The sequence below is a fragment of the Theropithecus gelada genome, chromosome 1, assembly GCF_003255815.1.
Source record: "Theropithecus gelada isolate Dixy chromosome 1, Tgel_1.0, whole genome shotgun sequence".
Taxonomy (NCBI): Eukaryota; Metazoa; Chordata; class Mammalia; order Primates; family Cercopithecidae; genus Theropithecus; species Theropithecus gelada.
In genome coordinates this window covers 205,308,417-205,452,595 of record NC_037668.1, presented here as the reverse complement: position 1 = coordinate 205,452,595, position 144,179 = coordinate 205,308,417, and the positions used below count along the sequence as shown (strand labels likewise).

At 39.4% G+C, this 144,179-nt stretch overlaps 1 protein-coding gene and 1 long non-coding RNA gene across 2 annotated transcripts in view; one reads left to right on the top strand and one right to left on the bottom strand.

Annotated features, from left to right (window-relative positions):
* Positions 1 to 14,908, top strand: part of LOC112625729 — a 20,063-nt gene extending 5,155 nt beyond the window's left edge. The window contains exon 2 of the long non-coding RNA XR_003119761.1: positions 14,400 to 14,908. This is a non-coding gene — a long non-coding RNA (uncharacterized LOC112625729). The remainder of the gene's footprint in view (positions 1 to 14,399) is intronic.
* A 26,742-nt stretch (positions 14,909 to 41,650) lies between these two features.
* TSNAX (translin associated factor X) lies at positions 41,651 to 80,328 on the bottom strand. Its single transcript, XM_025386943.1, has 6 exons — positions 80,054 to 80,328; positions 79,517 to 79,621; positions 71,900 to 72,014; positions 66,647 to 66,777; positions 46,764 to 46,891; positions 41,651 to 43,636 (listed from the first exon to the last, which is right to left on the bottom strand). Exons 1-6 carry the CDS (start codon positions 80,067 to 80,069, stop codon positions 43,259 to 43,261), a joined length of 873 nt encoding a protein of 290 aa, XP_025242728.1. The 5' UTR covers positions 80,070 to 80,328; the 3' UTR covers positions 41,651 to 43,258.
* Positions 80,329 to 144,179: the final 63,851 nt, after the last annotated feature.

Below are 144,179 nucleotides of genomic sequence, written 5' to 3'. Positions count from 1 at the left end.
GGAAGAGGAGGAGGTGTGCAGGCTGGGAGTCGAGTCCCACTGGGCTCCTCCTTTATGGGGTAGCAGCAGGATGCAGGAGAGATACCAGCCTCCCCAGCCTCACTTCTCAGGAATGCAGTGGAGCTACCCCGCTAACTGCAATACTACGACAGGCACTCTGAAAGGGCATTCCTCTTATAATTAGATGCCTAGGTACTGGGAGGCAAATAAAAATCATAATAAAAGCCAACAGTAATGAGTTTACCGGCCAGACACGGTGGTTTGTATTTTAATCCCTGCATTTCAGGAAATCAAGATGAGGCGGGAGGATCGCTTGAGCCCGGGAGTTTGAGACAACCCTGGGCAACATAATGAGACTCTGCCAAACAATTAAAATCAATGAAATTTGACAGGTATGGGGCCAGTACCTGTAGTCCCAAGCTACTTGGGAGGCCGAGATGGGAGGATCACTTGAGCCCAGGAGTTCGAGGCCGCAGTGAGCTGTGATAGCACCACTACACTCCTGCCTAGGGCACAGAGTGAGAACCTGTCTCAAAACAATTTTTAAACATTTTTAAAAATTAAGAGCTTACCTGTTGTCTGTTACCATTATGCCAAGGGCTTTACTTTGACCATTTTATTCGGTTCTCACACGAATGCTACAGATTTAGTACTGATGCAATTACCCCCATTTCACAAATGGGGAAACTGAAGCTTTAAAGAGGTTAAATACCATGCCGATGTCTAGGATGTAAGCAATGGAGCTGGACATCTTGGGGACTCCAGGACCTATGGTCCTAACCAAAGTTCTTGGGATGGCTTACTGCCTCCCAGGGTGAGCTGGAGTAACTGGAGTAAGTGGACCCAGAGAGGACAACTAAGCATTCCTAAAAGTGGAGCATTTAGTGTCTTGGTGCAGCATTGAGGCCAGAGAAGATGCAATGAGATAGATTAGCTTCAGGTCCTAGCTGACTGAATGGCATTTTGATCCAATATTTTAAAAATCCCTGCATTCTGTTATAGGGGCTCCTCACTTTAAGGAAATCTGATATTCAAAATCCAAACTTACGTAGGAATAACAGCTTGTTCATTGAGCAGCTACTGTATGCCTTGGCATCACACCAGGAGTTTTCTAAACACGACCTTGAAACTGCACAATTGCCAGGCAAAATTATTAGCCATATTCCCAAGCCAGGCACTATGAGCTGAGTTGTGACTCCCCAAAATTCAAGTGCTGAAGCCCTAAGCCCCAGTGCCTCTGAATGTGACTGTATTTAGAAATAGGATCTTTAAGAAGGTAATTGGATTAAAATGAGGTCATTAAGAGTGGACCCTAATCTAATATGATTGATATTCGTATAAGAAGAGGAGATGAGGACACAGACACACACTGAGGGGTGACCACGTGAGGGCACAGCAAGACAGCAGCTGCCTGAAAACCAAGAGAAGAGGTCTCAGAGGAAACCAACCCAGCCAACACCTTGATCTCAGACTTCCAGCCTCCAGAACTGTGAGACAATACATTTCTGCTGTGTAAGCCACAGTCTGTGGTACTTTGCTGTGGCAGTCCTAGCAAAATAATGCACCAAGGAATCAAGTCTGAAAGCCTAGTTTTTGTTCAAAATCACAAAGACTGTGTCAGAGCTAAGAATGCAATCTGTGCTGCTGCAAAACTTACACAACAGAAGGGCCCTCTGCTGTACCAGAAGGTTCGCTCCAGGCTTCCGAGTATCAGCCACACTGTTTCGTCAAAACACAATGCATCTGACAAAAGCCACTTGCCCTTCTGGCAACAAAGATCTCAAGCAAAGAAAATTCTACTGATTTCACTCATGACCCCTTTGTAGATGGTGATGTTTCCATAATGAAGCATTTAAAGATTCTGGTCCCATGTCAGAAAATCTGGATGGACTGTTATATATTAGAGAAAAACTATGTTTGCATATTGATCAATGAATGAAAACAACCTGAGAAATGGAAACCTTTTGATTTGATGAAGTAGGAGCAAATGAAGTAAATTTTAAAGTAATGTTTATTTCCCATGTTATATAAGGTTATCTGAAAAACATTTAAAATTTTTCCTTTTAAACTTTTTTCACATTCATATTTAATACTCCTTTTGCCAGAAATTAACACCCCTCAAAACGTGGGTGTGTTTGTGTATATATATATTTTATATATATATGTGTATATATTATATATATGTGTGTGTATATATATATTTTATATATGTGTGTGTATATATATATTTTATATATATGTGTGTGTATATATATATTTTATATATATATATGTGTGTGTGTATATATATGTGTGTGTGTGTAAAAATATATATTTAGATTGAGTCTCACTCTGTTGCCCAGGCTGGAGTGCTGTGGCAAGATATCTGCTCACTGCAACCTACGCCTCACGGGTTCAAGCAATTCTCCTGCTTCAGCCTCCTGAATAGCTGGTATTACAGGCACGCACCACCATGCCCGGCTAATTTTTTGTATTTTTAGTAGAGATGGGGTTTCACCATGTTGGCCAGGTTGGTCTCGAACTGCTGACCTCAGCTGGGATTACAGGCATGAGCCACTGTGCCCGGCCCTATTTATATTTTAAAAGATCTTTATAAATTTAAAAACTTAAAATATATATTATAAAAGTATCATACACATGTGACAATAAAAATTCAAATAGAATTTTAAAAATTCAAATAGGACTGAAGAGAGCAAACTAAAATATAAGTGGTTGCCCAAGAACCAACTTTAAGCATCTCTGGGTTTTAGTTCTTGCAATGGTTACTTCTCTTTGTGACACTGTGTTATTTTGATCTTGATATTTTTTAAGAAAACATGGATTGACAGATATAAATGTCTTTGCGTCTGTCAAAATACTTTTAAAAATAAAGGGGGAAAAAGCCTCTCAGAAACGGCCACTAGGTGGTAGAAGTTGACTAAAAACTGCTTTATTAGGTATCACCATCTCGATCTCTCCTCGTGACATTTTTCCTCTAGGGAGAAGGGATTTCTTCAGGGTCTTCCCCTGAAATAGCCAACATCTTCTCCTCCAGCCCCTTTGCTTAGGCTGCCCAGTAGCCATTTTAGACTGCACACAAATGGAGATGATATAAGCAACCTCTCACCTTCCGGAGAGCAGGACAAGATGAAGAAGGAAGATCTTCAAAAGTGAAAGGTTAAGAAAGACAAGTGCACACCCATATACACACCAGTCCTACCAAGGCAACGGTGACAGCAGGAAGAGATGGCTAGCTCTTCCTCCAGAGCAGCTGTGATGCAGACCCACCTGTCACCCAAGAAGGAGAAAAGTGAACAAGAGCTTCTGCCCTAGTGGAATTGAATTAACTCATTAAGTCAAAGTTTCCAGAATCTCTTTGCGCTTTAGTCTGTGCTGTTGTGCGTAATATATGCTCAATAAAGACTTACTGATTTGACTTAATCTCAAAACTGCATTTCTAAAGCACCAAAGGAGTATCTTTTCATTCATTAGATGTTTCTTGAGCTCACACAAGTGCCTAAACAACAGGGGAAAAGGTCTGAAATAAAATAAGAGCCTTCTGTATATTTTTCTATATGACCAAAATATTTCATGATTCTAAAAACTGAGAACAAACACAAGCAAACAAGTCAAAGGAAGAAAATGTGTAAATAAGAAAAATAAGTGGGCCGGGCGTGGTGGCTCACGCCTGTAATCCCAGCACTTTGGGAGGCTGAGGTGGGCGGACTGCCTGAGATCAGGGGTTCAAGACCAGCCTGGCCAACACGGTGGAACCCCTGTCTCTACTAAAAATACAAAAATTAGCTGGGCATGGTTAGCGCCTGTAATCCCAGCTACTCAGGAGGCTGACGCAGGAGAATTGCTTGAACCCGGGAGGCGGAGGTTACAGTGAGCAACACTGCACTCCAGCCTGGGTGACAGAGCTAGACTTTGTCTCAAAAAAAAAAAAAAGAAAGAAAAGAAAAATAAATATCAATAACCCCTTCACACAAGAATTTTATTCCTAGAAATTTATCCTAAGAAAATATGTCAATAGAGGCAAAAACTACAAAAGTGAAACTATAAATCTAAATAGCCAATGATTAATAGTTAATTGTAACATTAGTTTACTAGATCATTATCTATCCTTAAAATCATTTTGAAGACTATGAAAAAATGAGCCATGCATAAGTTTACAGTTTTTTTTAGATATGAATATAACTAAGTTCACTAAAAGGCAAGCAGACTAAGCAAAATAATGTGTCTTCATAACAGTATGCCGATAGTAAGATCCAGAAATTGACTGAAGCACTGTGTTTTCATAAGAATTACTAAAGATTTAATCTCTCAGCCCATGGCACCTACAAATGTGATATGGTTTCACGCCATGGTTCTTTTGTTTATTATCTTTGTTTTACAGTTGCCATAGCAGTTAAAATTTATTTTCAATAGAATTATTAAAGTTTTCTTTGCTAAGTAAAGCTTATTTTTGTTTTGAAACCATTAGCAATGTAAATTTACTCCCAGCTATGCCAAACACAATGTTTACTTTTCGTTTCAAATTTTAAGCCTGTAATAAAATGTAGGCATTTCTAACCATAAAAATGTCCTTCTTCTTGGGCGAGATGAGGGGCTTATTTACCATGGCAGAGTCCAGGTTCTTTTGGCAGTCGTAGGATAGACTATGCCACCCCAAGGATAAAATCAGCTATTTATGCCAATGTTTACATGGGAGAATGAGTGACACTTACATTCATGCTCTTAAAAAAATAAAAGAAAAAGTGATCCTTTTCTGGAGGTTATTTGCGTAAATTTTGGAAGGAAAAACTGAGCTTCCTTGGGCTAGGTCCAGAACCTGCAATCCCAGGACCTCTGCAAAGACCTAAGGGCAGCAGAGGTTGATTAAGCCCAGCAGAGAGATCTATTTCCTGGCTGATTCACACACACAGCCTTCTAAGTCCTCCAAAGTCTCACAGTGTGCAGAGGAGGAAGAGAAGACAAGTTCTGTTGAGAAGAAAGCCAAGGGGTTCTCCATACCTTTCCCATTAGGCTGGAGGACTGACACTGACACCATTAGACGAGCAACTTTATGACTACTGAGTTCCCACATCTTTAACTTCAGCCTCTACATTTCCCCCTAAACGCTTTTTGCTCTAAAATAAAGAAAAATGTATATAATGTGTCTGATTCAGTGGTGCTTTCATATATATGCCATACGTATTACATATATTTCTCAAATATGTATGTATATATACATTTGTGTACATATAATATATACATTCACATTTATATAAAAGCTATTTAACTGCTTTAAGAGGATGAGAGAGCCCACCAGAAGTTTTGTGATTATGATAAAGTGGAATTAAGTCAAACTTTGGTCTTTCAAAATAATAGACAATCAATGATAACCCGAAATGAATAACTTTTCATTTACACCTATACCAAAATAATATATTCATAAATATAATGAAAAAGACAAGAATGTAGAAAGTGTGTGTGTGTGTGTGTGTGTGTAGGTGTACATATGTGTGTGCATGCACACTCACTAAGAATAAGTAAACTGGGTGGGAAATTAGTCTTAAAGGAAAAATTTGTTTAATTTGGAGGAAAATATAAACTCAAAAAACAACAGATATTATTATTATACATTCCCTCTGACAAAGCCTAGAAATCCGTTTAATGAAGGACTATATTGAGAGAGATGTTTAGTACAGTATGTTGAAGCTTGTTTAAGACAGCAAATTCTTTGCAAATGGGAATTAGAAGCCAGGTACCTATTTCCAGGAAAGAGAGTTTTGCATTGAAAAAAACAAAGGACTTATGTGCAAATAAATAATCACTTCCATTAAATCGAGGGGTCAGAGACCAGCTTGGCAGCTGCAACAAAGAAAAATTTGTCATCAAAACTCTTTGGCCCTTCATTCCTAAAGTAAATTTGGAGCTAATTAGCTTTCAAGACTTTTCCGGGTTTTTTTCCACGGTGACAAGACAAAGAAACAGACTTAAGATAAAAACCAGATGTCAAAGTTTACTGGTCATTTGTTCATGTACATCATATATTTATATGTCACTGTTAAAGTTGTGGTTTGGCAAAGTTCCAAACACAGTAGGTGAAGTAAACTTTGTGGGCCTTATTTTGATTGTGATTTGCCCTTCAATGTGGAAGGCACCATGTTCTGGAATGGCTGAATTCCTCCTGGTCTGAAATGCATTTTACTGCTCTGTTCAGTGTTGCTTAATACAGCTGCCTTCAGCTGCTGTTACAACATAAAACAATTCTGTAAAGACTTACAGAAATCACATTGAGCATATAAATTACATCAGCTCTTTTCCATCGGTATTAGATCTGCCCACAGTGATGACACTCTGCTGGTGTCTGGGATACTCAGTACTTGCCTTTGAGAATACAAGAGGAAAATATAGCTATATTTTTCCCATACAGATACCAGTGAAAACCCAGGAAAAGGAGAAATGAAAAGATAAGCAGGATACATCCAAGTTTTTCAAGGACCTTTGTTTAATTTCTGCAGGATCCTGAACCCGTGTCTATCTTTGGTTACTAAATAATAAATTTTAAGCTCCACGACAAGCAAATACATTACAACAAGAGGTCTCTATGCAACTAAGAGCCATGGTCAGCAGCTGATTCAAGATCCCAAAATACTGTACTAGAGAGGTCCTTGAGAAGGTGCCAGATGGAAGGAAAGGGTAGATAAAATGTATTTGAATAAATGAATTTACATTTGAAAATATTTTTTACTACAGGCTCTAGAACTTTCTTTACTCAAAATTTTAAATGAGATGTGGCTAAAGGCATAATAGGACAATTCTCCTACTGAATGGTTTGTACCTCCAGGTTTCTAAACAAATAGTTCTTCCCTCAAAAAACCGGCTAGGCTTCTGAGTGTTTCTCTGTTAAGATAAATATGGTATACCACAGTGTTTGACTTACATTTCATGGAGTCATCTAGGACACAGAGTTTTTTTACTTTTTTTTTTTTTTTTGTCATTGTTCAATTATCTGTCTCCTCATAGGATCTACTTTAGAGTTCCAAATCTACCAAGTCTACAAATACGAAATTTGATACAGTCACCTGGCATCCATTTTCCTGTGGGTTTTCTTTTTGTTTTTTTGTTTGTTTTTTGTTTGTTTGTTTGTTTGTTTTTGAGACAGAGTCTCGCTCTGTCGCCCAGGCTGGAGTGCAGTGGCGTGATCTTGGCTCACTGCAAGCTCCACCTCCCGGGTTCCCACCATTCTCCTGCCTCAGCCTCCCGAGTAGCTGGGACTACAGGCTCCCTCCACCACGCCCGGCTAATTTTTTGTATTTTTATAGTAGAGGTGGGATTTCACCGTGTTAGCCAGGGTGGTCTCCATCTCCTGACCTCGTAATCTGCCCGCCTTGGCCTCCCAAAGTGCCGTGATTACAGGCATGAGCCACTGCGCCGGGCCCCATTTTCCGAATAGTTTTCATGGGAAAAGACATTATAATTTCGTTCTGTAGTTTCTCTAAATGTTATAGAGCACACTCACAGACAAGACATTCTTGAGCATATACAAGACTTTAGACAAACTCATCCTCACACCAAATTTCTAGCTCATTTTTGTAAACTCAGAAGAGATAGAAAAATTGTTATATCTTTCATTGGACTGCTTTTTCTGTTACTGGAGTTTATTTGCAGTGATCATAGTTAGGGGTTGGTCAGCGAGATAGTTTGGGTATTTGTCCCCACCCAAATCTCACGTGGAAACGTCATCCCCAGTGTTGGAAGTGGCGCCTGGTAGGGGGTATTTGGATCACAGGAGCAGATCCCTCGTGAATGGATTGGGCCATCACCTTGGTGATAAGTGAGCTCTCACTCAGTTCACAGGTGACCTGGTTAAAATTGTGTGGCACCTCCCTACCCCAACTTGTTCCTGCTTTCCCCGTGTGATGTGCCTCCTCCCCTTTGCCTTCTGCCATAATTGAAAGCTTCCTAAGGACTCCCTAGACGCCAAGCAGGTGCTGGTGCCATGCTTCCTGTACAGCCTGCAGAACCATGAGCCAATTAAACCTCTTTTCTTTATAAATTACCCAGTCTCAGGTATTTCTTTATTGCAATGCAAGAATGGCCTAATACAGTGGGTTTTTGGTAGGCAGGAAGGAAATGAATGATGGCTTCATTTCCAAATACAACAGTCTCTGCTTATCTGCAGTTTCACTGTCCATGGTTTTTAGTTTACCCTTGGGACAGTGCAACAAAGCATTTTGAGAGAGAAAGAGATGGCATTCACATAACTTTTATTAAAGTATACTGTTATAATTCTTTCTGTTTCATGATTAGCCATTGTTGTTCATCTCTTACTGTGCCTAACTTATAAATTAAACTTTATCATAGGTATGCAGAGGAGAACACAATATGTCTAGGGTTCAGTAGTATTTAAGGTTTCAGCCATCCAATGGGGTCTTGAAACATATCGATACCCCATGGATAAGGGAGGCTGCTATAGCTTCATAGCAGACATTTCTTTTATGTCAATCCAGTGCACAATTACCCCTTTTCTCCAAGGTCTGTCCCCACACACCCACTAGCCGAGTTCCTGGCAGCCCTTCTACATTAAGAGACCTATGTCCCTAATCCAGCTGTTTCTTGGGGACTATGGAATTGTGATCTCTGTGTATGGCTGAAACTACAGCGATATAAAGAAAATAATGAAGCAGATGAGGCCTGGGAATTCCTGATGACTTCTTGCTCCCTGGGTCTTGGCCCTCAGGAATCCAGATATCCTTCCCCAGCATCCTTCTAATAACTCCCTTTTTGAGTAAAATAAGTCCAAATGGTTTCTATGAACATTAACTAAGAACTAAGAAAGTGATTCATTTTGTAAGGACTATTTCATGTACAATTGGAAAGGAGGCTCAAACATTAATAGAAGAGTATTTAACAATTTTTAAAGGTATAAATGTAGCATTTATTCCTTCTACCCTCACTCCCCAAATAAATAGCCCAGTGCTGATATATTAATCTTTATAAAAACATTGTCACATGGCAAGAGACATATTTCTTTCCACCCAACAACCCCTGTTAAGAATTTCTTGACTGAGACTGGGGGAGGGAAAGCATTAGAAAAAATAGCTAATGGATGCTGAGTTCATACCTAGGTGATGGGTTGATCTGTGCAGCAAACTACCATGGCACATGTTTACCTGTGTAACAACCTGGCACATCCTGCACATGTACCCCAGAACTTAAAATAAAAATTTAAATTAAAAAAAAAGAAGAGGCCGGGCCCAGGGGCTCACACCTGTAATCCCAGCACTTTAGGAGGCCAAGGCGGGGCAGATCACGAGGTCAAGGGATCAAGACCATCCTGGCCGACATGGTGAAACCCCATCTCTACTAAAAATACAAAAATTAGCTGGACGTGGTGGCACATGCCTGTAGTCCCAGCTACTTGGGAGGCTGAGGCAGGAGAATCGCTTGAACCTGGGAGGTGGAGGTTGCAGTGAGCTGAGATCATGCCACTGCACTCCAGCCTGGTGACAGGGTAAGACTCCGTCTCAAAAATAAATAAATAAATAAATAAATAAATAAATAAAATTAATTAATTAAAACAAAATAAAGAAGAAGACTGAGACTATAAGACAGACTAGAACCCACGATTTCTGACTCGGTCCAGATTATTTCCGTACACAAGTTAAAGCATGTGGACCACAAAAATAAAAGTCTTTACAAAGACACTGGGGAAAAAATGTTCTTCTGTAGAAAAAAATAAAGATATACTGGGGGGAAAAAGGGTTGGGAGTACAATCTGTATATTGACTAAACCAGTTTTGTAGCAAAGCCAGTAACTGTCTTTTGTTTGTTTGTTTTTGTTTATTCTCCCGTGGTACCTTCAAAATATAATTATGGAGATAATTTCCCCTATCCCTGGATGGATACTTGGGCAAATCCCATCACTACTGCATTCACTCTTAGATAATGGATGGTTCTACAGTGTTAAGATCATAAAATCAACATTGGTTTAGTAACTTGTACAGGTTCCATCCAAGATACTAACAAACCCTTCAGTCCTCATTCAGAGTCCTTTTCTTCTTGGCTAAGTGAGGCCTAAAGACTGCCTGTGTTGAAAAAGAAGGTGTGGGCATCTTCTTCTCTTCTCCATTCTCCCACTAGCTGCTGTTTGGGGCCCTTCCTGGGGAGGGGCAACGGATTCTACTTAGCTGGGTGGCTCCCTGCACTCTGGGCTTGTCACAGTGAAAGCAAACTCTTACTTCCATGAAGCAATTTCATGGGCTTTTGTTTTCTTTTTAATTACCCAATTGCTGAGGCCTCTCACCTAATTCTCAGGCTTTGAACAAAACATTCCACCCCCCAGGCTGCTTTTCCCCACTGTCCACTCCACATGGCTTCATGCTGCTGCAGACTCCACCCTTCCCAGTGGCTCCCCAGGCAGCCTCACAAACGGTTCTAGCCAGCTCTCCCGCGGAGGGGCCTACTCTGGGGGACAGGAAATATTGAGAGACCTTGGCCTTGATATCTCAGAGATAACAGCATGCTCCAGACCTCACTGCTGGTTGGTGAACCTGCCTTTTAGCCCCTCTATTTCTTAAGGTGCCAACCCCATTCTGAACGTGTCCCAACTTCAGCAAACACAAATCAAGCTCATGGACAATCCCACTGAAGCCCTTTTCCCAGTCATGGGCGGAATGGAGGAAAAGAGGAGAGTCTGGAGACAGGGCATGGCATAAAAACCCCTCCTCTGGCTATACTGGAATCCCCCTCTTTTTCATTACTTTGTACGTGGTATTACATGCAACATAAAACTTAGCATTTTTACCATTTTCAAATGTATAGCTCGGTTGTATTAACTATATTCATGTTGCTGTGCAACTGTAACGGCCAAACCATCTCCAAAATTATTTCAGTCCTCCCACACTGAAACTCTGTACCCAGAGTTTCTAACATGAACTCTAACCTACCATTTGAACTTCCTGTCTCTATGAATCTGACTGCTCTAGGAACCTCATATAATGGAATCATTCTGTGACTGGCTTATTCTACTGAGTACAATATCCTTAAGGTTCATCCATGCTATAGCATGTGTCAGGATGGAATATTGGATGGGTAGACCACACTTTGTTTTTCCATCCATTCATCAGTGGACACTTGAGTTGCTTCTACCTTTCAGCTATTGTGAATGCTGCTGCTCTGAACATGGGTGTACAAACATCTGTCCTCATCTCCTTATCCCTGACCCTTTCTAAGTTTTGCCCATGTGGGGTTCAGTCTTACACTTATTTTTGTATTTGTTGTCCATTACACATTAGTGCCTCAACTGATATCGCACAAAAATAAACACATCTAACATTCTGTTAGGTCAAGACCCAAAGGTAACCTTAGGCTCTATTAAAAGTCCTCTTTTTTTTTTTTTTTTTGAGATGGAGTCTCATTCTGTCATCCAGGCTGGAGTACAGTGGCGTGATCGCAGCATCGCAGCTCACTGCAACATCCACCTCCCAGGTTCAGGCGATTCTTCTGCCTCAGCCTCCCGAGTACCTGGGACTATAGGCGCGTGCCACCACACCCAGCTAATTTTTGTATTATTAGTAGAGACAGGGTTTCACCATGGTGGCCAGGCTGGTCTCGAACTCCTGGCCTCGTGATCCACCCCCCCCTCTCCTTGCCCTCCCAAAGTGCTGGGATTACAGGCGTGAGCCACCGTGCCCAGCTTTAAAGTCCTCTAACTTTAAACACTGCACAGGTCTGGCCTTTTTGGGGAGGTTTTCCTCTAAAGGCTCCTGTCTGCACTTCCTAGTTAAGGTTTTCAATATTAATTGATCCCAGTCCCAGCTCCTCAAAAATACAACCAAACATTAACATAAAGTTATCATGTGACCCAGTAATTCCATTTCTAGATACCCACCCAGAAGAAATGAAACTACGTCCACATAAAAACTTGTAGACAAACGTTTATAGCTAGCATAAAACTCATGACAGCTGAAAAGTGGACATAATCCAAATGTCCTTCCACTGATAATGGATACTCAAAAATGTGGCATATCCATTCAATGAAATACTATTTAGCAATAAAAACAATGAATTACTGATACAGCTACAATATAGATGAACCTCATATTAAGTGAAGGAGGCCAAACACACAAAAACATACATATTGTATGATTCCATTTCTATAAAATGTTCAAAAAAGGCAAATCCATGGAGACAGGAAGTAGATCAGTGGTTGCCTAAGGCTGAGGGGAGGGAATGGAGAGTTACAGCAAATGGACACACGGTTTTTTCCAGGGTGAAAGAAATAAAGATTCTAGACTTAGATTGTAGTGATGATTGCACAATGATGTAAGTTTACTAAAAGTCATTGAATTATACATCTAAAATGGGTGAATTTCATGATATATAAATTATACCTCAATAAAACTGTTTTTTAAAAATGTAACTCAAATATTTAACAAGTAGAATTCATGACATCAAAATACAGCAGTTACTACATAGAATCAAAGGCAGGAACTTCCTATGACAAAATATTCACAGTGACTATCTCTAGCAATTTCACGATAACATTTCTTTCTGTCTCTTAAGTGTATTTTATAAACTTTCTGCATTGACTATCTGGCTTTCCTGACAACAACAATGAGGCGGCTACTGCTGTTGTTGTTTTAAATAAAAAGCATGGGTAAATTGATTTATAAGCTTGCGGTGGGGAAGGCCTTTCAGAATAAGATAGAAAAGCCGATAGCCTAAAGGTACTCTGCCAAATTTGCCATATGAAATGTTAAAAATGCTGCTGCAGCAAAAACCAAACCAAACAAGAACAAGAACTAAACACAAAGTTAAAACACACAGGACAAATTGGAGAAAACATCTACAAAACACAGTGAAAGACAAAAGCCTAACTTTCTTAATTTATCAAGCTCAGCCAAATCAGTAAATGCTGAACCCAATGGAAAAATGAGCAAAGAATAGGAATAAGCAATTCACAGAAAAAAGAATATTAATGGTCATTTTACAGATGAAAAGATGCTCAACCTTGTTCACTTTGTGGTGAGACTATAAACTTGTATGATTTTTTATTTATTTTTTTTTGAGACGGAGTTTTGCTCCTGTTGCCCAGGCTGGGCGTGCAATGGCGAGATCTCGGCTCACTGCAACTTCTGCCTCCCAGGTTCAAGCGATTCTCCTGCCTCAGCCATCTGAGTAGCTGGGATTGCAGGCATCCACCATCACGCCCGGCTAATTTTTGTATTTTTAGTAGAGACAGGGTTTCGCCATGTTGTTCAGGCTGATCTCGACCTCCTGACCTCAGGTGATCTGTCCACCACGGCCTCCCAAATTGCTGGGATTACAGGCACGAGCGACCAAGCCCAGCCAAACTTGTATGATCTTTTTTATGGGCAATTTGACAAAATGTACTAATACCTTTTTTTTTTTTTGAGACGGAGTCTCGCTCTGTCGCCCAGGCTGGAGTGCAGTGGCCGGATCTCAGCTCCTGCAAGCTCCGCCTCCCGGGTTCACGCCATTCTCCTGCCTCAGCCTCCCGAGTAGCTGGGACTACTGGCGCCCGCCACCTCGCCCGGCTAGTTTTTTGTATTTTTTTAGTAGAGGCGGGGTTTCACCGGGTTAGCCAGGATGGTCTTGATCTCCTGACCTCGTGATCCGCCCGCCTCGGCCTCCCAAAGTGCTGGGATTACAGGCTTGAGCCACTGCGCCTGGCCTACTAATACCTTTTTAAAGTGTAGTTCCACATTATGCGACTTGGCACACTATAGGGAATCTATAGGGAATCCACTCCTATGAAATTACCCTATAGATTACACCAACAAAAATATTCCAAGATAGACATAAGCATATGTTCATTGCAATGTGGTTATAGTGAGAAAACTAAATCCTGAATATCCATGAGTAAGGAATAAGCTAAATAAATTATGCTACCTTACAAATGGAATTCTATGCACTCTTAAGAAGTATTAATTACATCTAGATGTGCCAATGTATAAATATCTCTGAGAAATAGGAAGTGAAAAAAGAAAACAGCAGCAGAATGAATATGGAAAAAAAATCCATGTTCTACAAATTTTAAAAGATAAGTATACACATACGTAAATATTTTTTTCCAGAGATAGTAATGGTTATCTTTGAAATGAAGGACTGCCCGATAGAAAGTCTATCGACTTTTGGCCGGGCGCGGTGGCTCAAGCCTGTAAAAAAAAAAAAAAAAAAAAAAAAAAAAGAAAGTCTATCGACTTTTCATTTCTGTTCTATCGACTTTTCATTTCATTTCTATCGACGTTCCCATGCTGTTACGCACATTTTAAGGCTGTGCCTGTAATTTTTTTAACGTCCACAAAGGCTAGCTAGGGGGTGGGATTATAAACCATTTCTGTTTTCTTCTTTTTTACTTATCCATATTTAAAAATAACTTAATGGATTTGTTATTTCAACAGGTTATTCTTCTCCGCTTGACCTCGAGTTACAGAGATGCCAGATGAAGTCAAAGAGGATACCAGATGCAGCCAGGCGGCTGGGGAGGCACGTACATCTCAGCTGACCCAGGGCAGCTGTTCTCCAGGGCGCGGCTTGGCCATGGCGGCGGCCCCAGCGCCCGCATTCAGCCCAACCCACCAGGTCACCCCAGTCCAGTCCGTGGTGCTCAGATCCCCAAGCAATCACAGGTCTGAGGCCGAAAGAACTATGTGAATGTGTACGGTGATATTAGGCGCACGCTCTGAACGAAGGGAAACCGAAGCACTTCAAGGGGCAGCGTTCAGAGGAGGGGAAAGACTGCAGGGTCTGGGTGTGATCCCTGCCTGGACTCTCTTAGAAGCTCCACTATCCTCTTCTCCAATGATTTGTCTTCCCATTCCAGAATTTCTTACCTTAACCTACTCAGCCTGAGTTAAATAAGCATCTGCATGCAGAAATAAGTAAGTGGGGGAATTTGTACTTTTCTGCAGTGAGCGTGCATTATTTTTCTCATCATACAAATCCGTTTTTAGACAACAATAAATGACCGATATAAGCCCACCTATTCGAAGGTATGCTTTCTACTGGAGTCCGTAGAGACCTTCAATCAGATCTGCTGTGCTCCCACCAGGTAACCCACATTCTCCGCCTGGAAAGAAGGGCAGAAGCAAGCAGGGAGGTTAAAGACATGAACAGTGATGGGGGACTGTGAGGACTGGCTGCACAATTCTCCTGGAGGGTGACTTACAAGCAGAGGGCGCAAGAGAAAGGTAAAGAAAAAATACTGGTGTGTGCATGCTTTTGGGTCTATTTAACTAGATTCTCCCAATTTCTCTTCCATCAATCTTTATAGGATTTGCTATGTATTTGCACTACTCAGCTCCATCCTGCTGACTTTATCATATTCTCACGCTGAATCGCGATGAGTAAATTGAGGAAGGAAGCAAGGATAAGTAGGGATGGTGCCACACTACCTCTCAGGCTGGGCACTAGAGGGCAGAAGCTTCCAGGAAATCTTCACAGGCAGACCCTCACTTCTAAAAATGCCCACAGATCTACAACGTTGGTGAACCTGGAGAACATTATCCTAAGTGAAATACGCCAGACCCAGAAGGACAAACACTGCATATCTCACTCATGTGGAATCTAAACAGGTCGAGCTCACCATAACACACATAGTAGTAGGGGGGTTACCATGGACTAGGGGATGTTGGTTAAAGGGTACAAAATTTCAGTTATAAGGTGAACAAGGTCTGGAGACCTACTTTACAGCATGGTGACTACAGTGAATAATAATGTGTTGTGGAGTACGGTGGCCTCTGTAATCCCCACGACTCAGGAGGCTGAGGTAGAGGATTGTTTGAGCCCAGGAGTTTGAAACCAGCCTGGCCAATGTAGTGAGATCCTATCTCAAAAAAAGGGGAAAAAATGTATACTTGAAATTTTGCTAAGGAAATAGATCTTAAGCATTCATACCACACACAAACAAACATGATAGATATGTGACTAGCTTGATTGTGGTAATCACTTCGCGATATATACATAGATCAAAACTTCACATTGTACACCTTAAATATGTACAGTTTTTTTTTTTTTTTAGATGAAGTCTCACTCTGTTGCCAGGCTGGAGTGCAGTGGCATGATCTCAGCTCACCTCAATCTTGACCTCCCGGGTCCAAGCGATTCTCCTGCCTCAGCCTCCCAAGTAATGGGGACTACAGGCACACACCACCACGCCCAACTAATTTTTGTATTTTTAGTAGAGACGGGGGTTTCACCATGTTAGTCAGGATGGTCTCGATCTCTTGACCTTGTGATCCACCCGCCTTGGCCTCCCAAAGTGACAATTTTTTTTTTTTTGAGACAGAGTTTTTTTGCTCTTGTTTCCCAGGCTGGTGCACAGTGGTGTGATCTCAGCTCACTGCAATCTCCACCTTCCGGGTTCAAGCAATTGTCCTGCCTCAGCCTCCCCAAGTAGCTGGGATTACAGGCATGTACCACCATGCCCAACTAATTTTGTATTTTTAGTAGAGATGGAGTTTCACCATGTTGTCAGGGTGGTCTTGAATTCCTGACCTCAGGTAATTCGCCCGCCTCGGCTTCCCAAAGTGCTGGGATTACAGGCGGGAGCCACTGTATCTGGCCAAATGTGTAGAATTTTTATTTGTCAATCATACTTCAATAAAGCCAGGGTTGGGGGCCGGAGATGATTGACGAAAGAGCCTCTGAATGCAAAAACGTTTAGGAATACCTTGACCAATTAGATTTGTTTGTATTTTCTTTTTTTAAATCTGTGCACAGCCGGGCGCGGTGGCTCATGCCTGTAATCCCAGCACTTTGGGAGGCCGAGGCGGGCGGATCACAAGGTCAGGAGATTGAGACCACGGTGAAACCGCGTCTCTACTAAAAATACAAAAAAAAAAAAAAAAATTAGCCGGGCGCGGTTGCAGGCGCCTGTAGTCCCAGCTACTCGGGAGGCTGAGGCAGGAGAATGGCGGGAACCCGGGAGGCGGAGCTTGCAGTGAGCCGAGATCCGCGCCACTGCCCTCCAGCCAGGGGGACAGAGCGAGACTCCGTCTTTAAAAAAAAAAAAAAAAAAAAAAAAATCTGTGCACAACAGTGACACAAAAAATAAAAATGGGAAAAAAATCAATGTCTAGCTAATTCTAAAACAGCTCTTTCAACATGTTTACAACAAAAATTCTATGCGATATAAAGTATTTAGTGATTTTTTAAAAAATGCCCAAGGAGAGAAACACTCAACAGCCAATCGTGGCCGCTATATGGTCTAAGTGTCTAAAACTACATCACGAAGTTGCTTGCTGTTCTATCAAAGTTCTGCCTTATGATGGGAAAAAACAATCCATGTTAAATTCAATTTTGGCCTTGTTAGGCTCATTTGCATGAGTTATCTTATGTAGACTTGATTTCCACAAGTGCTACCTCGGGGTCTTGGCTCCCAACTCTGATGATTCTTTGGCTGTGTCCTTCTGAGCAATATTTGTTTCTCTACAGGATGAATGCTGTCGGTGTTAGCACTGAGAACCAGAGTCTATTCAGGATGGTGGGTGTATACAAAGGAGGGGGAACTGGGGCACAAAGAGAGGAAACTGGTCCCGTTCTTTAGTTTGCTCCCCATTCCGGCCTGTTTTAACACAAAGGCAGGCGTTGTTGACAAATGTTGTAGGGGACACAGGGAGGTCTTCCACTTCCTGGTTTCAGATTGAACTCCACGTCACCTTTATCAAAATTCGTTGAACAGCCCCCTGAGCTTTTGACCTGATCCTCGCTCTCTTTGTTGTGAGTTGCCATCTGCAGGGTCTCTGCTCCTGGCTGTGACACCTCCTTAGTCATCTTCTGGTGTCTCTCCTGTGGGCACCACTACTTGCCCACAGTGGCTGTCCTAACAATCTCTCTCAACATTTTAATTGTCACCTTCTAGGTTAACCCCATTTAAAAAGAGGTTTTGTTTCTATCACACCTCTAGGATGTAACAGCTCAAACCACAGAGTTCCTGTTGTGCCTGCTACCAAATCATGTGGCTCCAGGAAATTCTGCGCTTTCCCACCATTTGCTGTTAATCAGTAAACTCCAAAGTTCCTACCAGTCCTGGCTGGGGGATTCAAAACAAGCCCAAGGCAACATTCTTACGCACACTGAGAACAACAGAAGAGTAATTCAGAATGAGATAACAACAGAAGAGTAATTCAGAATGAGATTTTAGGACAATAATTTTTAAAGTTACTTTTTAAATAAAATAAAAAACCATGCCCGTAAGGAAGGCCACTGTGGCATTATCTTAGCTAAAAACTGCACGGAAGTATAGACCACTAAATGACTGGGTCCTAGGCTGGCGCGGTGGCTAAGGCCTGTGATCCCAGCATGTTGGGAGGCCGAGGTGGGTGGATCACGCAGTCAGGAGTTCGAGACCAGCCTGGCCAACATAGTGAAACCCCTGTCTCTACTAAAAAAAAAAAAAATTAGCCAGGTGTGGTGGTGGGCGACTATAATCCTAGCTACTTGGAAGGCTGAGGCAGAAGAATCTCTTGAACCCAGGAAGCAGAGGTTACAATGAGTCAAGATTGTGCCATTGCACTCCAGCCCAGGGCAACAGTACAAGACTCTGTCTCAGAAAAAAAAAAAAAACAAAGACTGGGTCTTCAGTTAAAAGTGATCCAAATATACCTCGGACATTCAGACACTGCACTAGAATGTAATCATCACGAGGTAATCATCAGTACAGGCAATGGCTGGGCTCCCGGGTTAACCAACAGTGATTTAAGTTTCCATGAGACCAAGGTTAGTTGTGCTAACTGGTTTCCAAACAAGGTAAAAAAATACCACAGTAGGAACACGCTGTATCTCAAAGAGTAAAACAATATGTCAAATCTCTCCCTCTGCGTTACAAATGCCATTTGCATTACAATGGTAATACACTGTAAAGAAATGTTCTACTAAGTTTGTTAGATGAACTACATGTGCTCTGTTTCAAATCACGTACTAATAAAAGTGATCCAGGCCAGGTGCGGTGGCTCATGCCTGTAATTCCAGCACTTTGGGAGGCCAAGGCAGGAGTATCGCTTGAGATCAGGAGCTCAAGACCAGCCTGGCCAACATAGCAAAACCCCATTTCTACTAAAAATACAAAAAAAAATAGCCAGGTGTGGTGGTGCACGCCTGTAGTCCCAGCTACTTGGGAGGCTGAGGCAGGAGAATCACTTGAACCCGGGAGGAAGAAGTTGCAGTGAGCTGAGATTGTACCACTGCACTCCAGCCTGGGTGATAGAGCCAGACTGCGTCTCAAAAAAAAAAAGTAATCTAGTTCTTTGATAGATTTGCATAATTCCCTAACTAGACTACAACTGATTCCCCTTAAGAAATGTCTGTAGGCTCTCTATGAAAAACAGAGGTTTTTTTTTTTCTTTCTTTTTTTTTTTTTTTTTTGAGACAGACTCACTCTGTTGCTCAGGCTGGAGTGCAGTGGCAGGATCACTGCTCACTGCAGCTGTGACCTCCTGGGCTGAAATGATCCTCCCACCTCAGCCCCTCAAGTAGCTGGGACTATAGGTGCAAACCACCAGTCCTGGCTAATTTTTTAATTTTTTGGTAGCATGGGGTCTCGCTAAGTTGCCCAGGCTAGTCTCAAACTCCTGGGCTTAAGTGATCCTCCCACCTTGGCCTCCCAGAGTACTGGAATTATAGGCATAAGCCAATTCACCAGGCCTAAAAATTAGGTTTTTTAAATACAACTTCCTGTGTAAATTGTGTTACTACTTTGTAGGATGCTTACTTTTTCTTGAAGGTGTTTTATTTCTCCCATGAACCTGTCAGCATCTTGAGAGAAGGGACAAGGAGTTCTTTTTTTCTAATTGGACAGCTCAGCATTTTGATTAAATGAACAGCAATGCCACTGAGGGTTGGCCTCCCGTGCTGAGATCTTGTCAGTGGCTACCAGAGGCTATGCAAGCCCCTGCTCCAGCCCAGTGCTTCCCCTTCTCTCTCCAAGGGGATCCTAGATTGGTTGAATTTATGGATCTGTTCCTGGCCTTCCCAGGCATGCAAGATCCCCAGGAAAAGGCAACGACCTGGCTCATCATCAAATCCATTTCTTGCTTCTGATATTCTACTTCCTTTGCCTGAACCTTTGGCCACATATTTTGCCCCTTTGACACTGGTCCTTGGTATTGTTTTGTGGCTTACTCCCTCTCTTCAACACTTGCAGGATCTCTGTCCCCTGAACACTAGCATTAGGTTTTGAAATGTTCTTGTAATCCTTGTATTCACTTCTTTTATGGCATCTTTCTGATTCTCTGGTATCATGCTACCATCATTAACTCAGTGTCTCCCCTGGCTTTGTGATAGCCACACTTTCTCTCTTTCTTCTCTCTCTCTCTCTCTCTCTGTCCCTCTACCCTCCCCCCCTTCTCTCTCTCTCTCTCCCATCCATTTCTCATCCCCTGGGTTCTCAACCTGACTCTCAAACCCCATTTTGTCCTGACTCCAACAATGATACATAAACTTATGAACTTCAGTGCAGGCAGACATGTACGTAGAAGAACTTTGGATTCACCTACCTTTAAATGACATCCTGCCTCTTGCTCTATGGAGGTATAACCTAACCTGGATGCCCAAAGGTAGCCATAGTGGAGAAATGTAAGGCCCCTAATAAACATCTATCCATCCTCTGTGCTTAGCACTCTGGGTTTTATGACGAACCACAGACTTTACAAATCTTACAATCTAGGCCGGGTGTGGTGGCTCACACCTGTAATCCCAGCACGTTGGGAGGCCTGAGGAGGGAGAATTGCTGGAACCTGGAAGGCGGAGGTTGCAGTGAGCTGAGATCAAGCCACTGCACTCCAGCCTGGGCAACAGAGCGAGACTCCATCTGAAAAAGAAAAGAAAAAATATTCGCTGGGCACGGTGGCTCTCGCCTGTAATCCCAGCACTTTGGGAGGCTGAGGCAGGCGGATCACGAGGTCAAGAGATCGAGACCATCCTGGTCAACATGGCGAACCCTCGTCTCTACTAAAATACAAAAAATTAGCCAGGCGTGGTGGCACACATCTGTAGCCCCAGCTACTCGGGAAGCTGAGGCAGGGGAATCACTTGAACCCAGGAGGCGGAGGTTGCAGTGAGCAGAGATTGTGCCAGGTTGCAGTGAGCAGAGATTGTGCCACTGCACTCCTACCTGGCAACAGAGCAAGATTCCATCTAAAAAAAAAAAAAAAATCTTACAATCCAGAAAGAGAGGAAAGGCAGAAAACCATATGCAATGTCAGACAGTACGTGAACAAAATACAAATCTAGCGAGAAGTTTCAGAAAAGGGAGTGTTATGGTTTGAACTGTGTCCCCTTCTCATTATTCGTACACTGGAGTATGAACACTGAGTCCCAATCCCCAGTGCCTCAGAATGGGACTTAATTTGGAAACGGGGTAATTGCAGATGTAATTGGTTAAGATGAGGTCAAACTGAAGTAGGGTGAGCCCTAATCCAAAATGATTGCAGTCTGTATGAAAAGGGGAAGGAGAGAGTCACCCATGCAGGGAGAATACCGTGTGAAGATGAAGACAGAGATCAGAGATGGTTTCAAATGAGTTTCCATATTCAGTCTCAATGATATTAATAACATCTTGTAATCCTTGTATTCGCTTCTTTGAATACAAGGTGCTTTAAGGACTAACACTAGGAAATGCAACCAGAGCAGTTCTGAAACAGATGTCAGAAAGCATGGGTTCAAGGAAAGAGGTCATGTTGATCTAGCTTTTTTTTTTTTTTTTTGAGATGGAGTCTTGCTCTGTTGCCCAGACTGGAGTGCGATGGTGCGATCTCGGCTCACTGCAACCTCGCCTCCCAGGGTCAAGCGATTCTGCTGCTGCAGCCTCCTGAATAACTGGGATGACAGGTATGTGCCACCATGTCCAGCTAATTTTTGTATTTTTAGTAGAGACGGGGTTTCACCATGTTGGTCAGGCTGATCTCAAACTCCTGACCTTGTGATCCACCCACCTCAGCCTCCCAAAGTGCTCGGATTACAGGCGTGAGCCACCCCACCCAGCCGATCTAGCTTTTTAAAAGTGGCAAAGCCACTTACCTCCTCAGTGACTCAGTTTTGTCTACAAAAAGATAGCAACATCCCCACCTTTGTTTTACTCTCTCAAAAATGTGATGAGGGTAAATGAGATTAAAAGATGTTTATGATGTGGGGAAATAATTTAAAAACAGATAGATACAAGCTTTGAGCAATAGAAATGTGTGTATGTGTGTTGTCTATGGATACACTTACACATATCCATATGTACATGTGTGCCATTAGATGGCAGCAGGAAGCTAATTCATAACAAAGTCAGCTTCAGCCAAGTTTTTCCCTTTATCAGACAGATTTCCTGTGACTTGGTCTCACTGACTCAGTCTCAACAGGATTCTCTATGTCTCTGTCTCTTTGTCTTCTCTCTCTTTTTCCCTCTTTCCTCTCTTTCTACCCCTTCTCCCTCTCTCCCCAACTTAAAGAAAACACCTTTTATTAAATTATGAAAAATGCCAAATGTGGCCGGGCGCGGCGTCTCATGCCTGTAATCCCAGCACTTTGGGAGGCCAAGGCGGACAGATCACAAGGTCAGGAGATCTAGACCATCCTGGCTAACACGGTGAAACCCCGTCTCTACTAAAAATACAAAAAATTAGCGGGGTGTGGTGACAGGCGCCCGCAGTCCCAGCTACTCGGGAGCCTGAGGCAGGAGAATTGCGTGAACCCGGGAGGCGGAGCTTGCAGTGAGCCGAGATCGTGCCACTGCACTCCAGCCTGGGCCACAGACCGAGACTCCGTCTAAAAAAAAAAAAAAGCCAAATGTTCACAAAAGGAGAATAGTACAGTGAGCCCTCATCAACCCAACACACAAATTCAACTAATTCTGCCATACTTGCTTCAACTCTCCATCCATTCTTCTCTCCTTCCCTCACTCCCCACTGAATTTTAAAGCAAATCTCCGACTTCACGGTTTTCCACCTATATACTTCAATATGCATATGTAAAAATTATGATCATATCCATACATAATCATAATACCATTGTGAAACTTATAACATTAATGATAATTTCTTAGAATCTTATCATGTCTCTTTTCAAAGGTTTGAAACAAGAATGATGGCCATATTTTACATAATTTATAATTTAGCAAATAGAATATTTGAATAATAAACCAATTCCATTTTGAAGGTTTCTGATGTAGCACTCTGTTTAAAAAAAAAAAAAAAAAAACTACTTGAGAAAAGTATGGATTGATTGTATTGGAAGTTGCAAGGCCTGAGGAATGTTTTCCCATGATTTTAGTCCTTCTCATCAGTGTTCTCTGCCTCAGTTCTGGTAACCCCAGAATGATGCTGTTACCTGACAGTATTCTAATGAAGATTAAAGAAATAACATCTGTTAATCTTATTAAGTTCACCGAGGCAGGATGGGGCTGGGTGCTGGTAAATGGAGCAGATAAATGATGTGAGCCATCTACACTTTATTTTTCACGTTGAAAAGTCATTATAGAGAAACTTTCTCCTTTGGTGCACGTACTGATACTTCAGAGCACGTATGAACTATGGTAGGTAGGAAAGTCGTGCCAGAGACTACCTCTTAGTAACCTTAGCAGAAAATTACAGCGTAATGCCTACAGCCCTGGGAAGAGACACATATAAATCCATTTCACACCATGTGGAGTTTACATAACTGAATCAGAATTTTTAAAAAGGAATCTGGTTGATAATTGTTCCAGAATAAATCAACTCAATTTTTCAGTAAATATCAAAAACATTCATAAGACCTAGGTATTCTACTTTCAGCAATTTATACTAAGGAAATAAACATAGATGGAGGCAAAGATGCAGTTACAAGGACGTGTGTGTCAGTGTTGTTTATAAAAACAAACTTTTAAAAAATAACCCTTAAATATTCAACAACAGAGATGGGTGAATAAACTGCATTATAGAACCATGATGGGATACTTTGTAGCTATTAAAAATCACCTGGTAGGAATACATGGATTAACATGTAAATGTTTTGACAATATCTTTAGTGAAAAAAATCATGTTATAAAATAGTACAGGCTGGGCACGGTGACTCACACTTGTAAGTCACACTTTGGGAGGCCGAGGCAGGTGGATCACCTGAGGTCAGGAGTTCAAGACTGGCCTGGCTGACATGGTGAAACTCCATCTCTACTAAAAATATAAAAATTAGCCGGGCATGGTGGTGCATGCCTGTAATCCCAGCTACTCAGGAGGCTGAGGCAGGAGAAGCGCTTGAACCCAGGAGGCGGAGGTTGCAGTGAGCCAAGAGCATACCACTGCCCTGCAGCCTGGGTGACAGAGTGAGACTCCGTCTCAATAATAATAATAATAATAATATAGTATAAAGGCATCAATTCCTCTTTAGTTTAGCTGTATTTATACATGTGCACATATACCTGTGCACACACACACACAGAAATGAGATTAGAAAGACATGGAGTACACATAATGCTAACAGCAGTTACCTCTATAAGCAGAATTATAAAAGCTTTCTTTTTTTTTTCTGCCTCTAGGTTTTTCTATAATGTGCATATAAAAAATAAGTAAAAAATATTTTTCTTTCAAAAATTTGACTAGCAGATCTGGCAACATAGAAGACAGACCTAAAGTAGAATGCCACATACTATAAACACAAAGAAATAACAGATACAAGGAAAATAGAAAAGCAAATCCCTTAGAAACGTGGAAGGATCTGAATACGGATTGGGATGCACATTAATTAACAAAGCAGCTGCTCACAGTTGGAGGCAAGGTGGAGATGAGGTCAGTGTTCCCTGATAACAAACCAGACAAAGATGTCATACACATGCCAGAACACTACAGACCAGTATCTATGAATACTAACACAAAAATCCTCAACAACGTACTAGCAAACTGAATCCAGCACATAAAAAGGATTATACATCATGACCAAGTGAAATTTATCCCAGTCATGTGATATTTGAACATCAATGAATGTAACAGCCATATCAAGAGAAGAAAGGACAAAAATTGTATGATCATTGCAACAGATGCAGAAGCACATGATAAAATCTGACACTCTTTCATGATAAAATACTCAACAAACTAGGACTAGAACGGAACTTCATCAGCCTGATAAAGGGTATCTATGAAAAACCCACAGATAACATCGCACTTAATGATAAAAGACTAAAAGCCTTCTGCCTAAGATCAGGAGCAAGACAAGGATGCCTACTTTTGCCACTTCTGTTCAACATTGTACTGGAGGTTCTAGACAGAGCAATTAGGTAAGAGACAAAAATAAAAGGCATCAAGATTGGAAAGGAAGTAAAACTACCTGTAGTTGCAGATGACATGATTTTGTATGTAGTAAACCCTAAGGAATCTGCTTTAAAAAAAATAAAAAATAAATAAAAACTATTAGAATAGGCCAGGTGTGGTGGCTCACTTCTGTAATCCCAGGACTTTGGGAGGCCAAGGCAGGCGGATCACTTGAGGTCAGGAGTTCGAGAGTAGACGCCAAAATGGTGAAACTCTGTTTCTACTAAAAATACAAAAATACAAAAATACAAAATACAAATATACAAAATACAAAAATACAAAAATCAGCCAGGTGTGGTGGTGCATGCCTGTAGTCATGCACTATATGACTCAGGTGGGGCTGAGGCACGAGAATTGCTTGAACCAGGGAGGTGGAGGTTGCAGTGAGCCAAGATACCACCACTCCACTTCAGCCTGGGTGACGAAATGAGACTGTCTCAAAAAAAACACAAACAACAACAACGAAACAAGGCCGGGCACGGTGGCTCATGTCTGTAATCCCAGCACTTTGGGAGGCCGAGGCTGGCAGATCACCTGAGGTTGGGAATTCGAGACCAGCCTGACCAACATGGAGAAACCCTGTCTCTACTAAAAATACACACACAAAAAAATTAGCTGGGCATGGTGGCGCATGCCTGTAATCCCAGCTACATGGGAGGCTGAGGCAGGAGAATCGCTTGAACCCGGGAGGTGGAGGTTGTGGTGAGCCAAAATCATGCCACTGCACTCCAGCCTGGGCAACAAGAGTGAGACGCCATCTCAAAAACAGACAAACAAACAACACTGTCAAAATAAATAAGAACACTGTCCATGAATGTTCATAGCATTGTTCATAAGAGCCAAAAAAGTGGAGACAACCCAAATGTCCATCAACTGATGAATAAATAAATAAAATGTGGTGTATCCATACGACAGAATATTACTCAGCAATAAAAAGAAATGAAGCACTGATACTTGCTGCAACATGGACGAACCTTGAAAACATGCTAATTGAAGAAGCATGCTAATTGAAACATGCTAATTGAAAGAGTGGAATTTTATGATTCCATTACATGAAATGTCCATAACAGGCAAATATATACATATAGAAGGTAGATTAGTTGTTGCCTAAGGCCACGGGGGTAGGGGGGGTTAAGGGTAATTGAGAGTGGCAGGTAATGGATATTGGTTTTGGGGGGAGGTAATAAAAATGTGCTGAACTTGATGGTGGAGATGGTTGCATAGCTCCATGAACATACTGAAAACTTTTTTTTCCAACTTTTGTTTTAGATACAGAGGGTACATGTGCAGTTTGTTACATGGGAATATTGCATGACGCTGAGATTTGGAGTATGGATCCCGTCACCCAGGTAGTGAGCATAGTACCCGATAGGTAGTTCTAAAATTATATTTCAAGAAAGTTGTTAAAAGAAGACAATACATAATCTCAGTTTGCTCAGACAGGTAAAAGTATTGGAAATGAATAAACAATTAGATGTTGTGGTTATGCACATTTTAAAATCCCAAGGAATAATTAAACCAACTATTAGAACAAATAAGAGTTTGGACACATTGTTAGACACAAAAACAATATAGAAAAGTCAACATTGTCCTCATGTGAAAATGTCAATGAGAAAGTAAAATTTTGAAAAAGATACTATTCTCCCCAATAACAACACTTATGGGACCAAGGAATAAACGTATCAAAAAGAGCAAGATCTCAAGCCAGACACAATAGCGCATATCTGTAACTGCGGCGGGAGAATCGCTTGAGCCTAGGAATTCAAGTCCAGCCTGAACAACAAAGCAAGACTCTAACTCTTGAAGAAAAAAAAATGAGCGCGATCTAAAAACAAAATTATAAAGCTTCACTGAAAGACACAAAAGACACAAAAGAAGACCTAAATAAAATGAAGAAATATACCATGTCCATAAATGGGAAAGCTTAATACCATAAAGATGGCACTTCTCCAAATATTAATTCAGTATAATTAAAATAATAAAATGTTAAAGGCTAACAAGTTGGTTCTAAATTTCAAGGAAGAGAAAAGGAAAGAACCTGAAGACCATTTTGAAGAAAACAAGATTGGAATAGTTGCCCTCTCATTTATTAAAACTCATTATAAATGTATAGTAATTAACGAGTGTTGTATTGGTGCAGGGACACACAAACAGACCAATGGAATAGAAAAGAGAGAGCCTAGAAATAAATCGTGGCCCGGCGCGGTGGCTCAAGCCTGTAATCCCAGCACTTTGGGAGGCCGAGACGGGCGGATCACGAGGTCAGGAGATCGAGACCATCCTGGCTAATACCGTGAAACCCCGTCTCTACTAAAAATACAAAAAACTAGCCGGGCGAGGTGGCGGGCGCCTGTAGTCCCAGCTACTCGGGAGGCTGAGGCAGGAGAATGGCGTAAACCTGGGAGGCGGAGCTTGCAGTGAGCTGAAATCCGGCCACTGCACTCCAGCCCGGGTGACAGAGCGAGACTCCGTCTCAAAAAAAAAAAAAAAAAAAAAAAAAAGAAATAAATCGTGATTCTTATGAGAACTTAATATAATAGAGATGGTGTTGCAAATTGATAGGAAATTTCAAAATAAGCTTCAGATTGATTCCATACCTGAATAGGAAAGAGTGAACCTTTAAGACTTCTAAAACGTTTTAGACAAAAACACAAGATAATAAATATACGATTCAGGGTATGGAAGAAGTTCTTAAATAAGACAACAAAAACACAAAAAATGTAAGAAATTTGATGGCATCAAAATTTCTCTGTAAAAAAGACAACATACTCTCAACCATAGACCGGAAGAAGCTATCTGTAAACAACTACAAAAAGGAGAGAAGGGGGAATCAGCAGTTTGGGGAAAGACAATTTAATAGAAAAATGTCAAGAATATAAGGGCAAGTAATATATAGACAAAATCTGGGTGGCTAAATTTTTCATTGTAAAGATATTCACTATTAGATTAAACCTCATTAAATTGCCAATACTTGATAGTTTTAGCTCAAAAAAATGCGATTTCATATAGGTAAAATTAGTAGCAGTAGGAGAATTAAAAATTAACAGATACCATTGGCCTACTGTGGTGGCTCGTGTCCATAATTCCAACACTTTGCGAGGCCAAGGCAGGAGGGTCACTTGAAGCCATGAGGTCAAGACTAGCCTAGGCAAATGGTGAGACCTCATCTCTACAAAAAATAAGAAAATTAGCCAGGCACAGTGGCCTGTGCCTGCAGTCCCAGCTACTAGGGAGGTAGAGGCAGAAGGATGGCTTGAGCCCAGAAGTCTTAGACTGCAGTGAGCTATGATCACACCACTGCACTCCAGCCTGGGCAACAGAGCAAGACCCTGTCTCCAAAAAAAAAAAAAAAAAAAGAAAGAAAGAAAGAAAAAAGAGAGAGAGAGAAACCATTAAAAATCCATTAGATTGACTATCAGGACTCACAAAATTATGTGGAAACATAAACTATTAGACAGTTGTAGAAGAAAGCTTAGATTGGTAAAGCACTTTGGCAATACCTAATAAAGTGGAACGTACATATACCCCTAAGACTAAGCAACTTCACTCCTTCATAATCTTCCTAGAGAAATTCTTACATAGGCACGCAAGGAGATAAGCCAAAGATACTGTATTACCCGGAGTCCTCCAGAGAAACAGAACCAGAACCAACAGAGAGAGAGAGAGAGAGAGAGAGAGAGAGACTGTGTGTGTGTGTGTGTGTGTGTGTGTGTGTGTGTGTGTGTTTAATTATAAGGAATTGGCTCACAGGATTACGGAGGTTGAGAAGTCCCAAGATAGGCAGATGGCAGGCTGGAGACCCAGGAGAATCAATGTTCAAGTCCAAAGGCCTGAGGACCAGAACAGCTGATGTTATTAACACTTGTAAGTTCCAGTCTAAAAGCCAGCAGGCTCCAGACCCAAGAGCTGATGTCTCAGTCTGACCCTTTTTTTTTTTTCAGGCGGAGTTTTGCTCTTGTTACCCAGGCTGGAGTACAATGGCGCGATCTCAGCTCACTGCAACCTCTGCCTCCCGGGTTCAGGTGATTCTCCTGCCTCAGTCTCCTGAAGTAGCTGGGATTACAGGTGCCCGCCGCTACGCCCAGCTGATTTTTGTATTTGTAGTAGAGACGGGGTTTCACCATGTTGGCCAGGCTGGTCTTGAACTCCTGACCTCAGGTGATCCACCCGCCTCAGCCTCCCAAAATGTGGGGATTACAGGCGTGAGCCACCGCATCCGGCCAGTCTGAGTCTTAAGGCCAGAAAAGACCAATGTCTCAAGTAGCCAGGGAAGAGGACTTCCCTCTTACTTAGCTTTTGTGTTCTATTCAGGTCTTCGACTGATGAGCAGAGGCCTACCCACATTAGGAAGGGCAATCTGCTGCATTCAGTCTGTCAATCCAAATGCTAATCTCATCTGGAAACACCCTCACAGGCACACCCAGAGTAACGTTTGGTCAAAAGCTTGGGTGCCCATGATCCAGTCAAGTGGACACATAAAACTAACCATCACAGATACTCACTTCAGTATTGCTTGTAATATCAAAAACTTGGGCTAGGCATGGTGGCTCACGCCTGTAATTCTAGCAATTTGGAAGGCTAAGGTGGGTGGATTATCTGAGGTCAGGAATTCAAGACCAGCCTGGCCAACATGGTGAAACCCCATCTCTACTAAAAATACAAAAAAAAAAAAAAAATTAGCCAAGCATGGTGGCGGGTGCCTGTAATCCCAGCTACTTGGGAGGCTGAAGCAGGAGAATCACTTGAACCTAGGGGACAGAGGTTGCAGTGAGTCAAGATCACACCACTTCATTCCAGCCTGGGTGAAAGAGTGAGACTCTGTCTCAAAAAAAAAATAAAAAAAAAAAATAAAAAACTTGGAAATAATCTAATTGTCTATTTATTCTACAAATACGCACTAGGCATTCATTATGTGCCAGGGACCATTCAATATGTTCGGGATACACCAGTGAGTAAAAAAGACAAACATTCCTCTCGTTGGCGAGGTTACATATTAATAAAAGAAGACAAACAATAAGCCTAATACCTACGTAGGGTATATATTACTTACATAATATGGGAAAGCTACTTTCCACAACTTCAAGGATACCATTCATATGATATTCTATGTAAATGCCACCCTCTGCAAATGTGTAAGGCAATAGTGGGGTGGGGAGTGGGTGGCAAGTGACAATTTAAGTTAGAAGATCAAAGTAGGCATTATTAAGTAGGTGACAGAGCGCAAACTTAGATGAGGGAATTATTGCGCAGGTATCTGGAGGAAAGAGCAAACCAGGCGGAAGAACCAGATGTGTAAAGATCCAAAAGCTCGAGGCTGGTGGACTGTGAAGAGAGCCAAGGGGAGAGGGTTAGAATAAGATGAAGTGGAACAAGGGGTAGGCCACTGTAAGGACTTGAGGGCTTTTTAGTCTGAATGAATGAGTAGCCATTACAGAGGTTTAAACAGTGGAGCAAAGTGATCTGATTCCATGTTGAAGGGATCACTCTGGCTACACTTACAGGGAAGCAAGGATGGAAGCAGGAAGCCACTACAGTAATTCAAGTGAGAAATGGTGATGGCTTGGGCCAGAATGATGACAACAATGTTGGGTTCTAGATATATTTTGAATATAGAGCCTATAAAAATCCTGACAGATTGGATGTGGAATGTGAGTTAAAGAGAAGACTCAAGGATAACTCATATTATGCCTGATCAACCGGAAGGCTGAAGTTGCCATCAACCGAGAAGTGTGTAACCCATGAAGCAGGGTTTTTTAAATTTTTTATTTATTTATTTTTGAGACAGAGTCTCGCTCTGTCGCCCACACCGGAGTGCAGTGGTGGGATCTTGGCTCACTGCAACCTCTGCCTCCCGGGTTCAAGCGATTCTCCTGCCTCAGCTTCCTGAGAAGTTGGGATTACAGGCATGCACCACCACGTCCAGATAATTTTTGTATTTTTATTAGAGACAGGATTTCACCATGTTGGCCAGGCTGGTCTCAAGCTCTCGATGTCAGGTGATCCACCCACCTCGGCCTCCCAAAGTGCTGGAATTACAGGTATGAGCCACTGTGCCCAGCCATGGAGCAGGTTTGAGGGGAGACGACAAGCTGAGTTCTGAACATGTTTACCTTACAGGTATATTACACATTCATATGAAAATGCTGAATTGGGAATTAGGCATCTTGAAGAGATATCTGAGCTAGAGTTGTTCAGTGTGTAGATAGTTTTTTTTTTTTTTAAATAGAGATGGGGTCTATGTTGCGTAGGCCAGATTACAATGGCTACTTACAGGCAAGATCATAGTGCACTACAGGCTCAAACTCCTGAGCTCAAGGGATCTTCCTGCCTCAACTTCCCAAGTACTGGGACTACAGGTACACCACCACTCCCAACTAGATAGTATTTAAATCCATGAGACTGTAAAGACCACTATGGGGGTTTGATGTAGCTAGAGATGAGATTCAAGGATTGAGCCTTGTTAGAAGGTTAAAGCCATGAGAAGGAACCGGTAAAGGAGACTGAGGAGCAGCCAGTGAGACAGGAGAAAGACCAAGAGTGTGGTGTCTGGAAGCAACTGGAAAAGTGTCAAGGAGGAAGGAAGGGCCACCCGTGTCAAATGCTGCTGACAGGTGGAGTAAGATAAGGACAACAGGTTAAACACTGGACTAAACAATAAAAGACATCTTGAGAAGAGCAGTTCTGATGAAACGTAAGAGACAAAAGTCCGAGCAAGTTCAAGAGAGCATGAGAGGAGAATCGGATCTGGAAAGTACATACATCTCCTTCAGGCTTTGTTGCAAAGGGGAGCAAGGAAATGGAAGACAGTTGATGGTGAAAGGGGAAGATAAAAGGGCTTTAAGACAGGCAAAATGAAAGTGTTTATATGCTAGCAGGGAGCTGCAATGGAGAGAAAAAAAAAATGATCATTCAGGATAGAAGTGAGCATTGCTACAGCAGTCCTTGAATAGATGAGTAGGACCTAATTCACAAGTGGAGAGGTTGGCTTTAGAGAAAAGCACGAATACTGGTAGGCAAGAAGGCAGAGTATGTGAGTGCAAGTGAGGTCAGTAGATGCGATGAGATTGTGGAAATTCTCCCCCTTATTACTTGGATTCTCTTAGCCATTAGCCAAAAGGGAGGGTGGGGAGAAGGAATGGGAGTTAGATGAAACAGGAGACAATGTGTCATATGTAACAGTTATCAATGAGAGAAGAAGAATGAATGGACTAAGGAAACACAGTATGATTGTCAGGCAGTATTTGAGACCCACAAGAAATTCACGGTCATAAGGTTAAAATGGGACCAGTCAGTATGGCTATTTTTCCTTTATTTTCTTCAGTGTCAAAGGGGCAGGGAGTAGCTGGAGGATGGATTTAATCTGGGCTATAGTTTTGCCAGTGTGTATGATGAAGAGGGGAGCAAGGGAGTTGAAGAGGTATGAAAGGAGTGGTAATGACTGCAATGGAACTGAAGCTGGGATATAAAAGAGACTGCAGAGGGGTTAATGAGCAGGTGAAAGATAATAGGATCAACAGAGTTAAGGTCCCAATGGGGTCTAAGGACTGTTGAAGCTGGGATACTGGAAAGGGGTAAACTTGAAAGATGAGAAGTGATAAACAGAATGGATGCATAAAATTGAGAACATGAATGGGTAATGGTAAGGTCTTGAGTATAATCATGAGGGTGAGTAGCAAGAGCTACACTCATCCAGAAAGAAGAGTGTGGCCAGGTGCAGTGGCTCATGCCTGTAATCCCAGCACTTCGGGAGGTGGAGGAAGGTGGATCACTTGAGGTCAGGAGTTCAGGACCAGCTTGGCCAACATGGTGAAACTCCGTCTCTACTAAAAATACAAAAATTAGCTGGACGTGGTGGCTCATGCCTATAATCCCAGCTACTTGGGAGGCTGAGGTAGAATTGTTTGAACCAGGGAGGCGGAGGTTGCAGTGGGCCGGGATCACGCCACTGCACTCCAGCCTGGGTGACAGAAAGGAGGGAGAGTAGTCTGGGGTACGTCAGATTACAGGAGAAGGGAAACTGATAAACTGGTCTATCAGTTTATGTGAGTGCAAGTGATAAACTGATAATATGATTTATCAATTAAATTGAAAAACTGGTTTACCAATAAACCAGTTTATCAATTAAATGGATTAACTAGAATTGTCAGCTAAAATGGATTAACTAGAATTACACACATTGATGCATATAAATCTCAAAAACACTAATATTGAATGAAAAAATCAGTTGCCAAAAGATACATACACTGACATTATTTATATGTAAAATTTTAAAACCAAACAAAACATAAACTGTTAATGGGTAGATAGTTATATAGTAAAAACATGAAAATGTGTATCAGAAAAATATATATTTGAATTTCTAGTTGGTAGTTGCCTCTGGAGATGGCAGGGTTGGAGTCAGGTTCCGTAACATTTTAACTCTTTAAAAATAGCCTGAAATAAATGTGGTTTTAAGAAGTTTAAAGCAACTAGTTGTGGATACTTAGGAAACAAAGTTTCCTGTGTATTCTCCCTGTAAGCTCATGACCATGAAATTCTTGTGGGTCTCTTACAAGGCTTCATATGATCTAACTCAAGATCAGGAAGTGATTCCAGCAGCTATTCTCACTGTTTACTAAAGATAAAGTTTCGGGGCTGGGCGGGGTGGCTCACGCCTGTAATCCCAACACTTTGGGAGGCCAAGGGGGTAGCTCACAAAGTCAGGAGATAGAGACCATCCTGGCTAACACAGTGAAACCTCATCTCTACTAAAAATACAAACAATTGGCCAGGCGTGGTGGCACGCGCCTGAAGTCCCAGCTGCTTGGGAGGCTGAGACAGGAGAATTGCTTGAACCTGGGAGGCAGAGGTTGCAGTGAGCAGAGATCCCGTCACTGCACTCCAGCAACACAGCAAGACTCCATCTTAAAAAAAAAAAAAAAGACAAAGTTTCTGGCTTCTCTGATCTACCTTCCAGAAACCTACATCTTTTTACATCTCAAATCCTCCTCAGAAAAGATTGAAACAAGATGAATAATAATACCAATATTATCTTTGGTTTTAAGCTCTTTATATCAGAGAAAACCTAACAAATGTGCCACCTCTATTTTCAGGCTTGCTCACTGCTTCCCGTTTGAAAGAAAGGGACCCAACAAACACTATCGTCAATTTGTATGGATTTTTCTAGACATATTCTGTGCCTTTTAAAAACATATATATTTTTAATTTTTTTCACACAGTTGTAACATATACAAAATTTGATTTTTTTAGTTAAAATAGCTTGGATATCTTTTCATAACCATACATGTAGAGCTGTCTCTTTTTTTTTTTTTGAGACGGAGTTTTGCATTTGTTGCCCAGGCTCAAGTGCAATGGCGTGATCTTGGCTCACTGCAACCTCCACCTCCCAGGTTCAAGCGATTCTCCTGCCTCAACCACCCGAGAAGCTGGGATTACAGGCCCGTGCCACCGCACCCTGCTGATTTTTATATTTTTAGTAGAGATGGGGTTTCACTATGTTGGCCAGGCTGGTCTGGAACTCCTGACCTCAGGTGATCCACCCACCTCGGCCTCCCAAAGTGCTGGGATTACAGGCGTGGCCACTGTGCCCGGCCTGTCTCATTCTTTTTAAAGGCTTTACAGTATTTAATTTATAGTTTTGCCATAAATTATCTAACTTGTTCTCCATGGAAGGACATTTATATTTCAAACTTTCTGATACTTGAAACAATGCTGTAATGAGTATTTTTTGAATATGTAAATTCACAGATGTATGAATACACTTGGTAGATATTGCCAAAATCCCTCCATACAGGGATCAACATTGATTTCCACTTTTCACAGCAGCATATGAGTGGCCATTTCTCCTAGGTCAACAGAGTATTCTTGAACTTCAAACTGTACCCCATCTGATAAAAGTGGTAAAATAGTTTAAATCTGTAATTATGAGAGAGATCAGCCATCTTTTCCTATGCTTAAGAACCATTTGTATTTTATATCTGAAAACTCTCTCAGTCAGCATTCAGTCAGGAAAACAGAAGGCACTCAAGTATTACACTCAGGAAAGGATTGAACCCAGGTGCTTCCAAAACACTGGAAGGGCTGGAGGAAAGGAAGGTCAGGGAAAGCTGCCAGTGAGTGCAGGAAATCAAGAAGTCACAGGAATGGCAGGAAATCACAGCTGATGATCTCAGCTGCCTGCAGCACTGAAGCAGGTGATTAACAAAATGCAGAAGGTCCTGCAGAACCTCACGTATGCCATCTGAACAAGCCTATATACGCCTGCCCGCTGGCTGAAGGAATAAGAGCTTGTTTCTCTTTTGCCTTCCAAATAGTACACGTGTCTCTCATTAGCAGAATGAAAATAAACCCTCTTAGCAAGAAAATCAAGGAAGTGTGGTTTCCAGGCTTCTAGCTCCTATAATAGAGTTTGGAAAGCAAGTCTGAAGTTGAGTATCAACGGGCAATGCCCAGCACATTGGTTACTTGGTAACTTTTTGGTTACTTGGGATTCATACACATCCTGCTAGCAAGGTTTAAACTTCCAAACATCACCTAATGTGATGCAATCAGGGCATGATAATCTTTTTGCTAAAGGAGACAAAGTCCTGTCAGTTCCTATCTCCATCTCTGATATTCATTCCTTTTAGTGCAATACAACTTGCCTTTGCCATACTATAACTTGAAGCCTAAATTAAAAGGTTAACCAACACTAAACACCCTATATAAAAATAACAGAGTAAAAGGGAGGGAGGAAAAGACACAAATGGCCTATATATACGTGTGTGTGTGTGTGTGTGTGTATATATATATATCTCAAAGCAAGGAGAAAATAAGCATTGTGACTAATGTCCTTGTTGCTGCATCTAGTCCTGAGGTGATAGTTGATATTTACGATTTCCTTCTACTACCCATCCTATGTTCCCTTCCTGTGTATTCAAAACTTCAGTTAATTGAGGTTTTTTTTGTTTTGTTTTGTTTTGACCTGGTGGGTGACCCAAATCTTCATTCCTGAAGAGGCAGTGCCATTAGGATTCTGCCTGTTTGGTGTTGCTAGTCTTTTACCCATTTTACCTCCATACATGGAAGTACTAAGAAGTGTCCCAGAGAAACTCCTGTGTGTGTGCATGTATGTGTGTGGTATCAGGTAGACAAAGGCAGCTTTAGAGGCTTTTGTGGGCATTATGGATATGGAAAAAAGTTTTGTATTTTGAGTTCTGTGTTTTTATGTCACCCAGATATTGTTCTGTCATGTTTCATAAAGCAACATTTAGGATTTGGAAAATGCAACTGCTTATATTATTCAAAAGATCATCGACAATGGTTACAAACAAGATCTTCCCAGAAAAAAAGTAGACCAGTAAGGATGACTTTTATCTTAAAATCTGAAGATATAACTAAAAATTAACTATAGATATTCCTTGTATTCTGCAAAGGCAAAAAAAAAAAAAAAGATTTTTCTTGAGACACATAAATCATATATACATAGAAAACAATCAGAATCGGTAATCTCTGAATTAAAATCAGTGTGACTCTACAAAAGGAGAACTTTAGGGGAACAGGGTGCATAACTATGGAACACTCATTCAAGAGAACTTCATTTAGTGTCTGCCGAGACGGGCAGATCACGAGGTCAGGAGATCGAGACCATCCTGGCTAACACGGTGAAACCCCGTCTCTACTAAAAAATACAAAAAACTAGCTGGGCGAGGTGGCGGGCACCTGTAGTCCCAGCTACTCGGGAGGCTGAGGCAGGAGAATGGGGTAACCCGGGAGGAGAAGCTTGCAGTGAGTTGAGATCTGGCCACTGCACTACAGCCTGGGCGATAGAGCGAGACTCCGTCTCAAAAAACAAAAACAAAAACAAAAAAAAACAAAAGAAAATCCAAATGCTACATAAATCCTGAGAACTGCTTCATCTAGTTAAAATCCTAATAGACTGGGAAAGCCTTTGATGGTGCATGGGACCTTAAGAAAACATCTATGTGATGGCTAACACTGAATGTCAACTTGATTGGATTGAAAGTTACAAAGTATTGATCTTGGGTGTGTCTGTGAGGGTGCTGCCAAAGGACAGTAACATTTGAGTCAGTGGGTTGGGAAAGGCAGATCCACCCTTAATCTGGATGGGCACAATCTAATCAGCTGCCAGCTTGGCTAAAATATAAGCAGGCAGAAAAATGTGAAAAGAGAGACTGGCCTAGCCTCCCAGCCTACATCTTTCTGCCGTACTGTATACTTCCCACCCTCGAACATTGGACTCCCAAGTTCTTCAGTTTTGGAACTCGGATTGGCTCTCCTTGCTCCTTAGCCTGCAGACGGCCTGTTGTGCGACCTTGTGATCGTGTGAGTTAATACTTAATAAACTCCTCTCTCTCTCTCTGTCTCTCTCTGTCTCTCTCTCTCTCTCTCTCTCTATATATATATATATTCCATTAGTTCTGTCCCTCTAGAGAACCCTAATACAATTCATACCAGGTGATTCTTAGTTTTAGGTCAAAAATCCATTTGAGAAAGATATGAAAGCCATGAATGTTTCTCTCTAGAGAAACACTCTTTAATGCCAGGCATGGTTGCTCACGCCTGTAATCCCAGCACTTTGGGAGGCCGAGGTGGGTGGATCACCTGAGGTCGGGAGTTTGAGACCAGCCTGCACAACATGGTGAAACCCCACATCTACTAAAAATATAAAATTAGCTGGGTGTGGTGGCGCATGCCTGTAAGCCCAGCTACTTGGGAGGCTGAGGCACGAGAATGGCGTGAACCCGGGAGGCAGAGATTGCAGTGAGCTGAGACAGCGCCATTGCACTCCAGCCTGGGCAACAAGAACGAAACTCCGTCTCAAAAAATGAAAAATAAAGTAAGAAACACTAACATAATATCAGAATTTCACTCACATAATTTATATAACACAATTGAGTTCTATCCCTTTCAAATATCACCATGGAGGTGTCATGATTATCCAAGGGTACAACATGGAACATTTTTGGATTCCTCTTATGACAAGGGTTCTTAATCTGGGTTTCAGCAACATAGTTTTAGAGCATCCACAGATGAATTGCAGGGGATCTATGAATCTCCTTCCATTATATGCAAAATATAATTACATATGATTATGCATTTTATATAATTGTGGATATAGTCTATCGAATGAGGTATATTCCTGGGAGGCTGAGGCAAGAGGATAACTTGAGCTTGGGGATCTGAGACCAGCCTGGGCAAAATAGTGAGACCTTGTCTCTACAAAAAAGAAAAGGCTGGGTGTGGTGGCTTATACCTGTTACCCCAGCACTTTGGAAGGCCGAGACGGATGGATCAAGTGAGGTCAGGAGCTCGAGACTAGCCTGACCAATATGGTGAAAGCCCGTCTCTACTAAAAATACAAAAATTAGCAAGGTGTAGTAGTGTGTGCCTGTAGTCCCAGCTACTCAGGAGGCTGAGACAGAAGAATTGCTTTAACGCAGGAGGCGGAGGTTGCAGTGAACCGAGATCGCACCACTGCACTTTTTACTTCCGTATGGTTGGTAGTAACAGTCCCTCGTTCACTCCTGATTTTAGTAATTTGAGTCTTTTTTTCTTGATCAGTTTAGCCAAAGGTTAATTTTGTTGATCTTTATGAAGAACCAACTTTTGGTTTTGTTGCTATTCTCAATTATTTATTATTATTTTTGGATGGAGTCTCGCTCTGTCACCCAGGTTGGAGTGCAGTGGCTCACTGCAACCTCTGCCTCCTGGGTTCAAGAGATTATCCTGCCTCAGCCTCCCAAGTAGCTAGGAATACAGGCACATGCCACCACATCCAGCTAACTTTTGTATTTTATAGTAGAGACAGGGTTTCGCTACGTTGGCCAGACTGGTCTCAAACTCCTGACCTCAGATGATCCACCTGCCTCAGCCCCCTAAAGTGCTGGGATTACAGGCGTGAGCCGCCATGCCCAGCCCTCAATTGTTTTTCTCTTCTGTATTTCATATTTCTGCTAAAATCTTTATTACCTTTCTTCTGCTTGTTTTGTGGTTTAGTTTGCTCTTTTCTGATTTCTTAAGGTTGAAGTTTAGGTTATTAATTTGAAACCTTCTTTAAATGCAGGCATTTAAAGCTATAAAGTTCCATCTGAGCACAGCTCCACTGCATCCCATATGCTATTGTGTATCAACTTTTTCTTTCCATTCACCTCCAAGTATTTTCTAATTTCCCTGTGACTTCATCTTTGACCCACTGGTTACTTAGGAGTACATTGCTTAAGTTCCACCTATTAGCAAATTATACCACTTTCCTTCTATTGATTTATAGTTTCATTCCATTGTGGTATAAGAACACGTTTTGTATGATTTTAGTATTTTTAAATTGATTGAGACATATTTTGTGGTCTGAAATTTTGCAAAGAATGTTTCATGTGCACTTGAAAAACTATGGATTCTGCTGTTGGGTGGAGCGTTCTGTGTATATGTCTGTTCAATCCAACTGGTCTACGGAGTGGTTCAAGCTCCTTACTGATCTTCTGTCATGGTGTCCTAGCCATTGGAAGTGGGGTACTGAAGTCTAGAATGATTACTGTTGAATTTTCTATTTCTCTCCACTTAAATTTTGCTGTATGTATTCTAGGGCTCTGTTAGAAATGTGTGTACATGTATACACACACATATATAATTGTTATGTATTCTTGATGGGTTGAGTCTTTTATTATATGTTGTTTCTAGCAAAAAAATAATTTTCTTAAAGTCTATTTTGTTGGATATTTTTCATATAGCCACGCTAGCTCTCTTGGTTATTGTTTGCATGGAATATCTTTTTCCATCCTTTTACTTTCAATCTACTTGTGTGTCTGAATCTAAAGTAAGTCTTATGCAGACAATAAAGGGATGGGATTAAATTTTAAAATCTGTTCTGCCAATCTAATTTAAATATCATCTTTCTTTGATTAAAAAAGCCCCAGGGCTCTCATTGTGTACTTTAAAAATCACTGACGGAGGCTGCGCACGGTGGCTCACACCTGTAATCCCAGCACTCTGGGAGGCTGAAGTGGGAGGATCACTTGAGGTCAGGGGTTTGAGAACAACCTGGCCAACATGATGAAGACCCCATCTTACTAAAAATAGAAAATTAGCCAGGCATGGTGGCACGTGCTTATAATCCCAGCTACTCAGGAGGCTGAGGAAGGAAAATCGCTTGAACCCAGGAAGTAAGTGGAGGTTGCAGTGAGCCGAGATCACGCCACTGCACTCCAGCCTGGGCAATAGAGAGTGACTCAGTCTAAAAAAAAAAAAATTTCACTGATGTAATACGTGCCAGAAATTATTTAAGAAAGAAATAACCCAATATTCTTTCACAATTTTGTCAGCAACTTACCATATGACCTAGAACCAGTTTCTTTTTCTATTAAAGGTGAAAAATGTTACCACACGATGCCATCATAGAAAGCATTTTAAAAGTGAGACACTCACAGTTGGCGTAACACCCACAGTATTAGTGTGATGGGAACTGTGGAGATATATCAGTAGCAACGGCACCAACTCACCTGCAGTGAGCTGACTGCCTACCCAAAGTCCCCTTCTCCTCTAATAGCAAAGCCCTGAATCAGTTGATCACGTCTGCCTTTCTCCCCTAGGAAAAATCCACTGGTGTATTATTATTATAGACTCCTTTTCCAAGGACTGGTTTAGGGCAATGTAAATGTTATCCAATCCGGTCAATGAAATGTGAAGAGATGTCTTCCCTGAGAGCTTATGGAAAAGATTTTCTCTCTCTTAAACGCACAAGAAGTCTCTACCCTCTCATGTTAAACAGTGTCAAGTCTTCATGATGCCTGGAAATGCAGCAACTACCCTGCAATCAATAGTGGAGTTCATTTGAGAAGAGCATAACGACAGAGGGCAGGAAGAAAGAATTCTGGGTCCCTGATGAAGTCACTGAGCAACTGAGTCAACCAGGTTAGAAACCATCCCTACCTCTAGCCTTTAAAGAAAGAATCCCCAATATTTAGCTATTCTACATTAGGTTTCTTGCTTTAACCAAAAATTCTACAACAGTTTTATTAAGTATTTCTCAATATCATCAGACAATAAGCTTAATTGCTATACTGTAATATTTTATTCAAAAGACTTCCATTTTAACCATCTGTAAAACATTTAGCCATCCATTATTATTGGACTTTTAACATTATAAATTTCACTTCAAGTGGTAGAAGGAACAAAAAATATGTGATGGGACTTTCGGCAGTATATCTTAGAATAGATATTCTAATAAATATTTGTATTACAGATGAAAACCATTACCGCACACAGTGCCATCATAGTAAGCATTTTAAAGTGAGACACTTGGAGTATGTTTAGATCGTCTCCCATCCTGTAGTGAGCTGACTACAGGTGAGTTGGGAAACCAAAAAAGCCACCATCACTAACACAAACAAACAGAATTTACTAGGCATGTCCATGTTTTATTTTCTTTAGGTGTTTTTCTGGAAAATTACATTTTCAAGGACTCAGCCCTTACAAACAGAGCTAATTTTTCAAAAAATAAAACCCAGTATCTAGATTCTCAAAACTTACAAAACCAACTGAAAATGTCTGGTTGTCATGCTCAAGTCAATTTCACATCACAAGTAATCATCTATAACTAATTTCAGTAGGCAAATTCCAATTCTAAATATTACTAATGATTACCATTGTTATTCTCAACTGTGTTGACAATTGTCTTATTGCTGAATTGTTCATAATACATTTTCTTTGGCAACTTTATTAACACCACGGGACAACTAAAGGTCTGGATTAACTTAGTATTTCAAAACTTCATTATAATTATTTAAATGTAAATGCTAGACTTAAATTATTTAAATTTAAATGCTAGATTTAAATTATTTAATTTTAATAAAATTTAAATTTAAATGCTAGAATAGGAAAGCCTCCAAACATGCCTAATATAACAAAAACAAAAATTGCTAAATAATCACTACTAAAAGCATTTCCATTGTATGTACAAGCATATAATTCAACTTAACTTTACCAACAAAAATATTATAATTCAGCTCCAATTCTCTATCAGACCTTCTGTGATAAAAAAACAAAAAAATAAATGGAGAAAGTAACATCTGGGCACCTGTCAAATTTTTATGGAAGGTTGTTTTGTATAAATTTTAAATGGCCTAAAATCAGACAGAATGTGAATTTTTCACTATAATACTTTATAAACTTGTACTTTTTTTTTTGTTTGGATGGAGTCTTGCTCTGTTGCCCAGGTTGGAGTGCAGTGGCACAATTTCAGCTCACTGCAACCTCTGCCTACTGGGTTCAAGCAATTCTCCTGCCTCAGCCTGCCAAGTAGCTGGGATTACAGGCACATGCCACCACGCCCAGCTAATTTTTGTATTTTTAGTAGAGACGGGGTTTCGCCATGTTGGTCAGGCTGGTCGCGAAATCCTGACCTCGTGATCTGCCTGCCTCGGCCTCCCAAAGTGCTGGGATTATAGGCGTGAGCCACCACGCCCAGCCTAAACTTGTATTTAAATTATATATTGATAGCTTATTCATTTTTAATTCTTGTTCCATGGAATAAGCCTATTTTTGAGGCTTGGCACAATATTAACAAGAAATTTAAACAGGAAGCTCAAGTCCAGAAGTTTAACTAAAAAATCTTTTCTATATATAATAAAATCACCAACTTAAATTACAAATTGCTTCCACTAAAAATTATCACTCCAAACTTCAGAAAAAGTAAATTAAGATAGGTTATGGCAAAAAGTGCACTGTGAAACAGGTTCACATTACAAAGATAAATGATAAAGGTTAACCAGCAAAAATTCAAAAAGGCATATATGCAAACATCTGTATGCAAACTTTCATGAATAAGATATAAGAAATGATTCATTTGGCTAATTTTATGTACAGCTTGTATACAATTTAAAACAAGTACAACTGAATATGTCTCTATGTAAAAGCCACAATAAAGTTAAATGAAATACTAAATAAGTCTTACAAATTGGTCTCTTAGGAGTTCTCAAAAGAATTAGTAACTGAGTAATGTTATTCTAAGAAATACCCTCTTCTTGATCTATCATTTCTGTTTTAACTGAAAACACATCTGCCAACATGTGTTTTGGAATTTCTGACCCTCTGACTTTCAAGGCATAACAAGCATTCTCCACTTTGGCCAAACTTTGTTTCAAGGTATACAGCTTCTTAGAGACCTCGTAAGGTCCAGTGTTGCCAATGAATGAAAACCCATCATAAACCTGACGTAAAAACTGGCTCACTTCAAAGGGGGTGTCAATGTCCCCATTCCCCACACTGTTAATACACATCCGCATCAATTCTCCAGTTAAGTCAGCCACTCCCAGAAGGTAATCGACAGGTGTGACTCTCAGTCTCCAAGTACCAAACTGCTCATCCTGTGTATCAGAAGAAGGCTGGTTTAAAAAAAAAAAACAAAAGACTGTGAAAAAGAGTGAATATAGCATGTATCACATTTATTATAGAAGTACAAAATCAATAGCAAATCAGTCATACTAATTTTTTCTAAATAAAATAAATCTATTTTGCTTAATAACCATTTGGGATGTACAGGAGGAATCTGTGCCCTGGGTAGTGAATTGAACCATATGCCTTCAAGATGCTTTTGAAATGTATCATTATGAAACCAACTATTTCCAACTCTACTTGACGTACAAAATAAAAATATTCTTAAACAAGGCTTAATAACTTTATTGCAGGACAATTAGTTACTTAAATGGAAAATCATACGGCCCTCCAAGTTTGTGATCCATTAATGTTTTTCTAAGTTGCTCAGTCTTTTTCTGGCCTCTTGTCTTTCCCTACTCAGCAATGACCATCACAATTTATTATTCTCTCACTGCATCCTCAATTCCCTTAGACTGCTGTATTTTCTACTGCACCTACCCAGCAAAAACAGAATCCTCAATCAACACTAAAATCTACTCATTAGTCCTTTATTCAGGTGGCTGAGTACCACTCACCAAGTTAAAAAACGGTAATCACAACTGCAGAGTTTTTACCACTACAAATTACTCTCCAATCCTTTTACTTATCATTAGATGGTTCTCTCTCCAGCCTCTTCAGACACGATTTCAAACCTTTCACCCTCAGTGCTCTACTCAAATCCCAAACCTCTTCACTTTCAGTAGACAAGCTTGCGCAACTTCACTGACCGGGTCTCATTTGCCAGCTTACCTAGCACAATTTCTCGCAACTGCCTTTATCCCTACCAAAAAAAAAATATTTATATCCACAGCCATCTTTACCTTCTATCCTCCAGTCTCAGATGATGAGTTGTCCCTCCTCTTGTTTGAGGTTAACTCTTCCAAATGACCTTGACCCATCTCCTCCCACCTCTTCCAGGACCTTGCTTCATAAGGTGTATGCCCTTGGGCAAGTTATTTCATCTCTCTAAACCTCAGTTTCCTCATCTGTAAAATGGGATAACAGTACCTACCTCAGAGGTTTAAGGATTAAATGAGATAACATTTACCAAGTTCTTGGCATAATGCCCAACACAAAGTAAATATTCAACAAATGCTAGCTGCTATCATGATTACTATCATCATGAAATCTCTCTCCACATCAATTTCCCTCTATTGAATTCTTTCTGGCAGAGACAATGCCTAAATTGCTATTAAAAGACTGTATGTATAAAAGGGTAGTTGAAGTTTCAGTTACATCAAAGGACATTTTAGGTAGTGGGAACTACAAAGGTGTGCAGGTAAGAATTGTGCATTTGAGGAACTAATAATTCTTTTGATTCAAGTTTAAAGGAAGTTACATAAATGTAAGCTGAGAAGAGGGAGATAGCTTTCTTAAGATCACTCTTTGCTATGTATCTAATATATGACTCCTAACACTGAACTCTGCAGAGACCATCTAGTGCAACGTCCTCATCGTTTAGCATAAGAAATCAGGCCAGAGAAACATCACAGGTAATATGATGTTGAGCTATGGGAATATGATAGCTAGTTAGTGGCACTATTGTTTCCAATCTATTTTTCTGCACATTTGAAATTTTTTCACAAAAAGTTTTTTAAATAAAAATTACATAGTTTTGACAATATTCTCAACAGGCAAGTCAGAGCAAAATACCTTTCCCAATCAAATTCCCAGAATTTTCAGCACCACGCATCTTTAGCACTAAAACTTATTTATGAACATAGTCTTTAATTTGAAACGTGTGTATGAACATTATAGCCCCATAATCTTAAAATAATCTAGTACCTAAGTCCTGAAAACAGTACTCTGACTCTCAATTTTCTGGCCTTTTCCCCAATATTTTCATTTTGAAACAGAGAGAACTTGAAAGGAAAGTGTGGAAACTTCCCTAATATTATGTGAGAAGCAGGGTCAAACAGGCCTGCTTTACTTCTTCGTGTAATTCAGTCTACACTATACGAATAAAAAATATGAAGAAATGTTACTTCTCAAAATAAACTTCCTCCTTAATACACTTTATATAATTTAAAAAGTTAATACATGGCTTCCTTAAAGTAAGTTATACCTGTCATGCCAAATTAGTCTCATTTGTTTTAATATTTTAGCTGATATTCAAGAAAATATTATTTCTACAGTATCTTCCATCTCCTGCCTATATGGTGTTTTTAAAAGTGATTTTAAAAAGATAAAAGATATGAAAATTTAAAAATTTTATTTAATTTGATCTTTAAGTGTACTGGTATCTCTGAAAGTATCAAATAGTCAATACAGCTTACCTTATTGCCTGAATGTTATATCTTGAAACCCAGAAGGAAAAAAATAGTATTTGTTTAAAAGTCAAACTGCAAAGTTTTTTTTCTTAATTCAGAAAAGCTACATAAATTTCAGATACAAGCATTATTGAGTAAATGATTAACAGCTCTCACTATATAAAAACTACTTTATAATAGCAAACTACTGAGCACTCCTGTGTCAGGTGCTATATACAATGCATATTACGTGTCAGGTGCTGCTGTATATTGCCTAATTAATAACCTTTAGGTCAAATCCTTTAAAACAACCCTTTGAGGTAGGTACCTGATGCAAGGGATCCCTGTAGCACACTGTGAGAAGTGCTGGGAGAGCAGACAAGGGCACAGGCTTGGATTCCAAACCTAACTTGAAATCCTAGCTCTGCTACACTTTTTAGTTGTGTGACTTCTGGTAAGTTACTTAACCTCTCTAAAAGCCTGTTTCTTTCTGTATAAAATGAGAGTAATAATGCTTACCACATACGGTTAATACAAAGATTAAATAAGATAGTGCTTACAAAGGGCAGGTGAAAAATAGAGAGTAAAACCAAAAGAGGACTTAGAGTAAGCACTCCATAATGCTTTAGGTAAAGAGCATTACTTTCCCAATATGCCCAGAGTTGTTCTTGTTCTATCCACTAACTGAAATATTTAAAAAGACCATTTCCTAGTTGAGACTCTACAAAACCACACTTTAGAAAGAACATTCCCATCTCAGTCTTAGCATAAGCCAATAAATCTACTAGAATCATCATACTGTTACTTAAATTATATCATAAATGTGAAATAAACTTTAAATTCTCACAGTTTTATTTTCTTTCCCATTGTCGTCAGTCGTAAATATCAATTGTTTATTAATTTCATCCATACTAATTAATGATCGTGTTTTGATGAAGTGTTGGAAAGAGACAGCTTCCACATATTCCTGTAGTCCTGAAAACACGACAAAGAAAATTAACTAAGAATAAGCACTTAATTAGTAAGAATGTCATAATAAAAAACTTCAAATTGATCATCATCTAGCTCAAAAAAAAAGCTTAATGGATGCCTACTATAATGCCAGTACTAGACTAGATACTTGGAATAGAAAGAATGGCATGGAGGCCGGGCGCGGTGGCTCACGCCTGTAATCCCAGCACTTTGAAAGGCCAAGGTGGGTGGATCACTTCAGGTCAGGAGTTCGAGACCAACCTGACCAACATAGCAAAACCCCATCTCTACTAAAAATACAAAAATTAGCTAGGTGTGGTGGCGGGCACCTGTAATCTCAGTACTAGGGAGGCTGAGGCAGGAGAATCACTTGAACCTGGGAGGCGAAGGCTGCAGGCTGCAGTGAGCTGAGATCATGCCACTGCATTGCAGTCGGCAACGCGAGCAAAACTCCATCTCAAAAAAAAAAAAAAAAGAATGGCACAGATGGTGGGAACTGCCACTGAACAAAGCAAACATTCCTGTGACAGCTCATATATAAATGTATTCAGTTTCTTCTTTCTACATCATAAGTCATTAGTCTTAAAATTCTACTTTTTCCTACAGAGAGAAATATCAAAGATTTTTAGGGTTTGTTTTTTTTTTTTTGGAGACAGAGTTTTGCTCTTGTTGCCCAGGCTGGCACGATCTTGGCTGACTGCAACCTCCGCCTCCCGGGTTCAAGCAATTCTCCTGCTTCAGCCTCTGGAGAGTAGCTGGGATTACAGGTGCCCACCCCTACGCTTGGCTAATTTTTGTATTTTTCGTAGAAACGAGGTTTCATGATGTGGGCCGGGCTGGTCTTGAACTCCTGACCTCAGGTGATTCGCCCACCTCAGGCCTCCCAAAGTGCTGGGATTACAGGCGTGAGCTACTGTGCCCAGCCAGAAAAAAAAAATTTTTAAGAGTTTAAGTAATAAGGATTTAAGAAAAGCCTATTCTTGCTGGGCACGGTTGGCTCACGACTATAATTCCAGAACTTTGGGAGGCCGAGGTGGGTGGATCACCTGAGGTCAGGAGTTCAAGACCATCCTGGCAACATGGCAAAACCTCGTCTCTACTAAAAACACAAAAACAATTAGCTGGGTGTGGTGGCAGGAGTCTGTAATCCCAGCTACAGCTACTCGGGAGGCTGAGGCAAGAGAATCGCTTGAACCTGGGAGCCGGAGCTTGCGGTGAGCTCAGATCGCGACACTGCACTCCAGCCTGGGGTACAAGAGCAAGACTTCGTCCCAAAAAAAAAAAAAAAAGAAAAGCCTATTCCATAAATTTTGATAGACTTTAATAAAAATTATACAAATTAATTTTTGTTGTATTTTGCTGGTTAATGAAGCGATGATTCAAACAAATGAGACACAAAATTAAGAATCATTTGGGCCGGGCACGATGGCTGATGCCTGTAATCCCAGCACTTTGGGAGACTGAGGCATATGGATCACGAGGTCAGGACATTGAAACCATCCTGGCTAACACGGTGAAACCCCCATCTCTATTAAAAATACAAAAAAATTAGCCGGGCGCGGTGGCGGGCACCTGTAGTCCCAGCTATTCGGGAGGCTGAGGCAGGAGAATGGCGTGAACCCGGGAGGCGGAGCTTACAGTGAGCCAAGATAGCGCCACTGTACTCCAGACTGGGCGGCAGAGCAAGACTCCGTCTCAAAAATTAATAAATAAATAAATAAATAAATAAATAAATAAAAATTTAAAAAAAAAAAAACCCAGAATCATTTGGATCTTTCTTAAAGTTTTAACAGGCAAAATCACTTTAAGTAATGTAGGTAAAAGTGTCAAAATACTGTTTATCTCTTAATAGTTCAAAATGGACCTAAGACTAGGTAACTCCTTTCTGCTTTGGTAGTTGAAACAAAAAAGAGCTATGCAATACAGTTTTGTACAAGATAGAAACAACTCTTGAAAAGTAAATTTTGGTAAAGACCAAAATGTAACTATAGTTTTAAAATTTTTTATATAAATGTAAAGGCCACATGTGCAATTTTGTTACATGTCTACAGTACTATACTTTTCCAAGTGTTTTAAGACAACTACATTCTATAGCCACAATTTTCAATATTATTTTATTATGTCTTAATCTAAAAGGTGATACAGGGAAAAAGCATTTCTTAATTATAATTATTGTTAGGTTAAGAAACTTTGTCTTTTTGAGGGTTTGTTGTAAAAACAGCAAGAGAATACATTTCTGATTATGCAAAGAAAACTCAGAACTTAACAGGATCATAATACTTAAGTTCTCTAACATTTTTTATGACAGAGTCCTGCTACTTACAAATCTCCCCCACCTGGCACTACACTTCTGGTCTGCCGGCAACAGTGTTGGGGAGGCTAACAGCTATAGTATCATCACATCAAACGCCAGGCAAAGGTCAAGGATACCAGGGAAAATGGGTGACCCTGGTTTTGGTAGCACTAAGAGTAAACTTAACTAAATGAAAATATTCTGAGCTGCAAATGATGCCCAAATATAGGTCAGAAGGGATAATTTGTTTAACAAACTATAATGTTCTGAGCAATTAAACATTAACAAGATTAAGTTTAACAAAAGAGAGGATGTCATTTATATTTATAATTTAAAATATTTTTATTAAATGTTTAATTTTTTGAATTATTAGTTTTATGAATAGGTGACACCATCCAGTTCCCCCCTCAAAGAAAATCGCTGTTATTTCCTTCTAAAGATACTTCACGCACACAAAAGCAAACAGCAAAACGTAAAGATTAATAATCACATCTCTATGCTCTAATGTGGCTAGCCTCTTATGAGCTAAACAAGAAGACATGCACAAAGATTTACATATAAGGATGTTCGTCATTGTAACAAAAAAAATTTTTAAAGTTAGAAGACCAGTAATAGGTGTATCACTTGTCAATTTTTGTCTCTTACTTCCATTATTTCAGAAAAAAGAGGTAGATGCTTAAAGCATGTCTCCTATGCCAGCTGGCAATCTATTAAGCGTTGTTGGTACAGGGTGCTAGGTGCTCAAAGAACTGTAAAGGAAAGAGCTCTCTGCCTGGTTCTGCTGTGCCCCTCTTCACAGCCCTCTGAGTGTGGGGCAGCCAGCATTTCAAGGTGGCCAGCAGCAGGTAGTACCTGCCTGGGGACAGCTTCTTTTGTACTCCAGAGAATGCCTTTCCAGTAAACTGCCTCCTTGGGCAGGGAATTCCTTTCCATGGCACTTCCCATGGACAGCTTCCCAGAGGTTCATCAGCACAACAGCTCAGCAAACGTCTCTGCCATCTGATGGGCCATGCCCACACTCTCCAGCATGGTCTGGACCTCATCCTGTGAAGGGTGAGGGTGGGGTTCTGCCAAATTTACTTCCTTGGGTGCTCTGCCTCTGCCCTAGGGGTAGAGGCTGCTCACTCTATCTGAGATTCCAGTACTCTTTAGAGTTCTCTTTTATAACCCCCTATACAGTTAATAAGTCTGTATGTTGTATTTAACTTTCCCTGTTCATATTACTGTCTAATTTCTGTTTCCTGTGTGGACCCTGATGAATACAATAGGGAATTAGGAAAATAAATAATGGTATTACTTCTTCAGCCCTATTACCTATAGAAGGTGTTCCATTTTCTGTGGCCAGTCACTGTATTAGGTTCAGGATCAAGATTCAGTACCAGCTGGGAGCCTCAGATGAATTTTCCCTTTAACATACTAAGTGTTCCCACTTTATGTTCTATACTGAATGCTTATAGAAATACTGAAACATACTCAGATCTGTCCTATCCATAGACCCTATCTTTCCTCTCAACTATTGCTCCATCTCTCTCCTCCTCCTCTGAGCTAAGTTTCTTGAAGTAGCTGGCTATATCATTTCCTCAAAAACTTCATCTCACACTTCTCAACCTACTTCAGTCTAGCTTGGGTACACCTCTAAACCAAAATAGTTCTTGCTAAGATGACCATAATAAATAAGACTAATGGATATTTTTTCCATCTTAATCTCAGGAGCATTCAGCATTTTGGGCCACTTCCCCTCTTTAAACAAGTTTTTTTTTTTTTTTTTTTTTTTTTTGAGACAGAGTCTCGCTCTGCCGCCCAGGCTGGAGTGCAGTGGCGCGATCTTGGCTCACTGCAAGCTCCGCCTCCCGGGTTCATGCCATTCTCCTGCCTCAGCCTCCCGAGTAGCTGGGACTACAGGCGCCCGCCACCTCGCCCGGCTAGTTTTTTTGTATTTTTCAGTAGAGACGGGGTTTCACCGTGTCAGCCAGGATGGTCTCGATCTCCTGACCTCGTGATCCGCCCGTCTCGGCCTCCCAAAGTGCTGGGATTACAGGCTTGAGCCACCGCGCCCGGCCTAAACAAGTTTTCCTTTGATTCCTTTGACAGCATCATCTCCTGATTTCCCACTTTTCTCTCTCTAGCCATGTCTTCTGAAGTCTCTGCCTCTAGTAGTCCTAGGCTCCCTCCAGTTCATCTACACTTGGTTTCAAGTAACCTTGCGGTCCTTAAACTTCACATCTCTGGCCTACAGGCACACATATCCAAATGAATATCTGACACCCTTATCAAAGATACCTCAAAATCAACACTTCCAACAATGAACTCACTGTCTTCCTTCCAAACCTGGTTCTCTCAGTTTTGCCAATTCTAAGCATGTCCTGGTCTCTCCCCATCTATTCTTGACCTCTTCTCATCCGTTCTCACACTGCAGACTGTTTACCTTTTTAATACGTAATGACGACCACATCATTCCCCAGTTTAAAGCCCAAACAGCTTCCCATGGCACCCAGAATACAGGGCAAAACCATTAAAGTAGCTTGTAAGACCCTGCTTAATTTCACCCCCACTTACACTATCAGCCTCAATTCACGCTATAGTTAAGTCATAACTCACAAAGGCTTACATTTCCAAGATGGGTACGTAAACATATGTCTGTATGCATATTGAGCAAAAAATAGCACTGCTTTAAATGTCAGAATCAAACACAACTGGCAAGGTGCTTGTCTTATACATGGCAATAGGTAGGGAGGGAAACAGTATAAAAACTAAGACGGTGTCCGTTGAAGGCAGTACACACATATTTTCCTGAGCCTTGAATAATATTACATTCAACAAACGGGATAAACAGCATTACATGGGAAGGGGACTGTCATTCTCCCCACCCCGCCCAATGTAACACTGTTTATCCTATTTGTTAAATTTAGTATTATTTCAAATGTAGCTGTTGATAAGACCACAAATACTTTAGCAACAACATACCACCAATATTCTGTATCATTCAGCAGTGCCTTGTTACAGAAGCAAGTAGCATTTCTGTTTGGCTGCCATATAGTTTAATTTCATTAAAGTACTTTTTTTTTTCATATTTCACTAGAAGAATAGTTCAAAATATTCCAAATTTTAAAAGTACCATAGAGATCATGGCATCTAGTAATTTTACAACTGAGGCCCAGGCCTGGAATTTAGTTGTACCTAGTTGATTTTACTAATTACAAATTATTTTTAAAAATAAATTCACTAAAACCATTTTCCATGCTTTGAATTGACTCATGGACAAAACAACTTTTTACAACTAATGAAGGTGAACAAACTTGTTTTCCATTGACAAATGCATATTTTACCATATAATTGTCTCCATAATTGTCATCTTTGTTCAATAACATTCATTCAGAAGCAGTAGTTTTAAAAATATGACTTTGCTTTTTGATTGCCCATTGTTTTTCTTTCCCCTCTTCCGTTGTGGAACTACGAAATTTAAAATTATTCATCTTTTCTTATCCAAGGCTCTTTGGTTCCTCCCCTCAACTTAGCTCCATTTCTACTCTTGCATGTCCAAAAACTCCTTAAGGACTGTATTCAACAAACGGACATCTACCCTGAGACAATATCCTTAATTATCACAGAGAACCTAGGAAAACAGGAATTTCAGTCTTTCCTTGAGCAGGAGCAAACTCTAAGACATGCTTTTACTCCAATCACCTCTGTAAGCCAAATACTGCAATACAGCAAGCAATATTTGTTCCCAAGAAAATGAATTATGGCATCTTGCTTAAAGAGCTGAAGTGGTTAGAATTCGTTTGATTTTTTAAAAAATTAGCAGTTTCATTTTATTTTTTCTCTGGTTTTTTTATTGTGGTAAAATAAACGTAACATTTACTAGCTTAACCATTTTTAAGTGTACAGTGTAGTGGTATTAAATACATTCATAATGTACAACCATTATTACCATTCGTCTCCAGAATTCTTTTATTAATCTTTCCAAAATGAAACTCTGGACTGAGCATTTCTTAATCTAACTCCCCATCCCTCCTCCCCTCAGCTCCTGCCAACCACCATTCTACTTTCTGGTGTCTGCGATTTTGACTAGTCTAGGTACCTCACGTAAGTAACAAATATGGTATTTGCCCTTTTGTGATTGGCTTATTTCACTTTGTATAATGTCTTCAAGCTTCATCCATGTTGTAACATATGTCAGAATTTCCTTCCTGTTTAAGGCTGAATAATACTCTGTTGTATGCATATATCACATTTTGTTTATTCACTCATCTATAGATAAGACTATTGAGTCACTTCCACCTTTTGGCTTTTGTGAGTAATGCTGCTGTAAACATGACTATTCATACCTGTTCAAGTTCCCGCTTTCAATTATTTATGGGTATCACCCAGAAGCCCTCAACAAAACTTTTAAGAAATAAAATAATAATTTACTAAGTCTTGAATGTCTACTACATGTAAGAGTATGGATCTGGAACTTTACATCCATCTATTTAATGCTCACTATTGTGTGACTGTATTACTATCCCTAATGAACAAATTGAGGCACAGAGAAGTTAAGAAATTCAGCCAAGTCACACAGTAAATAGTGAGTTTCTAGAATTCAAAAGCCCACACCCTTCCCACCTTACCTACTTCTTTATAGTCATCTCCATATAAAACACACCCATTTTTCTCAACATTTTTCCCCACTAAATTCCTAGTTCAGCTTTTCTCCATGTTTTGCTTAACCTTATTCTGTAGTCTTCCAAACACACTATATACTTTCATGATTCCATGCCATTCTGTGACTATGAAGCCTTCTCTCACATCTTTTTCTACCTACAACAATAGTTTAAATGTTTTAATACACCCTAATCAAGGTGGCACTTGTCTCTTCATTCTCACAATATAAAACTTATACTTCAATTAAATGTTTCAGTCAGTTTTAGATTACAAACAGCTGTCTGATCACCTATTTTGCACCCTAGAACTCTGAGGGTGGGGACAATGCCCAGACGACTTTGCTCCTTGGCCCTCTCCCAAAGATAGCAACTCATATGTACAAGGGACTCAACTGTTTTCCATAAATTCCTTCCAATAATCTGTTTCTCCTCACCAAAGTCTATGAAACTGTAAGTGCCTCAACAAACAAAACTATTTTAAAATTAGGTATTCAATTATTCAGTTGTACTTAATTTATAATACTTTCTAACAAGATCAGAGTTCAAACTGATGAAGAGCAGAATCTGAAGTCTTGATTTATTTTTTAATAGGGAAAAGAGAGAATATGGAATAAGAGTCCTCAAACTTTATCTTTGGTGTCAATCTCTATTAAATGTGGGTAGGTGTCAGATATTTAATTTTCAAGTATATCTAGTCATTATTTCAAGTACATCTAGTCATTATATAAGTTGTCCTTGAAATGTGTTAACGAAAGTTACTTCAGAGATGAGGTGGCCATTTTTGCTCCATAGAAATTAGGTTTCATGGGCCGGGCATGGTGGCTTACACCTGTAATCCCAGGACTTTGGGAGGCCAAGGAGGGTGGATCACCTGAGGTCGGGAGTTTGAGACCAGCCTGACCAACATAGAGAAACCCCGTCTCTACTAAAAATACAAAATTAGCCGGGCGCTGTGGCACGTGCCTGTAATCCCAGCTACTCGGGAGACGGAGGCAGGAGAAGCGCTTGAAACCGGGAGGCGGAGGTTGTGGTGAACTCTCGCCATTGCACTCCAGCCTGGGCAACAAGAGCAAAACTCCATCTCAAAAAAGAAAAAAGAAAAAAGAAAGACATTAGGTTTCATGCTATAACGTCGAGAAAGTTCAAGGACATCTGGCCCAAAACACTGAAAAGCATTTTTGGTCACATGTAGGTAAGAGGATGTTTAAACAAGTTATGTTTCAACCTGATAAAAAGGACATCCGCTATTTTCAGTGAATAGTCCCCAAGGTGAAAATTTTCAACGTACTGCTGTATTCCATCAAACAATGCCTTCCCCTTCTGTCTTTGCCTTGGATAAAATCCAATTAGAATTATTTACAGAATCAGCTGCCAGTAAGAGAGAAGTCTGTACGTCGCTTTTATGTAAATTGTTATTTTTTTCCTTGTTCTCCTATTAGAACATGTAACAGGGAAACCCAGTTAAAGGCTTCTGATTATTTTTACATATTCCTTTAATATTTAAACAATATGCATCCAGTCCAACTCTCCACCAAAAACTATATATAAAGGCCAACAGATATGACACAGGTTTCACTATAAATTTGAACCTCACATGTCTCAACTTTGTTTCTTGGTTTTTAATGCTTTTTCAGAAATTGTTTAACATATGATCTGGCAATTCTGCTCCTAGGTATATACACCCAAAGGAGCTGAAAGCATATATTCACACAAAGACTTGTAGGCAAATACTAACAGCAGTTATTATTCACAAAGGCCAAAAAGTGGAAACAACCCAAAAGTCCACCAACTGATGACAGATTAACAAAATACGGTATATCCATAAAACAGACTCAAACTCAGTTATTAAAAAGGAATGAAATACAGATACATGCTATGACATAGCTGAACTCGGAAAACATGCTCAAAGAAACAAGACACAAGAGGCCATATATGGTTTGATTCAGTTTATATGAGAGATCCAGAATAGACAAATCCATAGAGACAGAAAGTAGATTAGTGGTGACCGGGGGCTAACCCTGGTATTAGAAGGGGGAATGGGGAATGACTGCTAATAGGTAAGAGGTTTCTTTTGAGTGTGATGAAAATGTTCTGGTATTAGACAGTGATAAGTACATAACCTTGTGAAAATAGTAAACACTGAATTATTCAATTTAAAAGGGTTAATTATGTGGTATGTAATGTCTCAATTTTTAAAAATTGCACTTGGAACTATTTCTCTGAGTACCACATGAATTTTTAAAACAAGTTAACATCACCAAATCAATCACTGAAATGTTAAAATGAAATCAGATTTATAATGGATTCACAGGCCACTCTGCTAAAAATCTACTTTCAAATACATGAAGTGTACATTTAAAATAAATATAGCTATATGCCTCAGCTTTGTAAAGTATGTGCGCTTATACTACCAACAGTAAACTCTAAATAGAATTCCACTAATTTGAATTTTGTCTTAGTAGGGTTTGTTTTGTTTTGTTTGAGACAATCTGGCTCTGTTGCCCAGGCTGGAGCACAGTGGCACGACCTCGGCTCACTGCAACCTCTGCCACCTGGGTTCAAGCGATTCTCCTGCCTCAGCCTCCTGAGTAGCTGGGATTACAAGTGCCTGCTGCTGCACCCAGATAATTTTTGTAGACAGAGTTTCACCATGTTGTCTATGCTTGTCTCGAACTCATGACCTCAAGTGATTCGCCCACCTTGGTCTCCCAAAGTGCTGGGATTACAGGCGTGGGCCACCGTGCCCGGAATGGATCTTTTTTTAAAAAGAGACATGGTCTTGCTCTGTCACACAGGCTGGAGTGCAGTGATACAATTGTGGCTCACTGCAGCTTCAAACTCCTTGGCTCAAGCGATCCTCATGCCTTAGCCTTCCCAGTAACTAGGACTGCAGAGCAAGCAACTATGCCTAGCTAATGGCTTTTTGATTTTTTTTACTTTTTTGTAGTGACAGGATTTTGCTAAGTTGCACAGACTGGTCGCAAGTGATCCTCCCACCATAACCTCCCAAAGTGCTGGGATTACAGGTATGAGCTACCACTTCCAGCCCTAAGCAGGGTTTTTACATTAGCACTGAAGGACGAGTATTGAGCAAATTGGTGCCACTGAGTTTTTATCCAAAATGAAAATAAATGTTAAAATTTAGTACAACATTACAGATTAATTTTGCTAAATTCAAGAAGGGTTAGGAACAAATATTTGTTAATGGTTATATGTCAAACAAAGTAAGAAATGCTTTCCATAAATGTATTTTATTTAATTTCCAAAAAATCCAGGAGGTAGCTATTAATGTTCTCATGCTGAAGAAAGAAAGCTGAAATTCAAATAGGTTGTACACTTTGTTCCAAGATTACAGAGCTATGGAATATTAAAACATAAAAGCCCAGGTCTGTCTGATGGCAAAGTCTCTCTCTTTCTACTTCACCTCACTGAGCAAGTCTTATCTCTTATAAGGAGACCTCACAGACTAGAAAAGTTAATACCAATCTGGGGATCTTCTAATATTGACTTTCCTAATACCAAAGGACCACATTTTCTTCCTATCTTGCTTAATTATTATAATAATCATTTAAATACCTCATCTGCACTTTCAACTACTTTGTCCCTTGGAGTCATATTCCAGGTATTTTAACAGGAATATAAAGTGCTATATAAATAAACTCCAAACTTTAAATATATTTTTATTTTCTTAATACACTAAACTATATTTATTATAGAACTGCTTACCAAGTGACATAAAATGTAACCAATTATTCCTCAAATCATTCCGATAATTCTCAAAATCATTTAATTTTTAGATGCTGTTGGAAAGGTCTTTTGATTTGACTTCCCTTGTCTGAGCCATGATTTGATATGGAGAGTATCATCACACTCTTCCTATGACCGCCTCCATTAAAATGACGGTTATCAGGCAACTGGGTTCCTGCCAATGTAGGGGATTCACACAGGCCTGCCCCCATTCTCAGCTTCCAATTCCCCCGACCATTCCTTTAGTCTCTGTTCCTCTCTCATCACACTCTCCCCCTCAACCAATGGGGGACGAAGGGAGTAGAAGAGGAAAACGAAGGAAGGAAGAAGAAAAGAAAGAAAATCTGTGCTCTCACTTGCTGGGATGCCTGCAGTCCTGTGATGGTTATCAATAAGGCTCCCTTCCCCCAGACTTTTTCCCTTATGTGCAGAGACAGCCACTTCTCTTTCCACCGGGGGGCCATACCTCAAATAAAGCAATGCTTCTGAACCCACCTGAGATTGTAAATGCAGCCTGAGAGAATATGGTCTGCATGAAATATCTGTTTATATCCCTGGTTCCCAGAAGAGTTATCAGGCACTATTTGCTTTTCCCCTTAAGGCACCTCTTCTTGGGGCTTTACAAAGGAAGTCCACAGCTCAAATGCACAACACAAAACCCCCACCCACCCCTGGCCTTAAAAGCAACTCCCCAGTCCCTCCACTCCAAAGTAACATTTGTAGCTCATCCTCTAGCTGCAGTGCACAAACCAAAAAGTATATGTTATGGACTGAACTGGGCTGCCCCAAATATGCAGAGCATATGTTGAAGCCCTAACCTCTAGTACCTGAGAATGTGAGTGTATTTAGAGACAGGGTCTTTAAAGGGGTGATTAAGTTAAAATGAGGCCACTGAGGTGTACCTTAATTGAACATGACTGGAGATATAAGGAAAGATTAGGACACACAGAGACAACAGAGATGTGTGTGCATGTGTGCACAAGGCCATGTGAAGACCCAGGGAAAAGACAGCCATCTGCATGTCATGGAAAGAGGCCTCAGGGGAAATCAAACTTGCCAACACCTTGATCTCAGACTTTAGGCCTCCAGAACTGCAAGACAATAAATTTCTATTTAAGCCACCAGTCTGTGGTATTTTATTATGGCAGGCCTAGTAAACTAATATAGTATCTTGGATTCAGTGCACCTTTGGCTTCTGAGATAAACCACATGCGCTGAAATTTGTATTATTAATTTTACTACTCATCACAGTTGACAATATACTACTTACCAACAAGCACAGAAGTATGTATTTCTATTTTAACAACAAACATGGCCACAATAATGCATCAGGCTGCTTATCTTTTCCTACTTCTCCCATTGTCATCCTGCTTCCAAATAATGAGCACAACCCAAACCATGAATTAATCTAACTTTCTGCCTCATTCATTCCTATTGCTATACAGAAAGGATTATATTTACTGCTCAGGTAAACTTTCAAAAATGATTAGCAATAACTATTACATATTCCTGGTTAAGTACCCATCCCCATTACACTCAGAGTCATTCTTTTTTTTTTTTTGGCTGGGGGCGGGGACGGGGTCTTGCTCTGTCTCCCAGGCTGGAGCGCAGTGGTGCAATCTCGGCTCACTGCAACCTCCGCCTCCTGGGTTCAAGTGATTCTCCTGCCTCAGATGCACGCCACCATGCCCGGCTAATTTTTGTATTTTTAGTAGACACGGGGTTTCACCATGTTGGTCAGGCTGGTCTCGAACTCCTGACCTCGTGATCCGCCTGCCTCAGCCTCCCAAAGTGCTGGGATTACAGGCGTGAGCCATCAGAGTCATTCTTAAATCTCCAGTCTCCCATCAATTCCATACCATTTCCCCACCACATCCCCTTTTCTCAGCACATGACATGAAAATGGAAGTGACTGAGCAAGAATTTTCTCAATTCCCTACCTCTATACCCATCGTAACTGCCCATCTGGGAATAGGGAGCTGTCCTGTCATATAAGGCTTAAGCTCTGGATCCCATCCTCAGGTCTTGATTACTCAGGGATATTATTCCCTTAAATATTATATTGTATTTTCTTTAGTTAAGGTTCCAAGCCTTTGGTTTTATTCTCACTCTACACTCTCCTTAGACAATCTTATCCATGTCTTTAAAATTAACTACAATTTATGAGCTCATAACTCCAAGGCTGTAACTACAGGTGCATCCTGAGTTCCCTAGACCTACAGATCAAACAGCCTCCTAGGCAGCAATCTGTACATCCTAAGAGTTCCAATTAATTTTATCCAAAACCCATTCCACCTTCCTGTTTTCTCCGCTTAATAACATTCCTATTCATCCAGTTGGCCAAACCAGAAGCCTAAAGGCATCCCCAGACTATTCCCTTTCTTTATGCTTTTTAAAAATAAACTGTCTTCTAAAAACATGCCCGTTCCTCTCTATTCCCACTGCTAACACTAAATTTGAGGCCCTATTCATTTCACACCAAGAAGGACCACTACAGCTGCCTCACCTCTCTGCCTCTAGCTTCCCACGGAATAAAATACGGTAATGGCAAAACAGAAAGCAGAGACTTGAAGTGAGGATGTCCTAGGTTCTAAAGCTAATTCAGTCTCTTGTGAGCAGTGTGAACTGAGATAAGTTTACTCATTTTACTGGGCTCCAATTTTCTCATCTGTCAAGTGCATGCATCTGTTTACATAGCAGGGTTTATATAGAATAATATATCAGTATCTGGTATAAGGGCCCTGTGTATCTGTTTACTAAACTATGAGAAGAATAAAATAAGAATTACTGCCATTAACTTTTGTTAGATAATATTTTATAATGTCTTTTTGTTCCTTCGATTTGTTTTCCCTTTTATTAGCTTACAATTAAAAGCGGATGTTATTCTTTTAAAATGTTATCCTAAGTCAATATGTACTACAATTCTCAAATACTTTTTGGTTTGCTAAGAAGTAATAGCAAATTGGCTGGGCACAGTGGCTCACGCCTGTAATCCCAGCACTTTGGGAGGCCAATGTGGGTGGATCAGTTGAGGCCAGGAGTTTGAGACCAGCCTGGTGAACATGGTGCAACCCCATGTCTACTAAAAATATAAAAATTAGCTGGGCATGGTGGCGTTTGCCTGTAATCCCACCTACCTGGGACTCTGAGGCACAAGAATCACTTGAACCTGGGAGATGGAGGTTGCAGTGAGCCCAGATCACGCCTCTGCACTCCAGCCTGGGTGACAGAGAAAGAAACTAAAAAAAAAAAAAAGAAGTACTAGCAAACTATGTTAGCAGAACATTATTTGTATCCTACCAAGCCATGATAAATTAAGATAGAGTATGTCAAGGAATAAGGATCTCTCTGACTTGGTGCAATATGTCCAAAACTGAGTAAGACACTGTTTCTTCTTCTCCATGTTGCCTGTTTAGCCCTATCCTTATCAACTGGCAGACAGACCTCAGGTCAAAAGAATAACCTTCTGAAACAAGATTTCAGAAAAGGAATGGGAATGCTCAGAGATGAAAAGAGAAATTAGACTAAAAGACCATCATACATTTGGACAGTCCAAGTAGTGTGTACCAGACATTTATCTAGAAAGAGTATTTACAAACCGAGTTTTCGTAACCCGGAAAATGCCTATAGACAGATTTTCTCATGGTCATAGTAGTCATCACAAAAGCTCACAGTGTGAGATATACACTTACTAAATTGTGATTGAAACAAATCACCAAAAAATGCCTAAGGAGTCATCTGACATTTACATGCAACCCTAAACTGTTTCTATTTTACATAATTAAATTACGTAATTTGGCTCAGTGCGGTGGCTCACGCCTGTAATCCCAGCACTTTGGGAGGTCAAGGTGGGTGGATCATAAGGTCAGCAGTTCAAGACCAGCCCGGCCAAGATGGTGAAACCCCATTTCTCCTAAAAATACAAAAATGAGCAGGGCATGGTGGTGTGTGCCTGTAATCCCAGCTACTCAGGGAGCTGAAGCAGAGAATTGCTTGAACCCAGGAGGCGGAGGTTGCAGTGAGCCTAGATTGCACCACTGCACTCTAGCCTGGACAACAGAGCGAGACTGTCTCAAAAAAAAAAAAACAAAATGCATAATTTATGTAATTACATGTATAGGTAAAATTAAGGATGATGAGAGTCTTTAACAAGATGCAGAATCTTCAAGAAAAAGCCTTTGACTTTAGATAAAACAGTTTAAAGCACTAGATACTAGCTATCAGAGATAGATGGATGATAGTCTAGCAGAAAGTCTATCAGAGTAGATAAAACAAGTCAGACTCCAATTTCAATACTATCGCTCACCTTATTTACAAAATTAGGTAATACAACTAGAAGTCTTCTCACCAGTTATAATATCACTTTCAAACAGACAAATGAATGCTTTCAAACAAAAGAAAAATCTATTCAGAAAAAATGTTTAAATCAATCAACAGGCATATACCTGAATTTTCTATTACACCAAAAGAACATCAAATTACCATATCAGGCAGAGAAAAAGTAACTATTCATCAAACATTTTGTTTTCCTTGGCATGCACAGAGACCATTATTTCCCATTCTTCCTTAAAGCTGGTGTGGCCATGTGACTAGCCAACAAAATGTAGGCAGAAGTGCTCTATGTCACTTCCAGGGCTGGTGCATAAAATCCTCAGGCACCATCCCCAACTCCTCCCTTTTCCACAATCTGTCAGCTGTATGTGGATGCCCTGGCTGATCTTGGAAATCATGTACTGGTAACAGCAGAGCCCCACAGAGCATGGATCTGTGAATAACTAAGTGGGCAGAGCACACTCACACTACCACCATAAAGCCTGGTCTTCAAGAGAGAAAGATACAATTTCTATTTTGTTAAGCCACTGCAACGTCACAGTTTATTAATCTGCTTCTGCACTTAGCTTTACCCTAACTAACCGACATCTCTGGTACTTCTCTCTTAATCTCACTCATTAACAGACAAATTCAATTTTTAGCTATATTATTCCATCCACTACACGCTTCCTACTGTTACTCCAAAGGCTTACAGAGATTTGTATCATAGTTCATTTTTCCAGTGAGCACTCACAATTTTGCCAACATGCTGAACCTACCTCTAATTTCTCTGTACTGCTATAGCTTTGGAACTTCCCTAAACCTTAATATTGATCCTATTCCTGCTACTATGTCTAAGAAACAGCTCCTGGAAACATGCTTTCTTTTGGAAGAAACAAAAAACAGTAAAAATATAAACTCATGAAAGCAAATCATCAGATAAAGCATATGGCTGAAAAAAAAAGCCTTTTAAAATTGGTTTTGTTCTTCATTCTTTCAACATTTGTATTTACGGATACTTGTTAGGTGTCTGGGATATATAAAGTGAAAAACAGGAATGAAATCTTTGTAGAGATTTACAGAGTCTACATTCTAGTAAGGGAAAGAGAGATAATGAAGAAATATATAAAGAGATTACATGTTAGAAGTTGAGAAGTGCTATGAAAAAAAGGGCCACAGTGTGTGCTTGGTGTATGAGGAAAACCTCAGTATTTGGGGTAAGCGAAGTAAAGCCTTTACTAGGAGTTAGGTTGTAAAGTCAAGAAGTAAATGAAATCCATGTGGGAAGAAACCAATGGTACTACCACGTGCTAGCTTATGATCCTGAGCATAACTTGTGAGCCTCAATCTCCCCACTTGTGAAGCGGTAAAAATATCTATGATTTAGAGGTATTGCAAAAACCTATGAGATTGTGAATATAAAGAATAGTGGCTAAAAACATATCTTAACTGGCCCTAAACATCCACTTTACCCATCACTCACATTCTTGGATAAAAGAATTAAAATATTAATTAGCATATAAACTTACTTTTGTGCAACGAAATGTCTCAAAAAATGACAATTCTTATCATTATCAGTAATATAAACTAAAGAAAAAAAACAGTATTTTTTCTCTGAAATGGAGGACATTTCCCCCACAACTGTTAATTTTTCAACAAGAGGGAAAAAAAAAATGGCAGGACAAATTTTTTTTAAGTGACATTTCAAGCAACTAATTATTTGTTCATTTGTTTAACCACCCCTTGGGACAATCTGTAATCTACTCTGATAAGAAATGTGTAGAAAACAGACCTGACGTTGTGTTGTTGTTCAATTATTAAGACACTCAAAGTTTGAGCTCACACAAGTATCCCTTAGGGAAATGCTCTGCGTGCCATTAGCACTATTCTTAATGAGGAAAAGCACAGAACTCCTTTAGTTCATTGCCAGAATTGTTTTATCTTCAAGTCAAAAGAACAACTATTTGGAGTAATACCAAAACAAGCATTTAACAATTACAAGCAGCAAGCTATTCATAAGCATCACATTGTTAATGCTAATCCAATTATAAATAACCTTATTTTATCAAATAAAGTATCTGTCGGCAAAATTTTCAGTCCTAGACACCTCTTTACTTGACCGCTTTATTCCTTAACTTTAAGAAAAAACATCTTTATTGCTTCAATTCAAAGAACCTCATTTTAAAGACTTTTTACAGAAAAGATATAGAAAATCCTTCATTATTTTAATTCATGAGTAAGTTATCTTCAAAGAAAACTTACAAATCATAAACGAAGGCCTAAAAGAGACCACTGGGCTTATGATAATCCTCAATGATACAGTGAAGTAGGAAAATTTGAAGATGGATCATTCCCATTTTATTAATGTCCTATCTTTCCAAGAGTACAGCACTTCCTTCCTGAATTAGGAAATACTCTATGAATATTTCCCTCTCACCTTTTTCTCTCCATTTCTCTGTTCTGTAAGACAATGTATAGCTTTCTAGGTTGCTTCTGGTATCATTATGTATATGGTCTTTGCCCTTATTTAAACTCTTATCTTTATACTTCACTGACGCATGAGGATATACAAAATAGAACTATGGGCCAAATACAGCAAACCTGCAATGTCCAGTATGTCCCATAGATATTTGGGGAACTTGATGTTGTCACAATTAGTAGAGCCTAATCATGCACTAATAAGGAATTGAGAAGTTTAAACATGAAAAACATCATTTTTCACACATGAGGACCAACATTGTGGGGAAAAATATATGAATTTTTATTAAAATACAAGTTTTACGCAGATTGAAGTCCAAAGTGAGAACAACGGTGATCAGCTTTTATTATATTTATTAACTATCACGAACTTTTGCAAGATAGGCATACTACATGATGATGTGATAGAAAAAACGATAAAGATTATGGAAGTTATTCAAACTCTTGCCTTCAGTCATGCAGGTTAATAGGATACTTGGGAAAAGCTGTAGAATTGGATTTCCGTTTAATACAGACATTTAGACTGTACTGCTGCTTCAGTTCAAGCACTTTCCAGAAACTAAGAGACCTAACTTGGTCCCCCACCACCACCGCCACTGCCACTCAGTAGCCCTCAAGATTACACATGCATACCTAACTTATGTATAGCAGAACTACTCTGTCTGAAATATTTTCCTGCTATGAATCTATCTGTAGTATCGTCACAGCTACTATTATAAAGATATTCTCATGTTTTCTGCTAAGCTTGATTTACCTTTTACTTCATCCTTCTTCCCACCAATACTTCTGATCTTCTCTCCCACTCCAGCCAAATCTGTCACACTTTATAGGTTGTGTCACTTTACAACAAACTAAATTCATGAAGTCATCTTTATTATGTGTGCTGTTATTAAAATATCAAATAAACTCCTGATATTAATAAATTATGATGGCAGACTGTATTTCACTTGGTAATGTTATAATGACTCCTCACAGGCTGTTTTACACTTCAGTTTCCAACAATGCACCCTCGGTTTTAACTAATGTATGCTGGTACTTTCTCCTACCCATATTAGAAGACATTTCAACATTTCTGAAAAAACAAGTGCTGAAATTATAAACGTTTAGGCTAAAACTAGATATACGTATTAAGCAGATACCAAATAAACTCATTTCCCAGTCTTCTTGCAAATCTTAGGGTACTGATATTGAGCATTCCTAATCCAAAAATCCTAAATCCCAAATGATCCAAAATCCAAAACGTTTTGAGTGCTGCCACGATGCTCAAAGGTCATGCTCAAAAGAAACGTTCATTGGAGCATTTCAGATTTCTGGATTAGAGACGCTAAAGCAATAAACGTGAATATTCCAACACTCGAAATCTGAAACACTTCTGTTCCCAAGCATTTTGGATAAGGGATACTCAACCTGTATCTGAATTATCTAGTATCTGTCCTATCAATGAACCCACATTAGAAAAAGAAGGAAGAGGAAAGAATCAAGCACTTTATACATTTATTCAATTTATTTGAAAATAATGCTAACTACCAAGATCCAGTATACCCTCAAATTTTTCTTTTTTTTGAGATGGAGTCTTGCGCTGACACCCAGGCTGCAGTGCAGTGGTGCAATCTCAGCTCACTGCAACCTCCACCCCCCGGGTTCAAGCAACTCTCCTGCCTCAGCCTCCCAAGTAGCTGTGATTACAGGCGCCCACCACCGCACCTGGCTAAGTTTTGTATTTTTTAGTTGAGTCGGGGTTTCACCATCTTGGCCAAGATGGTCTCAAACTTCCGACCTCGTGATCCACCGCCTTGGCCTCCCAAAGTGCTGGGATTACAGGCGTGAGCCACCGCGCCCAGCCTACCCTCAAACTTTTTTAAGAGAATATAAAACACCCAGATGTGGAGTCACATTATGAGATATTTGAGTTCATCTGGCAACATTTTCTTTCATGAACGTACTTGAAATGGAAACTTAGAGCCATCACTGAGATTTACTTGTACTTAGAAATGAGATGTGACCTGTCTGAATACATCCTACATGCTCAAGAATAAAGTTCGTCCTATTAAATCTGTGTTCTCAAATACTTTATTAAAATCAATCAATGACTATTACTACACTGTTAAAAAAAAAAATAAAGCCAACTTGCCTTTGAATTACTTCTATGTTACTACAAAGTTGCAGTTCTTTAAAGCCAGTATTATTATTTCATCAGGTGTCACTTAAAATTCGTTCAACTCACATGTTAATCATGTAGCACACTATTTAAAATATTTATTACCCCTGAAACAAACCTAGACTTACCTGTAGTAATGGCTCGATGGAATTGATGCATATCTTCCCCTGACAGCTCTTGGGCTACCTGGAATATCTTTTGTCTGACACCATCCAATTTAATTTCTGATTCAGTCAATATATCTTCCATATCAGGAGCACTATGATCAAGATATTGGGAACTTTTAGAACATCAGATGCTTCAATAGTGAAAAACTAAAATAATCTAATTATCAACATAGGGCTAAATATCGTATACATTCAGATACTTCTAACTCAAAACTACTGAAAACTATTAATAGTATGGTAAACATAAAAATGCTATTAACACACTGTTAAGTGAAAAAAGTATACAAAAAATTATACATGTAATATAACTAAGAAAAATTTTGTTCATAAAAATATGACATATGGATAGACGTCTGCTTTCAGTAAAGGGCAGAGTAACATGGATTGGATTTATCTTCCCACCTTAAACAACTAAAAAGAAAAAATAAATACAGAAAACAATGGTTACAGACACTGGACTACAGGCAGCCTGGAGCAGTGATCCCTGGGGAAAGGGAGGAGCACAACATATACCCTCTGACTGCCTCATCTTATTGCCTGGAAAGCTTCCAAGTGACAGTACAGAGACAGGAAACTTAGGTGGAGCCTGGGAGTCAGTCTGAGTAGAAAAGGAGTTGGGAGTTTTGGGGGATCAAGACAGCTAAAATTTGCAGAGCAGAGTAACAATGAGGAGAAAGCTGTATAAACAGAGAGCTTCAGAGATTTATAGAAGCAACCTTCTCAAGTCTTCAGTTGAGTACTGATCAGTGCAGGCATGCGAGGAAACTACCTAAGGCTGGAAAAAGAATTGCCCCAAGTGAGCAGGCAGAACAATCCCCTTAGTTCACAGAGCCAGAAAGAATTGATTCATCATCAGCAGACTGACACTACAAAAACTATTAAAGGAAGTTCTTTAGGCGAAAGGAAAATGATACCAGATAAAAATCCGAATCTATACACAAAGGAATGAACATTTACCAAAAATGGTAAATGTGGATAAACATAAATATTTTTCTTATTTTTAAATCATGCTGTTTAAAGTAAAAATCAGTGGAAACAACAAAAGTAGAAATAACATGAATCATAACAGCTGCATAAAAGGCCAAGCTAGTAGAGGGGAAATGGAAAAGAAAGTATAAGATTCTTATACCAGTGATAAGTAAATAGTCCTTACTTTGCATGATACTGTGTTGACTGAAACTTAGGCACATCAACACTGTGATCTTTATCGGCAAAGTAACTGTTACCAAAAAATCATGCAAAGTGAAAAGATTCTTATATGCATAAATTTTAGTAAACACAGTATTGTACAAAGTGAGAATGGTTGACAATGAGATGTATATTATAAACCATAAAACAATCACTACAAAAAATTTTTAAAAGGCATAGCTAATAAGCCTACAAATAAGATAAAACGGGATCATAAAAAATTATCCAAAATAAGGCAGGAAGGAGAGAATAGATGGTAGATTTAGTTATAACCATACCAATAACTACATTAAATGTAAACGATCTAAACACCTGCACTAACAAGCAGAGATTTTCAGAATGGATTTTTAAAAAGCAAGAAACAAGAAATCCATGTTAAATATAAACACAAACAGATTAAAAATAAAAGGATGAAAAAATACACATTCTGATAACAACCAAAATAAAACAGGAGTAGCTACATTAACATCCAACTTTGGGCAAAGCCTATTTCCAGAGATATATCATAATGATAAAGGGTCAATTCATTCAATGCATAACAATCCTAAATATTAATGTACCAAATAAAAGAGCTTCAAGATACTTGAAGAAAAAACTGATAGGACTTCAAGGAGAAAGCCAAATCTACAATTATCGTCAAGAGATGCCACCCTCTTTCTCTCTCTCAATAACTGACAGAGCAAGTATACAGAAAATCATAAGGGAATAAGTGACGCAAACACTATCAACCAATCTGACTTAATTACACCTAACAATAGCAGAATACACAATTTTCAAGTGTACACACAACATTTACCAGACAGACCATATCCTGGGTCAAAATTAAGGCTCCATAAATTTAAAAGGATTCAAATTATAGAAAGCATGTTCTCTGACCATATGAAATTAAATTACAAATCAGTATCAGAAAGTTGTCTGGGAAACTCCCAAAATATTTGGACACAAAATAAGATATTTAAATTACTCTTGGGTCAAAGGTGAAATCAAAATGAAAATTAGCACCCAAAAATTTCGAAACTTAAGAGGAAATGGCAAATTCCTTGAAAGACACAAACTACTGAAGCTCACTGAAGAAGAGTTATCTTATGTCTATTAAAATAGTTTTGTAGTTAAAAGACATGAGGTCTTCTCATTAACAGTTTTTCAGATGTACTGTGACTGGCTCATTTCTTTCATAAAGTTTTTTTTTTTTTTTTTTTTGAGACAGAGTCCCATTCTGTCACCCAGGCTGGAGTGTCATGGCACAATTCTGAGTTCAAGCAACCTCCACCTCCTGAGTTCAAGAAATTCTCCTGCCTCAGCCTCCCAAGTAGCTGGGATGCCACCACACCTGGCTAATTTTTATATTTTTACTAGAGATGGGGTTTGGCCATGTTGGCCAGGCTGGTCTCAAACTCCTGACCTCAAGTTATCCGCCTGCCTTGGCCTCCCAAAGTGCTGGGATTACAGGAGTGAACCTCCACACCCAGCCTCTTTCATAAAGTATTTTTACTTTCCTCAAGTTTCTAATATTTCTAAAGTTTCTAATTTTTCTGAAGTTTCTTATTTTTCTGAAGTCTATTATTTTCTCAGTTTACTAGTCAAAACTGTATGAACAGTATGATCTCAACTATGGTAAAAAATAGTGTACAAAATAAGAAATCTGCTAGTTGATAGAGGCTATCTTTGGGTATTACAGACTGATTTGTCTCATTAAGTACCTTTTCTGTCATTTGTAATTTTTCTAAAGCCTACCATTTTCTAAGTTTACTACAATGAGCATTTATTTTTTGGTGGACAAATATTTAAAAGTGGACTTCACACAGTAATGTAGATTTTTCTAAAATATTAAGGTCTCCTGTCATATTCCTATTACAGGTTGAGCATCCCTAATCTGAAAACCCAAAATCCAAAATGCTCCAAAATCCAAATCTTTCTTAGCAACAAGAAGACACTCAAAGGAAACGCTCATAATAGCACTTCAGATTTCAGATGTCCAGATTAGGGATGTTCAGCCCATACATTATCTGCAAATATTCCAAAATCCGAAATCCAAAACACTTCTAGTCCCAAGCATTTAGGATACTCAATCTGTATGTTTTTTTTTTTAAATATTATTGCTTTTATTATTTATATTACTGCTGAATATTGATGGCAATTGTTTTAGAATTGCAATAGGTACTAAAAAAAAAGTGTCCATAATTAATCAGAACAGTATTGCTTCTTTCGATAATATAAGCCTTACTATGCACAAGCTATCTAAGAACGATATAAGAAAACAAGCAAAAACTAATTTTACAGAGTCAGGTAGGAAAAAGAAAATGTTAACAGTGCCATATTTCAATAAATCTACGTATGGCAAATTAGATTCCATTTAATGAAATAAAAACTAAAACGTGAGAATTATCTTAAAAGTTTCATGTTACTGAATGGAATACTTCAGTATCTTTTTTTTTTTTTTGAGACAGGGTCTCATTCTGTTGCGCACGCCGGGGTACAGTGGCACAATCATGACTCACTGCCGCCTTGACCACCTGGGCTCAATCAATCCTCCTGCCTCAGCCTCGTGAGCAGCTGGGACTACAGGTGCATACCACCTTCCCCAGCTAGTTTTTTGTATTTTTTGTAGAGATGGGGTTTCATCATGTTGCCCATACAGGCGTGAGCCACCATGCCCAGCCAATAATGTCTTCAATAATGAAAAGCTAATAAATTCTATTTGGTCTTCCCTACATTCTCTCTATGATATATAGTATAAAGCCAACCACAGCTACCCTTCTGGAGACATCTGGAATTTGTAACAACAATCCATCTTCAGAAGCTGGGGAGTTGTAGGGTAGATACTATTCTACCTCTAGTGAAACAGAAAGGCAAAGGAATCAGGTCAAATGAATTATGAAGCAAACAAAGAAGCAAAGATGGAAGATGGAGATACTCAGCTGCTCATAAGATAGTGCTGAATCTTGAGAAGTTCTAATTTTTCTGAAGTCTACTATGTTCTCAGTTTACTAGTCAAAACTGTATGAACAATATGATCACAACTATAATAAAAAATAGTGCATAAAATAAAAAATCTGCTAGTTGATAATGGCTTTTTATAATTAATTTCCCTGTTCTGCTTAGACTAGTTTAAGTTAGTTAATTTTACTTGCAATCACGAAGTCTATCAAATATACAAAGCCTGTGTAGAAAAATAAAGTCCTAGAGAAAAAAAATTTAAACAAAAGTCACAAAACTGAAAGAGGAACTTTCAAAAAAGAATTAAGTAGTCAACAGTATCATATGCGACAACAATGTAAAATAAAAAAACAGAGACTTAATAATATGAAGGTAACAAGGGCATTTCAATAATTGAGGCAGAAAGCCAGATTGCAATGAGTTCAAAACTGAATGAGAAAATACGTTATGTAGATTTTAACATTTATGTAATATTAAAATTTTCATGCATATCATCCAAATAAAGTTTAATGTGACAGGTTCTAACAATCAAAATATTTAATATATTTTCACAGATAATAGTTACATCTTAAAGAATAATCTTAACAGAACACAAAATCCTTAGCTCCTCTGAAAGTAAGAATTTTTCTTTCCTATTTTTAAGTCCACCCAACCCCTACAGACCTTTTCTTTTAGACAGGATCTGGCTCAGTCGCCCAGGCTGGAGTGTGGTGGTGCGATCTCGGCACACTGCAGCCTCTGCCTCCCAAGCTCAAGCAAGCCTCCCACCTCAGCCTTCCAAGCAGCTGGGACCATAGGTATGCATCACCAATCCTGCCTACTTTTTGTATTTTTAGTAGAGACAGGGTTTCACCATGTCGCCCAGGCTGGTCTCAACCTCCTGAGCTCAAGTGATCTGCCCATCTTGGCCTCCCAAGGTGCTGGGATTACAGGCGTGAGCCACCACACCCAGCTGAGACCTATTTTTATTAAAATATTAACTCTTAAGTTGTACCTGCTGCTGCTGTCTTCTAATCCTCACATTCAAAGTCACAGAATACTCTAATAGCTAGTATCAAATGATAATAAATTTTAAAGATGCTTACTCACCTTGTAATCCTATGGAGGAGAAAAATTGTCCTTTTACTTTCAACGGTTATATCCCGACTAAGTTTCACAAGTCTCTCATATTTGTCATGCCTTGCATCAAGTTCCTGCTGAAATGCTAAAAACACATTATTATGATCATAAGTATGTACATATTCTATACTCAAAGCCTACCAAATAATATTTTTAAGATGTATGTCACATAGGCTGGGCACAGTGGCTCACGCCTGTAATCCCAGCACTTTGGGAAGCTGCGGTGGGTGGATCATGAGGTCAAGAGATCAAGACCATCCTGGCCTATGCAGTGAAACCCTGTCTCTACTAAAAATAAAACAATTAGCTGGGCATGGTGGCACGTGCCTGTAGTCCCAGCTACTCAGGAGGCTGAGGCAGGAGAATCGCTTGAACCCTGGAGACGGAGGTTGCAGTGAGCCGAGATCAAGTCACTGCACTCCAGCCTGGCAACAGAGCGAGACTCCATCTCAAAAAAAGAAAAAAAAAAAAAAAAAAAGATGTCACAATGTAAATGCAGACGACTGCAGTCACCCGACTTCATTCAGAAGTAGAACACGATGGTAATGACACTAATTCTCAAAACACAAAAAGGTGAATATTATAAACAATCTCTAGCACCAACTTTAGTGTTAACTGTCAAATATCCTAGGTATACATCACTAACAGTGCTAAAGTACCTCAAGAGGTCCACATAATGTTCCCAGATTTCTAAACCTGTAAAACTAAGTATCTACTAATGATTTCTGTAAACGCCAACAATGCACAGCAGCTCACACACTCCTGAATCCTTGAAGATTTTCTAAAAATCTGTCAATTGTAATAAGGTAGCACATGTATATTAAAATGAACATGAAACAAATTTCTTAAAAGTGAATGCCACAGTATGTGAATTATATCTTAATTTTTTAAAAAGCTACCAAATTATGAGTATCACATTTAAATATTAAGTAAAAATCTAGTTAGCCCATTTATTTTAGAAAGTACATAATCTCAAATTTACTTTGTTTTACCACACAGTAATATTACATACATAAGCATAATATACTTGAGAAATATTTTCAGAAAGATTAGTAAAGAGGAAAAAAAAGAAAAATGACTAAAAATAGACAATCACTGAGTGAGTTCATTTTGTTATAACTAGAGAACTAGATCATAAAGTAGTTCTGCAATCAATAGAAAGCTGTGGCAGAGTTCATCTGAAAATGATCAGTAAGAAACATCGAAATTTAATTAGGCTGGAAAAAAGTCAGCTGAAAATTGAGGTAGGATGTTAGAAATCTAGGAAAAGAACTAAAAGTAGGAGAAAATGAAGAGTTCCTGAGATCGATGAAAGGCTGAATACAGGCTGTAGTGTCCAATTCTTAAATACTACCTTTGAAGACTCAACCCTTCCACATAGAAATTAATCTTCAACCTGTCAAATTGTTATGGACACAAATCTCCCATAACATAATATTACATGAAGAAAAGATTTCCTCCCTACTTTCATACATCCTTTTCCTTACAGAACAAAACATTTTCACAATTCTAACATGTCTTGCCTTCAGGAAATTTTTAACACATTTGCCTCCTTAAATGTCAGCACTTTGATTCCTTCCCCCTATACTGATTTCTCCTTGCCCGTATTCTATCAGCACTTAATGCTGAATGGAATACTTTTATCTATATCTATTACATATAATTGCCAATCTGCTTCCTTTTATGCTAACTTAAGTTTCATCTATTCTGCTTAATTTTAGTCTTGAATATTGAGACTCAAATAATTTTACCTCGGTAAACTTTTTTCAGAAAGCCTAACTTGAGACTGCCAAACAAAAACAGTGTTTTAAGTTTTTTAAAATAACAAAAAGCTTTCATCATACCACTATCAGATGTTTCAGCCTCAAAATTTTTTCCTTACTAAAATTCTTAACAATTAACAAAATAATTACTTTATTATTGTTTAAAAGACTACACCTAAAGTTTTGTGAATAATATACTTAGAGCAAAAGGTATTAAATAAATTTAACTGAAGGAAAACTGTTTACCTTTTCTAGAACACAAAGTTATACGTACAGAACGTTTCATATACCTAACATTTAATAAAACAGTACAACGACTTGGAGTCTACATAAAGATTATATTACCTATGGGAAAAATAACCTGCAGAATCTAGAATCTTTTCATAAATTCATGCCTCTAACACATTAAACTGCCTCATGTCCTGCCCTTAGCTCGTGAGCCAGCCAGAATATGTCTTCTTGCTGGTCCCGATTCTCTAAGCTTGCACCTTTCTTGATGCCTCTATTTTTGCTACTGCCTCTCTAGAACACTATTCCCTCTCATCATCTCACATTTCACTTTCATCATTCAGATATCATTCTGCTCAAGGACTGCTTAACAATCACCTGTCTCCCTCCTCCCTTACTCTCCATTCCTTACCACGCTTCACTGATTTACATTTATCCTTCACTAGCTAAAATTATATTGTTATTTATTTGTAAATGTGCTTGTTTCACCACTGTATCAGAGCATAGATCCGTGTCTAGCAGCATATGTTCACAAAACATTTCCTGATTGAACTGCTTGTTGAAGTCATAAGCAGTGTAACATATTGGGTAAGAGCATGTGTTGTAGTTTGAGGTAAACATACCAAGGGTATGCAGTCTCCTGGGAACTAAGAAATTGTTGAAAAGGAACTGCAAATCCATGTGCCCAATAAGCACTGCCCCTAACATGGAAAAATGTCTTATTATTTTGCTGCTTAGCTATTACTTTTTCAAATGTATGCTAATGCAGTTGGAATAAAATATAAATTACTCATAATAGTAATATAATTTTATAAAGCACTGTTGAATCTGTCTTACCAGCTTCATTACTGTCATCCAAATCTAAGTCACCTTATTATTACCTCTAAGTTACCTTACAAACACCTTACTGTACCCGAACTACAAAACAGTCTCTTGTCTGGTCTGCCTCTGCCCACCTTGCCTTTCTATAGCTGCCAGAGTGACATTTCCCAAAAATTTACTTTAGTTTTTAAGACTCTCTAATGACTCTGCATTACATTTTACAAACTACAAACTCCTTATGAAGCCTTACATTACTTGGTCCCTTGCAATACCCCCCAAAAGAATAAATCATCATTTATGTAGTATTCCAGCCAGGGATGCATAACCTGAATCTAATCATGAGAAAATATTAATCAAATCCAAGTTGAGGAATATTCTATTAAATGAGACCTATATTCTTCAATCAATATCATTGTCATAAAAGACAAAGAAAGACTGAGAAACTGTTCCAGATCACAGAAAACTAAAAAGAGACATTACAGTGTAACGTGATCCTGTTCTAGATTACTGGACTAGAGAGAAAAAAAGCTAGACGGAACCTTATTGAGACAATTGTCAAAATAAGCACTGTAGATTAAAGTACTGTGACAGTGTTAAATCTCCTGAAACTAGTAACAATACTATAGTTATACATGAGAATAGTCTTCCTAGGAAACATATTCTGAAGTATTAACAAGTAAAGGGGTACGAGGAATGCAACTTGTTCTTAAATGCTTCAGAATAAATGTATGTTTAGACATTTAAATTTACATATATAGAGAGAATAATAAAGCAAAAGTGGCAAAATGTTAAAAATTGGTCAATCTAAGTCAAGGCTATATAGAAGTTCTTTGTATTATTTTTCCAACTGCATAAGTCTTGCAATTTTTAAAATAAATTTGAGATTACTTCAAAATAAATTTAAAAAGACAGTATTGCTTTACTCAGATGATTCAACAACAGAATATTCATCTGATAACTCCTTCTAATGTAATTAGCTCAAACTTTGATAGCAAAGTGGTTGCTCGGACATTAAAGATCCTGGATTAAAGTTGGAGTTGAACAAACTATACTATCTCATGGAATTTTCTCTGGAAGCTAGTGTTCTCTTTTAAGACTTTCTGGGCTGAGTGCAATGGCTCACGCCTATAATCCCAGCACTCTGGGAGGCTGAGGTGGGTGGATCACTTGAGGTCAAGAGGTCGAGAACAGCCTAGCCAATATACAGTGAAACCCCATGTCTACTAAAAATACAAAAATTAGCCAGACATGGTGGTATAGGCCTGTAGTCCCAGCTACTTGGGAGGCTCAGGCAGGAGAACCACTTGAACCCGGGAGGCGGAGGCTGCAGTGAGCTGAGACTGCACCACTGCACGCCAGCCTGGGCGACAGAGTGAGAGTCCATTTAAAATCTCCTCTGACAGATCTGGAGGCTTTTATGTTAAACTTTTCCAAAACACTTGGTAAATCTTATGAAAGGAAAAAAAAGGGAAAAGATTTTAATTTTCTTAGAATGCAAATGGCTACAAAGCAAAAAGAGTCTGTACCTAAAAGCACTGTCTCTATATGTAAGAAAGCAACTATTACTCAGTTTATAAAAATGAACAGAATAAAATCATCTTATTTATTTCTAAATTACGTGAAAATCGAAAAGACTCTAAATAATTAAAGTATTTTCTCCTTTAAATATAGGTATGCCTTAACTGGGTTTTACCACTCAGTCTCACAATGGGAATACTGTACAAGTTGTAAAAAATGAACTGAGTAAACAAGATTATCACAAAATGACACATAACAAATATTACTTTTATGTAACAAAAAGTTACATAAAGTTTTAAAAATTACTTTAACCACATACATTAATAATATAAACATCTCCAAAAAAAGAAACTTTGACCTTTTTTTTTCAAGTTTATTAAAATTTTTTTTCCCTGTTGTCTTCCTGCTTCTCCACCTTTACTGGGGTATAACTAACAATTAAAAATTATAGGGCCGGGCATGGTTGATTATGCCCGTAATCCCAGCACTTTGGGAGGCCAAGGGGATGAGATCACTTGAGCCCAGGAGTTCGAAACCAGCAGGGGCAACATAGTGAGACCCTGCCTCAACAAAAAAATCTAAAAACTAGCCACACATGGTGGCACATGCCTGTAGTCCCAGCTACTTGGGAGGCTGAGGTGGGAGTATCACTTGAGCCCAAGAGGCTACGCGTGCAGTGAGCGAAGATCACACCACTGCACTTCAGCCTGGGCCAGGGTGAGGCGCTATCTCCGGAAAAAAAACTGCGTGTGGAGAGTGACATATAGATATATATATATATGTAGTATGTGACACTTTGATATAAACTGCGAAATGATTACCACTATCAAGCTAATTAAAATAGCCATCACATCACACAGTTAGCTTTTTTTTCCTTTTGAGTCAGGGTCTCCATTGCCCAGGCTAGAGTGCAGTGGCCCTAATCACAGCTCACTGCAGCCTCAAACTTCTGAGTTCAAGCAGTCCTCCTGCCCCAGCCCCTCCAGAGTAGCTAGGACTAAAAGCATACTACAGGTGCATGCCATCATGCCCAGTTAATTGTGGTAAAAACATTTAATCTACTTACTCGGCAAATTTCAAGTATAAACTTTCTGAATTTATCAAGCTCTATACATTGAAATACCCTTAAACCACTTAACTGTCTTAATAACGCCTTTATTTCCAAAGTCTTTTCACTGCACTGCCCCACATGTTGCCTGGCCTATAGGAAACGCTCAATCATGTATACTGCATGAACTGAAAAAAGAGAACTTTATTAACTAAATTAGTAGCTGACAAGGACCTAAATATATCTAGTCTCTTATTACTAAGATAATAATTAGGCCAGGGTTAACATAATCAATATGTATTATTTATTATGGCTACATTAATGACCACTATAAGTCAGATACTATGAACATAAAGTTAGATAAGGTAGAGTTCCTATCCTCAAGGAGCTCAGTCCTATATAAGGGACAGAGATGTAAACAAATAAAATGTAATCATGCTATAACAAATATATGTAAAAAACTTAGGAAAGCAGAAACCACGTTTCTTGTTCACTACTAATACATGCTAGAACATAGCAGATACTCAATATTTCATGATGGTCACTAAGTCGGCTTTAGAGAAAAATCAGAACGGGTTCACAGGAAAGAAGCTACTTGACCTAGGTCTTAAAGAAAATTGTAGTTCAGGCCAGGCGCAGTGGCTCATGCCTGTAATCCCAGCACTTTGGGAGGCCGAGGCAGGCGGACTGCTTGAGCTCAGGAGTTCAAGACCAGCCTAAGCAACATGGCAAAACCTTGTCTCTACAATAAAAATTTTTTTAAATTAGCCAGGCATGAGACAGAGTGAGACTCTGTCTCAAAAAAAAAAAAAGAAAATTGTAGTTCAGCAGACAGGTAATGAGGACACCACCTTAGAAGCAACTCCACCTTCTTTTTCTTCTTTTTGAGATGGAGTCTCACTCTGTTGCCGGGACTGTAGTGCAATGGCGCGATCTGGGCTCACTGCAACCTCGGTGTTTCCGGTTCAAGCGATTCTACTGCCTCAGCCTCCCAAGTAGCTGGGACTACAGGCGCCCGCCACCACGCCCAGCTCATTTTTTGTATTTTCAGTAGAGACAGGGTTTCACCATGTTGGCCAGGCTGGTCTCAAACTCATGACCTCGTGATTCACCTGCCTTGGCCTCCCAAAGTGCTGGGATTACAGACGTGAGCCACCACGCCCAGCCGCAACTCCACCTTCTGTATCCGTATGCTCTTTATTCAATTACAGCCAGCTGTCTTAAACTTCTGAAGATCACAGTAGATACTGTGGTGGTTTTAAAATATATCCATAAAACACTTGAGACTCCTTCCTCTAAAGGGTAGGACATAATTTCCTTCCCCTTCAACGTGAGACAGTTTTTAAAACTGCCTCCCTTCTAATAAATAAAATGTGACAAAAAGACAATGTCTGATGTTTAAGATTAGGACATAAGGAGACTGTGGTTTCCTCCTTGTACTCTCTCTGAAGGAGACCAGATGCCACACCAAAGGACACCCAAGCAGCACAAGTTCATGTGGACAGGAACAGAGAGCTGGTTGCAGGCAAAAGGCCTGAACTGTCAACAGCTGTGGATCCTTCAGCCCCAATCAAGGTTTCAGGTGATTGCAAATCAGAATCAACCAGCTAAGCCCTTCCCAGATTCCTTAATCACAGAAATGTAAGGTACAGGATAGCGGATAAGAGGAGGACAAAAGGAAGAGAACTTTGTTTTATGTTTGTTTTGAAATGAGGAATAACTTGTCCAAGTTAATATGCTGAGAAAAGAGGACTGTGAAAATTTGTGTATATAGACACACAAGATGTACTAATAGATACAAGCTCCTATTCTGTGCAAAGTGTTACAGTTAAAACAAAGATACCCTCCTTGACTTCAAGCCTAGTAGAGGATACACAATAAATGAAAATATATTTTAGCATATAACAGATGAATAAATATTATCAGGTACACAATTCTTGAGTATGCGACATGTCTAATATTAGCTAATGTTTACTGTTTCTTGTGTTTAAGTCATGTTTACCTGATTACTAATATTAATATTTCTCTTAATGGGACATAAAAGTGAAGGCCTTTGTAATCCAGACTTTTAGGGTAGTTCTAGCACCATCACAAAACTTCCAGCTAAAGTTTCACATCCAAATTCTTAGGGACTGTTTTCTTGCGCATAATCATGGCTACATAATTTTGTTCTCTCCCCTTCATCAACTTACATTGCAGAGAACTTACATTTAAAGGCCAACATCACTGGTGAAGATGAATTAACATCCTTCCCTTCTCTTCTTTGGTTATGTGGGAAATTGTCATGTTTCCTTTTCCTGAACCCTCCTGATCCTTATATAGAGAAGAAAAAAAGTTAGAGAGAGATCTTCCATCACCAACAGTTTGCAAAACAGAACATAGGCAAACGTTCTCCTTGCTTTAAAACCAGACACGCACAGGGCCCTCGCCTTAGAGGCTTTCTCCGCAGACTGACAGAGACGCTGCCCAGGCCTTTCCATGCAAACCATCCAAGCTTCCACCAACTAGTGCTATGATCTGGCATTACAGCAATTACTAAACTAGGATAAAATCACACCTCAAAGATTTAATAAAAAAGGAGGTGTAAACAGGGCCAATCTGGCCGGGGAGAGAACCAGAGCTGCCGCCCCCGAGTCTGCAAGGCACGAAAGCATCCTTCAAGAGTGAAAAGGGGAAAACGGCACAGAAAGAGTGGAGAACCTCCCCCTCTGGATAAATAATGCCCCGTGTTGTTGAGGACGCCACCTTCTTTGTTGCTCATGTCGTCACAGCCTACGGTGAGACGAGCGGAGACTGAAGGACCAGTAGCCAGAGGAGTGCGCGAGGTACAGGCCCAGCTAGCCTGGGAAAACAGCCGGCGGAAGAACGCTCTGCAGCCCGGCGACTACAACGCAGTGGCCGGAAGTCTCCCGTCGCGTACTTCCGGCCTGCGTCCGGTGGGGGCGGAGGGAGGCCGCTGCTGCTGGCTCCGAGCCCCGCGTGGTCCGGGGACGCCCGCGACTGTGTATTATCGCGGCCGCCTTCTGCTATGCCTGAAGACAAAAACTACTCTACACGACTCACAGCATGTACTATTAATAAAAAGACGATGCGTCCTCCTGGAACTGAGATCTGTGTGATCGTGGGAAAGCGACGTAAAAAAAAGTACCTAATTTTTTAATGAAGGGACCTTCGGGACACCTTACCCTTCCCTCAGCGGGGACCCAGCTTTCGGCGCGGTGCATCGTGGGGGTTGTAGTTCGTCCGCGGGAGCAGGCCCTCTGGTGCCCCGGGCCAGGGTTGTGAGAAAGAAGGGAGGCCTCCCTGGAGCTCCTCGGAGCACGTGGGAAGGTTTTTATCAGGATCCAGGCAAAACCTTACAGAGCTAGGAGTTTTTTTAACTTTCTATTCCTGGCAGTGAGGCCAGGAGCTTTAAGTGATGGAAATATGCGAATTGATCAGTGGATGGTGCTGGTACTGTTTTCAGGAAGATCAAGCCTGCCCTTCGGGTCTTCCTCCTCCCCACTGGCTCTCAGGAGCCAGACAGCCTGTGTTCCGTTTGCCTCACGGAGTGGTTGTGTGAGCTTGATGAAGCATGCAATTTCTCTGCCTCAGTTTCCTTATCTGTAACATAGGGATAGAATACCTGCCTTGTAGGATTATTTGAGGATGAAAGGAGTTAAGGCTCACGAAGATGCTCTTTCACATATAACTGCTCAATTAAATATTAAATACCATACTTCTCTCCCACACAAACAAAATGAAAGAAAGGTAATAGGTGTATTCCACTAAACTGTGGGTCTCTCATTATGGGCAGCTACTGCCATATCTAGACTTTGTTCCCCCGCTAGCCCCAGTGCTTTTCAGTGCCGTGGTCTGGCCCCCTGTAAGCCTCCGTCAACGTTTGTTGAAGAATCACGTTCCTGGTGTGTCCAGAATTGGTGGGTTCTCGGTCTCCATGACTTCAAGAATGAAGCCGCAGACGCCTGCAGTGAGTGTTACAGTTCTTAAAGATGGTGTGTCTGGAATTTGCTCCTTCAGATGTTCAGATGTGTCTGGAGCTTCTTTCTTTCTGGTGGGTTCATGGCCTCACTGACTTCAGGAGTGAAGCTGCAGACCTTGGTTCACAGTGTTACAGCTCATGAGGCAGCATGAATCCAAAGAGTAAACAGCAGCAAGAGTTAATCACAAAGAGAGAAAGAACAAACCTTCCACAATACAGAAGAGAACCCCCCCCCTGCTTTTATTTCCTTATCTGACCCCACCCACATCCTGCTGATTGGTCCATTTTGACAGTGCTGATTGGTCCATTTTGACAGAGTGCTGATTGGTGCATTTACAATCCTCTAGCTAGACAGAAAAGTTATCCAAGTCCCCACTAGGTTAGTTAGATACAGAGTACCAATTGGTGTATTTACAAACCTTGAGCTAGACACAGAGTACTGATTGGTGTATTTACAAACCCTGAGCTAGATGCAGAGTGCTGATTGGTGTGTTTACATCCGTCAGCTGGACATAAAAGTTCCCCAGGTCGCCACCAGCCCTGCTGACCTCACCCAGTGGATCCTGACCAGGGCTGCAGGCGGAGCTGCCCGCCAGTCCTGAGCAACACCTGCGCTCCTCAGCCTTTGGGTACTCGATGGGGCTGGGCGCCACGGAGCAGGGGGTGGCGCCCATCGGGGAGGCTTGGGCCGCTCGGGAGACCGCGGCGGAGGGGGAGCTTGGGCATGGCGGGCTGCAGGTCCTGAGCCCTGCCCTGCAGGGAGGCAGCTGAGGCCCGTTGAGAATTTGAGCGCAGCGCCCGGGGTGCTGGGAGACCAGGCACAACCTCCGCAGCTGCTGGTCCGGGTGCTAAGCCCCTCACTGTCCTGGGCCAGCGGCGCCTGCTGGCCGCTCTGCGGGCCAGCGAATCCCGCGCCCACCAGAACTTCCGCTGGCCTGTGAGCAGCCCCGGTTCTTGCCGGAGCCTCTCCACATCTCCTGGCAAGCAGAGAGAGCCGGCTCCCGCCTCTGCCAGCCCAGAGAGGGGTTCCCACAGTGCAGTGGCAGGTTGAAGGGCTCTTCAAGCACCACCAGAGTGGATGCCGAGACCAAGAAGGTGCCAAGAGCGAGGGCCGCTAGCATGTTGTCACCTCTCACTGGCGTCAGGATGGGTAACTAGGTGGCAATTCAGCACCGTCTAGAGAGAAACTTAGGCCAAGGCTTGGTAAGTGGGATGCCCTAGGCCTAGTAGAGAAAACACAAGTACATTTTAAGCTTTCTCTAAATAACCTTTATATTGTAGTCATGTGTTGTATACAGTCTTTTCTCCTTGTTAATTTAGGAACAAAGGAACAGTAAAGGAAATAACTTGGCTAGAATATGGCAGTAACTACAAGGCACGTTCTGCTCTGGCAGGAAGGTAACCACCACTCATACCTCTGCAGCTCTGGGAATACGTGAATTAACTAAGCAGATTCCTTGAGGATAAAGTAGGCTCCTGGGGACCTTGATTGTTGGGCTACTTGCTTTGTGGATGTTGAACAAATAATTGTCATGAATTTGAGTGACGTCTCATCTACCAGTGTTCCCCCTACTCTGATTAGAAATGACTTGAAAGACTTGAAAAGAAAAAAAAGACAGCTCTGATACAAATCTAGCCATTTTAATATGACTCCCTCTAGATCCAAGGAAGCCAGTACTTATGAACATTTTCGGAGTCAATACTTACTTTACCGTACCATAATTGAAGGAAAGCGTATTTTTCCTAACTCTCCTGGAATAGCACATCCCAAGATTTCAACTTTCCAAAGCCTGGATCAACTGTATTTCTTTTCTTTCTCCAGCCACTACTGCCCTACCCTGTTCAACTACAGCTATGTTACCTGAACTGCTTTCCACTCTTTCCCGTAAATATGATGATTAGAACATTAAGTTTCATAACCTATAATGACTTCTGAAAGTATTTAAGGGAGGTGAATCCCAGGAGCACTTTCCCAGCACTTATTTGCATATGCATTTACCCCAGGCTTCCCCAGGTGTCCCAGCTTGTAGCTACTCCTTTGTCAGGAAATAGATTTCAATGTCTGTAACAACCTGCATCCCTACCATGTCTCCTTGTTTTATTGCTTCAGATGTAAACACATAGTTTTGGTACTTGGCAAAACAGTTTTTTGTTTGTTTTTTAAAGGAAGACTACCACCCCAAGTCAGGGAGAGGAAGGTAAAGATTTTTAGTAACATCTTATCTCTGATGTTGATTTTACTTGCTTTTTTTTTTTTTTTTTTTAAAACAGTTTCACTCTGTCACCCAAGCTGCAGTCCACGGCTCACTCACTACAACCTCCACCTCCTCGGGCTCCAGTGATCCTCCCACCTCAGCCTCGCAGGTTGTTGGGACTACAGGCGCATGCTACTATGCATGGCTAATTTTTTTTTCTCTATTTTGTGGAGACAGGGTTTCGCCATATTGCCCAGGCTGATCTCAAACTCCTGGGCTCAAGTGATCCACCTGCCTAGGCCTCCCAAAGTGCTGGGATTACAGTGAGCCACTGTGCCTGGCCTCCAGTTGCATTCTAATTGCCTATGTTTGGCTCTGAATGAAGCTCTAAGCCTTTCAGTTGCATGGTTGTTATTCAGTTCATAAATCCTCTCATTTGTCACCGTTAGATTAAGAGAAAAATCGCATATCAAAACTGGTTTGGGAGACCAAGGCAGGTGGATCATTTGAGGCCAGGAGTTCGAGACCAGCCTGGCCAACATGGTGAAACGCTCTCCTAAAAAATACAAAAATTATTTGGGTGTGGTGGCATGTGCCTGTAATCCCCAGAGGCTGAGGCAGGAGAATCACTAGAACCCAGAGGGTGGAGGTTGCACTAAACCCAGATAGCGCCGCTGACCTCCAGCCTGGGCCACAGAGCAAGACTTCACCTCAAAAATAAAAAAAAAATTAAAAAAAACTGGTTTTGGATATTGAAAGAAAATCATATAATCGAGTAAAGAGAAGAACATAAGAGATTATCTGTTTCAGCATTTCCCTTATTTAGTTATTACATAAATAACTAAATCCTGGGGTAGAAGAGATCATGGGGAATTGTAAGAATCTGGAGTTCCTGTTTTTTAAAAGATAACCATAATATTTAAAAGATATCTATGGGATCCAGAGTGATATTGTGAAGTGTACACATTACCTTTATGGTGAATAAATTCAAAGATTTATTTTTCAAGCAATGCTAGGATATAGTAGGAGAAAATGATGTTCCGGTTTTATAACACAAGAGAGAGAAGCTGATATTGAAGAAGAGTGATGGTAAAACCACAATGAGATATCACTTCAAATCCACTAGGATGACTATATTTAAAAAGAAGAGAGAAAATAATAATTGGTGAATATATGAAGAATTGGAACCCTGATCAATTGCTGGTAGGAATGTAAAATGGTACAGTCACTATAGAAGACAATTTGGCAGTTCCTCAAAGAGTTGGATGTAGAATTACCATATGACCCAGCAATTCTACTGTTAACTATTTACCTTGAACACAAATGTTCATAGCAACACTACTCACAATAACCAAAAAGTAGAAATAACCCAAATGTCTATCAGTAGATAAATGGATAAATAAAATGATATATCATTTGGCAATAAAAAGGAATGAAATACTATTGATGCTGCAACGTGGATGAAACTTGAAAACATTATGCAGAGTGAAAGGAGACAGTCACAAAAGACCACTTATTATATGATTCCATTTAATACAAAGTGTCCAAAATAGGCAAATCTATAGATAGAAAGTAGATTCAACTAGTAGTTGCCTAGGGCTAGGGGTCATGGAACAGTGAGGTAGAGGGGTGATAGCTAAAGGATGAGGGGTTTCTTTGTGAGGAGATGGAAATGTTCTAAAATTGGCTAGGGTGATGGTTTCACCTATTTGTGAATATACTAAAAATTATTGAATCAGTTAGTTTAAATGATGAGTTACATGTGAATTATATTTCAGTGAAGCTATTAGAACAAATTTTTTAAAGTGTTGGGAAACATTCCTTTCAAGTCTTGTAAATATATTGTAAATATATGTAAAGTTACTATATACATGTAAATATATAGATAATTCAATGTTATTAAGGAAAAGCATTAAACAATATGGCTTAAGTTTATTTTTATTTTTATTTATGTATTTATTTTGAGATGGAGTCTCACTCTGTCGCCCAGGCTGGAGTGCAATGGTACCATCTTGGCTCACTGCAACCTCTGCTTCCCGGGTTCAAGCGATTCTTCTGCCTCAGCCTCCTGAGTAACTGGGATTACAGGCGTGTGCCACCATGCCCAGCTACTTTTTTGTGTGTGCGTATTTTTAGTAGAGACGGCGTTTCACCATGTTGGTCAGGCTGGTCTCGAACTCCTGACCTTGTGATCCACCCAGCTTGGCCTCCCAAAGTGCTGGGATTACAGTCATGAGCTACCGCGCCTGGCCAGCTTGTTTATTTTTAATACTCCATAATAAAAAAGTATGTAAGTACTTTATAGGTTTGACAATATTTCAACAAATATGTCTGTGCCTGGTTTATGCCTGACAATGTGATTGGTGCCATACAGGATGCAAACATTGACTATCTCTACTTCTCCCATTCTTCTTGATCTATCTCTAATCAGGCTTTCACCCCATCGCTTCTCAGAAACTGCTCTTGTCAAAATCTAGGGATTTTGCAGTGACTTCCGCATTGCTAAATCTGATCGTCAATTCTTACTCCTCATCTCACTTGACTCTGAAGCAGCATTTAAAACAGCTGTCATTCCCTGTGTCTAGAAACCACATTCTCTTGACTGTCCTTCTATAATACCTCAGTAGCCGCCACTTCCCAGTCTTTTATGGTTTCTCTTCACCTCCCCAAACACTGAATTGCTCCAGAAGTCCTCCTCTCTTCTCTGTTACACTTATACTGCCTTGTTGATCCCATTCTTATGGTTTTAAATGCCATCTATAATCTGACAATTCCCCCACTTTATATCTTCAGTTCAGAGAACTCATATATCCAGTCCAAACTCATATCAAATTACCTATTTACTATATTCTCTCTCTTTTTTTTTTTTTGAGACAGAGTCTCACTCTGTCGCCCAGGCTGGAGTACAGTGGCGCGATCTCGGCTCACCTCCCAAGTTCACACCATTCTCCTGCCTCAGCCTCCCGAGTAGCTGGGACTACAGGTGCCTGCCACCACGCCTGACTAATTTTTTTGTATTTTTTAGTAGAGACAGGGTTTCACCATGTTAGCCAGGATGGTCTCGATCTCCTGACCTCGTGATCCACCCACCTTGGCCTCCCAAAGTGCTGGGATTACAGGTGTGAGCCACCGCGCCTGGCCTACTATATTCTCTTGAGTGTCTAACATGCTTCTCAAAATTAACATGTCTAAAACTGAACATAACCATCTTCCAATACCTACTTCTTCAGCAGTGTTCCCTATTTCAGTTAATTTCTATTCTTCCAGCAAATCAGACTAAACACTAGAGTCATCTTTGACTCCTCTCTTTCCTATTCCATATCCTATTTTCTATGGACTGAATTGTGACCACCCTCCCCCACAAATTCATGTTGAAGCCTAACCCTTAGTGTGACTATATTTGGAGACAGGGCTTTTAGGAGATAAGTAAGGTTAAATGAGGTCATAAGAGTGGTGTTTTGATCCATTAGGATTGGATTGGTGGCCTTATAAGAAAAGTTATCTTTCTCTGTCCATGCACCAAAGAAAGGTTTGATCCATTAGGATTGGTGGCCTCATAAGAAAAGATCTCTTTCTCTTTCCATACACCAAGGAAAGGCTATTTGAAGACAGAGCAAGAAGGTGGTTATCTACAAGCCAGGAAGAGAGTCCTCACCAAAACACAACCATGCTGGTACCCTGATCTTCAACTTCTAGTCTTGAGCTGTTGAGAAAATAAACTTTTATTGTTTAAGCCACCCAGTCTATGGTATTTTGTTATGGCAGCCTGAACAGACTAAGATACTTTTTATTACCAAAATCCTTTTGGATCTACCTTAAAAACATATTCATATTACAACCAGTCTCCCCAAATTCTGTTAGTACCTTAAGTTACTATCATCTCTCACTTGAAATAGAGCAATAGCCTCCTAACTATATACAGATGTCAATCCTCCTCATTGAGATGCAGTCCATTTCCTCCCTTGAAACTGGGCTGGCCTTTTGACTTGCTTTGACCAATAGAATTTGAAGAAATGATTCTGAGCCAGTTCCAGGCCTAGCCCTTAAGGAGACTTGACGCTTTCTACTTTAGCTCTCTTGGAACTTTGAGCCACCACATGAGGAGTCTGATTACCCATTCGCAAGTGAAACCTAAACAGCCCCTGTTCCTTCCAGACAACCCACCTGAGGCACCAGACACATGAGTGAAGCCATCTTGGACATCCCAGTCACAGCCAAACTCACTCCTGAGTGCATCTGCATGATGAACCCAGCAATCCCCACCATGGAGCAAAGGATCCATCTAGCCAACCCAAAGAATCATGAAAATAATAAATTGTTTTAAAGTTCTTCGGTTTTGGAATGGCTTGTTATGCAATAATACATAATTGATACACTGGTCTCCCACTTTCAAGTTTGATTAACTTTCAGCTATTTTTCCACATAGCAGGCAGAGTGATTCCATTAAAACATACGTCAGATAATGTCACTACACTAAGTAAACTCTACAAGGACTCTCATCTCCCTCAGAGTAAAGGTCACAGTTGTTACAAGGCCCTACGTAATGTGGCCCTCACCACCACTCCATTACCTTTTTCTTATCTACTATTTGCTAACTTTGCTTTGTCGTCTTTTCTGTTCTGAAACAGGCTAGGCATGGTCCTGCCTCAAGGCCTTTGCACCATCTACTCTGTCTGCGTGAATTGTTCTTCCCACAGATTTCTTGCTCCCTTCTTCCTTATGAAGAAATGTCATGAAATGTCCTTCCTTCATGAAATGTCACCTTCTCATTGAGGCCTTCTGTAGTACCGCAAATAATGTCCCCCAAAGATGTCCACATCCTTATCCCCAGAACCTGTGAATGTGTTATCTTAATGGCAAAAGTGACTTTGCAAATGTGATTATATTTAAGGATCTTAAGGTGGAGATTATCCTGGATTATCCAGGAGGGCCCAATGTAATCACAAGGCTCCTTACAAGTGAAAGGGGTAGGCAAGAGAGAGAAGGAGATGTCATAATGAAAACAGATCCAAGTGATGAGATTGCTGGCTGGGGTGGAGGTGGAGGGGGGTACAATCCAAGGAATGCAAGAAGCCTCTAAAAGCTAGGAAATTTCAGGACACAGATTCTCCCCTAGAACCTCAGGAAGAAACCCAGGTTTACGGACACCGATTTTAACCCAGTAAATCCCTTTTCTGACTGCTGACCTCCAAAACTGTAAGATAATAAATTTGTGTTACTTTAAGCCAACTGAGTTTGTGATAATTTGTTATGGCAGCAATAGAAAACTAGCACACCTTCCTAGCCATCCTATCTAAAATGGCAACCCATGTCCTTCCTGGCGCTTCCTATCTGCCTTCCATGTTTTCTTTTAAATCATATATACAGTATATTTTACTATTTTACTTACTGCCTTTTCCACCAGAAAGTAAACTTCATGTAAATAGGGATTTGTCTGTTTTTCTCTTTGCAATATCTCCACTGCCTAGGATAGCATCTGTACATACCACACACTCAGTACACATTTGTCGAATGAGGCCGGGCGTGGTGGTTCACACCTGTAATCCCAGCACTTTGGGAGGTCAAGGCAGGTAGATCATCTGAGGTTAGAAGTTCGAGACCATCCTGGCCAACATGGTGAGACCACGTCTCTACTAAAAATACAAAAATTAGTTGGGCATGGTGGAATGTGCCTGTAATCCTAGCTACTTGGGAGACTGTGGCAGGTAAATCGCTTGAACCTGGGAGGCGGAGGTTGCAGTGAGCCAAGATTGTGCCACTCCACTCCAGCCTGGGCAACAGAGTGAGACTCTGGTTCAAAAAAAAAGAAAAAAAGAAAAAAAAAACCACATATTTGTTGAAAGAACAAATGAATAAATGATATGCAAATATATTATCCCTATCTGTGTCTTGCCTTTTAATTTTATTATAGTAACTTTGGTTGAAAGGAAGTTTTAAAATTTTTAATATAATCAAATGTATCAATCTTTTCAACTTGTATATTTTATGCCTTGTTTTTTTTTTTGTTTTTGTTTTTGTTTTTTTTTTGAGACAGAGTCTTGCTCTGTTGCCCAGGGTGGAGTGCAGTGGCATGATCTTGGCTCACTGCAAGCTTTGCCTCCAGGGTTCACGCCATTCTCCTGCCTCAGCCTCCCGAGTAGCTGGGACTACAGGCACCCACCACCACGCCAGGCTAATTTTTGTATTTTTAGTAGAGACGGGCTTTCACCGTGTTAGACAGGATGGTCTCGATCTCCTGACTTCATGATCCACCCACCATGGCCTCCCAAAGTGCTGGGATTACAGGCGTGAGCCACCACGCCCGGCCAATTTTATGCCTTATTTAATCAACTCTGTCTTATATCAAAATTATAATAGTATTACCCTGTATTTTCTCATAAAACTTCTAAATCTTTTCTTTTTCCACTTAGATCATGAATCCACTTGGAATTGGTGTTATATACTGGTAAATGATTGTCCCAGGACCACATATTGAATATTTTACCATTTCTCCACTGATTTGTAACAACAGAGTGGTTATATATGCTGTTTATACATGGGTCTGTCTCTAGGTTTCCTGTTGTGTTCCAGTGGTCTGTTTGCTTACCCTTCTACGAACAACACATTGGCCTAATTACTATAACTTTATAATATGGCTCAATCTCTGGAAAGTCACATACCCCTCCCCTCCTCGTTCTACTATATTCTTATATTTTGCAACTGGCCTTTACTGTTTTATATTAGTTTTAACGATACCATATATGCCCACATATATTAGATGCTCTTAGCATCACTATTTATAGCATCTAAAAATTGGAAATTATGTAAATGTCCACCAATACATTAAGTAAATTAGGTTATACTCACACAGTGGAATACAATACTGGTTTTCAAAAGAATGAGGTAAATTTACATATTTACATTAAAAGGTATTCAAGATATCTCATCAGAAAAAAGGGCAAGTTGCAACAATATTTAGAGTAAGGAGCTATTCATGAATTTTTTTAATTGTAATTTGGGTTACATGTAGAAAAAAATATGGGCAAGAATACAGCAAAATGTTAGCAGTGGTTATATCTGGGGATCAGGAATAGAAAGAACATTCACTTTCTAAGGTATGTATTCCTATAATTCTTGGATATGACAGTAACCAAGTATTACTTTTACAATAGAATGTATAGGTTTTAACTTTGGTTAAAGCAAATATATCTTTTTTTTTTTTTTTTGAGACGGAGTCTCGCTCTGTCGCCCAGGCTGGAGTGCAGTGGTATGATCTCAGCTCACTGCAAGCTCCGCCTCTCAGGTTCACGCCATTCTCCTGCCTCAGCCTCCTGAGTAGCTGGGACTACAGGCACCCACCACCATGCCCGGCTAATTTTTTGTATTTTTTAGTAGAGACGGGGTTTCACTGTATTAGCCAGGATGGTCTTGATCTCCTGACCTTGTGATCCACCTGCCTCAGCCTCCCAAAGTGCTGGGATTACAGGCGTGAGCCACCGCGCCTGGCCGCAATATATCTTAATGTTAAATGTGTATTTTTCTGATGATAAAATTATGAGAAATGTTATTTTCATTTTTGTTTTCCAAATTGTTTACAATAAGTATACATTATAAAGGTGGAAGCATTATTTAGAAAAATATTAACAATGTTTTTTAATATTGGGGTATGGTGATTTTTTTCCTTCCTCTCTCTAGAGCTCGAGTTTTCCATGACAAGTGTATTGCTTAATATGCAATTCTGCTTAGCATCCCTTCCTTGAATGAATCACCCCTTCATACTCTCCTGGTAAATTGCCCTTCAGTAGTCCTGGTGTGACTGCAATTTCAAGGATCTTCACCATTCCAAGCATAGGCTTTCCTGGTGAAGAAGTGATAGAACAGGGAAGAAGAGCATTCATGAAGTAACACTGACCTGAGACCCTCATTTGTCCCTTTAGGGCTCTTCAAACCACTAACCCAGTGGTTCTCAGAAAAAGGTGATTTTCCTCTCAGAAGATGTTTGGCAATGTCTGGGGACCTTTTTAGTGTCACAACTGGGGAGTGGGAATAGGGTCGCTACTAATACCTAGTGAATAAAAGCCAAGGATACATTTTACAATGCACAGGACAACCTCCCACACACAACAAAGAATTTTTCAATCCAAACTGTCAATAGCATATAGCGTAGCAGCTATGAAACTAAGAAACCCTGTGCAGGGCAGTGGGGGCTTCACAGCAGGCAGACACCTGCTAACTGACCTTGGCTACCAAAAGGAAAGGAAACAGGATCACTGTTTCACAATAGAAGCTGGGAGAAGTACAGCTGGATCACAAGAGATCCCCAGGGGTCCTTTGTTGTATACGTGGTGAAAATTATCAGCTGACTATAGCAACCCATCACAGGCAGAACCACTAAGGATTCAAGCCCCCAAGAAATAAAGGTGTGCATTGCCCCATCAGGCAAAGAACTTCAACCAGCTTTAGTGTGAGCCAGAGATAAGCAAACCATGGAATGGGTGGTAGGAGAGGAAAATATCAGTTATAGCCTCAAGATCAGCTGTACAAAGAAGAACTATAGGCTCTACCTCTATTTCTTTGCCTGCTGCATCTTACATTAACATTTTTTTTCCTTTTCTTTACCGTACAATTGTATCTGTGGTATAATGGTGGTGGTTGTATTTGCTGTTTGTCCATAACTATGGAGAAAATATTGACTGTGAACTAGGGTAGAAATAAACTAAAAGGATCTTGAACTCAGGGAACAGTGGTTTGTGGTATCATTTGTGATATTTTTATTTCTGTTTCCATTGAGTGGTATAAAAATTCCTTTCAAAAGAGGAATTTTCCAAGAAATTGAACCTGTCCAGGTGCCCAAGAATAGATATCACAAACTTTGGATTGAAAAGAAGACAAAAAGAAAAAGATATCTGCATGTAGGTAACTGATAGACACAGAGAATTAAGGACCTCACTGATGACTTTCATACAATTTTTTAAATGCTAAGGTAGGAGGATGTTAGCCTTTAAGGAAATTAGCAATGAGGAATGGACTTTACTTCATAAATTTGTTTTGCCATTTTTGGGGGAGAGGGGAAGCTAACAACTGCATTTTCAGAATATTCTCTATGTATAAAGTCACATGAATAGATTTCAAGAGTTGTGGTTGGGTAAACAGCATCTTCCTCTTATCAAAATTACTTTTTCCATTTAGATCAGTTCAAATCCCTGAATAAATTCCTTTTCTGATAAACTAGTTAGAAAGGAGTGCATAGTTGCAATGAAAAACTGTTAATTGGTATAGAAAGTGTTATGAAGAAGAGTTTCAGGGCACAGATCCTCAAGGAAGTGATTATTGCGCTTAGTTGGATCTGAAGACACTGAGGATTCAGAGTGTTTCTCAGGTAGATTATAGCATATAGAGGCAAAAGAGTTATTGTTATTTCCTATGCCAACTGTAATGAAGTCCCCATTGAAGGAAGGTTTTGGGGGACAAGTGGCATGTTTCCTTAAGTGCTGCTGGACTTTAAAGAAAGATAATGACAAGCTTAAGATAAATATTGTTGGCTCCAAACAGAAAACTAAGGGCTGGCTTTAACTGCTAAGAGATCATTTAGGTTACTAGCCTCAGAACTGAAGTGACAAAATCAAACTCAAAATTTGAACCTATGGACTATAATATTGCAGAGTAAGTTGTATTTACAGCATTACCAGATCTCGTACAAAATTAGTGCAGTGATTGGGATAGAGTGGAAGACGCTGAAATGAGGAAAGAGAGGAGAATTGAAATGAGGAAAGAGAGGAGAATTTGGGTGACTTAGGTTACTCCAAACTCCACTGCACATTCCTTGCAAGCTGGAATTTGCCAACCCACACATCTAGTGAGGCTATTCTTGTTTTGCTTGAAGATCTTATCACGACCTTGCTTCAGACACGTACCTTGTAGGGGGTGGCCAAATTGTCTCATGCCCCATTTCTATCGCTACTAATTAGCCTTTGTATCTACAATTAGGGCCAATTGCATCAGGCACATGAAGGCCAATTATAAAGTCAAACTCTAAAGAAGAAGGCTCATAAAACAAAACAATTTTGTTTATTTATATGGCAAGAACCTGAAGAATATCAATGATAATGCATTCTTAGAGTGTTAGACGAGGCAAAGGGGAATAATTTAAGATCGAACACCTTTACTGAAAGGTGTTCAAGCAGATGTGAGTGACTAGTAGTTTATGTATTTGATCATCTAAAATCAGGACTCAATGGTAGCCAAAAACAAAATGTAATAATGTTGCAAGAAATTTTTTTCTACTAAGTACAGGAGGGAATATGGGAATGTTAGAATGGATTTATCAAATCTGTCTACTCAGCCATCATTAACTATGTCCAATAAGGGGACTCTTTTTAGTAGTCTGGGGGTACAGATAGTTGATTCTGCCATTGAAATGGGCTTTTTGGTTTCAGTGAGGTTTATGGGATAATAACTTAAAAAGCAAGGTGGGCATGGTTATTATAATAGATAGCAGGGTAAGAGTAATAATCAGAATGGTTCTAGATTACATAGACCCTAGGACCAAACTGCCCACTAAGTTCCTAGCAGATAGAGCCTCATGTGAGCCTCCTTGGTTGAACAACACTGTCTCTCATCTAATTCTCTTCCTGAATAAATTCAGGACTGAGAGGTCTTTGAAGAAAAAGCATGATAAGATATTCTTGAAGAAGACACCAGCAATAACATCACTAGTGCATTCTTTAAATTATCCTCCTAGGCTTCCACTTAGGGATTTGTGTTCATTTACCAGGGTTATTATGGCACAGACTAACTGGGATCCAGGAAGCTACTATGGTCAACTGGTAAGTGTGGGAGTTTATTGGGATTAGGTGATGAACAGGGTTGTTGTTTTGTTTTTTGTATGCCTCATGGTGCACTCAATAGGACTCTTAGCCCATTCTATTGTCACTTCCTAAATAAATAAATATATAGTTAGAATACAAGTCCTCAACAATTGGCAGAATTTTCACTTTGACCTTCTGATCTGTGAAATATATACTATAATTGTAGGAAGGACCAAGTGGAAATCTTTGAAGCTCTTCCTATCAAAAGGCAAAGCCAAAGCAATACTACATTCCTAGAGAAATCTGAGGCTATTAGCATCATCAAAGACTTGCAAGAAACAGGAACGACTATTCTTAGCACAGCCCTGTTTAACTTCCTTCTTTGGCCAGTGCAAAAGGAGTCTTGGACGGTGAGAGTGTTAATTAGGCAGTGATTCCAATTGCAGGTGTTCTAGGTAGAGTCTCTTTTCTCAAGTAAATCAACACAGCCCCCAGCATCTGAAATTATAGCCATTGATCTGACTGGTTCATTTTTCTTTCCACAAATAAGAAAAGAACATCAGAAGTAGTTTACTTTTACCTCAAAGGGACACCAGAACATACTTCTTAAGTCAAGGCTGTCAGCTCAACAGCTTTGTGCAAGAATTCAGTCTGCAGAGGTGTTGTTCATAATCACTATCCTCTAGGACATTGCTTTGGTCCACTTATCAAGAGAATCATGCTAACTTTAACATTTTTAAATGTCTTCAGATGTTCAGACTTCCATCATTTGTAACAACAAATCAAGAAATTGTCTAAATATCACTAAAGGCATGAACAAACTCATGGTCTACCCATGTGGTATAATATGAAAAAAAAAATTACCAACAACTTGAAACATATTGGCAAATTTTTATATTACTATACTAAGTGAATAAATGATACAGTATAATCATACTTATGTTTTTAGCTATGCACAGAAAATGATATTAACAGTATAATCTACTGGGTGTAGTAGCTCACACCTGTTATTTCAGCACTTTGGGAGGCTGATGCAGGAGGCTAGCTTGAGCCCAGGAGTTCAAGACCAGCCTGAGCAACATACTGAGACCCTGTCTCTACAAATAATTTAAAAATGAGTGGGGTGGTTGAGCTACTGGGGAGGCTGAGGTGAGAGGATTGCTTGAGCGTTGGAGGTTGAGGCTGCAGTGAGCCAAGTTCGCGCCACTGCACTCCAGCCTGGGTGACAGAGTGAGACTCCATCTCAAAAAAAAAAAAAAAAGAAAAGAAAAAGAAAACAGTAAAATCAATGATAAGGGTTCAAGCAATACATGCACATATATTGGCGAATGGAATCCAAATTCTACAACCATTTTGCAAAGTAATTTATAGATATATGTCAAGAGCCTTAAAAAATTCCTATATAGAACTACCATTTGACCTAGCAATCCCACTACTGAGCATCTACCCAAAGGAAAAGAAATCATTATATTAAAAAAGACCTGCACTAGTATGTTTATTGCGGCACTATTCATGATAACAAAGTCACAGAATCAACTTAAGTGTCCATCAATGGTTGATTGGATAAATGAAGTGTGGTACATATACACCATGGAATACTATACAGCCATAAAAAGTATAAAATCATGTCCTTTTTAGCAACATGGATGCAGCTGAAGACCATCATCCTAAGTGAAATAACTCAGAAACAGAAAATCAAATACTGTATGTTCTTATAAGTGGTAGCTACACAATGGGTACCCATGGTCATAATGATGGAAGTAATAGAAACTGGGGACCCCAAAGGTAGAAGGGTAGAAGGAGAGTGAGAGTTAAAAAAATTACCTATTAGATACAATGTTCTCTGTTTGGGTGATGGGTACACTAGAAGCCCAAACTTCACCATTACCCAGTATATCCATGTGACAAATCTGCACATATACCCCTGAATCTAAAAGTTTTAAAAGTTTGTTTTAATGTAATAAACCTACAAGTTCTGCACATGTACCCCAAAACTTAAAGTATTAAAAAAAAAGTTTGTTTTAATGTTCTTATTATTTGTTCCAACCATTTCACTCCCATCAATCTCCCCTAAAATTATTAAGAGATGCAAATAAAGCTTTAGATACAGAAATATTCAATGCAGGATTACTTCTATTAATCACACTTGAGAATAACTTAAAACTCTCAAATGTGGGAATAATTATATTAACTCATGACACCTGTGTGAAATGAAATATTAATATACGGTTCATGAGTTAATATAATTATTCAGATTTTGATAACATTTGAAAAGCTTGTGATATGCAAACTTATAAAGCAAGATGTAAGTTCACATATGCTATGATATCAATCTATTAAATATGTGCATTTTTATGGAAATACTGATTCAGAAAAACAAGTCAGCATAATATATGGCCAAGGATTTTTTACTGAAATAGGAATAGTGAAAAACCTGAAACAAATGTCCATCAGTAGGATTAGTTCAGCAAATTATGGTGTATTCATTCAGTAAGATAATACAGGGCTGTTAAAAGAATGAGGTTAGAACTATATGTACTAACCTGGAGATGTTTTCAAGTAAGAGAGTTCAGTGGCATAAAAGTAAGATAGTATTTAATTTAAGAAAAATAGAGTCCAATTTTCATTAAAATAGTAACAATATATGCATATAAAGAAAGGACGGAAAAAAATAAACTTTTAACAGTGATTTTTTCTGGGAGTCAGAATTATAGATGTTTGCTTCATATTGTATGTATTTCTGTAGTGTAACCCAGCATGTATTATGTTTGTGATTAGAAAAAATATTTTTTTAATTTAATTCATTTTGAAAAATTTTTTGTGGAGATAGGGACTCGTTATATTGCCCAGGCTGGTCTCAAACTCCTTGCCTCAAGTGATCCTCCCACCTAGGCCACCCAGTGTTGGGATTACAGGTGCGAGCCACTGCACCCAGCCAGAAAAAAACTTTTAAGTTTTTTTGTTTGTTTTGTTTTGTTTTGTTTTCTGTTTTTTGTTTTTTGAGACAGAGTTTTGCTCTTCTTGCCCAGGCTGGAGTGCAACGGCATGATCTTGGCTCACTGCAACCTCCACCTTCTGGGTTCAAGCAATTCTGCCTCAGCCTCCCAAGTAGCTGGGATTACAGGCATGTGCCATCACGCCCAGCTAATGTTTGCATTTTTAGTAGAGATAGCGTTTCGCCATGTTGGCCAGGCTGGTCTCGAACTCCTGACCTCAGGTGATCCACCTGACTTGGCCTCCCAAAGTGCTGGGATTACAGGCGTGAGCCACTGTGCCTGGCCGACTTTAAGATCTTTAATGAAGGCATGAATACCACCAAAACGTAAAGATTGTTTATATCTACATATTTATTGGCTTTTTCAATTTTCTGTATACATTTGAATTGTTCCAAATTGTCTATGGCAGCTTTCCTAATCTATTGATGAAAACATTATTTAGAAAAATAATAACAGTGAATATCTTTTGTTAGTGGGACATGGTATGTTCCTATCCTCCCCATTTTCTGGATTTTTTTATTTTTCCCAAAGTGCTTATATTAGAATGTATTGTTAGATGTTCTTATATTATTATATTATGTAATATGTTGTTTTGCCATGCTCAATATCATTTCCTTTAGGCACTTGTTCTTCTCTATGCCATATAATCCTAAATCAATCTATTATCTCTTATGGAATTTGACTTTGAAACAGACACACCCTGGCAGGAAAAATGATTGTAGCTGAGTCATTTGCTTGACTTCCCAAGGATAAAATCCCTAAAACTGCACTGGTTCCTGTTCTCCCCAAGGACTCATTGTTCATCATTAATTTTGATGCTGGCTGCTCGTCAGAACCTCAGATAAATTCTTTCTTATTATCTAAGTTAGAGTCCATTTCTATTGCTTGCCACGCAAGAACTTTAACTGATTCAGAAATTGTAACCACAAAGTGAATCACAGAGAACTGTAGAGAACACAGAGTTGGTCATGAGGAAAAGATGAAAGCAAAAGAGAGTCTTGTTTTACATTCCTAGATGAGAAGATAGCAGCCCACACACAGTACACAATGGTAAAATGTCATTACCTGTGACCATCTAGGCCCATGTGCCCTCTGCAAGTGAGGTTCAATCACTTTGTAAGACATTTTGTCATTATCTGTTGAAGTTGAACCTGTGTATATCTCCTGACCTAGCAGTTTCACTCTTGGTACATTCACGCACCAAGAGTCTCATAAAAGAACATTCATTCACAGCAACAGTACTTGGAGTAGCCAGGGACTAAGGAAAACTGAAATTTCAATTAACAATTTCAATATTTTTGTTTCTGTTTGTGAAATAGTTGCAAAAATCCTAAACAAAAACAACAGCAAAGCAAATACAGCTTTGTCTAAAATGATAATGAGCGCCTATAAATTTCTGTTTATTTCTGTAGTGAAAGCTTGGTTTAACATTTGCTCTACTAAACATCAAGACTTACTATAAAGTTAAAGTAATTTAAACAGTACAGGCTATAGACATACAATTCATGACAAGTCTTGATTTTTGCATTTGTCTTTATAAAAGAGAGTGTTGGTGGGCGCGGTGGCTAACACCTGTAATCCCAGCACTTTGGGAGCCAAGGCAGGTAGAATACTTGAGCTCGGGAGTTCAAGATCAGCTTGGGCAACATGGCAAAGCCTTGTTTCCACAAAAAAATACAAAAATTAGCTACGTGGTGGCTTGGAACTATAGTTCCACTTCCTGGGGAGCTGAGGTGGGAGGATGGCTTGAGCCAGGGAGGTTGAGGCTGCAGTGAGCCAAGATCATGCCACTGCACTCCAGCCTGGGTGACAGAAATGAAACCCTATCTCCAAAAAAAAAAAAAAAAAGTGTCCTTTAATTTTTCTTTGTTCTCTCTCTTTTTTTTTTTTTTTTTGATTTCTTTTTTCAAGTTTGGGTATCAAGGCAACGCTGGCTTCACAAGACAAATTGGGGAGTGGTTCTTCTTTCCATATTTTATTTCTCTGGATAAATTTGTGTAAAACTAACATCATTTCTTCCTGAAATGTTGGTGGAATTTATCACCAAAATAATTAGCCCATGAGGTGTGTGTGTATTGCTGTTAAACTGAACTGTTTTTCCTTTAACCATGAACTTCTTTTTCTTTAGTAACAGTTTTCACTTCATTATTGTTAAAATTTTTGTTTTATTGATTGATTGATTGATTTTGAGAAAGGGTCTCACTCTGTCGGCCAGACAAGGGATCCACCCGTCTCCGCCTCCCAAAGTGCTGAGATTACAGGTGTGAGCAATGCACTCAGCTAGTACTGTCTTTTTATATTTCATTGGTTGGATCAAATTTTCTTTCTTATATTTCATTGGTTGGATCAAATTTTCTTCTGTTGGTTTAAGTGTTATCCTTTTGTTACTTTTTGTCTTATGATGATTGTCCTTTTCTTAACCCAACTGAATTGATTTCTTAGGCTTATCTGCATCTATATCTTCCGCTCAGACAAGCATTTTAGCTTCTCACATTTCTTATGCAATTTTAGTTGTGAGGTTTTAAAAAATGTTTTTCAAAAAATTTTTGCCCTTCCTTTTTTATCAGATTATCAATTCATTCTCTATATTTTTGATCTATTGCAGCATTCCCTTGAGTTTTTCTCATTTGACTGCTTCTCCAGGAATTTTATTTATTTATTTATTTATTTTATTTATTTATTTATTTATTTTGAGACGGAGTCTCACTCTGTCGCCAGGCTGGAGTGCAGTAGCTGATCTTGCCTCACTGCAAGCCCCACCTCCCTAGCTCAAGCGATTCTCCTGCCTCAGCCTCCTGAGTAGGTGGTATTACAGGGGCCCGCCACCACGCCCAGCTAATTTTTGTATTTTTTAGTAGAGACGGGGTTTCACCATATTGGCCAGCTTGGTCATGATCTCCTGACCTCGTGATCTGCCTGCCTCGGCCTCCCAAAGTACTGGGATTACAGGCGTGAGCCACCGTGCCTGGCCTCCAGTAATATTTTTTAAATAACTTTTTGTGTGACAAACCTGTTGTATGCCTGAGACTATCTTTAATATTATTATTACACACATTTAAATGAGAGTTTGGCTGAATATAAAATTCTAGGCACAAAATGCTTCTTTAGCATTTCTATTACTTCATTACCTTCCTGTGTCCAACATTCCGATAAAATATGTCAATCTAATTCTTTGTTCTTTGAAAAACAAGGTTTTAAATGTTGTATTCATCTTAGCTATTCTTTTTTTTTTTTTTTTTTTTTTTTCTGAGACGGAGCCTGGGTCTGTCGCTCAGGCCGGAGTGCAGTGGCGCGATCTCGGCTCTCTGCAAGCTCCACGTCCCGGGTTCTCGCCATTCTCCTGCCTCAGCCTCCCAAGTAGCTGGGACTACAGGCACCCGCCACCACACCTGGCTAATTTTTTGTATTTTTAGTAGAGACAATGTTTCACCGTGTTAGCCAGCTATTCTTACATTTCATTGTAGTATATCTAGGTACAGGTTTTTCCTTCTCTCTCCTCTTTAGCCTTCTCTGAGCCCTTTAAATCTCCAGTCTTCCATCTTTAATGTTGCGGAATTTACCATCATTAGCTTCAAATATTTTATCTCCTTAGTTTGTTTCTTTTTGCTTATTTTCCAGATGTTGGCACTGCTACACTTCATTTCACTTACCTTTATTCTCTTCTCTCTTCTATTTATCTTGCTTACTAATTCCTGCTTTGGCTCTATCCAATCTGCTATTTGTTTCACAGAACCACAGTATCTGTGTTTAAATCCTAGCTTCCCCTGGGGCAATTTACTTCACCTCTTTGTGCCTCAATTCTTTCATGTGAAAAGTAGAAATAATAATAGTACCTACCTTGGAGGATTGTTGTGGGAGCTAAATGTATTGGTACTGTATATGAATGCACATAGAACGTTACCTGGTACATAGTAAATAATATATAAATGCTAGTTATTATTATCTATTGTGTTCTTTATTATATTGTTCACACCTATTATTTCTACTTGTTCTTTCTTTGACCTTTTCTACCAGCTTCATATTACTAATATCTCCCGTGAGGATATTTGTTGCTTATTTTTAAATTCAGAGCCTATCTGTACTAACAATTCTGCTTTCGAAATTCAGGTAGTGTATGCAATTCAGTTTTGTTATTTTTCCAATTAGGGAAGCACCAAAGCCCATGGCCTAATTTGTGTTCCTCTTGGTGACTGTAAAGTAATAAAAGAGATGAGCCTCAGGGCAGAGAGCACCAGGGATCAGGAAGGGGCTGGTCTCAGCCCTGCTTCTTGCCACCACACAGGCAAACTCCTTTGATCAGGGATGTGCTCTTCAAGCCATAGACTCCGCGCACTGGGAAGAGACACTCAGAGTGTAATGTGCAAGTCTTGGTGGTTGGAAAGGGAGGTGGTGCAGGTGTGAGTGTTTGAAAAAGTCTGATTAGCTAGCATCTGTTTTCATCAGCGCCTCTCCTCACCTGAGCAGGGCTTCGAGGCTGCCCGGGTAGTATCCTGAGATACCAGCTGGCCAGCAATTGCTTCCGTGATGGTCTTCCCAGGGCAATGCGGGAGAGAAGCAGGGTTAGAATTTAAAAGCCCGTTCTTATGTTTACGCCTTTTCCTTCAGTTGCCCTTCACCCCAGTCCATTCTCCTCACCAGGCTGAGGCTTCCACTGGTCATCCCCTTCCTCACACGAGGTAATGAATCCTTTAGTCTGTACTGAGGTTTCTCACAATTTTTATGTTGAGTCATCAAATCCTTGCTTTGCTTTCATTTCTGACTTGGTGAGATGGAGCCAGCAGTCTGCGCTAGTCACTTTCTTGTCAGGAGACAGAAATTTTCTAGGCCTTTTTCTCTTCTCCAGTTTCAAAAATAAACTAGATGGTCAGACACTGTGTTTCGGATGAAAGATACCCAGAGAGATAGTTATTTAGAAGTTCAGTTTGTCTCTTAAAAGATCTCCATGGATTTATACTCTTTGAAATAGGGCTTCATAGACCAAGCACCCTACCAACCCCCTAAATACAGGAGATGCCTTTTTTCTTTTTTGTTGTTTTTCTCTTTAAAGCATAGTGTTTGCACATAACTTGGTAACTATATATTGACGTGATTTTGATCTATATTTAACTCTGTCATGAGATACTTTTAAAAGAACAGACTCAACCATCTGTAATGGAAAATCTCTGCCATTCTTAATTTTAAATTGACGAAAGAGTCTAAGCGCAAGTTCTGATGCAGGGTGTGTGCAAGTGTAGAACAAATTCCTTCCGTGATTAGTCAAGCTACCTGACTTCAAACAAGTTTTATTTTTGTCTCTATTACTGTTAAATTGCATGGCCTATTTCTGCTGGGCTCAGAGCAGGTTTGATCAACGTGTTTGGCCCGGGTAAACCAATAAATCCCTAAATAAATCAACTTGTTTGGGCAAAACAAATGACTCTATTATGACATAAACTAAGCAGAAACTTCCCCTGCAACTTTTCTATGAATATGACATGTTTCATGTCCAAAGATTCCACTCGCTACTGCATGGAGCAAAGCTGTTGTACCTGCCTCAGAGCTCGTTGGAGTTTATATAAGTTTAGGAGTCTGTGTCATACTGTCGCTTTGACTCAGAATTGAGTGATGGGCAGATTAATGTCAGCTGGAGAACATCTGATCTTGATCTCAAATCTGCCTCTGGTTTTGGTGAAACTGTTGAGAGCTCTGAGAAAGAAAACAGACATGCTCTCTTATCTGGCATGTCAGAGATACATGAAATACCTTTAATTTTTAACAGCATCTTTTGAAAGTGCCTCAATAAGCCTGTAAAAGTATGAGTTTCTGCCATACTTTGTGCTGCTTTCAAGTCTACTGAAAATGTAGTTTCTCATATCTTATATTTCACAATAAGTTTTCTTGGTTCTCAGTGATTAACAGGTACCTGTATAACGAGAAAGTCTATGACTGTTACGGTTTACACATAGTCCCAGACATTCCATACTCAAATACAGATATTTGAAATGATCGCTAGCAGCCAAAGTATGTCCTTGTATTGGAGTAGGACGCATTTAGAGGCAGCACTGTGGAGCAAAATGTGAAGCGAAATAGCATAGTTTGGGGAGTTAAATGAGCCTGTTTTTGAGTACTGACTCTGCCAGCGAGTTAAAGCTTATGCTTTCAAGCATATAATTTTATCTCTCTGGGCCTCATCTGTATAACGATGCTAATTAAGTGAGATGATGTATGGAAAGTGTCTGATACATAGAGATGCTTAAATGATAGTTGCAATGAACCATTGAAGTTACAACATTTACCCAATAAGCATTTATTTTACTGTGTTCTGATTTCCAGTAAAGAATGGAACACAAATTTTTCTCTCGCCTCTGAACATACATTTTCAGTATATAGAAAATTTATGGTACAGATATATGCATATTGAGTTAATATAGATAAATATGTCACATATCTCCCACATAATTCTGAAAGTTAGAAACTGGAAAGGCAATGAGATGGCATTCTACTTCTTTTCACCAGGATTTAAATCATTCCGGATCCTTTGAATGACCATAATATCAGTTGAATGTAAACTGAAGTATTATATAGCTACATATTCCTGATTTATTGCATTTAGTCCTTCTGGAATACAATAAAATGTTGTGACATTCTTATTTCATCACTTTCATTCATGTCCTTAGCCTCAGCATTTTTTATTATAAATTTTAAAGATTATGTATAATAAATTATTTTAGACCTGTTTTAAAGATATTTACATAAGAAATACTACTTTTAATATATTAATAAAATTAGGATAATATCATGCCAAAACTTGATAAAGGTAATTCTCGCAATATTTCAAACTTTTTCATTATTATTATATCTGTTACGGTGATCTGTTGTCAGTGATCTTTGATGTTACTACTATAATTATATTGGGGCATCATGAACCGCACCCATATAAGATGGCAAACTTAACTGATAAATGTGCTCTGTATCCTCCACCAATCAGCTATGCCCCCATCTCTCTCTCTCTCTCCTCAGGCTTCCCTATCCCCTGAGACCTAAGGTACAATAGCATCTCTGTGTCCAAGGGAACAGAAGATTTGCACATCTCTCATAAAGCAAGTTCCTAGAGACTACAAAGAGACTTGGATTCCCACACAGTAAGTGGGAGCCTTCAACACCCCACTGACCATATTAAACAGATCATCAAGGCAGATAATTATCAGAGATATTCAGGACCTGAAGCCAACACTCAACCAAATGGACCTAATAGACAGCTACAGGACTCTCCACCCCAAAAGAATGTGAGAATAATACACATTCTTCTCATCACAACATGGCACATACTCCAAAATCAGCCACACAACTGGACATAAAAAATACACAGAAAATTTGAAAAAATAGAAACAACCACATTCTCAGACCACAGTGCAATAAAAATAGAAATCAATACTAAGAAAATCATTCAAAATCATGCAGTTACTTGGAAATTGAATCCCTGAACAGACCAATAATGAGTTCAGAAATTGAGTTGCTAATAAAAAGCCTACAGCCAAAAAAAAAAGCCCAGGACCAGATGGATTCACAGCCAAATTCTACCAGATGTATAAAGAAGGGCTGATACCATTCTTACTGAAACTGTTCTAAAAAATTGAGGAGCAGGGACTAATTCCCAATTTTTTCTATGAGGCCAGCATCATTCTGATACCAAAACCTGGCAGAGACACAACAAAAAGAAAATGTCAGGCCAATACCTTTGATGAACATAGGTACAAAAATTTTCAACAAAATACTAGCAAATTAAATCCAGCAGCACATCTCAAAGCTAATCCACCATGGTCAAGTAGGCTCTATCCCTGGGATGCAAGGTTGGTTCAACATATGCTAATCAATAAATGTGATTTGTCATATAGACAGAACTAAAAACAAAAACCACATGATTACCTCAATAGATACAGAAGAAGTGTTTGATAAAATTCAACATCCCTTCCTGTTAAAAACTCTCAACAAACTAGGCACTGAAGGAACATACCTCAGAATATTAAGAGCCATTTATAGCAACCTACAGCCAACACCATACTGAATGGGCAAAAGCTGGAAACATTCCCCTTGAAAGCTGGCATAAGACAAGGATGCCATCTCTCACACCACTCTTATTCAACATAGTATTGGAAGTCCTGGCCAGAGCAATCAGGCAAGAGAAAGAAAAGACATCCAAATAAGAAGAGAGGAAGTCAAATTATTGCTGTTTATAGACAATGTGATTCTATATCTAGAAAACCACATAGCCTCTGTACAAAAGCTCCCTGATCTGATAAACAACTTCAGCAAAGTTTCAAGATACAAAATCAACAAACAAAAATAAATAGCATTCCTATACACAAACAACATCCAAATCAACAGCCAAACCAGGAACGCAATCCCACTCATAATTACTACCAAAATAATAAAATACCTAGGAATACAGCTAACCAAGGAGATAAAACATCTCTACAGTGAGAATTGCAAAACACTGCTCAAAGAAATCAGAGATGACACAAATGGAAAACCATTCCATGCTCATAGATAGGAAGAATCAATGTCATTAAAATGGCGATACTGCCCAAAGCAATTTACAGATTCCATGTTATTTCTATCAAACTACCAATGGCATTTTTCACAGAATTAGAAAAAACTATTTTACAATTTATATGGAACCAAAAAGAGACCAAATAGCCAAGGAGATTCTAAACAAAAAGAACAAAACTGGAGGCATCACATTACCTGACTTCAAACTATACTACAGGGCTACAGTAACCCAAACAGTATGGGACAGGTACAAAATAGACACATATACCAATAGAACAAAGTAGAGAGCCCAGAAATAATGCCACACACCTACAACCATCTGATCTTTGACAATATTAACAAAAACAAGCAATGGGGAAAGGACTCCCCATTCAAAAATGGTGCTGAGATAGCTGGCTAGCCATATGCAGAAGATTGAATCTGGACCCCTACCTTATACTACATATAAAAATCAACTCAGCTGGGCGCAGTGGCTCACGCCTGTAATCCCAGCACTTTGGGAGGCCAAGGCAGACGGATCACAAGGTCAGGAGATCAAAACCATCGTGGCTAACATGGTGAAACCCCGTCTCTACTAAAAATACAAAAAAATTAGCCAGGCGGGGTGGCGGGCCCCTGTAGTCCCAGTTATTTGGGAGGCTGAGGCAGGAGAATGGTGTGAACCCAGGAGGCGGAGCTTGCAGTGAGCTGAGATTGCGCCACTGCACTCCAGCCTGGGTGACAGAGCGAGACTCCATCTCAAAAAAAAAAAACAAAAAATCAACTCAAGATAGATTAAAGACTTAAGTGTAAAACCATGCAAACCCTGGAAGATAACCTAAAAAATACCATTCTGAACATAGGACTTAGCAAAGATTTTGTGACAAAGATGCCAAAGCAATTGCAGCAACAACAACAACAATAAAAATTGACAAATGGGGTCTAATTAAACTTAAGAGCCTCTGTGCAGCAAAAGAAATTATCAACAGAGTAAACAGACAACCTACAGAGTGGGAGAAAATATTGGCAAACTATGCATCCAACAAAGGTCTAATATCCAGAATCTATAAGGAAATTAAACAACTTTACAAGCAAAAAAAGAACCCCATTAAAAAGCGTGCAAAGGACATGAACACTTTTTCAAAGAAGACGTACATGCGGCCAACAAGCATATGAAAAAATTCCCAGCATCACAAATCTTCAGAGAAACGCAAATCAAAATCACAATGAAATACCATTTCACAACAGTCAGAATGGCTATTATTAAAACATCAAAAAATGACAAATGCTGGTGAGGTTGTGGAGAAAGGGGAATGCTTATATTCTGCTGGTGGGAGTGTAAATTAGTTCAGCCATTGTGGAAAACAGTGTGGCAATTCCTCAAAGAACTAAAAACGGAATTACCATTTGACCTAGAAATCCCATGTATTGGGTATATACTGCCATAAAGACACCTGCATGCATATGTTCATTGCAGTACTATGTATAATAGCAAAAACATAGAATCAATCTAAATGCCCTCCAATGGCAGACGGGGTAAAGGAAATAGGGTACCCTATATACCATGGAATACTATGCAGCCATAAAAAAGAATGAGATCATGTCCTTTGCAGCAACATGGATGGAGCTGGAGGCCATTATCCTAAGCAAACGGTATTAGTCCATTTTCATGCTGCTGATAAAGACATACCTGAGACTGGGTAATTTATAAAGAAAAAGAGGTTTAATGGACTCACAGTTCCACATGGCTGGAGAGTCCTCACAGTCTTGGCAGAAGGTGAAAGGCACGTCTTACATGGCAGCAGGCAAAGAGTGAAAGAACCAAGTTAAAGGGGTTTCCCCTTATAAAACCATCAGATCTTGTGAGACTTATTCACGAGCACAAAAAGAGTATGGGGGAAATCACCCCCATGATTCAATTGTCTCCCAACAGCTCCCTCCCAAAACAAGTGGAAGTTATGGGAGCTACAATTCAAGATAAGATTTGGGCAGGGACACAGCCAAACCATATCACAAACTAACACAGGAACAGAAAAGCAAATATGGAGTGTTCTCACTTTTAAATGGGAGCTAAACAATGAGAATACATGGATACTAGGAGGAGAACAACAGACACACAGGCCTCCTTGAGGGTGGAGGCTGGGAGGAAGGAAGGGATAAAAAAAAAATCTGTTAGATACTATTGTACTACCCAGATGATGAAGTTATCTGTACACCAAACCTCGTGAAATGCAGTTTACTCGTATAACAAACCTGCACATGGACGTCTGAAATGAAAATAAAAGAAAAGAAAAATGGGCAAAAGTATAACCAGACAGATCTCTGAGAAAGAGATATAAATTGGCAATAAATCAATGGCAGTGCACTCTCAATTATAGAAATGCAAATTAAAACAAAATACTATGTATACTTATCAGATAGACCAAAAATATGAAGTTTGATAACACCCAGTGCTGTTAAGAGAAAGGGAAAATACACACACATACAATCCTGGTGAAGATATCAATGGCACATCCATTTTGGGGACAAACTATCACAATTTATTAACTTTTAAAATGTATGTTTGGTTTTATAGATATGAACTGATACCTGTGATTTGTAAAGTTCTCTGAAATGGAGGCTTTGAACTCAAATTTATCAACCATGTGCCTTGTGTAATGAAACCAATCTAGATTAAAAATCCTGAGCCTTAGGATTTGATATAAACAAGGAAAAAAAACCACTGGCATATAGATAGGACTGAATCTGTATACTTTAGTTTTTTCTTTGAGGTACAGCCATAATTCCATGTAAGTACTTATATACATGATTCTGTCAAAAGAAAAATCCAAGTAAATGCTGCTTGGAGATGTAGAAACACCATAGAGTTTAGAGCCAGGCCAACCCATGAGCATATCTCATCTCTAGTTCTTACTTGGTATGGGGCTTGGGTAAGACATTTTCATTAAGATTTGGAAGCCAGGCCTGGTGCCTCAGGCCTGTAATCCTAGCACTTTGGGAGGCCAAGTCAGGAGGATTGTTTGAGCCCAGGAGTTTGATACCAGCCTGGGCAACATGGCAAAATCTTGTCCCTACAAAAAAATACAAAAATTAGCCAGGCATGGTTGCACACACCTGTAGTCTCAGCTACATGGGAGGCTGAGGTGGGGGGATCACTGGAGCCCAGGAGGAGGAAGTTGCAGTGAGTTGAGACCATGCCACTGAATTTCAGCCTGGGCAACACAATGACACCTTCTCTCAAAAAAATTTTTTGGAAGTAAGTAGAGCAACCTCTGCTTCACAGAACTGTGTTAAGGACCAAATAAGATAACACAGAAAGCTTCTATGGTGTTATTTGACACATAATATATAGTCAAAAAACACTGACTACTAGTGTTGTACTTTTAGCCCACTATCTTGGCTATTTATGCATTTAAAAATGTTGTTTTGTGCTTCATTTAATAGAGTTCTGGGGGAAAGGAGGTCATTTGAATTGAGTAGTTAGTTTGTAATGCCTCTGCTATGATGTGAATGTTTGTATTTCTCCAAAATTCATAAGTTGAAACCTAATCTCTACGCAATAGATTAAGAGGTGGAGCCTTTGAGAGGTGACTAAGGTAATGAATGGGATTATTGCCCTTATAAAAGAGGCTTAATGGAGTCCTTTTGCCTTTCTGCCATGTGAGGACACATAGAAGTCACCATCAATGAGGAACAGGCCCTCACCAGACACCAAATCTACAGGCATCTTGATCTTGAACATATCAGCCTCCAGAACTGTGAGCAATAAACTTCTGTTGTTTATAAATTACCCAGTCTAAGATATTTTGTTATAGCAGCCTGATGGACTAAGATAGTCTCTCCTGTTGCAAACATCCACTTGCTGTTTGTTGTTTTGTTTTAGTTCTTGCTATAAAGTTCTTCATATCTTCAGTCAATACAAAGGAACTGTTCCAGGTCTCTCTCTTGTTTTATGATTACTGTAGGTCAGGACAGCTGTGTGCAAAAATATCTTGCATTTCATAATGGTTGAACTTCCTTGTAGAAGCCAAATTGACAAAAGGGGCAGCTAATCCCAAAGAATGTCACAGTTTGCTGATGTGGAATCTATCATTGGAACTAGTAACATCTATTCATAGCAGTCCCATGGGTGACATTACATTTGTGTTTGGGAGATTGCATAAGAAGAAGTCACTTATTATTCTTTTGGAGCTGAGAAAACTCCAGGTCAAATTCAGCTTCAGCAAAATTTTTATTTATTCCAAAATATAATTGTACCTGCTTGAGATAAGAGAATCTGACATACTAGAGTCAGGTATGAAGAGTGGAGATTTGAGTGATGATATGGTTTGGCAGTGTCCCCACCCAAATCTTATTTCAAAGTATAGTTCCCATAATCCCCATGTGTCGTGGGAGGGACTTGGTGGGAGGTAGTTGAATTATGGAGGCATTTATCCTCATGCTGTTCTCATGATAGTGGGTGAGTTCTCATGAGATCTGATGTTTTAGAAGGGGCTTTTCCCCCTTTGGTTCAGCACTTCTTCCTGATGCCATGTGAAGAAGGACATATTTGCTTCCCCTTCTGCCATGATTGTAAGTTTCCTGAGGCTTCTCCAGCCATGCTGAACTGTGAGTCAATTAAACCTCTTTCCTTTATAAATTACCCAGTCTCAGGTATGTCTTTATTAGCAGCATGAGAATGGACTAATACTGTAAATTGGAACTAGGAGTAGGGTGCTGCTGTAAAGATACCCAAAAATGTGGAAGCAACTTTGGAATTGGCTGACAGGCAGAGGTTGGAACAGTTTAGAGGGCTCAGAAGAAGACAGGAAAATGTAGGACAGTTTGGAACTTCCTAAAGACTTGTTGAATGGCTTTGACCAAAGTGCTGATAGTGATATGGAAAACGAAGTCTGGGCTGAGGTGGTCTCAGATGGACACAGAGAACTTTTTGGGAACTGGGGCGAAGGTGACTCTTGTGATGCTTTAGCAAAGAGATTGGCAGCATTTGCCCCTGCTCTAGAGATCTGTGGAACTCTGAATTTGAGAGAGATGATTTAGGGTATCTGGCAGAAGAAATTTCTAAGTGGCAGAGGGTTTTGAACAAAGCAGAGCATAAACAAATCAGAGAAAACTGCTTTGACAAAGCAAAGTATAAAAGTTTGGAAAATTTGCAGCCTGACAATGAGATAGAAAAGAAAACCCCATTTTCTGGGGAGAAATTCAAGCTGGCAGCAGAAATTTGCATAAGCAATGAGGAATTGAATGTTCACCACCTAGACAATGGGGAAAATGTCTCCAAGGCATGTCAGAGACCTTTAGGGCAGCCTCTGCTATCACAGGCCTGGAGGCCTAGGAGGGAAAAATGGTTTCCTGGGCTGAATCTAGTGCCCCTCAGCTGTGTGCAGCCTCAGGATTTGGTGCCCTGCATCCCAGTTGCTCCAGTCATTACCAATGTACAGCTCAGACCATTGTTTCAGAGGGTACAAGTCCCAAGCCTTGGCAGCTTCCACGTGGTGTTGGGCCTCTGCATGCACAGAAGTCAAGAACTGAGGTTTGGGAACCTCCATGTAGATTTCAGAGGATGTATAGAAACACTTGGAAGTCCAAACAGAAGTTCACTGCAGGGGTGGAGCCCTCGTGGAGAACCTCTGCTAAGGCACTACGGACATGAAATGTGGGGTTGTAGCCCCACACACAGCCCCCACTGGGGCACTGCCTAGTGGATCTGTGAGAAGAGGGCCACCATCCTCCAGACTCCAGAATGATAGATCCACTGACAGCTTGCACTGTGTGCCTAGAAAAGCCACAGACACTCAATGCTAGCCATGAAAGCAGCTTGGAGGAGGGCTTTACCCTGCAAAGCCACAGGAGCAGAACTGTCCAAGGCCATGGGAGCCCACCTTTTGCATCAGCATGACCTGGATGTGAGACATGGAGTTAAAGGAGATCATTTTGGAACTTTAAGGTTTAATGACTGCCCTATTGGATTTTAGACTTGCATAGGGCCTGTAGCCCCTTTGTTTTGGCCAATTTCTGCCATCTGGAATGGGTGCATTTACACAATGCCTGTGCATTCATTGTGTCTAAGAAGTAACTAACTTGCTTTTGTTTTTACAGGCTCATAGGCAGAAGGGACTTGCCTTGTCTCAGATGAGACTTGGATTTCATTTTGACTTGGACTTTTGGGTTAATGCTGGAAGCAGCTAAGACTTTGGGGGATGGTTGGAAAGGCATGATTGTGTTTTTAAACGTGAAAACATGAAATTTGGGAGGGGCCAAGGCTGGAATGATATGGTTTGACTGTGTCCCCACCCAATCTCATTATTAATTGTAGTTCCTATAATCGCCACATGTCATGGGAGGGACCTAGTGGGAAGTAATTGAATCATGGGGACATTTACCCTCATTCTGTTCTCATGATAGTGAGTTTTCTTGAGATCTGATAGTTTTATAAGGGGCTTTTCCCTCTTTTCCTCAGCATGTCTCCCTCCTGCTGCTATGTGAAGAAAGACATGTTTGCTTTCCCTTTCACCATGATCGTAAGTTTCCTGATACCTCTCTAGCCGTGCTGAACTGTGAGCCAATTAAGCCTCTTTTCTTTATAAATTACCAAATCTTGGGTATGTCTTTATTAGCAGTGTGAGAATGGACAAATACAAGTGGACTGGAAGAAGACCTTAGTTTGGACCCATTCGTTGAACATGAAGTGATGTTTATGCTTGGAATAATATCCTTGGATCACTTCATGTTCATTGATAATTGTGCATATGTCATATTATAGGGAAGAGTGAGAGCTAAAATTATAAACATGTATCTTGTATTGATTATATAAAATCATCTTACCCATAGAATATCTTGTAGGCCTAAAGCAGAAGAGAAAGTTAATTATTACTGAGTTAATAAGCCAAAAGTTGCTCTGGGATAATTGGTATTAATATATCTAAGAATCAGAAGGAGATGAGGTGAGGTCAGAGAGGCCAACGTTAGGAGGATGCATCCAGCAGCTCTAGAGTAAATTGGTGATTCATACAATGAACATCTTTGTATGGATGGTATGCTGTATCTCATAGATTCCCTTCACCGCAAGTAAGAGAAATCTCAGACTGTCGTAAGTGTGAACTTAGGAACTTAAGTGTGAAGGAAAGGTATTATTTCACAGAACAGGAAGTATAAATGTAGGACAGGTTCCAGGTGCATCATAAGGAAACTGTGGCTCTACTTCATTGTTAATTATTGGCTCTGCCCTGTGTATGCTAGCCTCGTCCTCAGGCTGTCTCCCACCATTAACAAGAGGAGGGAAGAAAAGAAGGAAGAGAAAGGGAAGACAAGAAGAGGAACAGAGAGGAACAAGAACATTCCCATCAGTTTTATTAGACTAATATAGGTTAGGTGCCCACTATATGCGTCAATATTATTGCCATGGAAATGCCATGTGTTGATTGGCTTAAATCTTATCCCTGAGTTAATTACCTGACAAGGGGACAGAATTAGTGTCATAGGCTTAGACCAGATAGAGCCTGTCTCCCAATTTGGTTATGGAATCAGCTTCCCCTAATCACACAAGCTGCATATGAACAAAATTGGAGCTTTACTAGGAAGGATATGATGGGGTCTGGACGGGGAATAGATTCCAGGCAGGCAGCTTGCAAATTTTACTGCATATACTCATTAAGGAAACTTCTGACTATAAATCAAAATTAGAAAATTTAGTCCATAGGGCATAAAGGGCTGATGATTTTGCCAGTTATATTTTTCATAAGTTACTATACTGTTGTCTAGGTTTATATTATTATTTCTTAAGATGTCCACAGAACTGAACCATATCTTGATATGATGGCAGAATGAAGTGTCTGAACCTGCAATGCTGGGGACCAACCATACCACAGAATATAATTATTTCAGCAAGGCAGCACTACAAGTATGGGATTTTAGTTGACCTTTATTGATGACACCCTTGTCATATTTCATGCCTTTATCATTCATATTTTATTTTTCATCATTGACTATTTCATCTACCTCTGGTATATAATTGTTGGAGTATTCTTTTTTTTTTTTTCTTTTTTTTTTTTGAGACTTGAGACGGAGTTTTGCTTTGTCGCCTAGGCTGGAGTGCAGTGGCGCGATCTCAGCTCACTGCAAGCTCCGCCTCCCAGGTTCGCGCCATTCTCCTGCCTCTGCCTCCCGAGTAGCTGGGACTACAGGCTCCTGCCACCATACCTGGCTAATTTTTTTGTATTTTTAGTAGAGACGGGGTTTCACCGTGTTAACCAGGGTGGTCTCAATCTCCTGTCCTCGTGATCCGCCCGTCTCGACCTCCCAAAGTGCTGGGATTACAGGCGTGAGCCACTGCACTCGACCTTGTTGGAGCATTCTAAGTCTGTATCTTGGGCTACTGCCTCAATCGAATATAAATATAAGTTCCCAATGATTTCCCTTTCTCTCCATTTATTATGGTCCTTTGATTCTTATACATTTAAATATATTGCACATAAATGTGATTATCTGTCACACCCACTGGAAGAAGGTATGTGAGGGCAGAGGCTTTGTCTGTTTCATTCACCATTGAAACTGAGGGCCTAGAATAATGTCAGGCACATAGTTGACCTTCAGTAAATTCCAGCCAGTCCTTGCTTTGTACAGTAGTGTGGGACCATAAAAATGACTGCAAGCTGAAACCAGACAAAGCATTCTTAATAACCAATGGGAAAAGTTATAATTTTTTTTTTAGACAAGTTTTCACTGTGTCACCCAGGCTAGAGTACAGTGGCACAATCTCGGATCACTGCAACCTCCACCTCCTGGGTTCAAGTGATTCTTGTGCCTCAGCCTCCTGAGTAGCTGGGATTACAGGCGTGCACCACCACAGCCCAGCTAATGTTTTGCATTTTTAGGAGATGGGATTTCCCCATGTTGGCGAGGCTGGTCTCGAACTCCTGGCCTCAAGTGATCCTCCTGCCTTGGCCTCCCAAAGTGCTGGGATTACAGACATGAGCCACTGTGCCCAGTCAGAAAAGTTGCAGTTGTTCCATGATCATTACAATGTTTGTCAAAATATTAAAAATTCTCTAATGTCAGATATAAGTGCATAGCAAAGTGAAAGAATAGTATAATATTTAGCATGTTGTAATTTAAAAATTAGAAACATGGAAAAATAGAATATTGTATTTCTTTATTAAAAGTATCAAGTGGGCCAGGCACGGTGGCTCACACCTGTAATCCCAGCACTTTGGGAGGCCAAGGCAGGCAGATCACTTGAGGTCAAGAGTTCAAGACCAGCCTGGCCAACACAGTGAAACCCCATCTCTACTAAAAATACAAAAAATTAGCCAGGCATGGTGATGCATGCCTGTAATCCCAGCTACTCGGGAGACTAAGGTAGGGGAATTTCTTCAACCCAGGAGGCAGAGGTTGCAGTGATCTTACCACTGCACTCCAGACTGGGTGACAGAGTTAGACTCTATCAAAAAAAAAAAAAAAAAGAAAAGAAAAGAAAAAAAATCGAGTGGCTGGAACACCGCTTGCCTTCTCACTGTGTAACTTTTATATGAAATGAGCATGTTTCTATGCCTTGGCAAACTGTCATATTCCTTTCTAAGTTTGGATCAGCTTCAATATTTTATCCTCTGAACTTTCAACATGGTGGATTATGTCTGAGAGTCCCTTAGGGCCTTGCTCTGTCATCCAGGCTGGAGTCCAGTGGCATGATCCTAATTCACCGCAGCCTTTTAACTTCTAGGCTCAAGCAATCCCCCTGCCTCAGCCTCGTGAGTAGCTGAGATTACAGGTGCACACCACTATCCCCAGCTAATTTTTAAATCGTTTTGTAGAGACAGAGTCTTACTATGTTGCCCAGGCTGGTCTCTAACTCCTGGCTTCAAGTAGTCCTCCCTCCTCAGCCTCCCAAAGCACTGGGGTTACAGGAGTGAGCCACCACACTGCCCTTTGAAAGTTCCTTTAGTGTGAAGGTTTTTTTTTTAAATGATGTCCTGTCTTCTGGGACATCTTCATCCTTTTAGTCACAATCACTTTCTTCATTTAGTGAGTGAAGTTTGCATTCACTAACTGGCTATGGCAGCATATCTTAAGTCTCTCAAATGGTGGTAGTGTCAACATTCCCATGGTTAATTGTTTCTTCTGTAACTCCATTTATGTGTAATTTGAATTTCACTTCCAATGTTATCACTTTTCTTTCTTTGTAGCACTTTTTTTCTTTCTTTTTTTTTTTTCCCCAGAGTCTATCTCTTCAGAAAACTTTCTTGCACTTTTATCTTTAGCTATGTCCTCTTTCAATTATCCAATTTTGTAAAATATCACTTGGGTCTATCGTTGTAAGACAAGGAGACAACATGACTACATGCTTTGTTGTCTGAGTGTGAACTGAATAGGAGATGCACAAGAACTGGGCCGGACGCGGTGGCTCACGCCTGTAATCCCAGCACTTTGGGGGGCCGATATGGGCGGATCGCGAGGTCAGGAGATCCAGACCATCCTGGCTAACACGGTGAAACCCCATCTCTACTAAAACTACAAAAAAAAAAAAAAAAAAAAATTAGCTGGGCGTGGTGGCGGGCACCTGTAGTCCCAGCTACACGGGAGGCTCAGGCAGGAGAATGGCATGAACCCAGAGCAAGACTCTGTCTCAAAAAAAAAAAAAAAAAAGAAGATGCACAGGAACTGATATGAAGAGCCTCTGATAGACTTTGCAAACAGTGATGTGTATCTGCTATTTACTTAGTGATCTGAGGACTGAAGAGCTAGCAACAAAGTTCATTTTAAGTAATTACAGTTAATATATTAATACTATAGTAACTGAAATTTAAACCAGATTATTGAAGAACTGGTGTTATTTAAGCTAATAACTGGAACGTGTGCATATTGGAACTATGCAAAGGGAGGAGTGCCTATAGTTTAATGAGTAAATGGTCTTAATTATTATTCATGAATAAACAACCTCATGATTGTGGAGAAATAGATATGTTTTTATTAAAAGATGTATAAATACAAAGTAAATATTAGAATAATATGGTGAGAAAATTGATATGATTTGGGCCTTCTGGAGCTTACATTTAATTAGAGGATATGGGTAAATAAGTAGCCAGTCACAACGGGACATGAGAAGCCTACATTAGGAAAAATGTTGAAAGCTATGAAGGCGTACAATAGGAACACTTAACTCTCCTCGTAATGAGCTGAGAAAAAAATTCCCTGGGGGAAGTAACAATCTTATCTGCAGTGTGGAGGAAACCAAATGAAGACAGCAGAGGTCAGAGTATTTCAGGCAGACGTAAGGGCCCAGAGGTGGGAGGGAACTTGGTGATTTCACAGAACAGAAAGAAATGTTTTACGTTCCAGGCATAGAGAAGGGAGAAGGGAGTGGTGAAAGATGGGAAAACTATACATCCGTATCTAAGTGGGAGGATCACAGTGCTAGGACTTCTATGAAAACAGGAAACCATAAAGTGCTTGAGAATGAATGGAGGTACCTTATATGTGACAAATTTATCTCCCTTACCAAGGTCAGGACACATATTTTTTCTCCAAAACGTTTATCCTAACACACCATACTGAACAACTTACTAGCAGTTATCCCACTGGGACTTTACGTATTCTGTCCATGAAAGGAAGTGACTCATACCCATTAACTTACGTAAAATTCAAAAATGTTACCATCTGCACAAAAACTTGTGAGGTTTTCCCCAAAAGTATTAGAACTGGAAAGAAACTCTTTGTTCTTGGACAAAAATCTTACAGATAAATTTGCCCTTGAAGAAATCACCTAAATGTTCTGGTCATTTTTGAAACAAAGATGGTTGTTCTTTTCCAACCTCATAGTCACATATAATAAGAGTATTCTTATGATTTAAATTCCTTGGATGAAACAAGGTATTATTTTCTTAACATTTATATTATGGTTATAACCACCAGCTGTTGATAATGACTATATTTTTTAATCTCCTTTCCTTCCTTAGTCTTTATTAAAATAAATTTAATAGTAAAATGATAAAATATTAATAAAGGAATAAAAATGTATAAACATATAAAAATAAAGATCAGGAAAAAAGATGGTAGCAGATACAAGATTTCAACAGATTTTCAGAATCTGCAAAGGGAAGTAAACGTAACTAATTTACCATGGTAGAGAAAGACACTACTTATGTGTACAGAGGAGGTAGTGAACAAGCTGAGAGTTCGTCGGTGGCATCCTGCAAAATCACAGAGTGTTAAGACTTCAAGGCAAAAGTGAAGGTCAGGTGTGGGGCTGAAAATAGGAGGGTGGGTTGAAAGTGTGTGTGAAAGACCTGTCGGTTCCCTCCTTTTTTCTACCCCTGGACATACCTACAACCATACAGAATTCCTAGGAGGGACACAGAAGGTTTACTCTCTGAGAAATCTTTGATTGTTTGTTTGTTTTTTGAGACGGAGTCTCGCTCTGTCGTCCAGGCCAGAGTGCAGTGGCACGAGCTCACTGCAAGCTCCGCTTCCCGGTTCAAAGGATTCCCCTGCCTCAGCCTCCCGAGTAGCTGGGACTTATTTTTTGTATTTTCAGTAGAGACGGGGTTTCACCGTGTTAACTAGGATGGTCTCTATCTCCTGACCTCGTGATCTACCCGCCTCGGCCTCCCAAAGTGCTGGGATTACAAGCATGAGCCATCATGCCCGGCCGAGAAATCTTAACAGGAACAAATCAAGTCACACAGGTGCCAGTTAGAGTTGATAGTAGAAATATAGTAATGACACATTGAATTTCATTCTCCCCAGATTAGATGACAGTTTAAAGTCATGCTGAATTTAATGTAAAGACTATAATTCTAATAAATATATAGGCCTACTATGAACCCACAAAAATTTAAAATTAAAATCTTAATGGAAACATCTCTAGTGTTTTCCCATTAAATAAGATACTGATAAAGGACTAGGCTATACATACTATATTGTGTTAAGAAAGTATGTCTCAATTCCTATTTTGAGCGTTTCTTTTTTAATAACGAGTGGCTGTTGACTGTTGTCAAAGGCTTTGTCAACATTGATAGACACGATGATGAGTTTTTTCCCTGGATTTTCTAGTGTGATATATGGTTGTGACACTTTTATATGCCAATATGAGTGGGCCACTGGGTGCCCAGATATTTGGTTAAATGTGATTCTGGATGTGTCTGCAAAAGTGTTTCCATAAAATATTAGCATTTGAATTGGTAGGCTAAGTAAAGCTGATGGCCCTCTTCAGTGTGGGTGGGTGTCATCTAATCCGGTGAGAGCCCAAGCAAAACAAAATGGCTTAGAAAGGGAGAATTCACTCTCCCTGCCTGATGACTGCTTGAGCTGGAACATTGGTCCCAGGCTTTCAAATTTGGACTAGAACTTACACCATAGATTATCTTGGTTCTCAAGCCTTCAGGCTTAGCCTGGAGCTATACCACTGGCTTTCCTTAGTCCCAGATAGCCGATTATTGGACTTCTCAGCCTCCACAATCATGGCAGCCAATAACCTAAGAAAAATCTCTTTATATATACTGTCATGCATCACTTAATGCTGGGAATATGTTCTGAGGAATGCATTGTTATGCAATTTTGTCATTGTGCAAACGCCATATAGCATACGTACACCAACCTAGATGGTATAGCCTACTACGCACCTAGGCTATATGGCATAACCTATTACTCCTGGGCTACAAACCTGTACAACATGTTATTATACTGAATACTGTAGGTAACTGTAACACAATGGTATTTGTGTATCTACACATACCTAAACATAGAAAATGTATGGTAAAAATATCATTTATAATCTTATGAGGCCAACATCATATGCAATCCACCATTAATTGAAACATCATTATACACACAGACTATATAGATATATATATTTTATTGATTCTGCTTCTCTAGAAAACCCTAATACAAGAGTATTAATGGAGTTTCTAATATTGAACCAACTTTGCAGTCCCCAAATAAATAGCAATGGTATACTATTTTCTTAGTGTGGTTTTAGATTCCATTTGCTAGTAATTTACTTAAAATGTTTTCAGTGATATTCATAAGTGATATAGATCTGTAGGGTTTTTTTTTTTTCTTTGTACTGTCTTTATCTGGTTTAGGTACTAACATTATTCCTATTTCATAGAAACAGTTTGGAAATTTTCTTTCATTTTCCATGCTCTGAAATAATTCATAAGCTGTTAGGACTTTCTGGTCTTTCAAGACTTGGTAGAATTCACTAGTGAAACCATCTGGGCCTGGCGTTTTTTTTTTTTTTTTTTTTTGCAGGGTGATTTCTTAATAACCGTCTTCATTTCTTCTATGGAAATTGGTTAAATTTTGTAAATCTGACAGAGCTAATTTTGGCAGTATGTATTTCTGTAAGAAATTATGCACTTCATCCAGATTTTCCAATTTATTTGTCTAGAGGTCAGCAAAATAGTCTCTTCTGACTTTTAAAATTTCTTTTGTTTGAAAGGTTATTTCTCCTTTTTTACTTCTTACTCTACATATTGTACTTTCTTTGTTCTTGATCAATTTAGTTAGTAGCTTGCCTATTTTATTTTGTCCCCCCAAAAAACAAGATTTTGATTTGTTAAAGCTACTGTTTTTCTATTCTTTATTTCACTAATCTCTGCTTTTATCTTTACTATTTTCTTTCATGTGTTTTCTTTCGCTTTAAGCTGTTCTTCTAACTTGCTTGAACTATAAATTTAATTCATCATTTTTGTCCTTTCACTTTTAGTGAAAAAGTATTTAGTGTAATTAATTTTTCTCTAACTACTGTTTTAAATACATCCCATAGATTCTAATATGTAGTGTTTTTATTATCTATTATTTGTTTAAAATAATGTATTTCAGCTGGGCGTGGTGGCTCACGCCTCTAATCCCGGCACTTTGGGAGGCCAAGGCGGGCCGATCACAAAGTCAGGAGATCGAGACCAGCCTGGCTAACACGGTGAAACCCCGTCTCTACTAAACATACAAAAAAAATTAGCCAGGTGTGGTGGTGGGCACTTGTAGTCCCAGCTGCTGGGGAGGCTGAGGCAGGAGAATGGCGTGAACCTGGGAGGCAGAGCCTGCAGTGAGCCGAGATCACATCACTGCACTCCAGCCTGGGCAACAAAGCGAGACTCCATCTCAAAAAAAAAAAAAAAAAATTAAGTAAATAAATGTATTTCAGCTTGTATTTCTCATTTCAGCCAAGAGTTGTTTAATAAGAAGTTTGTTTTTTTGTTTGTTTTTTTTTTTTTTTACATTTCCAGGTCTACATTATCTAATATAGATATTGCTACCCCTGCTCCGTCTTTATTTCCATTTGCCTGGTATATGGTTTTTTCATCCTTTTATGCTCACCTACCCTTTCTGAATCTTTTTGTTTTAGGTGTGCCTGCTATCTACTACATAGCTGCGGTTTAGTTTTGTGAGACAAATTGAGAGTCTTTTGGTCTTAATAGGTGAATTAAACCTATTCATGTTTATTGCTCTGACTGACTTGTTTGGTATTAATCATAACATTTTATTGTATTTTGTTATATTTCCTGTGCTTATGAGATTTGTATTCTTTACTATTTTATTTATAATTTTCTAGAAAAGTTTATATTTTTATTTTAGTGGTTACCTTTGTATTTATATCTTTTTCAATGCTCTTGGTCCCCTGTTTGTTAATTAACCTTTTGTTGTCTCGTTTTCCAGTATCTCTTAACATCCACCTATTACTCCTCAAACAATGAGCTTTTTCTACTTTTCTTTCTCCCTCTTCTTATACTGCCTATTTTTAAGATACATTATTTCTACTTTATCATAATATATAACATTTGTACGCTAGTGTTCCATCCCCATCTCCACCTTTGTTTCAGTTTTATGTATAGTTATAGATTATTAAATGCTTACCATCAGTTATTTTACTCAAGTTTCTGCTGCCATTACTGGTTGGATGAAAGTTCATTCTCTAATAAATTCCTCAAAAAGATTTATTGATACAGAATTCTCTACATTTTGTATATTGAGACTGTTTTTCTATAATCTTCATATTGAGGGGCAATTTGGTTGAAAATAAAGTTCTTAATTGACAATTTATTTGAGTGAGTGCCTTAAAAACTTTTTCCTCAGTTGTTATTTGACTTTGTATTGTTTTATGAAGTCTGATGTTAGTCTAATTTTCCCCTTTGCATATTTGATCTTGTTACCTGGAGATTTTAAGGACTTTATCTTTGGATCTATGAATTTTACTAGGATGTGTCTCAGAATTGATCATTCTGGATGAATTTTCTCATGTACCTAGTGAGCTCTTTCAATTCATAGATTCAGCTTTTTATTTCTGGAAAGTTTTTTGGATTATAATTTTAAATATTAGTTCTGTTTCACTATTTTGTTTGCTTTTTCAGGGACTTTGATAATACAAATATTTTTACTTGTTGCCTATCTTGAAGTTTCAGTTCCCTACTTTCCCTTTGATACTTTTTAAAGAAAAATTTGCCATCTACAAAACTGCACACAAAAAATAATAGACTTATTTGAAAAATAGGATTAAGACAGGTTGCTAAAAACCAATACAACTTTATAAATGAGAGCACTAACAAATGTACTTAAATAACAATTATAATGAAAATATCACAATTTAAAAGACAACCTTGACTTTCTAAAAATAAAGACATTTTAAGTTGATGCAAAAAAGTGAAGCTAGGGACATTTTATAAAATGGCTGACTTGTACTCCAAAAATGTCAGGGTCATAAAAGACAAAGGAAGGCTAGGGAGCTCATTCAGATTAGAGGAGACGAAAAATACACAACCAAGAAAAGAAAAAAGAGCTCTCATGCCATGAAAGACATGGACAAAACTTAAATGCACATTTCATAAGCCAGTCTAAAAAGGCTCTATGGGAGAGAAACATGTATAAATGGAGTACAGGCTATATTCAGGGAGTGAAATTGTTCTGTAATAGTGGATACTTGTCCTTATACCTTTGTCAAAACCCACTGAATACACAACACAAAGAGTGAATTGTAATGTAAACTCTGGACTTTAATTGACAGCAATGTGTCAATATTGGCTCATCAATTGTAACAAATGTGCCACACCAATGCCAGATGTTAATAATAGGACAAACTATGGAGGGGAGACAGGAGAGAGGTATTTGGGAACTCTCTCTTCTTTCTACTCTATTAATTTAAAAAAAAATAAAAATAAAAGACCTAACAGCTAAATGCAACAAGTAATCCTGGACCAGGAAAAACATTTTTTCCTTTGCTGTAAAGGACATTATTGGGACAATCTGTTAAATTTGAATAAGGGCTATAGATGAAATAATAATGTTGTATTAAAATGTGTACAATTATCAATGTATGTTTTCTGATTTTGATCATTTTACTGTAGTTATATAAGAGAATGTTCTTGTTTTTAGGAAATACACAATTAAAGATTAGGGATTAATGGATGTTATATATGTAAATCATCCAAATAACTCAGAAAAAAACCAATATAGACAGATAAAGATAAAGCAATTGTGGTAACATGTTAACATTTAGAGAATCTGGGTGAAGAGTACATTAGAACTTTTTGTACTGTTATTGAAACTTTTCTGTCAGCCTGTAATTATTTTAAAAGAAGCTGAAAATTAAAACAGCTTAATAGAAGAGAATATAAGGAAAGTTTGCTGTTGCTGAGTTATGAAGACAAGGTAAAAATGCACAGAAGTCAGGGAAACAATGCAGTAAGCAATTTCAAGATAAACCATATGGTGGGACTCAGCCCAGAGGAAGTGTGTGGGGTAAACATGCATGGCCGACTCATCTGTGTTGGTGGACTTTGCATTCAGCTGCTATTATACAGTGACACACAATGTTAATCTGTAAGGAGAAAACTTGAATATGAACCAGTGCCACTTCTGTGCTCATGGATAACATGTCCTTGTTTACCAATTGCATGTGGGCTAATTAGCCTTGCAGAAACAGATATGTAGCATTGAGACTGTATTTGTAGTCCCATTTTACAGATCCCAAACTAAGGCTTAGAGAGGATGAGAAACTTTACCCAAGCCATATTGTCACTAAGCAGCCAAGGTGGTCATGGAAGAGATGACAGTGTTCACCACAGACTCATGCTTGCTTCCATAGTATGGAGCTATTGCTGAGAAGGGGCTCGCCCTCCAGAAACTGCATAAGTCAGGCTCCTCTGCATCTCAGGGAAGCCCTGTGACTAAGTTCTGTCTAATAGCATATGAAGAAGTGATGCACACCTCGGCTAGAACTGGCCCGCAAACATACCTTCACGATTTCCCAGGTGTTCTCTCTCTTGTAATCCACCAGCTTAATGGAGAGAACACCAAGGACCTAGAGGAGGGTGGGAGCCACAATGTCCTAGGGGTATGAGTCCTTGAATGACCACATGGAAAGCCACCTAACCAAGAACATTATACTCTGAAAACTTGAGTTTTTTTTTTTTTTTTTTTTTGAGATAGAGTGTCACTCTGTTGCCCAGGCTGGAGTGCAATGGCATGATCTTGGCTCACTGCAACCTCTGCCTCCCAGGTTCAAGCAATTCTCCTCCTGCCTCAGCTTCTTGAGTAGCTGGGATTACAGGCGTCCACCACCACACCTGGCTAATTTTTTTATTTTTAGTAGAGACAGGGTTTCACCATGTTGGCCAGGCTGGTCTTGAACTCCTGACCTCAGGTGATCTGCCAGCCCCAGCCTCCCAAAGTGCTGGTATTACAGGCGTTAACCTCCACACCACAGATTTATTTTCAATAGTAGCTAACATGAACAAATACACTGGTGCTGGTCCTTGAAGCTGTGTCAGACCAACTCAAAGAGCCATATTTCCAACTGCAATCCTATACTGTCTCCAACAATAAAAGCCCAAAGTAAAAATTTATGGAAAAAAAATGTGTCTGATTCACCGGGACAATAAGAATATACAGAAGCAGGTTTCACGTTTTACTTAATTGTACTCTCCCTGGAAGCCTGAATGTCTGTGTGTCTGTACAGCTCATGTGTGCCATTCCATAGATCCTGGGAGTGGGAACTCTAAGTCCTTCAGCTTACCTAAGAAACGAATTTGTCCAAGATCCTCCTGCTCATATTTGATCCTGTGGTCACAGGCTCAAGCCTAACTCCTGGACTCCAGTTTCACAGCATCGGCCCCAAACATCCTGGGCAGGAACTTACTAGGGAGGATGCTCTGAGAACCTCGAGCTGTCTCTGCCATGTCACTCAACCCCTCCCGGCAGCCACCTAGGTAACAACTGGTTGGCAATTCTTATATAATCACATTTCTTAAGCCACCCTCCTGAGCCAGTCTCTGAAAACCTGTCCTTTCAGATGCCATAACATGGATTGTTTTATTGCAAAAATAAGTCTGTTCAATGCATTCTACCCAGTAAACTATGGTTAAGAGGTTTTCCTTTTGTAGGTGCCTTGAATCATTAAAAACGACATCATCTCAGGCTTTGAGCCAAAGTACCATAAATCCCAAATCTTCATATTGAGAATTACTGTAACATTTTCAGCAGATCAAACTTCTCTGTAGTTTGCTTGTTCATAAAGCTGCATTAGCTCTTTAGGAAGCAAGACACATACATCCCTACTCTCCAGTGAAATAATAACAACACATACCGAATAAGGCTCAGTACAAAAATAAAAATAATGGCAATAATTGTTAACAGTTATTGAGTGCTCTCAATAATAACATTTCAAGAATTAGAAGCCACAGAGAGTAGTGGGAAAGGTCCCAACCGTGAGTCAAACCTTCTGCAATCTAATCTCTATTTTACTTTACACAGCAATGTGACCTTGGGCAAATCACGTAAGCTTCAAATTCCACATCTGTAAAATGAGAATATATAAGCTGCCTTTAATATAAAGTTGTCGTGGAAGATCAAATGAGAGATTCTGGTAAGTTGTAAAGCATACCATTTTGGCCTGGGGCCTACACAAAGGTAATCTTTTGATTGTTGTGCCCTTTGTTGTTCATGGTACATTACAGATTAGAAAATACTTGACTAAACAAATAAAATAATCTCTGAACAGTTTTGAAATTTGACAACTTCCGTGTTCTAACTTTTAAAAATGCCTGATTTTTCTTGTGACAGCATAGCATAGTCAGGACCACCTACATAATTTGCAGAACCCAGTGCAAAATGGAAATGCAAAGTTCTATGTTCAAAAAATATTCAAAAGTTTAAGATGGCAGCAGCAGCAAAGCATTAAGCTAAGTGCAGAGCCCTTCTAAGCATAGAGCCCTGTGTGACTGCACAGGTCACATGCCTGTGGGTCTGACCCTGAGCATAGGTAAGAAAACAGGTTTGGGAGCTAAATCACTTGGTTTCAAATCCCAGGTCTCCCACTTATTACTTCTGCCTCAGTTTCCACATCTACTAAAAGAGGGTAATTAGTGTACCCATCTCAAAAGATTAGTGTGAGATTGAAAAACTATTTTCGGCCGGGTGCGGTGGCTCAAGCCTGTAATCCCAGCACTTTGGGAGGCCGAGGCGGGCGGATCACGAGGTCAGGAGATCGAGACCATCCTGGCTAATACGGTGAAACCCCGTCTCTACTAAAAAAAAAAAAAAATAGCCGGGCGAGGTGGCGGGCGCCTATAGTCCCAGCTACTCGGGAGGCTGAGGCAGGAGAATGGTGTAAACCCGGGAGGCAGAGCTTGCAGTGAGCTGAGATCTGGCCACTGCACTCCAGCCCGGGCGACAGAGTGAGACTCCGTCTCAAAAAAAATAATAATAATTTTTCATAAAATGCTTAAAATTGGCACATGGAGAGCACTCAATAACTATTAACAATTATTGCCATTATATTTACTTTTGTACTGAGCCTTGTAAGTGTTATTATTATTCCACTGGAGAATAGGGATGTATGTGTCCTGCTCACTCATATGCTCCAGGGCCGAGTACAGAAGCTGGTGCTTTGATTGTATTAAACCAATGAAAACTTGAGGTTGATCTGCAATAGCAACTCACATTGCTTTAATACACTGGTATTGGTACTTGAATCTGTGTCAGATGGACTTAAAAGTTCATTCCGTAGTTCATATACTATCCCCTTTCCAGCATTAAAAATCTAAAGTGGAAGGTTATGGGGAAAAGTGTATCAGTGTCACTTGGGCAAAAAGATTATGTATAGCAACGAGTTTCATATTTAACTTAACTATAATCTCCCTGGAAGACTTGAACTGTGTGTATACATGCATGTCTGCCTTTCTCTGTTTCCTGGGATTAGGAGCTCTAGATGATAAGAAAAAGTGGCTTCACTCAAGACACTCCTGTACACAGTAAACATCTCCCCTACCCTCAATTCTGTTAAGTAAATGAATGAATAAGTAAATGAATTATCATTTTACTCATGAGGAAATAAGGTTTAGAAGGGTTCAATAACTTGCTTAAATTGACATAACTAATAAGTGGTCAAGCCAGTATTTCTAAAAATTTGTAATCCTTTTACTCTATTACTGCTTTCCAAACATATTCTTTCCCATCAGTAGCTTCTTCAATAGGCAGAGTCTTTGTTGAACTATAGCAAAACTATAATTCAGGGCATGGAGACAAGTCCAGTTTCTAGCCTTTTTCTTCCCCACCCAACCACACTTAGCTCCATCTGACTATCATCAGACATGGAACTTAGACATTCATTTTGGAACATGATTCAAAAAAATTAAAAAAAACACCATGTATTGCTTGCTGTGGTTTGGAGAACTCAATTGTTAGAGTAAGTCAATCTGACGGTCTGATGCAAATACTTAATGGTTTTAAAGAAATCACTTTAATAATGAATAAAATCATAGTTTTGGAAAGAGGTGACACAATGTGTGCAAGTCACCATCCCAGTGGAATTTTCCACGAGGAGAAGATCTATTTACACTTTATTTATTTAATGCATGTTCTGGAAACTTCTCTGACCCTGTAACAAAGATGGCAGTTCTCACAGCTTTGGTCATCATGTATCAGTCTAACATAATGATAGCTATACCATATTTAGAGAATTGGAATTCTGTTGTGATGCTTCTCACTAATTTTATAAGTAGAGAAAATATGCAAATATCTAGTACGATAAAATTTGACAGTATAATAAAATTTGTTGGCCAGGCTCAGTGGCTCAAACTTGTAATCTCAACACTTTGGGAGGCCTAAGTGGGAGGATCTCTTGAGCCCAGGAGTTTGCAATGAGCCTGGGCAGGATAGTGAAAATATATAAAAATAAAATAATAAAATTTGTTCTAAATTTAATCCTGTGTAAGATTACTTTTTTTTTTTTAGATGAAGCCTCACTCTGTCACCCAGGCTGGAGTGCAATGGCACAATCTCGCCTCACTGCAACCTCCACCTCCCAGTTTCAAGCGATTCTCCGGCCTCAGCCTCCGACTAACTGGGATTGCAGGCATGTGCCACCATGCCTGGCTAATTTTTTGTTTTTTAATAGTAACAGGGTGTCAACACGTTGGCCAGGCTGGTCTCGAACTCCTGACCTCAAGTGATCCACCTGCCTCGGCCTCCCAAAGTGCTGGGATTACAGGTGTGAGCCACCGCACCCAGCCCCTGTGTAGGAAAATCTGACTTCTAATGGAAAATCTGACAGTGTTAGCCATCAGCAAGCCAATAGATTCTGATGGAGTTCTAAGTGGGGAAATGATCTGATATTAGAGAATGGATGTTGTTAATAGCTTTCCCCATCAAAACAATGTTGATGCATCTATTTTGGTTATCAAGTGAATCTATCTTATATCATGTGAGAGCAAGGGATTGACAGCACCTTCAGAAAGTTTTAGCGATAGATTCAGAATATTAGATTTCTGTTAACTACTTAAATAGCTGTGAAATCATACTTGCTTGGAAAACATAGTAAAGATAAGGTAAACTTTACTCTGAAGGGTTTTTTTTTTCTTTTAAAATATACTGAAAAGATTTTACAATTTATCTTCCATGAAGACATCATGTATTTTATTGGTGAGAAAAGAATCGTAGATGGTCATTTGTGATATATCCAATGTCATTGTCAAATTAGTTCTGAAGAAAATGTAGAGAAGAACCCAATATTCTTTTTTGGTTGTTTGATTTGCAATCCATAGACCACACTGATCTATGAGATAGTATTAAGGAATTAAAAGAATATATGACTTTTCTACATCAGAATTTGAAACTTGTGTGCATCAAAGGACACAATCAGCAGAGTGAAAAGGCAACTTACAGAATGGGAGAAAATATTTGTAAATCATGTATCTGATAAGGGTTAATATCCAGACTACGTAAAGAACTACATCTCAACAACAAAAACACGAACAACTTGATTAAAAACTGGGCAAAGGACTTGAATCAACATTTCTTTAAAGAAGATATGTTAATGACAGTAAGCACGTGAAAAGATATTATCACTAATCATTAGGGAAATGCAAATCAAAACCACAATGAGATACCACTTCACACCCATTAGGATGGCTACTATCCCCCACAAAATAAAACCCAGAAAATAACAAGGGTAGGCAAGATGATGGAAAAAATGGAACCCTTCTGTACTGTTGATGGGAATGTAAAATGGTATAACCAATAGCAAAGGCTTGGAATCAACCCAGTTGCCCATTAACAGTGGACTGGATAAAGAAAGTGGAATACTATGCAGCCAGAAGAAAAGAACGAAATCATGTCTTTTGCAGCAACATAGATGCAACTGGAGGCCATTATCCTAAGCAAACTAAAGCAGAAACAGAAAACAAAATACCACATGTTCTCACTTATAAATAGCAGCTAAACATTGGGTAAACACAGACATAAAGATGGGAACAATACATACTGGGGACTACTATAGGGAGGAGAGAGGGAGGAGGATAAGGACTGAAAAACTACCTCTTAGGTACTATGCTTACTGGGTGATAGGTTCTATCATATCCCAAACCTCAGCATCACTCAGTATACCTTTGTAACAAACATGCGCATGTACTTCCTGAGTCTAAAAGTTGGAAAAATAAAAATTAAAAATTAAAAATTAAATGGTGTAGCCACTATAGCAAACACTATGGCAGTTCCACAAAAAAATTAAAATGTAATATATGATTTAACAATTTTACTTCTGAGTATATACCCAAAGGGACTGAAAGCAGGGTCCCAAACAGATATTTGTACACTTATGTTCATAGCAGACAATAGCCAAGGTGGAAGCGACCCACATATTCAACAAATGAATGTGTGAACAAAATGCGGTATATACGTAAAATAGAATATTATTCAGTCTTAAAAAGGAAGGTGTGGCTCACACCTGTAATTCCTTTGAGAGGCCGAGGTGGGCGGATCACGAGGTCAGGAGACTGAGACCATCCTGGCTAATACGGGGAAACCCCGTCTCTACTGAAAATACAAAAGATTAACCGGTGTTGCATTGGGTCCCTGCAGTCCCAGCTACTTGGGAGGCTAGGCTGGAGAATCGTTTGAACCCGGAGGCGGAGCTTGCAGTGAGCTGAGATGGCGCCAATGAATTCCAGCCTGGCGACAGAGTGAGACTCAGTCCAAAAAAAAAAAAAAAAAAGAAAGAAATTCTTAACACATGCTACAACATGGATAAACCTTAAGGACATCATGCCTGAAACAGGCCAGTCATAAAAGGGCAAATACTGTATGTTTCCCTTTAAATGAGGTACCTCAAGTAGGATGGGGGCTAGAGGGAGAGGGATGGAGGTGAATGAGTATAGAATTTCAATTTTGCTGAATGAAAAGAGTTCAGGCTGGAGTGCAGTGGCACAATTATGGCTCACTGTAGCCTCAGCCTCCTGGGCTCAAGTTATCTTCCTGCCTTAGCCTCCCAAGTGGCTGGGATTACAAGGGTACACCACCACACCCAGCTATTTTTTTCTTCTTTTAGAGATGGGATCTCACCATGTTACCCAGGCTGGTCTTGAACTCCTGGGCTCAAGCGATTCTCCCACCTTGGCCTCCCAAAGTGCTAGGATTACAGATGCAAGACCACACCCAGCCCAAGTGTTGGATTTGAGGTATAATTCAGAAGTTGGGAGAATATACTTCTAGATTGAATGCAATGAGTAATAAGTTATTAGCCTAAACAACTAGAAAAATAAAGTTGCAGTTTACAACACAGGAAAGAAAAGAGAGGGACAAGTTTGAGGGAGGTAGAATGAATTTTATTTGAACATGCTAAATTTGAAGTGCCTGCTAGGTTTCTAAATGGAAACGTAGAGTTGCGCATTGAATATGGGAGACTGAAGTTCTAGGGAGAGATCCTAACTAAAGACATGACTGTGGGAGGTGACAGTATATAGTTGTCATTTAAAGCCATGGAACTAGGAAGAGATCATTTAGGCAATAAGGGTTGGTAAAGAACGAAGAGGCAGGCAGGCTGGCTGCTTGCTGCTGGGTGAGAAGGCAATTTTCTATTATAGACACAAATTTCTACAACGCCCAGATCAGAAATATACTTGTAAATTTTGTGAATTTTGTAAATATACCAAGGATCATTGAGTTGAATTTGTTCCCAAATCTGTCATGCCAGCTGATTTATTTCTATAATTATAACATTTAAGTGACGATTAGAAAAACTAATTGATATAAATTTAAAATTAAGACCTGTTTCTTTGAAAAGAAATTTGAAAGTGTTAGATCTACTCAAGAATGGCAAATTGCTTAAAAAAAAAAAAAAAATCTGTAAAATTAAGTTTGAGTATGACAGTAGGACAACTATAAGAGGTTAGGAAAAAATGAAAATATGAATAAATTCTGCATGCAAAATGCTTCACTTCACAGTGTCTTTTATTTCTTGTTGTAGTTTAAAGAACTTAAACTGGAAATAAAAAATGAATTATGAATGCAGTTTGTGCAAGAAAGATGACATAGGACTCTAACCAGTGGGTCTGTATTCAAAAGAAAGGCCTTGGCCTTACACCAATGTCTGAAATGTAGGGATATCCACTGCTTTTCTGTCATGAAAAGAAAGCCAATAGCAAACTGTTGAGGGTTGTCACCCATGCCCCCTTCCTACTTGCCTTAATTTGCAAGATAGTGAAGAGCAAAATTCAGGACAATGTTAACACTACTTAAAAATCCAGCATCTTGTCCTGTTGCATTGGCTCACTCCTGCAATCCCAAGACTTTGGGAGGCCTAGGCGGGCAGATCGCTTGAGCCCAGGAGTTTGAAGCCAGCCTGCCTAACAGGGTGAAAGTCCGTCTCCACTAAAAAAAAAAAAAAAAAAAATTAGCCAGTCATGGTGGTGTGTGCCTGTAGGAGGCCGAGACAGAAGAATCACTTGAACTCGGGAGGTGGAGGTTGCAGTGAGCCGTGATCTGCCATTGCACTCCAGCCTGGGCGACATGCAAAGAGCAAGACGCTGACTTGGGAATATACAGGTGGGAAAAGTCAGATAAAAGTGTCTCCTCTCAGGAGCCAGGCTGCCTGGCACAGTGATATGCCGGGGCTGCCCTCAGGAATTTGTGAGCTATGGGCAGGGTTAAATGCCTGCATTTGGACATTCAGAAAAAGACCAATGAAAGCGAATGTGTGCGTCGTCATTTTCAAGTGTATTTATGTCATTTACTTTATATCGTTTACTTTGGTTTGTCTTTGAATCAATTTTTAAAATATAGGCTAATCAGAGGGAATTTATATTTATAATTTTAATTAGCCTGAACCTCAGCAAATCTACAATTTCAAAAATGCAGAATACCATATTTTGTCATCTAATATAAACATGTTTCTCCTAAGAACCTCATTGGAAATCCCCAAGATGTTAATTTACACTCATGATTTTACTATGAAACCCTACGATCACCTACTGAGGGCTATTTGGGGAACCAAATTTGGCAAAGCTCCGAGAACACTAACAAACATTTGTAAAATTCCCTCATGTTTCTTCTGTTATTATAATTATTTATTGTGGGAAGACACATGTAATACAAAATTTACCATTTTAACTTTTTATTTTTTTGAGACGGAGTCTCGCTCTGTCACCAGCCTCCTGGCTTCAAGCAATTCTCCTGCCTCAGCCTCCTGAGTAGCCAGGATTACAGGCACCCGCCACCACGCCCAGCTAATTTTTGTATTTTTAGTAAAGACAGGGTTTGACCATGTTGGCCAGGCTGTTCTCAAAACTCCTGACTTCAGGTGATCCGCCTGCCTCGGCCTCCCAAAGTGCTAGGATTATAGGCGTGAGCCACCACGCCCAGCCTGTTTTAACGATTTTTAAGTGTACATACAGTTCAGTGGTGTTAAGTATATTCACATTGTTGTGTAATCAATCTCTAGAACTTTTGTATACTCTTTAAACAATTCCATATTTTCCCCTCTCCCCAGTCCCTGGCAATCACCATTCTACTTTCTGTCTGTAGGAGTTTGACTACTCTATCTCATATATATACAATTTTGTAGAGATGAGGTTTTGCCGTGTTGCCCGGGCCGGTCTTGAACTCCTGGGCTCAAGCAATCCACCCACCTTGGCCTCCCAGAGTGCTGGAATCACAGGTGTGAGCTACCATGCCCAGCCTCTATCTCATAAAAGTGGAATTATGCAGCATTTATCCTTTTGTGGCTGTCGTATTTCACTTAGCATCCATGTAGTAGCATGTGACAAGATTTTCTTCCTTTGTAAGGCTGAATAATATTCTCTCGTATGTATATATCACATTTTGTTTACCCAGTTCATCCATTGACGGACACTTGGGCTGCTTCCACCTTACGGGTGTTTAAAGCTGCTATGAACATGAGTGTACAAATATCTCTTTGAGACCCTGCTTATTTTGGGTATACACTGTCATAATTTTTATATAAGTTTTACAATTTTAAAACTCATCTCATTATTATCTTCTATATTATTTTGTATAATTTGAATGACCGAGCTGTAAGGGAGCATACAGATAATCTGGCCCAACTCTCTCATCTTTCAGATGAAGAAATTCACACCCAACAGCCTTTAATGGATATGGTCTCACAATTAGTTTGTGGCAGGACTGAGACTAGAACCCAAGCCTCTAAACTCCTAATCCAGAGAGTTTTCTATCATACAGGCCCTCCCTCTGGCCACCTGATATTAATACTCACCCTCTCTTCTGCTTCAATCTAAAAGGCAATCAGTCTTATATTCTCTCACCTACCGTCTTGACAAAGTAAGTCCATATTTTGAAAAACTGGATGAGGTTTTAGTGTCTGTGCCTAAATGAGTAACTTTTAGCTCTGCAAGGTAATTAACTGGCAACTAGCAATGTGTACATACATGCCTCCTAAAACTGGCTTTAGCATCAAAACCAAGACTCCCAAAAGCAGATATGCTATAACAAAGCTTTTTGACTGTGGTTATTTGTCATGGCAAATGCTCATGGAGGAAAAATTAAATCCTAAACTCACACTAGGTGCCAGGCAGAGGTGTACCAGAGCTGGCTCATACCAGCCTGCAAGAGGTGATGCAATAACTTAAACAGTAAATTTTCATTTTTATAGATAAAAATAATCAGTATCAGATTTCCTCTCTATGCTTTCCTTGCTTCTCTCCAAGACAGGAAAATATGTGGCTGGCTGTGGCCTTGTGGCCACAAAGGAAAACTTCCTCAGATACTACAGTGTCCTTGTACTCTTTCCTCTGACCTCCACAATAACGACCACATCCTCCTGGGTACATCTTGTCTTTTCAGCATCCTGGGGTCTGCAGTCAGTGTAATTTGTAGCTGGGTATCTCTCAGCTGGGTCAGAAGCTAGTAGAGCTCCCTGCGTAATTTGGCCTCACTAATATTGAAGATTCTTCTGCATTTTTACTCTGTGTTCCTTTACATTCTGGCCTAGGCGGCCACTTCTCAACTGTAACTGTGTTTTACATATTAGGCCCCTGTTTCAGGACCACTAGTTCTCAACTCAGCTGCTTGCCATATCCTCTCTTAGGGACTTGTAGGAACTTCTCAGTCCTTCCTAAGGAATCTAGAAACAAATAGTAGCTAAAAAAGTTTAAAAACTGCCTTTTATCTGTCTCTAAACTCATCTACCAATTTTAATCTGCTGTGGCCTTGACCAGGTTAGGTGGAAAAAGGGATATCAGAACCCATTCTCTCCCCACCTCCTCCTTTCCTTTTTCCCACAATACCCAAGACAGAAAGGCCACTTCTACTCTCCCCTTTCTAAGACTCTGTGGTGCCTTTTTCTGAGCCCTAGATCTAAATATGCTAAGGGGGAGATGAAGGAATTTGAAAAATCCTCTATCTTGACAAAGCCTGTCTTGCAAGATTATTGCCTTTGTGTAAAATATCATCTTAAATGTCACAAGCTGAATATTAACTCTGTTTTCTTTTTGCGTTCCTCTGTAACAGTTCTAATTGCCATTCCCTATCTTCATGTCTTGAGCTAAGGAGAAGGTCCCAAAGGCAGAAAAGTAAGAGAAAGCAAAGTAATATGTTCCAAGATATTATTCCTATCAATGGTGGTATTGATATTGTAAGTTAAAATAATATAAGTAATATTGTAAATATTTTATTGTAAATAAAATACTGGTAAGATAGAGTTCTAACTCTGGGGTGGATGATATAAATGGCAGAAAACATTTTATATACTAATCTGAACATATTGCAGGTTTCCACGTGAGGGAATGCAACCTGGCTAAATACCACTCTGAAAAGTTGAGAGATAAAATGGTAAATTCTAAAAGTCCCACTGGAATTATCTTAGATCAGTTATTTTTAATAGTCCAAAATATAAGCCGGGCGGGGTGGCTCTCGCCTGTAATCCCAGCACTTTGGGAGGCTGAGGCGGGAGGATCACGAGGTCAGGAGATCGAGACCATGGTGAAACCCCGTCTCTACTAAAAATACAAAAAAAAAAAAAAAAAAATTAGCCGGGCACAGTGGCCGCCTGTAGTCCCAGCTACTAGGGAGGCTGAGGCAGGAGAATGGCGTGAACCCGGGAGGTGGAGCTTGCAGTGAGCCGAGATGGCGCCCCTGCACTCCAGCCTGGGTGACAGAGTGAGGCTCCATCTCAAAAAAACAAAAACAAAAAACAACTCCAAAATATGGCTATCCATTGTAAGGAATAAATAAATCCAAAAAGGGCAAAATAAGATACTATAGAACTTAGTAAAAAAAGTCCATTGCTCATGCCTGTAATCTCAGCACTTTGGAAGGCAGAGGCAGGCAGATCACCAGGTCAGGAGATGGAGGCCATCCTGGCTAACATGGTGAAACCCCATCTCTACTAAAAATACAAAAAATTAGCCGGGTGTTGTGTCACGCGCCTATAGTCACAGCTACTCAGGAGGCTGAGGCAAGAAAATTGCTTGAACCTGGGAGGCGGAGAGTGCAGTGAGCCGAGATGGTGCCATTGCACTCCAGCCTAGGTGACAGAGCGAGGCTCCGTCTCTAAAGAAAAAAAAATATAATTTACAATGTGTAATTAATTTTCACTTTCTTGTAAGTTGATTTTCATTTTGTGGATGATCTGAGTCAAGCCAGTGCCCTTTTCCTGATTATGCCTTTCTCATCATCTGGGCTATTAGTTGTCCATGCCCTCCTATCTCTGGGTTGTGGTTTCTAACTTTGGAATACTGAAAGTAAGACAAAGTCAAGTCTATGGTTTTAGTGAGGCACAAAGAAAAACTAGTTTGTATGATAGAGAAAGGGAATAGGGAAGACGTCTGCCAACATTTCAAAATTAGATCTCAACGATGTAATATTGTTTCCTTAATTTTTCAAAATAGATACCAACTACTTAATATTGGTTCACTAATTTATCCATTCTTTATTCAACAAACATTTTTAAACATCTGTCATTTTACTAAGCACAGTGCTAGGTCCTAGGCAAACATAGATGAATAAAAAGCAAAAAACTCACAGTCTAGTGGGAAAGGCCATTTTATAAACTAAGTTTATGAATAAAATAATACTAAAACTAATATATTACTAATATTAAGATTATTCTGGTGATATGCGTGATGGCTAGGCAGAGACAGGGGCTTTCAATGTTGAAATATACGTTTATTGTTTTCAAACCTGTGAGGTCATTGATCTATTAAGATACCTGCAAGAGCTCACAATCTATTTAAATGCATCAGCTCCATGGCAGGGATTCTTCACCATATTAGGATCATGGACTTCTCTGATAATTGGTAAATGTTATGGAATCTCTCCCAAGAAAAATAAAAATATGCTCATTTATGTGTGGTCTTTTAGGGAATTTATGGACCCTCTGAAAACCATACATGAGTCCCTGATTACATTTCATGTTCTATTATTTTTACTCCTAGAAAACACATTTTTAATAGACTTTTGCAAGTGGAGCATCTGTTTTATTTGTCCACTAAGCATCCTTCCTCCCTGCTTAGTGGAGGAAGGATGCTTAGTGGACAAATAAAACAGATGCCTTATATAATGCTTCATACTTTAAAAGCATGCATATAGGCCGGGCATGGTGGCTCATGCCGGTAATCCCAGCACTTTGGGAGCCCAAGGCGGGCGGATCACGAGGTCAGGAGATCGAGACCATCCTGGCTAACACAGTGAAACCCCGTCTCTACTAAAAATACAAAAAATTAGCCGGGTGTGGTGGTGCACGCCTGTAGCCCCAGCTACTCGGGAGGCTGAGGCAGGAGAATGGTGTGAACCCGGGAGGCGGAGCTTGCAGTGAGCCGAGATCGCACCACTGCATTCCAGCCTGGGCAACAGAGTGAGACTCCGTCTCAAAAAAAAAAAAGCTTGCATATAAAATTGATAAAATCCACAGTGTACTTTTTTAGCATCATTAGGAATATTTTTGTTCAGAGAAGCTTTGATAAACTGTATTAAAAAGCAGTCACTTCCTGCCACCTCAAGCTATGTTACTAAGTTTTAATTAGAATTCAGTTCTCATTATGTACTGTCATGCATGAGTAGGGATTTAAATTTTTTTTGATTGTCTACAGAAATATTGGAAACCAACTAAATGTCTAACAAAAGAATGATTAACCTATTAATGAAATATTTGGCAACCATTAAAAATGACTCTTAGCAAGAGTTTATAATAACATGGGAAAGTGTTTGTTTTGATGTTAAGTGAAAAAAGGGAGGCTGCAGACTTCCTTTTCCTGTTAGGATGTAGAAAGTCACAAGAGACCATCATTCTCATCCTAACACCAAAAGCAAGACAGATAAGCTATAAAATAATATTTTAAAAACTTCTTAGAGAACTGAAGATGCAAAGAAACCTAAATAAGCTAAACTTCAGAAGGCAACAAGTCTTCACAGAAGAAAGAGTTCATGTCTTCTCTTATCCCTGATGAAATGGCAGGTGCCTGTAATCCCAGCTACTTAGGAGGCTGAGGCAGGAGAATTGCTTGAACCCGGGAGGTAGAGGTTGCAGTGAGCTGAGATCGTACCATTGCACTCCAGCCTGGGTGACAGAGTGAGACTCTGTCTGAAGAAAAAAAAAAAAAAAACTGATAACCCAGCTGTAAAGTACAAAAAGATCTCTGGAAACTTGCCATTGCTCAGACCTCAAGCCCTGCGGAAGAGAAAATCCTAATTCTACCATCAAAACATTTAAAGACAATAGTAAACTAAAGATATAACAAATCATCTTTTGTTTGACAATGATTATTATCAAACTAAAGATGCAACAAAGCCCTGATTCAGCTCAACTACTGAACAGATTGATCCAGTCCCCAGCTCTAGTGGCCTGACATGAGGAAGTACATTTGCTTTTCTAGAGAAAAATATTATTTACTTTATTCTATACTATTTTTATACATATCCTGTATGCAATCAGAGAGAAAAATGAAAAACCAACTAAATGTCTAACAACGAAAGAATGATCAAATGAAATATTTTGCAACCATTAAAAATGATGATTAGCAAGAGTATATAATAATATGGAAAAGCGTTTGTTTTGATAATAAATGGAAAAAGGAGGCTACAGACTTCTTCCCGTTAGGATGTAGAAAGTCAAGGGATTAATAAAAAAAATCACAAGACACACAGAGGCAAGAAAATGTTTGGGAGGCCAAGGCAGGAAGATTACTTGAGGCCAGGAGTTCAAGACCAGCCTGGGCAATATGGTGAGACTCCACCTCTACAAAAAATTTAAAAATTAGCTGGACACAATGGTGAATGCCTGTAATCCCAGCTACTCAGGAGTCTGAGGCAGGAGGATCACTTGAGGCTGGGAGGTTGAGGCTGCAGTGAGCCATGATCATGCCGTTGCACTACAGCATGGGTGACAGAGCAAGACCCTGTCTAAAAAAAAAAACAAAACAGGAAAAGAAAAGAAAATGTAACTGATGGAAAAATAAGAAAGAAAACACCCAATAGAAACAGACCCAGGAATGGCTCTGACATTAGAATGGTTGGAAAAAACTTTAAAATAACTATTTAAAAATGCTTAAGCAATCTAGTAGAAAAAGGTGGACAACCTGCATGCAAAGAAGAGAAATTTGGCATAGACATTGAATCTATTTTTTTTTTTTTTTGCAAAGGAACCAAATGGAAAAATTAGAAATGAAAATTATGATATCAGAAGAGAAGAATTTATTACATGAGCTTAAAAGCAAACAGGACATGGCAAGGGAAAAAAGAATCATTGAACTGAAATACAGGAAATAGAAAGTATTCAAGTGAGGAAAATGAAGAGATAATGACTGAGTAGGCTCTAAAAATTAATGAAAGATATCAACTCATAAATCCAAGAAGTTGAGCAAACCCCAAAGAAAAATATCTGGACACATCATAATCAAAGAGCTGGAAAACAAAGAGTAAATTTAAAAAGCAGTTAGAAATAGACAGAGAGAGAGAGAAAAAAAAAAGACATACTAAATACAGGAAGCAATGGATAACTTTTCACAGAAACAATGGAAGAAAATGGAAGATAAAATGTAGAAAGAAAGAAACTAAATCTATAGTTGTATATCCAGTGAAAATGTCCTTCAAAAATTAAGGCAAAATAAAGACATTTTCCAACAACAAAAAAAATAGCTGAGAGAATTTGTCTTCAGTAGAGTTAGCTTACAAGTTTTTCAGACTGAAGAGAAATGATGCTGGATGCAACCCAATATAAACAGGAAAGAATGGAGAGTGCTAGAAGATATAATATGTGGCTGGGTGTGGCGGCTCATGCCTGTAATCCCAGCACTTTGGGAGGCTGAGGAGGGCAGATCACCTGAGGTCACAAGTTTGAGACCAGCCAGCCCAACATGGCAAAACCTCACTTCTACTAAAAAAGTACAAAAATTAGCCAGGTGTGGTGGCACATGTCTGTAATCCCAGCTACTTGGGAGGCTGAGGCATGAGAATTGCTTAAACCCGGGAGTTCAAGGTTGCAGTGAGCCAAGATTGTGCCACTGCAGTCCAGCCTGAGTGACAGAGTAAGACTCTGTCTCCAAAAAAAAAAAAAAAAAAAAGTATAATATGTGGTTCAAAGAAAAAGTTCAAAAATGTATTCATCTTTTAAATATATTTAAAATTTTATTTTCAAAATTATTTATGTTTTAAAACAAAAATTACCAATGCATTATAGGGTTTATAGTGTATATGAAGGGAAATATAAGATAATGAGAACACAAAGGGTGGAGGTGGATAATGAAAGTATGTAGTTGTAACGTTCTTACATTGTTCATAAAGGTGATCATTATTTGAAGTTTGAATTTGGTAACTGAAAAACATGTATTAAAATTTCTAGGGCAAATTCTAAAACTAACACAAACAGGAATGACTAAAAAACGAATAGAGGAGGTAAAATATACTAAAAATAATACACAGAAAATAATGAGTTACACAAAAGAGGAAGAGACAGAAAGAACAGAGAAAATATTATAAAAACCAAATAAAATAGGATATTTAAACCAACCATATCAGTAATTACATTACTTATAAATGGAATAAACACTTGTTTAAAAGACCGTGATATTAGATGGACAAAAGGCAAGATTTTCCTATATGTTGCTTACAAGAAATATACTTAACATGTAAAGTTATAGGGAGATTAAAAAAGATATGCCATGAAAAATATAAGAACTGGTGAAATCCAACTAAGTCTGTAGTTTAGTCAATAGTACCACACCAATGTCAATTCTAGGTTTTGATCATTGTGGTTTGGTTATATAATACATCATCATTGGGGGCTAGGTAAAGGGTACCTGGGACCTCTGTACCATGTTTGCAACTTCTATGTGAATCATTCTTTCTTTTCTATAAGAAATGGCTGGTATTTGCAGCTAAGTACATTTTTTTTTTCTTTTTTTCAGCTTGCGTCTACTTATAGTGGTTCAAACATCCAAAGGCCACCTTTCATTTTATAATGTCTCTGTACTTCTTAATCCAAGCTGGGTATGTTTTCACCAATGCAATTCTCTAAAAATGTGGTAGGTTTCCTAAGAATCTTATTGGGGTTTGATTCATTCAACAAAAGCCACACTCACATAAGAATAAAAATAAGCCCTTTCTATGTTGGGCTCCCTGTAAGGTTGCTGTGGGACAATGTAAAGATTTTTTAAAGCCCCATTGTTTAATTCAGAGGATCTTCAAGAAATGCTTTTAAGATTTTAATAGAGACTTTTGTCTACTTAAAAAGGTCTGTGATGTACCCTTCAAATCTTTTCGAGATCTTAAAGAGTTGCACAGTCACCCTCTTGGCTTTCTCTCTAGACTGTATTTTCTTGAAAATGCACTTGATTTGATCTCTGTCTAAAAGCCATTTCTTAATTTTTAACATTGTTTTTCATGTGAAGAGTCTCAAAATAAAAAACAGCATTGTGTTGACACCTAGGAAATTCTGGATTTTTAATATATTTTCCATTGTAGTAAAGAAACATGTACTATAAAATTTACCCTCCCAACAACTTCCAAGTATAATATTGTCAACTGGATTGGATGCTCACTGTCATACAAACCTCCCCATCTTGCATAACTGAAACTTTATATATGCCAAATAACAACTCCCCACCTCCACCTTCCACCAGCCTCTGGCAACTACCATTCTACTTTCTGTTTCTATAATTTTGACTACTTTAGATACCTCATATAAGTGGAGTCATGTAGTATATTTTGTGACTGATTGATTTCACATATGTCTACTTTGTAACATGACAGAATTTCCTTCCTTTTTAAGACTGAATAATATTCCATTGTATGCATACACTGCATTTTGTTTTATCCATTCATCTGTCAGTAGGCATTTAGGTTGCTTCTACCTCCTGGCTATTGTGAATAATGCCACAATGAACATGGGTGGACAAATATCTATTTGAGATCCTGTTTGTAGTTCTTTTGGATATATATCCGGAACTGAAATTGCTGGGTTATATAGTACTTCTATTTTTAATTTTGCTGATTGTTAATATATACCAATTATTTCTTTTGCTTATCTCTACCTGTACCTTATGATAAGTAGCCTAAAGAAACTAGGTGACACCTCTGATGTCTGTCTGGAAAATTTCCTTAGCTGGATTCATCATTTCAGTAGATACATTATCTATTTTTCATGTTTCCACAGGTAATAACTCTACCAAACTTGCCATCACTATATAACAACAACATCCTTTCATCCAACTTCGTGTAAACCAAAAATAAATTTCTAAGGCCTTCCAACCATCCAAATGGATCCCTCCTCTCAGCCAAGGGCATTCCAATGGTAACCTGAAAAAACCAGTTCAGGCCATGATGGGAAGGGGGAGCTGGACATGCCTCATTATACCCTCCTTTCTTTTGTAATTACTGATGGAACAGACTCTAAGCCTGATAAGAAACATTTACAATCTATTCTCTCTGAAGCCTGCTACCTGAAGGCTTCATCTGCATGATAAAACCTAGGTCATCACAGCCTCTTTTTGCAACCCAGTCATTTCTTCCTATTGATAATAACTCTTTCAACAAATTGCCACTCAGAAAAATTTTAAATCTGTCTATGACCTGGACGTCCCCCCTTTGAGCTGTCCCACCTTTCCAGACTGAACCAATGTATATTTTACATGTATTGATTGATGTCTCATGTCTCCCTAAAATGTATAAAACTAAGTTGTACTCAGACCACCTTGGGCACATGTCATCAGGACATCCTGAGGCTGTGTCACAAGTGTGTCTTTAACCTTGGCAAAATAGACATTTATTTTGACAGAGATCTGTCTCAGATACTTTTGGGTTCACGTTCCAGTAACATTTTTCTCACTTTTCTTTAAGCCCTTACCAACAGCCCCCTTAAGGGCCGTTAGACTTCAGCTAACAGTATCCTCAAGGCACTTCTAACTTCCTCCCACTGCTTGCTCCCATGTTTTATTTGGCAGCACCGCATTTGCAGTTACCAAAATCTGCTCCAGTCTATATCCTGCGTAATTAATCACCCCAAATCTTAATGGCTTAAAAAAACCCAGCAATTATCATTTTATTGCTATTTCTCATGGATGGGGAGCTTTGATTGAACTCAGGTGGTTCTTGCTCAGGATTTCTCATGCGGTCAGACTAGGGCTAGAGTTGCCTTGAAACCTTCCTTACTCGCATATATGGTTGATGCTGCCTTCCAGCTGGGACCTCACCAGGCCTATTAGCTGTAACACTTACACATGACCTGAGGTCGTCCCTTACTCATGTAACTGAAATTCAACAGCATTCATCTCAAAAGAAAAAGAGCGCTAGATGAAAACAGTATTGCCTTGTATGACTTAAGCTCAGAAGTCTTAAACATGTGTTGGGCTGTATTTGGCTCCCAAGTAATTGTTTAAACTTTACCTTCTCTTTATTACCTCTACCTTCATTGGGAATATTTTTATATTTTTCAGTTTTATAGGATGCCTTATACTTACTTCTAACATCTGTATAAATTTTTGTCTTTTCAAAATCTTATCCCATTTCTTTACATAATATTTGCACTTGGTTTCAACATGACAAGCAGATATTTCACCATGTTTTGGCTGACTTCTTCAAGGCCATGGATCTTTAACATAGTCCCTTCTTCAGAGATATTTGTATTTTTGTTCATTGGTTTCTTTAAGTATTTATTCTTAATATTCCATTTTTAAAAAATTTGTTTGTCCTCCAAAATATTAACTGAACTCCCAGACTTTCAAATATTCTGGAGTCCAAAATTTTCTTAATTGCATTTCTGGGATGTATATCTTTAAAGAACAGAAATTCTTGTCCAGGGTTATTTCCTACATTATTGGCTAGACTTTCTGGATCAAATTTAACTTTGGCCCTATGGCATATAGCATGACTTTAATCAGGAATAATATTGAGGACGAATATACTTCTTGAACTGTCCTGTAGTCAATTTATCAACACAAGATATCTTTATTATAAGAAATGATTTCATGGAATTACTTTTAACCCCTGTAGAGGAAGAGTGTTCAGGCTATATTTAAGTTTCTCCAAGTTTGTTAATTTTCTCTATCTGTGAATTTCTTCCAGTCCTCATAATATGCTTAGTGGAATTATGTGGTAGGCTTTTCTGTGATAGGCTGAAGATTTTTGTTTTGTTTTCAATGGAATACTCATTTTGTTCTCTATTAAAACCCT

Excerpts from the sequence above, each read along its gene's own strand:
- TSNAX (XM_025386943.1), bottom strand. Across the intron at positions 66,778-71,899 it reads CTCCTCCATAGGATTACAAG|TGCTCCTGATATGGAAGATA; the intron begins GTGAGTAAGCAT and ends TCTTGATCATAG. Across the intron at positions 43,637-46,763 it reads ATGGGAAAGAAAATAAAACT|CCTTCTTCTGATACACAGGA; the intron begins GTGAGAATTTAA and ends TTTTTAAACCAG.